At 43.9% G+C, this 141688-nt stretch overlaps 11 protein-coding genes, 2 long non-coding RNA genes, 1 other non-coding gene and 2 pseudogenes across 17 annotated transcripts in view; 6 read left to right on the top strand and 10 right to left on the bottom strand.

Moving 5' to 3' along the window:
* LOC4342672 (uncharacterized) overlaps positions 1–4230 on the bottom strand; it is a 5352-nt gene extending 1122 nt beyond the window's left edge. Inside the window, exons 1-5 of the mRNA XM_015789316.3 lie at positions 3710–4230; positions 2752–2915; positions 2180–2385; positions 465–719; positions 289–375 (exon numbers count right to left, since the gene is read on the bottom strand). Coding sequence (XP_015644802.1) covers positions 289–375; positions 465–719; positions 2180–2385; positions 2752–2915; positions 3710–4158 — 1161 coding nt within the window. The 5' untranslated portion in view covers positions 4159–4230. The remainder of the gene's footprint in view (positions 1–288; positions 376–464; positions 720–2179; positions 2386–2751; positions 2916–3709) is intronic.
* Positions 4231–14716: 10486 nt separating this feature from the next.
* LOC9268087 (thioredoxin-like protein YLS8) lies at positions 14717–17462 on the top strand. The gene is made up of 2 exons (NM_001422058.1): positions 14717–15126; positions 16765–17462. The coding sequence occupies exons 1-2, from the start codon at positions 14884–14886 to the stop codon at positions 17071–17073; spliced, it is 552 nt and encodes a 183-aa protein (NP_001408987.1). The 5' UTR covers positions 14717–14883; the 3' UTR covers positions 17074–17462.
* A 1560-nt stretch (positions 17463–19022) lies between these two features.
* On the top strand, positions 19023–25317 carry LOC4342669 (DEAD-box ATP-dependent RNA helicase 52B-like). The gene is made up of 7 exons (NM_001422057.1): positions 19023–19302; positions 19477–20307; positions 20403–20486; positions 21471–21713; positions 22933–23100; positions 23266–23379; positions 24340–25317. The coding sequence occupies exons 2-7, from the start codon at positions 19522–19524 to the stop codon at positions 24859–24861; spliced, it is 1917 nt and encodes a 638-aa protein (NP_001408986.1). The 5' UTR covers positions 19023–19302; positions 19477–19521; the 3' UTR covers positions 24862–25317.
* A 975-nt stretch (positions 25318–26292) lies between these two features.
* On the bottom strand, positions 26293–28392 carry LOC4342668 (UDP-glycosyltransferase 91C1). The gene has a single exon (XM_015790723.3). The coding sequence runs from the start codon at positions 28020–28022 to the stop codon at positions 26523–26525; it is 1500 nt and encodes a 499-aa protein (XP_015646209.1). The 5' UTR covers positions 28023–28392; the 3' UTR covers positions 26293–26522.
* A 3058-nt stretch (positions 28393–31450) lies between these two features.
* LOC107276152 (UDP-glycosyltransferase 91C1-like) lies at positions 31451–34929 on the bottom strand (annotated as a pseudogene).
* Positions 34930–43043: 8114 nt separating this feature from the next.
* LOC136357168 (UDP-glycosyltransferase 91C1-like) lies at positions 43044–44715 on the bottom strand (annotated as a pseudogene). Its single transcript, XR_010742333.1, has 2 exons — positions 44179–44715; positions 43044–44070 (listed from the first exon to the last, which is right to left on the bottom strand). The product of XR_010742333.1 is annotated as a UDP-glycosyltransferase 91C1-like (transcript).
* A 9496-nt stretch (positions 44716–54211) lies between these two features.
* On the top strand, positions 54212–57112 carry LOC136357327 (uncharacterized). The gene is made up of 3 exons (XR_010742593.1): positions 54212–54364; positions 54512–54595; positions 56717–57112. It is a non-coding gene; the product is annotated as an uncharacterized lncRNA (long non-coding RNA).
* A 574-nt stretch (positions 57113–57686) lies between these two features.
* On the bottom strand, positions 57687–60110 carry LOC4342667 (UDP-glycosyltransferase 91C1). Its single transcript, XM_015789747.3, has 2 exons — positions 59347–60110; positions 57687–58900 (listed from the first exon to the last, which is right to left on the bottom strand). Exons 1-2 carry the CDS (start codon positions 59848–59850, stop codon positions 57878–57880), a joined length of 1527 nt encoding a protein of 508 aa, XP_015645233.2. The 5' UTR covers positions 59851–60110; the 3' UTR covers positions 57687–57877.
* Positions 60111–64625: 4515 nt separating this feature from the next.
* LOC107281709 (uncharacterized) lies at positions 64626–65725 on the bottom strand. Its single transcript, XR_010742364.1, has 2 exons — positions 65407–65725; positions 64626–65298 (listed from the first exon to the last, which is right to left on the bottom strand). It is a non-coding gene; the product is annotated as an uncharacterized protein (transcript).
* A 9698-nt stretch (positions 65726–75423) lies between these two features.
* LOC9267755 (UDP-glycosyltransferase 91C1) lies at positions 75424–77313 on the bottom strand. The gene is made up of 2 exons (XM_015790400.3): positions 76762–77313; positions 75424–76594 (listed from the first exon to the last, which is right to left on the bottom strand). Exons 1-2 carry the CDS (start codon positions 77242–77244, stop codon positions 75539–75541), a joined length of 1539 nt encoding a protein of 512 aa, XP_015645886.1. The 5' UTR covers positions 77245–77313; the 3' UTR covers positions 75424–75538.
* A 3465-nt stretch (positions 77314–80778) lies between these two features.
* Positions 80779–88163, bottom strand: LOC4342665 (coatomer subunit gamma-2-like). The gene is made up of 18 exons (NM_001422048.1): positions 87887–88163; positions 87555–87652; positions 87410–87460; positions 86631–86744; positions 86350–86550; positions 86147–86248; positions 85502–85609; positions 85202–85435; positions 83988–84238; positions 83725–83896; positions 83168–83323; positions 83033–83083; positions 82756–82896; positions 82474–82674; positions 82252–82383; positions 82007–82180; positions 81494–81733; positions 80779–81275 (listed from the first exon to the last, which is right to left on the bottom strand). Exons 1-18 carry the CDS (start codon positions 87933–87935, stop codon positions 81081–81083), a joined length of 2670 nt encoding a protein of 889 aa, NP_001408977.1. The 5' UTR covers positions 87936–88163; the 3' UTR covers positions 80779–81080.
* A 672-nt stretch (positions 88164–88835) lies between these two features.
* Positions 88836–91870, top strand: LOC112939560 (uncharacterized). The gene is made up of 2 exons (XR_003243280.2): positions 88836–89127; positions 91363–91870. It is a non-coding gene; the product is annotated as an uncharacterized lncRNA (long non-coding RNA).
* A 1661-nt stretch (positions 91871–93531) lies between these two features.
* On the top strand, positions 93532–94412 carry LOC107278003 (uncharacterized). The gene has a single exon (XM_015790399.3). The coding sequence runs from the start codon at positions 93628–93630 to the stop codon at positions 94114–94116; it is 489 nt and encodes a 162-aa protein (XP_015645885.1). The 5' UTR covers positions 93532–93627; the 3' UTR covers positions 94117–94412.
* A 97-nt stretch (positions 94413–94509) lies between these two features.
* On the bottom strand, positions 94510–100066 carry LOC4342663 (squalene synthase 8). 3 transcript variants are annotated; one of them, XM_015789198.2, is made up of 13 exons: positions 99752–100066; positions 99585–99627; positions 98809–98898; positions 98632–98707; positions 98066–98135; positions 97166–97309; positions 96919–97023; positions 96548–96694; positions 95963–96038; positions 95581–95669; positions 95087–95178; positions 94972–95011; positions 94510–94884 (listed from the first exon to the last, which is right to left on the bottom strand). In XM_015789198.2, exons 1-13 carry the CDS (start codon positions 99950–99952, stop codon positions 94825–94827), a joined length of 1233 nt encoding a protein of 410 aa, XP_015644684.1. In that variant the 5' UTR covers positions 99953–100066; the 3' UTR covers positions 94510–94824. The 3 variants fall into 3 exon arrangements, with proteins under 3 accessions (XP_015644684.1, XP_015644686.1, XP_015644685.1); XM_015789200.3 differs by having other exon boundaries at positions 98809–98920; positions 99752–99893; XM_015789199.2 differs by lacking the exon at positions 97166–97309.
* A 4171-nt stretch (positions 100067–104237) lies between these two features.
* Positions 104238–108956, bottom strand: LOC4342662 (uncharacterized). Its single transcript, XM_015789900.3, has 11 exons — positions 108717–108956; positions 108283–108636; positions 107794–107937; positions 107638–107721; positions 107452–107489; positions 107300–107344; positions 106893–106967; positions 106283–106372; positions 106091–106180; positions 105281–105435; positions 104238–104654 (listed from the first exon to the last, which is right to left on the bottom strand). The coding sequence occupies exons 1-11, from the start codon at positions 108863–108865 to the stop codon at positions 104595–104597; spliced, it is 1284 nt and encodes a 427-aa protein (XP_015645386.1). The 5' UTR covers positions 108866–108956; the 3' UTR covers positions 104238–104594.
* Positions 108957–113946: 4990 nt separating this feature from the next.
* On the top strand, positions 113947–121652 carry LOC4342659 (exocyst complex component EXO84B). The gene is made up of 7 exons (XM_015792515.2): positions 113947–114346; positions 115190–115287; positions 115714–116755; positions 117745–118257; positions 118774–118962; positions 119036–119169; positions 121162–121652. Exons 1-7 carry the CDS (start codon positions 114119–114121, stop codon positions 121322–121324), a joined length of 2367 nt encoding a protein of 788 aa, XP_015648001.1. The 5' UTR covers positions 113947–114118; the 3' UTR covers positions 121325–121652.
* Positions 121653–141688: the final 20036 nt, after the last annotated feature.

Raw genomic sequence — 141688 nt, 5'->3', positions numbered from 1 at the left:
ATAATGGAGTAAAAAAAACTGTTGTGATGTATGACGAGCACGATGACAAGTTGGGAATATTAATTCTGTTACCCATATTAGAACCACGAGCACATCATATGTGAATTCCTAGTAAATTATAACTATGTATCCCAGATCCAGATAACCTACACATCAACTAAGTTTCTAGACCATCCCAACCAAGAAAGCAAAAAGAATATGCTTTTTTCACTACTTTCAAAGGATAATATTAAATAAAGTACAATGAAATATTTGAACATAGTGTGAGTGGCTCAGGGTGAAACGAACCATTGTAAGCTCTTTTGCATGAATTGGCCGACATGATCTAACAGTCACCGGTTCCTGGAACTCACTGAATGTAAACCAACTATTATACTGCAAGGAAAGAAATATTGGATTCGATGAGCATCGAATATAGAAGTCGTAGTAGGTATGGGATGGTATGGCTTCAACATTAACTGTACCTGATCAATTGCAAATAATACGGGAACATCTTTCACAAGTGACAATTCCTTCCTTAAACGAACTACAACACCAACTGAAGCATGCGAATGTGTTATCCCAGTTTGAATGAGATCATACAGTGTCGAACCTTCAGGCATTTCCACTGTGTCAGCCCCCTTCATCATTCCAACACCAGCACCTTCCCCCAAGGGAATAGGCTCAAATATTTGACATGGTAACTGCTGCAAGCGGTTTTCATTGTACTTCAAGAAATCCTGAAACATCAATAGAATCAGATGCTGAGAAATTGTTGTTTTAGCTAACAAGTTTATATAGTAGTAACAGGCTCCTAGCTACACATCGTATGTGACTGTTGACAAACAACAAATTTGTTGTCACATAAATAGTCTGCTCTCTAGCATTAGGCATATGTACTATTGTGCTTAATACAAAATCTATGGATCCACGGGTAACAAGGAAAGCATGCACAGAACCTAATGGAACATGCATAAATTTACATTCATAAAGACCTTCATGCATTAGTTTTCGCTAAAAATGAGTGTGTACTTCTTTACTGTTGCCTTTTGCATTATGTAGCTCTGCTTAGTATTACGGTGGCTGTATGCCTACTACTACCTTCTCCACCATTTTACCTTTGCTTAGATTTGTTCAGCACACAGATCACCATGGCTTCATGATGCAACCTAACCTGTCAGCCAGTGGCAGCGTAACAGAATGTTTGCACATGAAGACAGCTGCACCCCTGCGCAAAAGCAGAGAATGCCCAGCAGCAATGCCATCAACTGATACCACTGGAAAAGAATTCATGGTGGGGGCTTTTATTCAATTCAATAGAACACCTAAACTTTTGGTTCAGTTGGACTGCACTGGAGATGGACTTTTCATTGATTTGACTTATATGTTCTTTTGGCAGTTTTGGCCAAATTTACATGGGTTTGCCCCCAATTTCCCCATTCCACGTGAATTGAAGATCAGCATTGTACAAAGTAACTAATGACTATTAAGTGGCGGGCAAAGTGTTATCTTCTATGCCTAACCAACCAAGTGGAAAAAAGAAGCAAGATTTTCATGACCCAGTAGCATACAGAATTATGCCAAAGTGCTGGAAGATCCAAAACATTAAAAAATAAGAGTGGCATAGGGAAAAAAATTCTAGTTTCTTTATCAATGTTATTGGTAATTGGTAATTGAGATAACCAATCTGCTGAACAATATTAATTGATGATAACAACAACCACATAATAATTTCACAACACGTAGTAAATAAACATTGAATTGCAAATATATTGTGCAAATAATCTTATGTTAACATTGAACTGCAAACAAATTGTGCAAAACAATCTTATGTTACCCTTAGATTTTGCATCTTGTTGACCCACTTTATGAAATCATAGGGAAATTAAAATGAAGAGGAAGGACACCACCACTCTACCAGAAACAAATTATGGAATAAAAAAACAAGATTGGATGTGAAACAAAAGACTTGACCATAGAAAACAGTTGGTGTACGAAAATTAATCGTGAACCATGCAATCAAAACAATACTTATAGTCAAGGAAACTAAACTAGCAAAAACTTGACAAGTTTAGGGAAAAATATACGAATTAACTAATTAAAAATTTTGCGGAAAATAGTCGTAATGTGTTGTATTCACATCCATGATCCATAAATAGCAAGGGGGGAATGGATGAGGACATCACATAGAGGTTAGCACCTGTAAGATCTTTGCAGCCTGTATTGGAGTATCAAAGAGATCATTGTAGGTGTTTCTATAGAAGAATCCTCCATGTGACCAATCCTTCCCTTGTGGAACATAAAATACTAGCCATCCTTCAGTACGTGCCCAGTGGACAAGCATTGCAAGTGCAATGCTTTTACCGCAGCTCCGGGGACCATCTAATACAATTTGTCTTTTGGCATCTGAAGACATTTAAAGCAGGAAACATGGCTGAGAGTTGTTCATAAACCAATATTCTGAATGTAATGGTACCACAATATATGCGTAAACCAGATAGTATTTTATATCAGATATGTATACTACTTAGACAAGGAAAATGCACTCAACTTAAGAGAAATTCAAAACATGCCAATAAAATAGTTTTTATTCTGGACTAAACAGGTACTAACCATGCAAATCTCAGAAACACCCAAAGAGGTATGCAAGGTAGATCATACAAGCGTTGTGCATACTATGTGTAAAATGACATAAAAATGATCTATGAAGATCAAATTCGTCAGGTACAATCTTAACAACTGAAACAAAATCATGCAAAAGTATCAAAACACCTTTTCGTTTGGCAGCAATAGCTGGATCAACAATTCTTCGGAAGTTATCCCGTAGGTCTAGGAAGCTCTCTCTCACCATCACAGCACACCGTCTTGTCTCCTGAAACTCCTTCATCATGCCGGCTGGCAATCCCTCTGGTAACATAGCTTTCCATTCATCCAAGCTGAAAAAAGGCCACATGCCAGAAAATAAAAGAATTAATACCCAAAGAAATCTTAAGTCTGAAACAGAAACTATTTTTAGCTTATTCATTACAGCCTATGGTACCGACTTGCTTATCTCTACGAATCAATTGTGATATAATAATATAAGAGATACAACAAAATATTGCAGAATGCAGAGCACCTTCGAGAAGAACAAGTGTACTTAAGTAACAAGGGTAAAATAAACATTATTTAGATACTGCCTCCATCCCATAAAAAACTAATTTAGGACCATATGTGACATATGAATGTCCAGATTCATAGTACTAAGATGTGTCACATCCAGTACTAGGCTAGTTTTTTATAGGACGGAGGGAGTAGTTATGTCCAGGAAATGGATCACGTCAAAGTTCAAAGTTTGTGAAATGATGGCCAATGTCCACACATGAAAATCAAGGGAGTAGTAAGTAAAGCTGTAAAGGCAAAACTCATACTCCACCATTAGATTAGACATGAAACAAACAAAAAAAAATTCTAACTGCACAAATACATTTGCATACAGCACTGCACCTATTTACACCGATACAATTACCCAATCCCATTACCTGTAAATATCGTGGCAACCAATTGTTTGCTACCGCTAGTAACAACTATTATTTTCTTTCACTTGATGCCTTATGAGTTATTCACAAAAACGCCACATAAGATCCAGATTTCATATAAAAACCAGTAAATCGAAACTAGAACACGCGCATCACCGCATTCGAATCCAATCGTGACAGTAGCAGCAAGGGAGAAGAGAAGCGGCGCGTACGTGAAATCGACGTAGGCGTTGGCATCGCGGCGGGAGAAGGACGCGAAGGTGTCGGTGAAGGCGAAGAGTGGGCGGCCGCCGGGCCCGACGTCGAGCGCGGTGTCGTAGGTCGGGGGCAGCGGGTCAGTGGGCAGCTCGAACTCCACATCAAGGTCGTCGCCGCCTCCCGCTCCGCCGCCGCCGCCCTCGAACTCCCCCGCCGCGCCCTCCTCGGACGCCACGCCGCGGGGGTCCTTGGCGCGGACCTTGCCGCGGTTCGACGTGGCCCCCGCCGGCTTCCCCCCGCCCTTGGCCTTCGCGTACGACCTGGACGCGACGAGGAGGGACGCCAGCGCCGCGGGCGGATCGGCTCGGCCCGTCGTGGCGCGGGCGCCCACACCAACGCCGCCGCCGGCCGCCGTGGCGGTGGCGGCGACGGCGGCGCGGCGGAGGAGGGAGCGGAGGAGCATTTCGGCGGCGGGGGGGTTTAGGCGAGGCGAGGCGGAGGAGGAAGAAGGGTTTGGGTATTGGAGGTTGGACCTGGTGTGGTGGAGTGGACTTTTGCTTGGAGATTCGTGATGGGCCAGAGATTCGGCCCATGTTTAAACCGGTTTCCCTTGCCTTGTCTGTCTCTATCGATTTTTTTTAAGGAATAAGTTCACTTTGGGTCCCTCTATTTCTCGTCCAGTCCGATTTTCGTCTCGTCCCTTGACCGCAAAACCGGGTACGACCCGTCCCCCAATTTACGAAAACCGGGCAAACAAGGTCCCTCGGCGGTTTTGAAGGCAGTTTTGGCTGATGTAGCGCCTACGTGGCTTGTTTGACTAGGTCTCTGTCCGATGTGGCATTGACGTGGCGTTTACGTGGCAATTCAACTCAAAAAATAAATAAACCTCGTCGGACCCACATGTCAGTTTCACACAGAAATTATAAAAAAGGTGGGGCCCACGCATGTCAGTTTCACATAAGATTTATAAAAAAGGTGGGGCCCACGTGGGCCCCACATGTCATTCTCTCCCCTTTTCCTCCACCGCCCTTCGCCGCCCGCGCCCGCCGGCGGTTACCGACGACGCGACTCCATCCGCCGCCGCAGCCCAGCGACCGGCGGCGTCGCCTGCCTCCCTGACCCGCCGCGGCCACGAGTTAGTGCATGCGCACCCGCCGTCCCGCCGCTCCCACCGGTAAGGAGGTTCCCCTGTTGCCATGCTGTATCGAAGAGAACCAGCAATGCTTCCTCCCTGCTCCCCGTGCCGGCCATGGCGACGGTCTCCTCTTCTTCCCTCTCGCTGCCTCCTCTCTCCTGGTCCTTATTCTTCACGATCTCCGTGTCCTTCATGGCATTCGTGATCTCTCTGCAGCTGGCGTCTCCACCCGCTGTACATCCTCCACGCGGACCACGCCGCATTCTTGGCCACCTGATACGTCGGCGCGTTTCGCCGGAGTCGCTGCCTCTCCTTTGCCGTCAACGGGAGCCTTGTCGCCATGCACGGTAATGGTGTTGCCACCGCCACCGCCGCTGTCGCCCACCGTGACGACCTCCAAGTTCTCAAGTTCCTTCCGAGCCCATAGGAGTAGCTCATACGCATATACGCCGGGTACAGACGGCCGCATGCATATGCGTCTTCGTACGAGCATATATATGCATGCATGGAGACGACCAGCTATAGCCTCTAGCTAGCTTCTTGTTGGTTTGCCGCCAACAACATGCAGACGTATATATTAGCCAAGCATGTGTATATGGCTGAGCACACTCACATGTATATATGCCATTACGTGCATGACTCATGCATGAGTCATATTTAATTCATTAGCTTGCTTAGCACATTAGCGTTGTTAGCTAGCTAATTTACCTGCTTCCTGCAACCAGCCACTAAAACACAATATGCGAGCGCGGCGGAGGAGCGGTGGTGGGCGAGCGCAGCAGTGGGCAAAGCAGCGGAGGGCGAGCGCGGCCGCAGGCAGAGCAGCGGAGGGCGAGCTAGGCCGAAGCGGAAGACAGTGGATGGGATGGGGAGCTCCCCCGTGCTCAGCCGCCACCACCGCCGTGCCCCAGCGGATGCCCCACGGCGCCGGCGACGAAGGCTTCGAGGCCGTCGATCGTGCCGTGAGCTTGGCGGGCAGGGACTCGACGAGGAGGACAAGGTCGTCGGCCCTGCCGAGGACGCGCTCGGTGGCCGGGAAGAGCACCGCGGCGATGTCCTGGACGACGAGGAGCTGCCTGTCCGTGAAGGCCAGCGTGGGGCCCACCAGATGTCCCTAAAGACGGTGTGAAACTGACATGTGGGGCCCACGTGGGCCCCACCTTTTTTATAATTTCTGTGTGAAATTGACATGTGGGTCCCACAAGGTTTATTTATTTTTCGGGATGAATTGCCATGTAAGCGCCACGTCAATGCCATGTGGGACAGAGATCTAGTCAAATAAGCCACGTAGGAGCCACGTCAGCCAAAACCGCCTTCAAAACCGCTGAGGGACCTCGTTTGTCCGGTTTTCGTAAGTTGGGGGACGCGTCGTAGCTGGTTTTGTGGTCAAGGGATGAAAATCAGACTGGAGACAAATAAAGGGACCCAAAGTGAACTTATTCCTTTTTTTAAATCTTTGAACCTTTTTACCATTATTTTTAAGTTTAAAAATAAACCCTTCTAAAACTTATTTCCAAAAATCTGAACATTTTGGCCATGCCAGCCCATATGGCTTGATAAAATAACACTGACACGCCACCTGCAGCGAGGCGTGATAGTTTTGCCTATCACGCCAGTGAGAGTGGCATGGTTAAATAACGTTGTCATGCTAGCAAGACCAGCGTAACCAAATAACGCTATCACGCCAGAGAGACCGGCGTGACAATATTGTTTTGCCACGCTAGTCTTGAGGTCATTCATCGACTTTTTTACTTATACTTCTGCTCAGCATCACAATGATCTGGATGAAAGCTGCACTTAGTAAAATGTGAAACTAAGAATTCCTTAAATATGCTAGTTACACATTATCTTGATCTGTGCAAGTGCTAATATTTTGAACATGCATAATAATTGGGAGGTATGTTAGCACTTATAGTTATTTTCTGTCACAATAAAATACCAACTATGTACTATTTGATGAACCGGAGTTGTTACGGTAAGAAAAGCATAGTACCCTCTCCATCCAAAAGGAATTGTAAAGGAAAAGTACAAGAATATGCAATCCTTTGGAATGGACACTATACTATACCGTCATTCGTTTTAAAGGAATGCACCAAAGGAAAAAATCCTATCCCTCCACTTTTCCCTTTAAATCGCAGGAATGAGAAAACATAGGAATTGGAAAAACGTAGGATTTTGATATGAATGTAAGTGTAAAACAGAGGATTGCAAACACACAGGAAAACACAGGAAATAGTCGTTTGATTGGACTGCATGAAAAACGCATGAATTAGAGGATAGATAAAGACTCAAAGTAAAGTTTCCAATAGGTTTTACCTCATGTTAGAATTCCTCCAAAACTTGCATGGCATTAGGCAATCCATAGGAATTTCATAGGATTCCATAAGATCCATTCCTTTGATTCAAATGGCTATATAGGAAAAATTCCTATAGGAATGAAATCCTCTAAAATTCCTATAAATTTCCTTTGAATCAAAGGGGGGCTTAGAGGGAAAACAAAGGAAAAAAAATCCACTCCAACCCAATGTTTTTAATCCTGAGGGCTTATTCAGTTCACAGGATTTCCAAATCACAGGAATAGGAAAAACGTAGGAATAATGTAGGAATGCATGTGCAAAACAAAGGAGTGCAACACAAGAATTTTTTCTACACTGAGGGCCCCTTTGAATCAAAGGATTTATGTAGGAATTTCAGGCCCCTTTGGTTTAAAGGAAAAACTATAAGAATTCTAGAGGATTTTATCCTATGGGAAATAATCCTAGACTTTTGTAAAAACCAAAGAATGATTTGGAGGAAAAACATAGGAATTTTAGAGGATTTCAATCCTATAGGAAAATTTCGTATGAATCCCTTTGAAACAAAGGATTAAATCCTATCCAATCCTTTGAAAATCCTATGGAATGGGCAATCCTATAGAGATTTTGGAGGAAATTTAGCAAGAGCTTCAACCTCTTGCTAACTTTCCTTTGAGTCTATCTCTCTCATCCAATTCCTGTGTTTTTCCTGTGGTTCAATCAAACGGTCATTCCTATGATTTTCCTGCGTTTTGTAATCCTCTGTTTTACACTTACATTCCTATCAAAATCCTATGTTTTTCCTATTCCTACGTTTTCTCAATCCTGCGATTCAAAGGGGCTCGGTTTGTAGGATTTTCAAAACGTAGGAATACTATAGGAATGCATGTGCAAAACTAAGGGCCCCTTTGAATCACAGGGTAGAAAAAACGGAGGAATAGGAAAAACACATGATTCTGACAGGAATTGAAGTGTATAACAGAGGATTACAAAACACAGGAAAAACACATGAATGGTCCTTTGATTGGAGCGCAGGAAAAACGCAGGAATCGGATGAGAAAGATAGACTCAAAGAAAATTTTCCAAGAGGTTGGAGCTCTTACTAAATTTCCTCCAAAATCCACATGCAATGTGCCATTCCATAGGAATTTCATAGGATTTGGAAAGCTTCAATCCTTTGAATCAAAGGGCCAAATAGGAAAATTTCCTATAGGATTTGAATCGGGCCCCTTTGAATCGTAGGAATGAAAAAATAGAGGAATAGGAAAAACGTAGGATTCTAACAGGAATGTAAATGCAAAATAGAGGATTGCAAAATACAGGAAAAACACATGAATGACCGTTTGATTGAACCGCAGGAAAAACGCAGGAATCGGATGAGAGAGATAGACTCAAAGGAATGTTTCCAAGAGGTTGAAGCTCTTGCTAAATTTCCTCTAAAATCTCTATAGGATTGCCCATTCCATAGGAATTTTAGGGCCCCTTTGAATCGCAGGATTGAGAAAACAGAGGAATAGGAAAAACGTATGAATTGAATGCCACATTTATTGGATTCCTATGGGATTTTGAAACATAGGAAAATCTCTAAACTGCCGTTTGATTAGCACACAGGAAAAACACAGGAATCTTAGACACATGAAGAGAAAAACATGAGGTGAGACCTCATGCTTATTTTCCTCCAAAAATGCTCTAGTAAGGTTCATTCCATAGGAATTTCAAAGGAATTGATAGGAAACAATCATTTGTTTCGAAGGACTCTATAAGTCTTATTTGTAGTCACCATGTGCTAAATTAAATTGTTGATCGGAATCGTTGAAGTCTTTTTTAGTACTTATTGGTTACATGTTTATTGGTTTTATCACATGATGAATGAATTAATTACTCCTTGATCTTGGTGAAAAAAATAGGTCTTAGACTTTTAGATGGAGTGAGTATGTTGGTTTAGTTGAGCTGAAAGGATGAATTCTAGTGTTTCTTCTCCTTTGACATTTCAGCTCCATGTCCAGATTCAACTCTTGAGTGCCTATGTTTGTGAATGCAATATGAAATATGCGATAAAATCTTTCAGCTAAAGTTTAATTGTACGAAATTGCTATTGGAATTCGTTGGGCGTTGGTTTATACAACTTTGGCAGCTAATTATTATTGCAAAGCATTTAAAAACCGTATAAAATTATGATATTATGAAAGTTCTTCTAGGCACACCTACACATGATTTTTCACCCAGTCTAAATATTTAGGGTTTTTTAGAATGAGTAAATTTTATGGGATTTTCAAATCCACATGGACCACGTCCTTAACACCAACAATGTGTCAGGGTTATGTATACCACATACATAATAGTAGTTGACTAAATCTCGGCAGGACCCACCACATACCATGTCCTATACGGAAACAACCTACGGATATAGGAGGAGTTCCGGATAAGGAAAGACAACCAGAGTTCTACATGGAAACGACAAGGACTACTCGGATTGTATCCATATTGGTTTCTCTAGTTCTACTTGGACAAGGGGGCACCTATGGGTATAAATACAAGCCCCCCTAGGAGGACAGGGGAGAAGGACCATGGAAAACACCCATGACAATCAACACACGCCCACTAGAAGCCACAACATACAAGCCTACATACGCCAAGACATGCCGCCGGATATCGACTTCAGGTATAGGTATGGCTATTCCCCTACGGTGTCTCCGGATACCGTCAGGAGATACGAAAGCGCTATCTCTGATCTCACCGGACACGGATTTGAGGAGGAAGGCTACCCTGTTATCGACTACAAGTCAGACATTCAGACCGCCATGTCGACAACAGTTAGATAGGCTACCCCACATATTGTACTGGTGTGATTATGGTGAATAAAGAGCAACATCGGCTCCGGCCAACAGGATGTAGAGTTATTACCTGACCACTCAGGAGCCTGAACCTATATAAAAATCCTCGTCCCCATCTTTTTTACCTCAGTCTCGCGTATATCCTAACACCGACGATCCCTATACTATGCAAATACCAGAATTACGACATCAAACGTCGACAGTGGCGTGCCAGGTAGGAAGATTTTGGTGCTCTAGGATTTTGACGGGATGGGTTCAAAAGATGGATACTCCGACAACAAGCTACTCGACGACTTCAACTGTAAGGAGATCTAACTCGATCGAAGTATGTCTTCTGACGAAATCGGAACTATCATCGTCGTCAATCATCTGCCCTATGGAGATCGACAAAATCCAAGATTCCCAAGCTGCAGACAACCAACGATGACGTGCCTGTGGTCATCGGGGAGCCATGCGCATAGATCTGTCATCTGTTTTTATGGGAGTTGGATTCGTCTATGTTTGCCTGGTCCTGTCCGTCCTCTGTCACCAACAGACCCCGGCAAGACTACCAGCGAGCCCAGATGCATCGGTGCACCCCAGCTAGCAGGCAATCAGGTACATGCATGGACAGAGGCAATGCACGTGGCCACGATGGAGACCTATTGTGATGCAGCTAATCCACCAAGCCACCGTGCAAATCAAAGGTAATTAGTGGATTAGTTATTTAAATTAATCTACTAATTTCATATATATATATCCGGCATATATCTATAAAGGTACGCAATATTTTATCTGCAATTTATCGTACCTATTCAGATCATACAGCATTGTCAGATCTATAATTTATTGCGTTTACCTAGAGCATGTCTTTTATACAAATATCTGTTGCGTGAGTGTCCCCGATGTTAAATCGACTACGATCTAACGCTGGGGGCTCGCTCCGTTCTCTTCTGTATAAATCATGCTTGTTTACGGTTTACATAATGCCTGATATTTAATCTGCTTGTTATATCCTGATAATACTAGAAGATCCACGCAGTTTTTAGTACATACTCGATATTATCTGCTATATGTCTTGCCTTCTAGAAAATATTTTTCATGAATAATTGAGCACTCGAGTAGGTTATGGTCGAGTACACTCCATTATCGAGAACATTCTTGACAAATACAGAGTTATTACACCCAACCTACCAACAAAGACCGGCGACCTATCTCATAGCACCGGACATGGCTGGACTACTCGAGAAAAGGTTGTTAACGGATAATTCCTCGCGAACGTCGTCGGCTTGATCATCCGACATGATTGCGAACGGACATCCGGATATGCTATAAGTTGGGTACGTGAGTCATGCTGGCCACATGAGATAATTCTACTTGCTCACTGGTTCTCGCACCAGTACGTAGCAATCTCTCGCACCGCAACTTCCATTGGTATTCGAGAGATAATTCTGCTCGCTCACTGGTTCTCGCACCAGTACGTAGCAATCTCTCGCACCGTAACTTCCATTGGTGTTCGAGAGATAATTCTGCTCGCTCACTGGTTCTCGCGCCAGTACGTAGCAATCTCTCGCACCGCAACTTCCATTGGTGTTTGAGAGATAATTCTGCTTGTTCACTGGTTCTCGCCCCAGTACGTAGCAATCTCTTACACCGCAACTTCCATTGGTGTTCGAGAGATAATTCTACTTGCTCACTGGTTCTCGCACCAGTACATAGCAATCTCTCGCACCTTAACTTCAGATGGTCGAGGTACGACTATGGTAGCGTAGCGGTCCTCGCACCATGACTTCAGATGGTTGAGGAACGGTTACGACTGGTCTTCGACCGGCAGCGTAGCGGTCCTCGTACCACGACTCCAAATGATCGAGGGACACCTACTCACCGGTTCTCAACCAGTTGATCGTAGTGATCTCTCGTACATTTGCTTCAAGTGGTCGAGTTACGACTACTGCCTGGTCCTCGACCAGCGATGTAGCGTCTCTCCGACTACTTCCACTTTAAGTGGTCGAGTTACAACTACTGCCTGGTCCTCGACCAGCGATGTAGCGTCTCTCCGACTACTTCCACTTTAAGTGGTCGAGTTACAACTACTGTCTGGTCCTCGACCAGCGATGTAGCGTTTCTCTCCCTATTTCCACTGCAAGTGGTCGAGTAACGACTACTTCCTGGTCCTCGACCAGCGATGTAGCGTCTCTTCGGCTACTTCCACTTTAAGTGGTCGAGTTACGACTACTGCCTGGTTCTCGACCAGCGGTGTAGCGTTTCTCCGGCTACTTCCACTTTAAGTGGTCGAGTTACGACTACTGCCTGGTTCTCGACCAGCGGTGTAGCGTCTCTCCCACTACTTCCACTTTAAGTGGTCGAGTTACGACTACTGCCTGGTGCTCGACCAGCGATGTAGCGTTTCTCCCACTATTTCCACTTTAAGTGGTTGAGTTACGACTACTGCCTAGTCCTCGACCAGCGATGTAGCATTTCTCCCACTATTTCCACTTTAAGTGGTCGATTTACGACTACTGCCTGGTCCTCGACCAACGGTGTAGCGACTCTCCTACTACCTCTACTTCAACAAAGTTGATAGCAGGTACACAATATCGTCAACGTGTTTTACCCAGAGATCCCTTACCACGACGACACCTAGCGTTGAAACCTATCCTACTGTCCCTTTACGCCGTCTTGACAAGGCCTCCGAGGAACCTAAGGGATCTTCGGCTGGGGACGCCCAGAGCCGATAAGGCTTTGTCGGATCCTGTAGAGACGAAAGACCATGTAAGATTTGGTCGTGTAAGAGTTCTCGCCGTGCATATTAACCAAGCCGTGTAATCGGAAATTAACTTTCCAACTTCACGGCTGGGGGCTAGGATCAGTGCTTATTCAACCAAGACAGGTCAAGGGTCCAAGAGCCTTATCCTCTGAGAACAATTCTCCGACAACAAGGCTGGGAGCTAGGGAGAGTGTATGACTCCACAAACTGACTGATCGAAGTCGGTAAGAGAGAAGACGCTCATACACAAAACATTGGTCGGTAAATTTAATTCATTTTCAATTTACCATACATATTATAACATGTCACCCTTTGAGCATTCGCTCGGGGGCTCTTTCTATTTGATATTCTTTTCTGAGTATTGATTTCAGGAAAATTATATTCGACATTTACGAAGACTCCATGTCTGTATGGTTCTACACCAAGATCGACTAAAGGCGAGTACGACAAATGTTGACAAAGCTCCGTCGAAGACTCTACGCCTTCTCGATCACTCGAGAACGGTTGCTGGATCTCGACAAGGAATACGGAATGAAAAGATGGTGTACCCGCCGAGATAAAATTTCTTGACTTCAATCCAAATTCTTGATTACAGCAAGGCGGGAGACTTAGTCATACGCTCTATACTTTCTCGGTCGACATCAGAGATTGACTTAGACAAACCCTTTCGGTGCCCGCACGAGGCTGACAAAGGAAGTCCAACGTTCTCTCTAAACTCACCGAGAACGGTCACATGAGCTCGATAACAGTTACTCCAATGTCTGCGCGCGGTTGAGAATATGAATTCGTTCATTTGCATCGAAGTCGGGGGCTACTGTCAGGGTTATGTATACCACATACCTAATAGTAGTTGACTAAATCTCGGCAAGACCCACCACATACCATGTCCTATACGGAAACAACCTACGAATATAGGAGGAGTTTCGGATAAGGAAAGACAACCAGAGTTCTACATGGAAATGATAAGGACTACTCGGATTGTATCCATATTGGTTTCTCTAGTTCTACTTAGACAAAGGGACACCTATGGGTATAAATATAAGCCCCCCTAGGAGGACAGGGGAGAAGGACCATGGAAGACACCCATGACAATCAACACACGCCCACCAGCAGCCACAACATACAAGCCTACATACGCCAAGACACGCCGCCGGATATCGACTTCAGGGATAGGCATGGCTATTCCCCTACGGTGTCTCCGGATACCGTCAGGAGATACGAAAGCGCTATCTCTGATCTCGCCGGACACGGATTCGAGGAGGAAGGCTACGCTGTTGTCGACTACAAGTCAGACCTTCAGATCGCCATGTCGACAATAGTTAGATAGGCTACCCCACATATTATACTGGTGTGATTATGGTGAATAAAGAGCAACATCGGCTCCGGCCAACAGGATGTAGGGTTATTACCTGACCACTCAGGGGCCCGAACCTGTATAAAAATCCTCGTCCCCATCTCTTTTACCTCAGTCTCGTGTATATCCTAGCACCGACGATCCCCATACTATGCAAATACCAGAATTGCGACATCAAACGTCGACACAATGGTTTTTTATTTAGTGGCTGTGTTTATTCGCAAGAACTTATTGAATATATTGTTTGGGCTCGTAATAAATTAAAAGGTTGCTTCTGTTACTCAGCCTAGAGCCCTGAGCTTTATACAAGGACATTGATGTAGGAGTAATCCATTACTTTTTTGGTGGACTTGCAAAAACATGGGCATTTTTCTTAGCAAGAATTATTAAGTAGAATAGTGTCCAAGAGGTTTTTAAAGATATTATGAAAATAATATCTCCTATGTTTAGCCAAAGGCTACTTGTACTCATGTCTCTCGTCCTGTCATCTTTCCCATCTTCGGTGACATCCTGTCTTTGCTTCTTAACTATTTTGGATCTAACGCTCTTTTCATCTTTGACGTTGCCCACGACCCATTGCAATCGTCTAAACCCAGGAAACCCTATCTTTTTTCCTCCCTTTAAACTTAACCCTAAACCTTAACTAGTTGAGGTCATCGGAGTTACTCCTTCCATCTAAAAAATCAACCTTGTACTACAACGAATCTGTACATATTCGTATCTCATAGTGCGAAATTGTTTTTCGGATAGAGGGATAGAAGGTAAACTGTAGCACGAATCGTGAAGCAGATCCGACGGTCCTAGCAATCCGAATCCGCCACTTGCATGTGGGCCCCGTCATCTGACCCTTCGAAAGGCTTTCAGCCCAAATTCCCCTTGCGAATCAGCATCAACAGGTCGGCGGAGGCGACCGGAGAAGTTCGCCGCCGCCGCCGGAGAAGAGCGAGGATGTCGTACCTGCTGCCGCACCTGCACTCCGGGTGGGCGGTAGACCAGGCCATCCTCGCCGAGGAGGAGCGCCTCGTCATCATCCGCTTCGGCCACGACTGGGACGAGACCTGCATGCAGGTTTGCTTTACCTTTCTACTCCTCCCCCTCTCCTATTGATTTTACCCATAGTAACTGGTAGCCCTAGCCCCTTAGGTAGTAGTAGTATATGCTTATGTTGGCAGGTAGATTCTAGGCGTTGTTTGTGGCCTCTGGTCTGGCTGAATCGTCGATTGGGTATGTTAAGGTGGGGGTGAGGTTGTTGTAAGGTGCGGCGAATTCGCGGCACCCGGTCAATTTGGAGTTACCTATATCTGATCGATTCTTGAAGTCGAGGAGCATGTGCTTCTGAATTCATGAAATCGAGCTGTGATTCGGTGAAAAATTGCGAGGAGATGCGGAATTTCGGTACCCCTTTTGTGCGGTGTTGTCAAGTCAAATATATGCAAGTGGCTGGATTTGAGGAGCATGGAGCACCACCACTTGTGCACAATGATTTCTACTTGGATGAACTGTTTAGTGGATCTTGTTAAGTTGCTACATTAGCTGATGTTCTTTCACGCCTTGTAATGCCAATCAGTAATGTGAATGTCTAGTGACTGGAGGTTGCGATATAATATGAAAAGCTTAGGTGGGTTTTGGGGGTGCTGATGCTGCTTAGCTGACAGATGTGGGGAAAGTGTTCTGTTACTTGCTTGAGCCGTCTTCCGTTTGGTGCGTAACCATGGTTTCGATATGAGTTATTCTGTGTACTCTCCCTGACTTATACTGTTATATATGGTTGCTCTCTTAACCTATATTAACATTACGATTTCCAGAAGTTAGCATGTTATGTAATGCAGTTCAGCATTCTTTTCAGAAAATTAAAGAGGTTTGTTTATTAGCTCTAATGAAAGTGACAGCCTGACAGGTATTTAGGATGCTCCTTTCATAAATGTAAGTCATAAACCTTATGATTTCACATCAATAACTACCTAGTGGTTAGTAATTAACTAGTTATAGATACAACATTCTTCCCTGCTGCCTTACATATTCAACCATCCTTTGGTTTTTATCTTCAGATAACATTATTAAACTGCTTCCAGCATCTGGGGCAGAAACCAGTGTCTGGACAAGCCCTGGACTGGGCGCTGTCGCTTAGTTGAGCCTGCCCTTTTCCTCTTTCAAGGATGTTTTTGTGGACCTTTTGTCCTGTGCCTTGGGCTGCAGCCGAAGTAGCATGACGCTTGGTTACACCACTACTTGGAACAATTGACATTATATAATTGATAGCATGCCCTAATTGCCCCTGTTGTTCTGTAGGGTATGGTCAGTCAGTGCCAACAAGGCAACAAGAGCAGTAGGGAATTAGGATTTTTTTTTCCTTCCTTAAGATATTGATCTATTTATGATGCCTTAAAAGAGTTTCCATTTAATATATAAATTTCATCTTTCACAAAACTGAAGTTTCCATGCACTGCTTGATGAAATTAAATCGGGACTCTGGACCTTCAATTGTCTTTGCGAGGAGATTGTTTTCAAATAAATGGACAAATGCTATTTGTTTTTATGGGTGCAGCTCCTTTTTCCTTTTTGCAAAGAAAAAAAAAGTTATAGGCTGTTTAATGTTTATGCTCTTATTGACAATGTTCATGCCCTTTGGCTGCACAACAATTTTAATTAGTACTGTTGTATGCTGTGGAATTACTGACTCATATTTACCTTTTTTATATCTGTTAGATGGATGAGGTGTTGGCAGCAGTGGCTGAGACCATAAAGAACTTCGCGGTCATCTACCTGGTTGACATCACTGAGGTTCCTGACTTCAACACCATGTACGAGCTGTATGATCCATCAACAGTCATGTTCTTTTTCCGAAACAAGCACATCATGATTGATCTTGGGACTGGAAACAACAACAAAATCAACTGGGCCCTGAAGGACAAGCAGGAGTTCATCGACATTGTGGAGACTGTCTACAGGGGTGCTCGGAAGGGGCGGGGTCTGGTGATCGCTCCAAAGGATTACTCCACGAAATACCGTTATTGAGGCATTTGTGTTTTGCCTGTTGCAGTTTCTAGCCTACTCTGTTAGGTAAAATGCTGCTAGCAATCAGGTAAGTGACACCAAAGGCAAAGCACTGCGGTCTGTGGACTTGCAAAATGTTGGTTAGCTATGTATTGGCATCTCACAAGCTTGTAATGCTTGACATGATTGTTGAAATATTCATCTATCAATTGAAACGGCTGAATGATGTAAACTGTTTTTCCGGTTTGATGCATCTGGATGTTGCTGGTGCATGTTGCCTTTGCCGTGATTCTACACTCCTAAACTTTCTAGTGGTAGAAACTTTGTTGGTGTTCTAGTGTACGTTGATATATCTTTGGAAACTTGGTTTACAACTTTATTCAATAATTAATATTACCATCTTTGTTTTATGTCCGAAGTTGTCAATTCATCAATATTAGCATTTTTTGCTCTCTAAGTTGTTGCCGGCCAAAAAGTTACATCAATGGATGCTTGCATATGACCTGGTAGAGCAAGGTTCTTTCATGGTTTCAATATCGTACAATTCCAGGAAGGTATTAGTACGGCATAAGGTATGGTTTGTGTTTCACACGTGCTGCTCATGAATTTTCTCTCATTATTCTTCTTTGATCTTATAAAAGAAGGTGAAGTCGTGAAGAGACGTTGTCCTTCATGGTGCTAACCCTTGCTCATAGTATATATACTATAGCAATTTGTAATATTACTTATCTTTCTATTTTATTCTGGAAGTGTGGAAACACTATTTGCCTCAAACTGTAAGAAACTGAAGTAGCTTATAGGGTTCGCTTCACATTGGTAATCAAAGCCCCTCATTTTCCTTTAATTACAATGGGATAATTTTGTCATTTTATCATTTCCAGTGGGCCCCACTTCCTCCACCTCACTCTATCTTCTCGAGCTCTTCGTCGGGCACCACCGTTGTGGATGACGACACACCAAAAGGACAGAGGAGATGTGAGGGGACATGGCGGGAGCGTCGCCCATGGCGAGGACGCCGTTGAGGTCATCTCCGCCGCCCCCACCGGTACCCAGCTCCCCGTCTCCTTCGGCGCTAGGGCGGGAGAGGAGAGGCACGACAGCCGTTGGGAGTGGAGCGGCCGGTTCGAGCGAGCGCACGAGCGGGGCCACTGCCACCTCCGCAACCCGCACTATTTGGCTGGCGCTCGCCGTGCCAAAGTCGGCCGCGGTGTCCATCTGGATGAACGGACGGGAAGAGAAGGAGGCGGAGGCGGAGGAGATCAGGGAAGGAGAGGGGGCGACGACCTTACTGCTAATTTTTTCGCTGATGCCGATGTGATGCAATGCCGCACCTCTCCACGTTGCCCTTATCTTCGCCAGGCGTCGCCCTTCTCCCTGCTAGCTCCTTTCCACCGCCTGTCGGGCGTCACGCCCGGAGAGAGGAGATGGGAGGGAGATGAAGGGAGATGGGGAGAGAGGAGGAAGAAGACCGCCCGGGAGAGAGAAGAGGGGAGTGAGAATGACATGTGGGGCCCTCGTGGCCCCACCATTCTTAATTATTTTTTGGTGCAGCTGACATGTGGGCCTATGGTTTATTATTATTTTCCAGATCAAATTGCCATGTAAGCGCTATGCCAATGCCACGTTGGAAGAAGACTTAGTCAAATTAGCCATGTAGGAGCCACGTCAGCCAAAACCAGGGACACTACTGTCGAAGGATCTCGTTTGCACAGATTTTGTAAGTTGGGAGACCGATTGTATCTTGTTTTTCGGTTCAAGGACGAAAGTGGGATTCGGTATCAAGTTGAAGGACCTGAAATGAACTTATTCCTTTTCTGGACTATACAACTGGACGAAAACTTGTACTGCTTGGGGCAGGCCGGGCAAAAAGGTGGCTACGAAAAGCCCATACCACTAATGGGCCTCTTGACTCCTTGCGCTTCCTCCGGCCTTATTACTCCCCTCTCCCCCGCCCCCTCCCCTCTCCCCCACGTCTCGTCTCCCCTTCCCTTCCCCCCCGCCGCCTTCGCCGCCGACGCGCCGATCTCCACCACCCCCCACCTCGCTCCGCCGCCGCCGCCGCCTCTTGCTACTGCCTCCCTCCCTCCGCCGCATACTCCCCTCGCCCTCCGACCACTCCCCCTCCTCTACTCCCCCGTCTCCTCCTCGCCACTTCGCCACCCCGCCGCCTTCGCCGATCCCCTCACCCATCCCGCCGCGAGCTGAGCAGAGGAGCCGTGGGTTTCCGTCGTCCTGCTGCTTCCGCCTCCGGTGAGCACCCGCGCCCTCTCGTTCTTCTACCCTAGGACTTATCCTCTCTTGTAGATCTGGAAGCTAAGCTAGGTTTTCCTCGTTGCGTTAGCGTTAGTACTAATAATGACAGTTGTTTTAGTTTGTTTTGAATAAATAAAATAATTAGTTAGCTAATGATGTGGTTTGTTTCAGTGATCGAGTGGTGCGTTCTCATCAACGGGCCTTGTGCGCTAAATTATGCGATCTTCATGGGCTGACTCAGCTGCGAACGCCGAGGAATCGGCGCCCGCGGCTGCTGCTAACCACGGCAACTCGCGCCTCCCGCGCAGCTCATACGTTCCCCCGCACCTCCGCGGCCAAGCGGCTCCTGCAGCGCCGGCGCAAGCTGGCGCGCTGCCCTCGGCCGCCGCCGCCGCGCAGCCTTCTGTTGGCCAGCCTGGTGTGGTTGGTGGCCCTCGCTGGGCGGGCATTGTGAATGGTGGTGGTGGTGGTGGTGGTGGGAGCGTAGGTGGTTCTCGCCAGGGCTTTGGTGCTGGTGGCCGCGGTGGAGGAGGTGGTGGTGGCGGTGGTGCATGGAACTCCCGCCCTGGGGGTTGGGACCGAAGAGACCGTGAACCGGATCCTTTTGCCAATAGTGAGGCTGCGGAAGTTGACTTTGAGGGCGAGAACACTGGCATCAATTTTGAAGCCTATGAAGACATCCCTGTTGAGACAAGTGGCCATGATGTGCCCCCACCAGCCAATACATTTGCGGAGATTGATTTGGGTGACGCGCTGAATGAGAATATCAGAAGGTGCAAATATGTGAAGCCGACACCAGTGCAGCGTTATGCCATCCCAATCTCCATTGCAGGACGGGATCTCATGGCCTGTGCACAAACAGGATCTGGAAAGACAGCAGCCTTTTGTTTCCCTATCATCAGTGGAATCATGAGGTCAAGGCCACCCCCCAGGTCACGGGGTTCCAGGACCGCATATCCTCTTGCACTAATCCTATCTCCCACTCGTGAGCTTTCGGTCCAAGTATGTCCGACTGAACCTTGTGTTCCTCTTTGTATTATTTGCAGAACTATCTTTTATTATTTTGGTTGATTCGCTTGCGATATTTCATTCCATAGATCCATGAAGAAGCAAGGAAGTTTGCATACCAGACTGGTGTTAAAGTGGTCGTTGCATACGGAGGAGCGCCAATTACTCAGCAGGTTTGTGTCTATTTAGTCTATGATACGTTTCAACCGTAATGCCTTGTATTTTGGTCTGTGCATACCTGAGTTTCACATGCTTTGCCTTGTCAAGAGGATTGTACACATTTTCTGCTTTACTTGGACATTTGCTGATATGATGCATTTACATCCACGGCTTAAAATTTTAAATCGTGCCATCTAAGAGAACTGAATACTTTAGCAAGTTCACGTGTCACAATCTGCTACGATAAAAAAGAATAGAATATTAGTGCAAGGCCCTCATTTGTAAACATCATAGTTGTACTGGCAAAGCAAACCTTGTGGCCTGTGCTTTAAGGGGCTTTTTTGTTGGTGGCCACAGTTTGTCACACCAAACCTTATGCGCGCCACAATTTCTTAGGTTAGTATTTGATTGAGTGCCACAATTGAGTCAAGCCATACTTTATTAGCACATTGGCCCACGCATCATACTCTCATTTTCTAGCCAAAGTTTGCCATAGTTGTGGCCATCAAATTGTTAGCCACACTTTGTGTGGCTTGCCACAGTTATATGGCAAATGGAGTTGTGGCAAATGAATTGGGCCGCTTGCCCAGAATTTGTAATCCCGATTTAGTTGGTAGAGAGGCAACATTGTGACAAGTTCATGAAATGTAGTTATGAAATGACATATTCAAGTATCTGTTTTTAAATTGCTAGGCTCTAAATTGGGTTTAACAAAATCCAATCTTGATGAAACTTGAGATCCAAGGAGAGCAAACATACCTTGAACAAAACTAAAGAATACTATATATGTAGCAAACTAAATAACATAAATTCTTCTTATTATTGCAATAATTCAAGTGGGAACTTTTTGTAACATAAACTTGTGTATGCTTGACAGAACAAGAAATACAAATATAAAAGGTATAAGCTGACATTTGAATGCTAGGAATGGGTCTTAAAATGTTTTTTTCCATGTAATTGGATATTGTACTAAGTAAAGTGTATGGTTGTTTTTGTAGCTGAGGGAGTTAGAAAGAGGTGTTGAAATCCTTGTGGCAACTCCTGGCCGCTTAATGGATTTGTTGGAGAGGGCTAGAGTCTCACTGCAGATGATAAAGTATTTAGCTCTTGATGAAGCTGATCGAATGCTTGATATGGGATTTGAGCCCCAGATACGTAAAATAGTTGAGCAGATGGACATGCCTCCACGTGGAGAGAGGCAGACGATGTTGTTTAGTGCTACATTTCCAAAGGAGATACAGGTTCGCTTCTTTCCCTAGTCTGGCTTTCTGCTATTCGATCGCATCACTGAATTTGATTGCAGATTTCTGTTTTCTAATGTTAATCATTTTTGGGAGTTTTATTCCCTTGAATAGTGATCCATATGTTGTATTTTAGTTCTCTATGAATGTTTGCATATTTTGTTTTAGAGTAAATTTCACAAAACTACAGGTATTTTGACCAAATTATCACAAAACTACAGATTTAAGGAGTTGTATCACAAAACTACATATTTAGCACCAAATTTATCACAAAACTGCAGATTTTAGGTTAAGTATCACAAAAATGCATATTTAATATTGAACTTATCACAAAACTACAACGTTTGGAGTTTAAATCCCTAGCACCATTGTTATGGTGGAGCTATAAACATTATTACTTTGTGATTAAATTGGTTCTAAACCTGTAGTTTTATGATAATTTAGTTACTCCCTCCGTCCCATAATAGGTGACGTTTTTGACTTTTTATTTGCAACGTTTGACCATTCGTTTTATTTGAAAAATTAGTGCAAATATAAAAAAAGATAAGTCATATGTAAAGTACTTTTGATAATAAAGCAAATGATAAACAAAATAAATAATAATTCCAAAATTTTTTGAATAAGACGAATGATCAAACATTGACAAACAAAAACTCAAAAAGACAAAGTAATATGGGACGGAGGTAGTACTAAACATGTAGTTTTGTGACACTTCATCTTAAATGTGTAGTTTTGTGATATATTTGGTGTTAAATGTGTAGTTTTGTGATACACTGAGTTAAATCTGTAGTTTTGTGATAATTTGGTCATAGTATTTGTAGTTTTGTGAAATTTACTCTTTGTTTTACAGATGGTTTTTGTATTTTCATATTGCGATTCCACAATGACCATCAAATTCATATGCTTAAAACGTTGTACATCTTTAAAGTGATTGGATCTAGTTCTAACATGTGCATGTTAGAAAAATGCATCCTTTTTGTTTTCTCTGTGGTTAGTTCATTAGTCCCGAAAGTTTTTGAACCAAGCTCACAAATTTTTGTTTGGTTAGCAGTGAAAACCTACCATGATCTCACAAATGTTAATCGTTCCAAAGTTACCAGTATTTTCCCTTTGGGGGCATGGTTCCTGCATAAAGCTACCAGCATCTAACTTAGTGTTGTTACTGTGCCTGCATAAAATACAAGGATTACACTAATCGCCCAATGATTTACTGATGCAGAGAATGGCTTCAGATTTCCTCGCCGATTACATATTTCTTGCTGTCGGGAGAGTTGGTTCAAGTACTGATTTAATTGTCCAGAGGGTTGAGTTTGTCCTTGATGCTGACAAAAGAAGCTACCTCATGGACCTTCTTCATGCACAAAGGGCAAATGGTACACATGGGAAGGTACTGTGTATTTCAGGCTTTGTTGATCTGTTATTTTAATAAAAATTCATAGATTTAGTGTGTATATATGACACAAGGCATCCCGTTGGCTATTCTAAAATCATATTGTTTTCATACTTGTTGACACATTTTTAATAATTTCTTGTGTTTCACTCATTATTTCAGCAAGCTCTTACCTTGGTCTTTGTGGAGACAAAGAGGGGAGCTGATGCCCTGGAGAACTGGCTTTATAACAATGGGTTCCCAGCAACTAGCATTCATGGAGACAGAACACAACAGGTGTGGCTTTGCTTTGACTTGCTTGCATACAGAAGTGTATTCTTAGGGCCTGTTTGGCACAGCTCCAGCTCCACCTCTCTTGGAGCTGGAGTCCAGCCAAACAGTTTTAGGGCCTGTTTGGTACAGCTCCAATTCCTAAATTTAACTCCAGGAGTTGGGTCTGGAGTGGAGTTGTGGAGCTGCCTAAACCCAGCTCTACAACTCCAGTTCATTTTGTAAGAGAGCTCCACCCAACTCCACTCCCAGTTTTGATGGAGCTGAAACTGTTTGGCTGAGCTCCAGCTCCAGGAGGGGTGGAGCTGGAGCTGGAGCTGTGCCAAACAGGCCCTTAGCTCCACCTAAAATGGGAGTGGAGTTGGGTGGAGCTCTCTCACAAAATGAACTAGAGAGGTGGAGCTGGGTTTAGGCAGCTCCACAACTCCACTCCAGACTCAACTCCTGGAACTAAATTTAGGAGTTGGAGCTCTACCAAACATGCCCTTATAGTTATATGTCAGTGTATGGCAGAAGCTGTATAAAGATATTTGAAAATATTACCATGGCAACACTGCCTTGTTCACTTAGATAAGTCTTGGATATCATTGCATGTTTGTTTAATTTAATAAAGTTCACCATATGTACACTCAGGGTATCTCAAAATATGTAATGAAAAAGGTTAATATACCTACCAAATCAGTAATTCAAATCGAGTCTCTGCATTTGCATGTGGTGTATGATGATGATCACATCATACTTCCATCATACATCTCCCAGCAATACATCTTCACGAAGACCCCTTTTTTTCTGTAGCCATTCTGGATTACAAGGGTCAACAAATACTGATACATTGTACTGTGCATGTATGCTTTCTGAAACATTTACATTTGCCATGAAACATCTACTGTTATACGATGCCATTATCCTCGTATTATGGCTTCTGCAAGGTCTGGGTTGAACATGATACATCTGTTCTTTATACAGGAAAGAGAGTATGCCCTGAGATCCTTCAAGAGTGGAGCAACTCCCATCCTCGTGGCAACTGATGTTGCTGCTCGTGGACTGGATATACCTCATGTTGCCCACGTCATTAATTTTGACCTCCCAAATGATATAGACGACTATGTCCATCGGATAGGAAGGACAGGGCGTGCAGGGAAATCTGGTCTGGCAACTGCATTTTTCAACGAGAGCAACACCCCACTGGCAAGGCCGCTGAGTGAGCTCATGCAGGAGGCTAACCAGGAGGTTCCTCAATGGCTTGAGAGGTATGCTGCCCGTTCATCGTTTGGAGGCGGCGGCGGGAGAAACCGCAGGTCAGGTGGTGGTGCTAGGTTTGGTGGCCGGGACTTCCGACGAGACAGAGGCAGTGGTGGTGGAGGGTATGGTGGTGGAGGTGGAGGTTATGGAGGTGGCGGATATGGTGGTGGTGGCGGTGGAGGCGGCTATGGTGGCGGTAGCAGCTACGGAGGTGGCGGGCAAGGTTTTTCTAGTGCTTGGGACTGATCCTGATCCAGAGCTGTCATGAGAACTGAAATTTGAAACAATCGTGCTCTATTGGCCTCCCTTTGGTGACATGGAAATTTGAAATTTGAGTTGCCTTTTGATGATAGTATGGTGTGGCATCGCCTTCATCATTGGCGGTTCTCTCAGTCTGGTGTTGATTTTTCCTTTTTTGTGTACTGTACTAGGGATTGCTTGTGTTTTTTTATCTGCGAATTGTGAACTCATCTTTTAATGGGGCCTCTTTTATTAATTTCTCCTTTCTACTGTTTCATTTCGCATCGATGCTTTACTGCCTGTGTATGTTTATTTACCTCTTTCATATCCACTGGCAAAGTATTCATGTTAGTTTACCATGCAATGCTAAAGCTAAAAGCATTTGCTAGTTATTGCTTCAACTATTCCAATAATCAGAGCAGTATTTGTTCCAATAATCAGAGCAGTATTTGTTTGCTAGTCATTTCATTGGCTTATTGTTCCAGCCGGCATCACTCGAGGAACATTTGAATGCCATTTTCCATATTCTGGGTCTGTTTAGTTCGCAAAATGAAAATTTTTGGGTGTTACACTGGACGTTTGACTGGATGTCGGAAGGGGTTTTCGGATACAAATGAAAAAACTAATTTCAACGAGGCGAATTTTGAGCCTAATTAATCCGTTATTAGCACATGTGGGTTACTGTAGCACTTTTGGCTAATTATGAACTAATTAGGCTTAGAAGATTCGTCTCACGATTTTCTCTCTAAGTGTGCAATTAGTTTTTTAATTTATTTATATTTAATACTTTATGCATGTGTCCAAAAATTTGATGTGATATTTTTGAGAAAGTTTTTGGAAACTAAACAGGGCCATTTGGCTGGAGTTTTAAACAGATTCCTCGCTGGAGTTAAATATGGACCCTAAATTTGGCTGAGGAAAATCAGTAGTGCAGATATGTTATGATAATTACCAATTTTTCATCAATTTCGCTAGCCGCGTAGGACACTGCAAGTTCTGCAGGCTAGTTTAGCTACATTTTCAAAGAACAGATTTTGCAAGTCTAAGAGCTAGTGAAAAAAAAATGACGGATGGGCATTGGACTACGCAGAAGCATGGGTCCAATTTTTTTTTATAACGTGTCATGCTTTGCACATTTTATTTTATGGCCATATAATTTTTAGGGTAATTTGAAGTAAGCACAAAAACATTCACCCAAATAAAAAAGGTATGTATCCTATTTGAAATGCATTCATGCATTGGGTTCATATGGCTCACTGTTTCAATTGAGGTCCTGAACCGGCGGTACGACAATTTTCACCAAAATTCGACAAATTTCGGTTGAATTACTGTTTCGATTTGAATTCCCAAAAACCATTTAGAAATTTCACTTGGAATATACTTCCGCCACACGTTGAAAACTCCAAAATTTGCATCTATCGATCAGCTTTCATCGAAAACATTAACCTGGTTCATATGCTATTCTGGGTGGTAGATAAACTATTTTACACAAGTTTTTTAGTCTGATATCGTTTGTTCAGTTCACTTCCAAATTTGCATCGCGAATTTATTCCATCACAAAAATTTTCAAAGCAAATACTTCGCGAAAAGAATACGATGCGTGATGACGTAGTTCGTGAATCGTGATGGAGCTTTCGCGCGCGCCGCCGCCGCCGCGGCGGCGGCGTTCAGCTCAAACTCCGGCGACGACGCAGCCGCTCGGCAAGCTCGTCGACGTAGCGATCCTGCCGCTCGCCGTCGCCGAGTGCCTCCTGCATCTCCCTTGCGTTGCGCGCGAACACCTTCCCCTCCTCCTCCGCCATCACCCGCCGCACCGCCGCCGCGACGTCCTCGCCGCGGAACGAGCCGTCGCCGTCGTCGTCCCTCGCCACCTCCACGCCGAGCCCCCTGTCCGCCATGGCCCTCGCGATGAGCCCCTGGTCGGCGATGAACGGCAGCATCACCAGCGGGAGGCCGCCGAACCGGAGGCTCTCCACGGTGGAGCCCCAGCCGCAGTGCGTCAGGAACGCGCCGACGGCGGCGTGCGCCAGGACGCGCACCTGCGGCACCCACCCCGCCTCCACCACGCTGCGACCCGCGACGCGCGCCTTGTACCCCTCCGGCAGCCGCTCGCCGGCGTCGCGCAGCGCCCAGAGGAACCGCGCGCCCGCGAGCTCCAGCCCCAGCGCGAGCTCGCGGACGTTGTCCGCCGTCACCGGCGCCTCCGTCCCGAGCGCCACGTAGACGACCGACCTCGCCGGCTGCTCGTCGAGCCACCGCATCAGGTCCGGGCGGTGGCCGTCGTCGTCGTCGCCGGCGGCGTCGGGCGGCAGCAGGAGGCCGGCGGGCACGACGGGCTTGTGGTAGAGCTCGTCGAGGAGGCCGCAGAGCTGGGCGCCCTCGACGTCGGGGCAGCTGCGGTAGACGATGAGGTGGCACCGCTGATGCAGCTGCCACATCCGGTCGATGTCGGAGACGCCGGAGGCGTTGGGCCGGTAGGCGGCGGCGGCGACCCACGCGGCCTCGTGGCGGCGGAAGGCGATGGTGGAGGGGAACGTGATCCACGGCGGCGGCGACATGAAGTCCTCCGGCTCGGTGCGCGGGTGCGCGTCGTGCGCCGCCTTCGGGCCGAGGAACGCGAGCGCCGCCGCCGAGTAGATGGAGAAGAAGGCGCACGGCACCCGGTGCTCGTCGGCGATGGGCGGGAGCCAGCCGTGGGCGAAGTCGACGACGACCCAGTCGGGCCTCCTGCTGAAAGGATCTGGTCGTCCTTCCCGGTCTCCGGCGGCGCAGGCGTCGGCGAGGAATGCGGCGAAGGGCGCGGCGAGGCCGTCGAACGCCTTCTTGAGAAGCTCCACCTTCTCCGGCGGGACATCGGCCGTCGACTCCGCGCCCTCCGGCAGGCCATCGAGCACCGGAAGCGGGAGCGAGACGACGCGGACGTAGGCGGCGAGCTCCGGCGGGAGCGCGGCGAGGCGGGAGGCGTTCCGCGGCGTGGCGAGGAAGGTGACGGCGGCGTGGCCACGCGCCGCCAGGCGCTTGGCGAGCTGGAGGAACGGGATGAGGTGGCCGAACGCCAGCCACGGGAACATCACCAGGTGGAGAGGAGGTGGAGGTGCTGATGCATCGACGTCGACGTCGACGTCGACGTCGCCGGCGCCGGCGCCGGCGACGCCATTGATCGCCATCTTTGGCTATCCGTGTAGATGCTGATGTGATGCGTGCTATCGTTCTCGGTCAATGAATTTGTATATGTCTTCTTCCTCTTTCTTTTTTGAAAACAATGTGTCAGACGTTTGTACATCAACTGACACCGCTGTAATATTGTATTGTATTGGATCTAACTTCTCTGTCTCATATTAAATTCATTTTTACACCCCTTCAATTTATTCCAAAATAATTTTTTTTAAATTAATCATTGCATCGTACTACTCTGTCAAAAAAAAAATCACACCTCGGATGGAGGGGTAGTTTGTAAAAATAGAGAATAATGTTATTGAGAGTAGATAGAGTGACCAATAGTTACATTGCGATTTGATAAAGTAGGGATATTCTAATATTTTTGTTTTTATATTAATATGTGTGTGATGAGTGAAAAATAAACTTATTTTGGGACGGAGATAATACTCCGAGAGCCCCTAATTTTTTGAAGTTAAAATGTAACTACATTTGTTATAATTTATTACATCACTATCGTACTAAGTTATCTGAAAGTTTTGAGGAGATTTATGGTCCAAGTTGTATAGCTAGTCTACTAGTTTCCGTTTAAAGTTTTTCCGACTTGTTTAAATATTGCTACATGGGCCAATTTTGTCACTAACGCATTAGGCAAGCCGAAATTATTAGCCCGTTACACATTCGTGTGGGCCAAAGTTTAGCCCGCTAACGCCTACCCATGTGTCAAACAAAATTCCAAATTTTTGGCCATTCAAGGTCTTCGCTATTTTTAGATAATAGAATAGAATCCCGACCTTTACTGACAGACAGAGGTATAGCCAATTATTACAAAACATGATCCAAATACAATCACACCTTAAATAAACAAGTCATAAAGAACACATCCAAACTGACAGAGGCACCTACCACTACTAACACCAATAGAAACATAAAACACAAATTTATTGAATTCTATTTGTGAAACTCTAGCTAAAATTGACGAAAAGTTGTATAACTGTTGACTCCAATGTCTTTGCGATGTCTATAGTCAACCAGTTTAATCAAATTAGCACTTTGGGTGGGAAAATTTAGGCCTGTTTATCATTTCTCCTCGGCCAAATGGGCCGCCTGGCCTGGCACGTCCTATGCACGACCGGGCCTGGGCCGAAGCTAGTTCGGCCGGCATGGCCCGACCAACACACCGGGCCGGGCTATGCCTGCCCACGGGTTGCATCCCCGGCCTAGGCCCGACCCATTAAGACTCGGGCCATGCCGGGCGGGCTTGAAGGCACGATAGCCCATCGTGCTTCTCTATTAAATAAGTTTACTATTCCTCCTGCATGTCTTTGGGCTGAGTCTTATATGGCTGGAATAAGTCTATTTTATATACCTATTGTCTTTGGGCTGTACCTCAAATGGCTGAATTAAGTCTATGATGGATCCCTCAACTATTTTTATTTAGTCGTGTCGGGCCGTGCCGGCCCACTATGCTGCGGGAGCAGCCCAGGCATGGCCCGGCGTGCCGTACTTGGGCCGGGCCTAATTGCCGTGCTTTGGGCCAGGTTGTCGAGCCTTGGGCCATATTGCCATCTATACACCCAGGTAAACCGAACGAAATTGTTGAAATTTGGACCGCAGTATGAATTTCGAAAAAAATAGAGAGAAGAGAGAATGGAAAACAAAATTCACTGCGCGTTTGGTTATTTGAGGTACGTATGGTTTGAGTTGAACCCACCAGATGGAAACATTCCTTATAAATCCGGGTTCAAAGCATCCATCAAAATCGAGTGGATTATCTCGACCCACTTTGATGGGCGCACGACGTGTGCCCGCGCCGCGCCGCTACTCGCTCGTCCTCTCGCCCGTCCATCGTTCGCCCGCGTGCCCGCGCGCCAGTCATCGCCGCTCATCCGCCTACCACTGGTCATCTATAGTCGTCCACCTGCTCGCCTGTCGGCTTGCTCACCCGCTCTTCCGGCCATCACCGAGTACTTTTACTGGCCCGCCGCTCACCTGCTCCTTCCGGTCATCGTCAAGCTCCTCCGCCCACCCCGCCTGCTCGTGATCCTGCCCGTCAGCCATCGGTCGCCGCCGCTCCTCTTCTACCTGCTTGCGAGCCCATGCCTCTGCTTATGCTGGCCGCCGACTTTCTCACGCACTCCCCTTTACCTGCTCGCAGATCACTTGCATGCGAATCCACGTTGCTCCTCGTTTTCTCCTGAGCTCGTGTTGCTCGATCCTTCGCTTGCTCGACGTCGGTTTTCTCGTGCACGCTCCTCCGCTTGCTAACCGCCTGCCTATGCTTGAGCATGCGCCGCTCCATTGCTGCCCGCACCCGCGCGCTCTCCTCTGCTTGCTCGATCGCCGCCTACCTGCGCGTTGGCGATCTGAACTTTGATCTCGTTTGTGAGTCAATCTGTGACCCTGCCTGTAATAGGTGATTTGGATTCATGTCTCCCTAGTCCCCACCCGACTCTATATTATCGGTATTGCTAATGTGTCCGTAGGCTGTTGAATGGTTTGGCTAATGGCTACTTTGGTAGTTGATATCCGTACTTTTCTATTGCAAAGCAGGGCAAATCTCTAACTCTTGAGATACAACCAGCTAACTTTGGTTGCAATATAATGGTTCCTAGTCCATCTTCTTGGCAGTCGTATACACTGAGTCACTGACTGGATATGAGAGTTAAGATCTTTATGATGTTTAAGTTGATAAAAACAAACAATTTGTTAATGATGGATTAAAATTGTCAGCATAACCGATAGGGATGAAAACGGATCGAACACGGTCAGAAAGCTCTATCATATTCGTTTTCATATTTTTTTCTTGGAATCAAAATCGGAATCGGAAACCCGGATATGAAAACGGAATCGAATATTATCGAATACAGATACGGAGCGAATACGAATCGAAACGAATACGGTAACGAATAATTATCGAAATATCAAGACCCCTCAAAGTATGCTTCTTAAATCGAGGAAGAGATGTAGCCATTAGTTTTCAAAAACAAAACATCAACATTTTCAAATTTTATCTCTATTTGTAAGGGCAAGGGGGAGATAGAAAATATTGTGTTTACTTTCAATACAAATTTATGTTATCATGAAACAAATAAATTCATGTGTATCACTGAAATTTTCGCAGGCACATTGAAATTTTTGAAAATTGGTTGAATATTTTAAATTTGGGGCTGAACATTTCAATTGGAGTTGAGAATTTCGAAATTGAATTAAATGTTCTAGAGCTTGAGTTGAATTTTTTAAATCTGAGTTGAGAGTTTTGAATTAGAACTGAAACTTTTCAATTTTTGAATTAAAAGTTATTAAAATTTTCAGAATTGAATTGAAAGTTTTTGAAAATTTGAGTGGTTATTTTTTAGAATTGAAATTTTCCATTTGTTTGTATGTTAATTGCTATTCCTTATATCTTTTTCATATGGTTTGTTTTGTTCCACCTAAGTAGAGAAAAGAAAAACATGTTTTTCATAAGAATACCGGATATCCGATGGAAAATATCGGATATTATCCGACCGTTATCCGATTCCGACGGATATCACATATATCATATTCGTTTTTATTCCCGAAAAAAAATTAAAATTTCCAGATATATCCGATCGAAACTATCCGAATCCCAAAAAAGGTCTGGTCGGACGGAACTATCCGAATCACTTTCAACCCTAATCACAAGTATATAGGTACCCCAATAGGTCGATATCGGTAGTGCCAGGATAAAGGTCCTTGCATCGGTCCAACTATCTTAGCCTGTGAAAGAGTGTTTAGACGAAAGCACAAGTTAGAATATAAGGCCAAAATGAATGTGAAGACACATAAGACTTGCATCTACTGAAGGAACACAGAGCCTACCCGAGAGCCGACGTGTGGTAGCACACCTGATTCAACGCTGTCCATTCCCACCCGGAGGATGAAGCGAGGCAGCATACCCAGCTTGTGGCCACCCAAGGAATCGCTCGTCAAGAGTCAAGGTGTGGCAGTGCTTGGGGACGGCTAGAGCTGGCGCCTTGAGTGTGTTCAATGTTTGCCACGTGGTATGCCCTTGAACCTACCATTACAAGCGGCGGAGTTGCTGATGGGGCCCCATGGGCCCCACACCCGGACATAGGAGGAACATGCCACCTGTTCTCGCCATCACTCTGTGCTAACAACAAGCAATCAAGGGATTGAATAGAGAACAGGTCTATCGCCCCGATCTCTCTTTGTCTTTCTCCCCCTCTAACCAAACCATCCCATCAAAGAATGGTTCGATTGTACCAATGATAGACCCGAGGAGAATGACAAAACACAACATGAAGATAACTATGTAGGGTGGTGAAGAAGAGTATAGAAATGTACAAGGTTTGCATCAACCAAGGGAACACGTGGGTAGTGTGCACGGCTTAAGGCCATCCACGGAATGACTGCCTGGAGGCTTACATGTGGCAACTAGTTCAAGGTGCATGCATGGTCAACGGCGTCTTCGAGGTGCATATTTTGGTGAAGTACACTTCCATGGCATTCAAATAATAGATCACGAGTCATTGAAAAAAATGAATCGCGAGATAATAACACTATTGGTGAAGTAAATATGACTTTACGATGAAGTAGAATATAGGCATGAGAACATATAAACATAGGGTAGTCTTGAGTGCATCGACAGCAATATATAGTCATTTGTAGCGCTGCAAGTAGCCAACAAACTCATCAAGATATTGTTCCTCCCGTGCCCTATCTCCGAGGATGCTATGCACCTCCTTAGCCTTTCTTGCCAATACCTTCCCCTCCTCCTCCACCATCACCCGCCTAACCGCTGCTGCAACATCATCCCTATAGAACGAACCATCGTCATAGTTCCTCGCCACCTCCACTCCTATCCCCCTTGCAGCCATTGCCTGAGCGATCAGGCCCTGATCGGCGACAAAAGGTAGCATCACTAGAGGGTGACCAAAGCAAAAGCTTTCCACGGTGGAGCCCCAACCACAGTGTGTTAGGAATGCGCCTATTGCACCATGTGCAAGCACACGCACTTGTGGCACCCACTCTGTGCACACTATGCCACGTGTGGCAACACGTGACTCGAACCCGCTTGGGAGGAATGTTCCAGTTTGGCTGTTGATGCCACTCGGAGGACGGAGTGCCCAGAGGAAGCGTACACCAGAGAGCTCTAGTCCAAGTGCGAGCTCGCGTACATGGTTTGTTGTGATAGGTGCCTCGCTCCCGAGTGCAACATAGATGACAGATCCATTTGGCTGCTTGTCAAGCCACTGTATTGCTGACACAAAGGATTGGTTAGAGGTGGTGTTTGGGGCATCTTCATCATGAACAATGTCTGCTGGGAGGAGGAGACTGGCAGGGACAGCCGGCCTAGCGAAGAGCTTGTTGAGGAGCGGGAACAGTCGTGGCTCTGCCTCGGGACAAGACGATAAGGCGGCAGCAGGAGCGTTCCATTTCCAGCAAACGGTCAACATCGGACACTCCAGAGGCGTTAGGCTGGAATGCAGCAGCGATCCACTCTGCTTCATGGCGCCGGTAGGCGAGGGTGGAGGGGAATGGGACCCACGGTGGCGCAACCATGTAGTCCTCAGTCGTTGTGCGCGGGTGAGTGATGTTCTCTTGCTTTGGACCGATGAAGGTCACAATGGCGGCCGGAATGATGAAGAAAACGGCGCATGGGATCTTGCAAGACACAAAAGATAGAAATGGTTGTCTATTAGTTAGGTTCCTGAAATTTTGTAAGTGTATGTCCCTTTTTTTTCTTTTATATTGTTCCATTTATATAAATGTGATGTCTAGCCTACAAATGAGAGAGAGAGAGAGAGAGAGAGAGACTACAATTAGGGATCCAATTTTGTACTGGCGGGCATATATGCTTCTCTCTATCATGTATGCAATTCTCTTGATCTATCCCAAAATATAAGGCACAAACACTTTTTTTTTTGCTTCATCTCATAATATAGTAGAAAACATTTATACATTAACTAGGATCTCTTTCTCTGCTAAATTTAGTTCGCTTTAAATCATCTACCATCAAGCCCCCAATCACACTAGGAGCATGCATCGAGGTGATCCAACCGAGAGGATGATTAAATTCTTTCTTAATATTTGTGTTAGTACTGGTTGTACTTTGTAAATTGGGACGGAAAGAATTATACTACTAAATAAGGGTCCTCATTACCTATCCACCTAAACCTACCGACATAGTAAGGGTCCTCATTACCCTAGGCATCTTTAATCATGTGCTTATTAACGAACATGCAAATGGGAATTAATTAAGCACGTGCATGCCATTTTCTTTCTCTCTTGCTCACCTCATGCTCCTCAGCAATCGGCCAGAACCAGTTCTGCGCGAAGTCGAGTATGATCCAGTCAGGCCTCCTCGAAAACCCAGCGGCGGCTTCTTCCCCATCACCGGCGCTGCCGCCGCCGCAGGCCTCGGCGACGAGGCTAGCGAAGGGAGCGGCGAGGCCGTCGAACGCCTTCTTGAGGAGCCCGACCTTCTCCGGCGGGACGTCGGCCGTCGACTCGGCGCCCTCCGGCAGGCCATCGACGGCCGGGAGGTCGAGCGGCACGACGCGGAGGTTGGCGGACAGCGCCGGTGGGATCGCGCCCAGCCTCGCGGCGTTCCTCGGCGTGGAGACGAAGGTGACGGCGTGGCCGCGGCTGGCCAGCCGCTTGGAGAGCTCGAGGAAGGGGATCATGTGGCCGAAGGCCAGCCATGGGAACACCACAATGTGAAGCGGAGAAGAAGAAGAAGAAGAAGAAGAAGAAGAAGAAGAAGAAGAAGAAGCATCAGCAGCAGCCTGCACCGCCTCTGACATGGCCGGATTATTGGAAAGAGTTGGATATCTGATGATTTTTTTTAAAGAGTTGGATATCTGATGATGTGTGTGTATATGTATATATAACTGTAAGATTGGTGAAATGTAATCATGGAGACAGAATGCGCGCGATCCACGAGGGTGATTTGTTTAATGATTGTAGTTGTTGTCGGACGTACGATTTGGTGATCCGGGCTGGCCGGCTGGGTGTACGATAGTAATGATGATCAGTTTGATATTCCAATGATATCTCTGTTGTTAAACATCGACGTGATTTAATTTAGGCAAAATTTGTCACAAGACACGCAAAAAACGTGTAATTGGCTAGAAGACACCACAAAAACATGACACGGCTGATGGACACTAAAAAAATATGTAATTGGCCATAGGACACCGGTCGTATTATTTTATTATTTCCAAGTCAAAAGAGGTGAGATATTTTTCTAAATGCCTGGATTGCCCCTTCTCTTTCCTTCCTTTTCCCTTCCTGTTGACTTTGCCTGGAACGGCACGGCGGCCTCGAAGGCGCGGTGGGGCGACACTGGCGGCCACCTTCTCCTCACACTCCACGCCGCTGCCGCCGGCATCGACAACGACGACGAGGATGGCGGCGGCGCAGCAGCCTTCGCTGCCGTGGCAGGATCTCTCGGCGCATCTGCGAGGGCTCATCCTCCTCCACCTCCCGTCCCTCCCCAACCACGTCCGCATCCGCGCCATCTGCCGCTCCACGCCACCACCGCCGGCACTGACGACGATGAGGAGGATGGCGGCGACGCAGCAGCCTTCGCTGTCGTGGCAGGATCTCTCGGCGGATCTGCGAGGGCTCGTGCTCTCCACCTCCTGTCCCTCCCCAACCACGTCCGCATCCGCGCTGTCTGCTGCTCCACGCCGCCGCCACCGGCACCGACGAGGAGGAGGAGGATGGTGGCGGCGTAGCAGCCTTCGCCACGCTGGCAGGCTCTCTCGGCGGACCTGCTAGGCCTCGTGTTCCTCCACCTCCCGTCCCTCCCCGACCACATCCGCCTCCGCGCCAGTTACCTCGCCGTCAACAACATCGCCGGCAGCTATAAAACTTTTGTGATTTGGGGTGGGGGGAGATGGCGCCAAGGGCAATCTCGCCATTTTGAAAAATTTCTCTCCTCTTTTGACCCGGAAATAATAAAATAATGCGACCGGTGTCCTATAGCCAATTACACAATTTTTTAGTGTCCATTAGCCGTATCATGTTTTTGTGGTGCCTCTCAACCAATTACACGTTTTTTGTGTGTCCTGTGGCAAATTTTGGCTTTAATTTATCACTACATGTGTGGAGTGTAGTCTGGCGACGGTGGCGACTGGTGAGTCGTCTCCAGTTCCTATGCAATTTGTCTACTGTAGTTTTAATGGTCATACAGCTTTGGGACATATATGTCCTTTAATTTACATTTACAGTAGCGAACTGCAGTACTGCTCGTATGTGGCTCCGTTAGTAGCAGTACTGTAGATATGGTGCTGCAAAAGATCTCAGCTATACACTTCGAAATTCTAATTTTGCTTTTGATCGTATTGAAAAAGTATAGCTCATATATGGTGGTAGAGGTGTGAGTATGTGATTTTAATGCCTACTAAACACCTAAAACTCAACACGCAAGTATAATATTTATTAGCACTTCTATAATCTAATACAAGCATGCCACATCCAATAAGTATACAAAACTAGACATGCAAGCATTTAGGAGACCTTGAAAAATTGATGGGAGCAATTTCATGGTAATTGGGTTTGGAGGTACAGGAGGTATCATAAAAATGTAAAATTTAGTGCCTTTCATATTCAGTATATCAGGATGCATGTAGTGATCGGATTATTTTTAGTAAAAACTTTTTAAAAAAAGTTTGTTGAGAAAAATATTATCGATACTCCATTTGTCCTGTTCCCTCCGTCGTGCAACTGCAAGGATGCTCTTATTTTTTTTCATCACCATGTTTCTCTTAAAATATTAGCACACGTTGCATGTGACATATATAATTGGTTATAATATTTCGTTGCTTCTAGTCCTTTTACCAGATTCTGGGGAATGCATACTTCGTGTTGCGTAGTTGTGCCGTAATAGCCATGCTCTAAAATTATGTGCTGAAGTCCTAAACTTCTAATTAAGTTACATCTAGTAACTATATATTAATTATAACAATATATTTAAGAAAAAATATTTATTTTACAATATTGAGATTTATAAGATTATAAAATAACCATAAAATTTAAAACTTTGTCATCGAACATTGAATTTCATAATTGGAGATTATTCAACCCTAAAATATTATACTCTTGCAGTTTTCAATATCAGCCCGGCCCCAATTTTTAGAGTGGTTTTCTAGGTTCTCCTAGCTAGCGTGTGCACCGACAGAATTAAGTCACACGCGCGGCTAACCCCACAGCCCACCTTGAGATTGCTAAGGGGCGATCGATCACCCCTAGCGATCGCCCCTAGGCCCTAGCGTGCCCCCCTCTCCTCCACGTAGTTTCCTTTTTTGGCACCACATTACTTTCCTATTTTAGTAAATTTATGCACCTAAAGTTTGTATATCTCAAGTTTACACATCTAAAGTTTAGAGACCTAAAGTTTATAAATCAAATATATCCGATTCAAATTTGAATTTGAATTCAAATATTTTTTATATATAGTATTTCTATACATATAAAATTTATACACCTAAAGTTTATAGACACAAAGTTTATAAGTCAAAAGTTTATATACCCGATTCAAATTTGAATTTGAATTATATCCGATTCAAATTTGAATTTGAATTCAAATATTAGTTTACAGACCCAAAGTTTTATAAGTCAAAAGTTTACATACCCGTTTTAAATTTGAATTTGAATTCAAATTTTTTATATATAGTATTTCTATACATAATTTTTGTCAACTTTGTGTTTTTTATTTTTTAAAAATTTATGGTGTAGTAGGAAGAGAAGAAGGAGAGGAGGAAGAAAGAGAGTAGTGTATACTGTATAGGGGGATGGGGGGTGATCGCCTAGGACGGTCACCCGCCCATTAGCCAGCCCCCAGCCCACCTCCCCTATCTCTCTACCTTCCCATCCCTTAATATTCTCTCCCATCCTTATCTCTTTCCCACATTTCTATCAAAACAACGCGAGCAGAGATACCAGAGCGGAGGCACGGAGCGATGATGACGACGAGCGGCTCCCCTCCGGCAACAGCACCAGTGATGGTCTATCGGTGAGTCCTCTCCTCCTCTCCTTGGCGAGCTCCTCAACGGAGAAGAGGGCAGGCAGTCAAGCGGCATTCCTCCAGCGAAGGCCCCTCTCAAGTGAGCCCCCTCCTCCTCCCCTTGGTAAGCTCGCTCTAACATACCAGGTATGTTTTTTCTACATCGCCACCCCCACTGTGCCATCGCCTGGCCTCACTAGTGCCGAAAGGCATCAACGTGCTGGCGTGGCCCTACCCGGCTGGCCTCCTCTTCCTCCTCTTTGCTTCGCTTTACCCCCAGCCACCAACACTGGCCCACTGCCCATTACCGGCCTTGCCGCTCTAACGGTGGCGGTGCCACCTCACCGCCCGCCCTTGTCTGCCACCCACCACCATTAAACAAGACCGCTGCCTCTTCAGCGCCACTCTCCCCTCCCCCTTCCACCCCACCCCCGAAACCCTAACCCTAACCGGTGCTTGTTGTGACCTGGGACCACACGCACGATTTCGCTTCCTAGAGCAAATTAGCATTCATGGGTTTTCTGGGGCATGCATGATGTGTTAACAGTATGAGAACTGCTCTGTTTACATTTTTGTTGTTCATTTCCATGTTAGAATTGCTATTCTGTTCTAATCGTGCTGTCTCAGTTAAAACTATTTTTTTCAAAAGTATCTTCTGTCATCTTTTAACATAAATATAGAGAGAGTGACGCATGCGTGTTACCCAGCTCCAGAGGTCTATTAGCCTAGCATAGTTCAGCTGTTTTTCAAAAAAAAAAAAATCATGTCTTGAGCTAAGAGCCCCGTGTTGCCTCCCGTGACAAGTGACTTGGGTGGTGGCAAACCCTAGCCATGCTGCCACCACCCACCTCCCCACTCCTCTGCCCTGCCGCTGCTAGAGTGAGCTGCTAGTAAGCTGTTCGGTGTGCTAGGACGACGGCTGCGGGTCTCGCGTCGATGGTGAACACCAGATCAAGCGTGGGCGAGTCTGGGGATGCGAGGCGGGGCTGCAAGAAGCATCGCCGACTAGTGGTAGATAGCCACAAGCGATGAAAAGAAGGCAAGGCGGATTGCCCGAATCAGATGCAGGTGAGAGGCGGCGGCACCACAGCGAGGATCGACAAAGCGACACGGTGGTGGTGGCCGTGCTCAGCTTTCGACAATTGAGGACTGAAACAATGGGTCATGGAGGGTCAGATCTAGGCTATGAGGGCGGATCTAGCGAGTCAGCTTCTGGATTTTGCCGGCGGTTGGCCAACGGGAGGCCAACGCGAGCTTGTGGATTGCCAACGGTGTAGGCGGGAGGGTGCTCAAGGCGAGGGAGGTGACATAAGCAGTGGTGGTGGGGCTGCTCTGTTGTTGCTGCAGAGGTGAGGGGTGAGCGATTCTTAGCACCAAGAGGAGGCTCACGATGAGAGCTGTTGTGCTTTGCCGATGACGCGGGCTGGGCGGGAGGTCTTCGAGAGGCCGTCCATGGGGGCGGCTGTGGGGAGGCTGACGAGAGTCTGGAGTAGCATGGCTGGAGGTAGCGGGACGAGGATGCGGCGACAATGACCGGGTTGGTGGTGTCGTGGGCTTTGGACTTACAGGAGATCCAGCGATGGCAAATGGCAATGAGGTGAGGCGAGGGTGAGACGGACTGGCGGCCTAAGGTGGTGGTGAGGTTGAATGCCTTGCCGCGGTGGTGGCAACACAATGAGGTGGACGTTGAGGCCTGCGGTGGACTCTTCACAGACGCTAGACCTGTTGCGGTGGCGCCTTCCACAAGATGGCCTTGTGGTGGTCTAGTGCAGGGGAGATGCGATCCACTCTTCTCTTTCACCCTCTTCTTTTCCAACCCAATTACGTGGATGGAGTTGAGTGCACCAGATGTTATGCTCCTACTTGATGCTGGCCAGTGGCGAGGCACTGGTGTGGTGATTGCATGTTGAAGGTGCTCAGTTGGTGGTGACTGTTGATACTGGCAGGTGCACGTTGGCGTGGGAGGGAAGGAAGATTATGGGCGAAAGTCCAGTCTGTTTGGGCCGACAACAATGACACTTGTGGGCACCGCATCCCCCTTGGGGCATTCTCGTGGAATCTCTCTCTCCATGATGGATGTCTCTTCAGGTGAAAACCATGTTCTGATCCTCGAGAATGGGCGCAACGATGCTCTCGGCATCGTATCATCCTGAAGTTTTGTTTGAAGATTCATTTCCTTATGGGTGTCGTGTTCTCGATTTGCTCTTCAGCCATGAGGATCCTTAATGGCTAATGAGTGATCGATCGCTTGCGCTTGCCACGCGCGATTAGATTTGAGGTTCTTTTTTCGTAGGACAAAATATGTGTGGGATTGTTTAATTTCCTTTTTTTTTTGGCAAATAAATGAATGGTCTTGATTCGTCATGGGATCTCTTTGTTTCTTCCTGGAGGCCCATCGAGCAGGCAGGCCATGTGGCCTAATCTAGGCCCATATGGATTTTTTATTTTTATTAAATTTGTTATAAATTCACGGTAGCGCTATTCCACGCGCTACAACGCGTAATAATAATTCGAGCGCTGCACACCGCCTTCTTCTTCTTCTTCTGGTTTTTCCGTTTTTTACCACCCCACCTTTCTCCGCATCCCACCTTTTCTCGGGTCATTTTTTTCGTTTTTTACCACCCCACCTTCCGTGTTTTTTCTCTTTTCCATCTTATCTGTGCTTCATCAATGGTCCCGGTAAAATATTAACCATCCAGATTTTTCTGTTATTTATTCATTCTCTATAGTTTTTCTGTTTTCGCGTTTTAGTAAAATATTTACCGTCTAGTTTTTCTTTCCGAATTTTCCGTTTTTCTAGTATCTCCGCACGTTTTAAAAGTAACGAATTTACTCCGTGGAGTTTTTCATTTACTCCCAGCCTTCCACATCTGCTCATTCTAAAGTAACAAATTTATTCGCATGAATGTCTCCACATCGTATGACGCCATACCTAGATGGTCGTAAAATAATTACTACCAACTTATAACGCTAGTAATTCTTTTAGCAATATTATTTAGATTTTGTGGTCTGCGAGTAAAACAATTACCACATTGCTCTCGATATAGCCATGATCTCATAGCCACCGTGTAGTAATATGTTTACTGATGTGTTCAATATACAGTATAAGAGTAAAAACTGGTACTAAGAGTATTGTTGATCTGTATCACAAAATAGTCGTATGAATGAAAAAAATTACAGGCTCAATCACACACAAGCGATAAAATTACTCACAAGTGAATCAAACTAGAAAAAAAAATGATTCAGCCAAAAATCCATCATGGAATCATAGAAGAATCTAGCGGTGTGGTATAGAGTTGAGCTTGACGTTGCGCAGTAGCAGCCATCCATCATCTAACAAGCACAAAAAAATGTAAAAACATTCTCGTTCATGTCAATACAGATGACGAGCAAAAGAAAAATAGCAAACAATCTCCATCACCGGTGGACTCCACCCTATCCTCTGTGGCTAGTCACATGGAGCACGATGTGCAAATGTAGGACCTGTGCAGCCCATCAATTGAGATCAGGTAATATTGGAGATTGCATGTTAATTTGATTTGCAAAAAAAATTAGGGCTTCATGCGTGAAGTTGAAGGAGAGTATGCAGATGCAAATCAGAGTGTCATTTCCTTACTTGCTTGTTCTATCAATGTCGCCGACGTGGAGCAGCCGCTGGTTGTTGCTATTGGCTCAGGTGAACACCTCCTTGCTGGTTATGGTGCTGCCTAGCGTCCGGTAGCGAGGCCCGAAGTAGTGCCTTCACCTCAACTGCCGCCGGCCACCGCTCGCCGGCCACCGCCATCAACCACCACGGTGTCGTCGTCGTCCTCCATGGTGTGTCGCCGATCTGTGGGCTAGGATGGTGGATCGATTCAGATCCCAAAAAAAAAAAGGAAAAAACGGAGTGGGGGCGAGAGTGGTTGGTTGGGTACGGGAAAAATAGAATATATACCGAAAGCAGAGAAGTTGTTTTTATCGTAGTAAATCATTTACTCCGATAATGGTGGGTGCATGATGTGGGACGTGGGGTGAGATCGAAAGCAGGGAAGTTGTTTTTATTATCGAAGTAAATTGTTTACTCAAATAAAGGTGGGTGGTAGAGGCACCTGATCGGAGTAAACAATTTACTCCGGTCGGTAGGAGTGGGATGACGGGATGTGGGGTGGGGTGGGCCTGGGCTAACGCATGTTTGGCGCTCGGAACAATATTCCACGTACTAGCGCTCTTAATAGTAGTTCTAATAAACTCATTTGCATAAAATTTTCTATTTATGAAGTTTCTATCTATAAAGTTTTGATGCATAATTTTTTTATCCATAAAGTTTGAATGTATAAAGTTTCTATGTGTAAAGTTGGTATGTATAAAGTTTTTATGTACATTTTTTTTCTGGGCAAAATAATATTACTAGTTGGGCTTAAAACACATGGATTGAGAATGGCCCGAGAAAACAAAAGTGGATTATGCATAAATTTTTTACAGACAAACTTTTCTCTAAGCAAAAAAAAAAAAAACTGCTCATAGGGCAAAATTATGTGGATGAGAAAGACCTTAGAAATAAAAATAGGCTATATTATACATGGTTTGTTAAACAGAAACATCTAAATTGGACTCCAACAACTGCGCAGGTCCACGTGGGGATGGAGCGGTCACGCGGGGTGTCAGCCGAGCAATCAATCGTTTAGTAGACCTACTCTCAAGGATCCGGTTGTAAATGCGTGGTATACCTGTTATTTTTCTATTTTTCTAGCTATACCCTTCCAGGGCTATAAATTGCACTTTTTTTACTGCTATATCAATACAAAATACTACACTGTTTTGTGTGGGTTGTTTTTTTTTAAAAAAACTAATTGGTGTATGATCAAACCTTACTCTCATGCCATTCAACATAACTGATAAGTATGCTATTATGGGTACTTCTGACAGTAGAACTGTTTTATTATGCATTAATTTTGATGGTTTTCTATAGAAATTTATTAAGATGTGAAAATACATTTGTTCATTGTAGGCACAAGAACATGGCCATTCATGGTATAGAGTGATAGACGCGAGAGTATAGTGAGCAATGATCATTTGTAGCACTGTAAGTAGCCGATAAGCTCATAAAGGTACATCTCCTGCTGGACTCTATCCCCGAGGATGCCGCACAACTCTATGGCTTTGTGTGCCAATTCCTTCCCCTCCTCCTCCACCATGACCCTTTGTATCGCCGCCGCAACATCATCCCTGTAGAACGAGCCATCGTCGTAGTTCCTCGCCACCTCCACACCTACCCCCGTTGCCGCCACCGCCTGAGCAATTAGGCCCTGGTCAGCGATAAAAGGGAGCATCACCAGTGGCTGACCATAGTGGAAGCTCTCCACGGTGGAGCCCCAGCCGCAATGTGTTAAGAATACACCTACTGCACCATGCGCTAACATGCGCACCTGCGGTACCCACTCCGTGCACACTAAGCCACGTGCAGCAACACGTGTCTCGAACCCACTGGGGAGGAGCATGTCGTCGTGGCAGTTGATGCCACTCGGACGACGGAGTGCCCATAGGAAGCGCACACCAGCAAGCTCTAGTCCAAATGCGAGCTCATGCATATGGTCTGCTGTGATAGGTGCCTCGGTCCCGAGTGAAACATAGATGACAGATTTGTTTGGCTGCTTGTCAAGCCATTGCATCACTGCCACGAAGGACCGGTCGGATCTATTGTACACACCAATATCATTGTCGTCAAGAGCGGGAGGCACAAGGAGGCCGGAGGGGATGGCCGGCTTAGTATAGAGCTTGGTGAGGAGCGGGAACAGTCGCGGCTCTGCCTCGGGACAACTACGGTAGATGATGAGGCGGCAGGAGGGGCGCTCTGAGTCCCAGAAACGATCAGCATCGGACACACCGGAGGCGTTGGGCCGGAAACCGGCTGCTATCCACTCCGCTTCGTGCCGCCGGTATGTAACGGTGGAGGGGAAGGGGATCCACGCTGGCTGGGCCATGTAGTCTTCCGTGGTGGTACGCGGGTGAGCTAGGTTCTCTTGTTTCGTGCCAACGAAGGCCCCCAATGCCGCCGGGAAGATGGAGAAGATGGCACATGCAATCTTCAAGGTTCAAATAAAACAAACAAAAATCAATGAATTAGTCCTTTTATTCACCGAAATGGTAATATAATGGAGACGATGAGCATGAGCTCAAAGCCTCAAGATCACCTCATACTCCTCGGCTGTCGGCCATATCCAGTTCTGCGCGAAGTCGAGTATGATCCAGTCTGGCTTCCTCGAGAACCCAGCGGCGGCTTCTTCCCCATCACCGGCGGCGCCGCCACAGGCCTCGGCGATGAGGCTAGCGAAGGGCACGGCGAGGCCGTCGAACGCCTTCTTGAGGAGCCCGACCTTCTCCGGCGGGACGTCGGCCGTCGACTCGGCGCCCTCCGGCAAGGCCGTCGACTGCCGGGAGGTCGAGCGACACGACGCGGAGGTGGGCGGACATCGCCGGTGGGATCGCGCCCAGCCTACCAGCGTTCCTCGGCGTGGAGACGAAGGTGATGGCGTGGCCTCGCCTCGCCAGCCGCTTGGAGAGCTCGAGGAAGGGGATCATGTGGCCGAAGGCCAGCCATGGAAACACCACAATGTGGAGTGGAGGAGGAGGGGGCGTGGCTGCCATGGTTGGGTTCTTTGAGACCGTTTTTGGATATGTAACGAAACTCTCGATGAAATAGTAATATGGAGTATATCGCTCTTAGAGATAATCTACCCGATGCTTTGTATTCCTACTATATATATGGTAGTCAATCACCGTCAGATCGATCGTGAAGTGCAAATAATTATTGAGAATGTGATGCACGAGCCTGCTTATTTAATTGTACTGTATAAACGAAAAGTAATTTAGGAATAAAACTTTTATATACATGTTCTTAGCGATATAAAAACAAACACTGAAAAATAAACTTCGATGAAAAAACAAGGTTGAAAAATTTAAATTTAGCTGATAAGTATAAGCATAAGAAAAAAAATAAGACCGTCAGATAAATTTGTCTTACCTTCCATTGATATTTATATATCTAACCACGCTGCAGATTGAACTGTCTTACCTTCCATTGATATTTGTTTGGGTTACTTATGGTATAATAACAACCATCAGCTAGTAAAAGTTCGGAACGTCCAAGCGCACGAGCTTTCCGTGCACACTCCGTACACACCAACTAGCAAATGTCACATAAAATTCTAGAAAAAATTGGACACATATTTCGAATAGTATTACACCTACATGTAAAATCTTATCTTCAAATTCATTATATTTTAGCCGTAACAAATTAAAAAGGCAAAATTCTGATGGATTTTTACACCTTTTGTTATAACTAAAATATAATATAAGACTTTTGCAGATATGTGTAATACTATTAGGGGTAAATGTCTATTTTTTTTATAGAATTTTTGTGATATTGGCTAGTTGGTGTGCATGGAGTGTGCACATGCACTTTTTGTTACGGCTAGAATATAATGAATTTGAATATGAGACTTTGCAGATACGTGTAATATATACTACTACAGAAAAAGCTTTTCTGTATGAGGCCCCCGGTAGATTCCAGGCGGGCCGTAAGTGGCGCCGCCTGGAAAACTGGTCCACCGGAGCCCGGTCATTGCCCGCATGGGATAATCTATCAATGCGACCACATGCGATAATCTCCATTATCTCGTGCGGTCGGCTTAAGACGACTGCACGTGATAATAGATTTTCCTGTGCGGGCCGCTTAACGCAACTGCACGCGATGATGCATGCCATATATTGTCGCCAGCCCGAGCTTGCCCCATTCAAACCCGGCGTTTTCTCTCTCCTAAACTTGACACAAATTAGGGTGAAGGTTTTCAACCTCAAATCTTTGCTTGGGATCCATATAAAAAGTGACATGCTTGTTGTCCTACTTCATTTGCTTCCACTTATTTCAATTTTTATCGATGCAATGCAATGAAATTTGCACTTTTTTAAATGGAGTAGTGTTGGCACATTTTTATTTTAGCTAACATATATTGCTTGCATGGCATGTTTTTAAAAGTATTTAGTAGTCCATACCTTTTTAATGGATTATTGGTTAGGTTTGCCTTCATTTATTTCAATTTTCATCTGATAAAAGCAAAGGATTTTTTCATTTTTGGGAATGCGACGAACATACCAGTTTTGCAAATCCAGTAATTATAGGTAAATTTTCCTTTTTTTAAATTAATGTTATTGGAATCACTAGTGCATGAAGAGTAATATAATGTTCGTTTAAGTTGTTCCGTTTTTTCATATGATTTAATAAAGTACAATTCGACTCACCAGAGATGTTTTTTAGGAGATGGATCGGGTATGGATGTACAACACAAGAAGAACTTATCCGACGTTCTTGAAGGAAGCATCCAAATTTGTTGATCAGGCAAAGGCACATGCTTTGAGGAAGAACGGGAGAGACATTTTTTTGTCCATGCTTTGATTGCAAGAACGAAAAGATGCTGCAAGATCCGAAGAAAATTTTGGGGCACATTGTAGAGTGTGGATTTAAGGATGATTACAAGATATGGACTTGTCATGGGGGGAAGTCGTCGTTCGTAATGAAGAGGCTGATTTTTTTTTTTGCTTTGATGTGGGAGAAAAATTTTATAATCGAAGACATGTTCGAGGGAATGATCCCGGAATTTGGTGGCTCTGGTATAGATGATGCAGATATTGATTTTGATCTGGAGGATATGTTGCGGTACGTTGAACCAGAAGTCCTAATTGGTACAAAACGAGGGTTGGACAATTGGGAAGAGTTGGAAAAAGCAGCGAAGGACCTTCTTTACGACGAATCAAAAGGATGTGACAGGGAGTGACAGGGACATACGGTGTTGCGCTCTGTGCTTGAACTTCTCAGGTTGAAGGCCAGACATGGATGGTCAGACACTAGCTTCAACGATTTGATGGATCTGTTGAGAGTTATGCTTCCTAAGCCAAACTTGTTGCCGACCAACACATATCAAGCCAAGAAACTTATACGTCCATTATCTCTAGGTGTTCAAAAGATTCATGCACGTGAAATCATTGTATACAGTACCGCAAAGAATACGCGGATTTAGACTATTGTCCAACATGTGGGATGAGTCGGTACAAGACGGGTAATGGAGCCTGAGACGGAGAGGTGGTCGACCAAGATTCATCGGTGGATGCAAAGAAGAAGATTCCAGCTATGGTGATGTGGTACCTGCCAGCGAAAGATCGCCTGAAGCGGCTGTTTTCAAACCATACCGATGCCGAGTTGATGAGATGGCATCAAGAGGGTCGGAAAACAGATGGTATGATTCGACAACCCGCTGATGCTCGATAGTGGAAAAACTTTGATGCACTACACCCGGAATTTGCAAAGCACCCGGGAAATATAAGGTTTGCCTTGAGCATGGACGGAATGAACCCGTTCGGTGACCTAAGCAGCTCACACAACACTTGGCCAGTGTGGATTTGCCATATGCGAAAGTACATTTTGTTGACTATCCTTATACAAGGGCCAAAACGGCCTGGGATTGACATATATGTGTTTCTTGAACCATTAATTGAGGATATGCAAGAAATGTGGAAAGAAGGGTTACGAGTGTGGGATGAGTACTGCAGGGAACATTTTACTCTGCGTGCCATCATATTCATTACCATCAACGACCTGCCAGCGAACTTTTCGCTCTCAGGTTAGCTTAAGGGAAAGTTTGGATGTCTCATATGTATCGACAATACATTGTACAAGTACCTCACCTCCTCAAGGAAGACGGTGTACATGCACCATCGTCGGTTCTTACCACAGAGGCACAAGTGGCGAGCGATGGCCAAATTATTCGACAAGACAATAGAGAACGATCTTCCTCCTGAAATACGAACTGGTACATAAGTCTTCAACATGACAAATAAGATTAAGGTCGTGTTCGGGAAGGGAAGGAAGAAGGCAGGCAAGAGAAACACGAACTGGTACACAAGTCTTCAACATGACAAAGAAGATTAAGGTCGTGTTCGGGAAGGGAAGGAAGAAAGCAGGCAAGAGGAAGAAAGCAACGGATTAGGATAATACAGATGCAATGGATCAGGATAGTACTCAATATTTTTCAGGTATCTTGAATACTGGATAGACCAAGAGATTCGTCATGCAATTGATGTAATGCATCTTGAGAAGAATGTGTTCGATAGCACCATTGGCACTTTGTTAGACATCCCGAGTAAGATGAAAGATGGGTTGAAGTCACTACTGAACTGGTAAATCTGGACATAAGGCATGACCTTTGCCCAAAAGAACAGGCAAATGGAAAGATCGAGATCCCTCCGGTATGCTACTCACTGACACTAGAAGAGAAAAAAGGCTTTCTGTAGATGCTTGCATAGTTTGAAAGTCCCGATTGGTTTCTCATCGAACATTAGAAAACTTGTATCCATGAAAGATTTGACCATCTCTGGATACAATGCTCATGACTGTCACAAGATGTTAATTATCTTCTTACCTATTGCTATAAGAGTGGTTAAGCCAGTTCGTACTAAGGTAGTGACAAAGTTGTGCTACCTTTTCAATCGGATATCACAAAAGGTTTTTTATCCTAAGGAGTTAGGCCCCCTTCTAACATTTGCAATTGAGACAGCGTGCCAGCTTGAGATGTTTTTCCCTCTACCCTACTTCAGTATGATGGAGCATCTGATTGTCCATATCGTCCCTCAAATTATCGAAATTAGTCCGCTATACCTAAATCAGATGTGGGCGTATAAGGGGTACATGTCAGTTCTGAAAAGGCATGTCTGTAACCGAGCTTATCCGGAGGGATCAATGATATAGGGGTACACAACTGAGGGGGGTGGTTGAGTGTTGTAGATTACATCAAGGATGCCGCACCCATTGGGATACCCCCCCTGTACATGAGGGTCGGTTAACTGGGAAGGGGACCGTAGGCAAGAAAATGTTCTATGATAACGACTACAAAGCTGTCGATTATCCCGTGCGGTCCACTTAACCCGACCGCATAGGAAGATGTATTTTTCCGTACGATTGGGCCGCCCGCACGCGAAAATATTTATTTTCCCAGACACAGACGGGCAAAACCTCCGCACGGAAAAATCCTTTTTGACCACACGGAAAAATCCTTTTCGTAGTAGTGACAATTAGGAGTTAATGTCTATTTTTTTGTGATATTTGTTAGTTTGTGTGCACGGAAAACTTATCTGCATAGGATATGTTCCCCAAAAGTTCAGTGCCATCAAATAGCAAATTTCTATCACGGTGTTGGGATGAAGTGTGAGCTCCATGATGATCTCAGATGGGACGGAGTGCCCCCAGGTGTGGAGTTGCTGGTGACCAGCGATATCATGAGTTTTTTAGATAATGGAGTATATAAGTATCACCGTTAGCTTGGATTAATCGTGTGTAGCCACATCATCAAGAATTGGCTGAGGAGAATTGCATGCTGGGAGAATTTACTATTTGCCACTCTCTCAAAATGCCAGTGCCCAAATGCCACTCTCCCAAAATTTCATTCCCAAATGCCACCCGGGCCCACATGTCAGCCTCACTCTCCATTCAAACAAAAGTGATGTGGGACCCAATGATGAGTGAGGCTGACATGTGGGCCCGGGTGGCATTTGGGAATGAAATTTTGGGAGAGTGGCATTTGGGCACTGGCATTTTGAGAGAGTGGCAAATAGTACTAGAGGGTTCAGTGCATAGCTGCAAGCAGCTCGACGTTCAATCTTCTATTGAGTTGATGTTATTTTCTTTATCTTAGTAATTAATGGTGTTAATTGATGCATCAGCAAACTGTCGAAGGACGCGAACAGTTCACATTTCTTTAATCCCTAAGTTAAAATCATTGCACTATATATATTTGCACTCGATGTCACTCATTCACACAACATGATTCTACTTTTGGTCCTTCACTCTAATTAAGATGGGCCATATTTTTCTTTATATATAAAACGTCGGTAACGGTTTGACCGTTCGAAGAAAAAAACTTTTGGTCCTCCACACACTGCCCATCCGTCGGCCAATCCATGTAAACTTCTTGATCAAGGACATATTTAGTATTCACTAGTATAGAAACTACAATAGGTGCCGGTTTGGAACCAGCTATAGGTGCCGATTGCTTATAAGTGCCGACCAATAGGTGCCGGTTTTAGCCTAAAACCGGCACCTATTGGTCGGCACCAATACAAGTATGCGAAAAATAAAACCGACACCTATAGGTTCGCATGAGCCAAAAAAAAAAGCTGGCTCGAATCAAGCCGAACTCACCATTGCCGTGACCACGCCATGCCCCACATCGAGTTGCACCCGACATCCCCAAATCCTCACATATCACCGATCACAGATCGAATGAACGTACTCAACAATGAAATCAACCACAAATTCAAAAGACAACAAACGAAATCTACAAAAGCATACACAAAAATCTATAAAAACATCTTCCGCCTGCTGCCACTCCTCGGGCGCCGCCGCCTGCTGCCTCCCCTCCCACTGGATCTGGCGGAGGAGAGGGCGCTGCCCGCTGCCTCCCCTCCCATCAGATCCAACGGATGGGACAACTCTGCCGCCACCCGCTGCTCCCGGCCACGATCGGAGAGGAGGAGGACGAACGGAGGAGGGGGAGGAAAGATAGGATGAGGAGGGGATAAGTTCGCCGGCTGGGAGAGGGGTGCGGAGGGGGAGGGGGAGGGGGAGGGGAGGGCGGAGGAGGAGGAGGGGCGAGGGGGGAGGGAGGCAGAAGGGAGGGAGGGGAGGGCGCAACGGAGAAATGGGGGAGGCGGCGCGGCAGAGAAGTGGAGAAGAGGATCGAGAGAGGTGCGCGGTCGGCTCGACTCACCCGTGTTGGCTCGGTTGGGTATAGGTGCCCGTTTTTTAAAAGAACCGGCACTTATCATATATATTATAGGTATCAGTTCTTTTAAAAACCGACACTATAGTATTGGTACCAGTTCTAACTAATGAACCGGTGCACCTATAATACTTAAAGGTTCCGGTGCTTTATTTTTTCACCGTTTGGAGGTGGGAAAAGGTCTATAGGTGTCGGTTTTAAATGAACCGGCACCTATATGACCGGTCCTAGGAGGGTTTTTGTACTAGTGAATTATGTAGGCGATTGGGCATTTTAAAAGAACATATTTTGCCAATCTATAGATTGCATGGAGATTCATGCGAGGGAGTGAAATTTCTAGAGAGAAGGAAAGAAGAAATAAAAATAAGAATATCATTTCATCATAAAACACGATAATTTCTAGCTTGAATTTGAAATTTATCTCAAAATAAGTTGATTTTTACGCTCTTATCTATCCTCGATATATAAATCAAGAAAATTTATTCATTCGATATATATCACTTCCCTACAAACTTCCAATATGTATATTATTTTGTGAAGTGAGCGTAGCTCAATGATTAGGTTCCTTGTGGTGGAACTAGCCTACCCGGGTTTAAGTTCTAGACTTGACACGTGTGCTCGTATTTACAGTCAATTATTTTTTCAGTGGTAGGTGACATACCTTTCGACCGTAAGGCACTCGTGGTGACTTCGTTAATTTCAAAATATGTTGGTCTAGTCTTCTGATATGCTTATAGGGGAAGTTGTGTGTTCATAGGGATGGGTGTTGTGCGCGTTACGTGTTCCTACGTTTGTACTGTGTTTCTTAAAAAATATGTATATTATTATAAGTTGATTTCTTATTACTGATGGCCAAGTATTGAAAAGGTAAAATGACAATTAATTTAAACGGGATAGTACTACTTTCATGTGAAACACTTTGAATTTTTTTTCTTATTCACATCTAAGCTTTAATTTTCTTATGATTTTACTCCTGTTTTGTGATTTTACTATTCTACTAGTTGATTTATTTTTGACAGACGTTCATGTCATGTACAGGAGGATAAGCACGCTGTACTTCTCCTGCAGCGATCAATCAATTTGTGTCACCCTCTATGGCGATTGGCGTGTTCCACGCTGATGGAAAGATAGGAGTGAAAGCTACAGTGACCGATTAACAAACAGTATCAGCTTTTAGTGAGAGTGGGAGCCATGGGCTAATAATGGTGAGGTACAGTACTGGTCATTAACATTAATCCAATTTTTATTATGGGTGGCTGATGGACACCTATATACGAAGCCTTCTTTTTTCGTCCATGTAAATGTGGCTGTGCAGTACTAATTTAGTCGGCAAGGACGATCAATGACTCAATAATAGTCTGCACACTAATGCGTGTGTCAGTCGAACATTGGAGAAGATAATTTTTGTTTTTATTTTCTATGGTTTACAAGCAGTGTACTCATCTATATTCCAGAAAAAGATCAACTTCTAGGTACGGACGGACCCAGACGGATTCGGATCCTCTGATAGGCTGGTACGGCAGAGGAGCACAGTATCCTGAGTCACGCTGTTACAGCAGGAAACAGTGCCTCTGGCGTGGTACTGTAGCAACAGCAAAAACAGTAAAAATGTACTATTTGAGCTTACTGTTTGGATATTACTATAGTATACTGCATTGATCGATCCCGTTCGTTCGCTGCAGATCAGATGGCTAAACATATCCCAAGTCAGAGCACTGTGCGCCTCTGACTTAGAACGAAGTCAGAGGATCTCATTCCGACCTGGACCCCGGACCACCTACACCATGGCCCAGAGCATAGGGGTAAAGATTTAATCATCTGTTAAATTTAGAGTAGGCCTACATGCAATGGATTGATATGGACCTTCTTTAAAAGCTGGGTCCGTCTCTGCTTCTAGGTTTAAACTAGAAAATCAACGCACGCCGTTGGCGTGCTAGCTTAACCTGTCATCGCACCAGACAAAAATAATATATTCAAAACACCGTTACTGTTTTATTGGGATTTTATTTTGAGTAAATTCCATGCACCCAATCTCTTTCATACCCCTGAAATTGATCCGACCCCTTCTATACCCCTAAAATTTTAATTTTCACTGTTAAATTTGGTTGTAAATGTCTTTTATACCCTTGAGGATTCAGGTTTGAATATAAGTTTGAAAAATGATTGAAAATTTTGTTTGAGTGCACAATATGTGCATTTTATGAAACTAATGAGACTAAATAATTAGTGCAGAAAATTTTGACATAAATTTTGAAAATAAAAAATTAATAAATTAAATTTTTTATTTTGAAATTTCAATAGGACAATGAATTTTTTTATCGGGAGCATTCATAAAGATATATTGTGAGCATCGGTAGTCCTATCTTTGTATGAATGCTCCTATGTTTTATGACTTTTTCAAAATTAAAATAAATACATATTTTTATTTTATTATCTAAAAATATTTTTTTCATAAATAATGTATCGCACAACAAACTCATAATTATAATAGTCTCATACGACAAACTTTTACATTTTTAATAATGTAATTCATAAATTTTTGTGTTCATCTAAAGGGTAATAAAATGGTCATTTTTATAGAAATTAGACGATTAACTAACGACCAACTAACGGGAGGGGCATGAAAGGGATCAAAATCAAATTTTGGAGGCATACAAGGAAGTAAGCAAAATTCAGGGCATAGAAGGGATTAGCTAAAATTGTAGGGGTGTACAAGAGATTTTCTCTTTTATTTTGGTATAACTATATTATCGTAGTACTCCGTAGTATTGTTTGTTCCTTTTTGAAATTTGAACTGTACTTTTTTTTTAAAAAAAATACGTTTGTTCTATTTTTAAAATATAGGTCATTTTTCTTTTAATATTTTGGAGTGTTATCTAAATTTCAGGTGACTGAAAATTTCTGTCACTTGCTCTCCCCTTGAACGGCAATTCAATGGTTTTTGTTACTCCCACTATTGGCTATTAAAAAACCAAAATCGATTCTTAAATAATATGTTAAACAATAAATTACACTAACCTAAACATGAAATAAAATTTCAAATTATAAAATTTACAAAATACATATATCATTAGTCAAACCTGGATAAACTACACTTGCAGTTTTAAGCTTAGCAACGTGGAAATTTAGGTTACTAAAAGATTATTGTAATACCCCGAGTTTTAAATTAATATATCTCGCGGAATATTAGAGCAAACGCGCAAAAGTTCAACTTTTAAATCATTGTTCGTATAGCCGATCCGAAACCATGGATGTGTAGAGCTCGCCGAGTAGTGCAAAATAGACTATAAATTTATAGTAATCGGAGTCCGAACGAAGTCCCGAGGATTGAATAGATGTGAGCCGTTAGATCTTATTTAGTCTCTTTATATAACCAACCAAAAAAAACAAAACAAACGAAAAAAAAGAAACAGAGAGATTCTCATGTAGCCCTAGCCGCCGCACCTCCTGCGCTCTGCCGCCGCCGCTGCTGTTCCTGTCTTCGCCGGCGCCGCCGCTGGTGCAGCCGTCGCCGGTGGCCACAGCCGTCGTCGTCCGCAGCCGGTCGTTGGTGAGCTTCTGTTGTTTCTGTTAATTTCCCTGCTACTGCCGAACCCTGCTGTTGCCGATCTGATCTCTTCCTTGCTGGTGATGCACGGCTTGCTGTTGCTGCCGATATTCGTTTCTGCTGCTGCTGCTGTTGGCCTGCAACGAACAGGAAGGAGGGAGAGAAGGCAGAGAAGAACAGGAAGGAAGGAAAGAAGGGGAAATTTGATAGAAGAAGGGAAATTTGGGGAATTTGGTGAATATTTCTAAATTCTTCGTTTTTCTTATACATTAGTACTGCTAGGTAATCCGTTTTAGTCTATAGTTGTTTCTAATTTATATTTAAGAAGATCTGTTTCCGTTTTTTTCGAATTTATTTTATATCGAACGCTAGGCTGAAACCGTATTTTCAAATCTGGTATTAAACCATCAGGAATCAGGTTAGTTGTCCTAAATAAAGTTTGTAGTCATTGTCGATATCTTTCCAACGGTGCTAGTTTCACTCGATTCCGATAAACGGTTTAGGAGAAACAGCAAAAACAGTACTGCTGACAGGGTCCGGAAATCAGGACAGCAGTTCGTTTTCCTTAATCTGGGATTTTCAGAGGCATAATCTGATTTTGTGCTCAACATGAAAGTTGTAGACAATTTTGTCTAGATGTCTGAAGTTGTATTATTTGCTAGTTTCCGTTAGACGGGTTGTGAGTTACTCATAAAACAGTAATGGAACAGCTATAGGTTATTTAATACAAATCGGTAAAAGGTTTATATGTTCTAGGTTTCGATTTTAGTAAATATCCCTTGTAACCATCGTTAGTTGAATATAGTGGTTTATGCGTAGTTTTGCTCCACAGGTGTGGAGGGTTCCAACGTTGGAGGAGTTGAGTCGGAGTATCGAAGGAGTTAAGGCAAGTACAAGACGGACTTATGTGATGGACAAAAGTTGTTTTTAGGGATGAAACTGGTTCGGATAGTTTCCGTCCGTCCGGACCATTTTTCGGATTCGGATAGTTTCGGTCGGAATTATCCGGAAATTCTCGGATTCGGAAACGAATTCGGATATTTTTTCTCGGAAACGAAAACGAATACAGTAAGGGCAATATCCGTCGGAATCGGAAAACGGTCGGAAACTATCCGGAATTTTTTTCGGATATCCGCAGACATAACTTTTTTGGATATAAAAAACACGTATATATACATAACTTTTTCATACGGAATCAGATGAAGACAAACTTTATATCAACATTGTAGAGCTCGATGAGATCTACAACTTTATTATTGACTATTTTATTATTTGAGGTCATTTATGGGTCTAAATATTCATTATAATATACCATATTAATTTTTACAAAATCTCAGATCTTCAATTCAACGATATCTGATGGAGATGTGTTCCATATCAAAGTTGTAGATCTCAACGGGATCTACCACTTTGTAGTTTATAACATTTGTATTTGAAAGCATTTAAAGTATAATACAAACATTACAAGTTTCGAAGATGTGAAGTAAAATAAATAAAATCTCCAATTTATACAATGATAAGTAAGTTATATATCTAGTAAAAGGTCTTGGGAATAGAAAATGATAATCATATTTGCATATGGATCTTTTAGAGGAACAGCCATGAAAATCAATTTTCACATACGGTTGTGGGACCGTATATAAAATTGACGATATAAATGTTGGAGATGTTGATGATATAAATTGACGATATCTCTTCTTTGATCAAGAAAACTCAATTTGAGGGGTTTTTATATACCAGTAAATATTCGCTACCGTATTCGTTCCGTCTCGTATTCGCTCTGTATCTGTATTCGATAATATTCGATTTCATTTCCGTATCCGAGTTTTCGATTCCGATTCCGATTCCGAAAAAAAAATATGAAAACGAATATGATAAAGCTAGTTTCCGTCCGTTTCCGATCCGTTTTCATCCCTAGTTGTTTTGTTTGGCTTTACTTGCATAATTATTATTCAATTGCTTGATATTACTGATTGTATGGCTCTGACGTTATGCTACTTATTCGTGTTTTGACCCATATTCAAATTCATGACGTTATTCATGTTTTATTATTCCGGATGTTCTGTTTACATTATTCAAGAACCATGCGTAGCCATGGGAGTGCAATTTGGATCTTTATTCATGATCCTTGAGAAGCGCCGATTACGCTTGCTCGGCTTACCGGTAATGCTAAGAGGATATTCACACCTGCCCGGGAGGGAACTACTATCTTTTGACTTCTTTGGTTTAAAAATAAAGTAAATCCAACCCTTCATATTGGTTTCTTAATGCATAAATCATGCGTATGTTTTACTAGTTGAAGATTGTACTTGCTGAGTATTTTTTACTCACTCTTGTGTTTAATTTGGTTTTTAGGTACCTAATGACATCGATCGGCATGGGGCGGGAGTAGCACCCTTGGACTACACATTATTATTGCACACAATTGAAATTAGTTTTAGACTATAATTTTTGCTCAGCATAAGTTTTGCATAGAACTTGTAAAGGTCATTAAGGTTCTGATCCTTATTTTTCACGTGGGATTTGTGGAGCTAGGATGGTTTGGATTGTGTGGTTTATATCGGTATTGACCTTTCTTATAACTGCCTGTCGTGATGTCCGTATTTTTAGGGGAGACTCTGCCGAAATTTCTAATAATTTTAGGACTTAGTTTTTGAGTGTATTTTGGTGTGGCATTCTAGGTACGTGGTATCCGAGGTGTTACAATTATATAAGTTTTCACATATCTTAAATCCAGCATCCCCTTTTTTATCTTTTTATGCCGATTTTTTAACTTTTGTTTTGCATCTTTTAAGTTCATTTATGTTTTTTATATAGAAAAAAAAGTTATGTGCTTCTCCGGTCGTGGGAACTGGAACTTCAGAAGTTGCAGGACTGTTGCGAGAGATGAGCATCATAAAATATTTGATTTTTTCTAAAATTATTATTTTTTATCTAGAAGTATCGTCAAAGGATTAACCAGTTTAATTTTTAGAGACTTAGCCCGTGAAAAAAAATACTTTGTTTATTTCTTTGCACAACGTTTTTGTTTATTTCTCTGCACAACGTTTACGGTTCACCAGAGTGCGCATGCCATGCAGAGTTGCTCCCAGCCTGCCACTCACTTCGATGCACCAGTCTCTTCTCTGCAATTTTCTCGCGAAGGAGGGCGAAAGCAGTGTTGCTGCCGTTTTTTTTTTAAGTAAATCTGTTTTTCTTTCTGGATGGATCGTTTTGTTTTCTTTGCGATTGAAAGGGCACCCAGGAGAGCCAAACCTATGAATCCGGCTATGCCACGTGGCCTCGCTAATTGCCCTCTAATTTGCGCAGATTTCGATAGTAGAGATTTGGACATAACATGTGTTTGGATTTATAGCCACTTTTCTTTTTACACAAGGGAGTAAAGCTGAAGACACGTGATTGAGTAATGTTGCAATTTAAAATGTAAAAAATAAAAACATTCCACCACTCTGGCACAAGAAAGGAATCATTCATGATGAAGTGTCAGACTCGAGAACATGCATGATGAGCGATTGGTCATTTGTAGAGCTGCAAGTAACCAACAAGCTCATCCAGGTACATCTCCTGCTGCTCCCTATCTCCAACAATGTCGCTCAACTCCTTGGCCTTGCGTGCCAATACCTTCCCCTCCTCTTCCACCATCACCCGCCGCACGGCCGCCGCAACATCGTCCCTGTGGAATAACCCATCGTCATTCCTTGCAACCTCCACACCGATCCCCCTCGCTGCCATCGCCTCCGCGATTAGGCCCTGGTCAACAATGAAAGGAAGCATCACGAGTGGGTGACCGAACTGGAAGCTCTCGATGGTGGAGCCCCAGCCACAGTGCGTCAGGAACCCGCCAACCGCACGGTGCGCCAGCACGCGCAGCTGCGGCACCCACTGCGTGCACACGATGCCTCGCGCGGCGACGCGTGACTCGAACCCATCCGGGAGGATCTCCGCCGCGCCACCATCGTTGCTGCCTCCGTCGCCTCTCGGCGGGCGAAGCGCCCAGAGGAAGCGCACATTGGCAAGCTCAAGCCCGAGAGCGAGCTCACGCACATGGTCTTCTGTCAATGGCGCCTCGCTCCCGAGAGCGACATAGATGACAGATTTCTCAGACTGCTTGTCGAGCCACTCTATTGTTGGTGGAACGAAGGATTGTTCAGAAGCATCATCGTCGTTGTTGATAGTATCAGGGAACATCAGGAGACCAGCAGGGATAGCCGGCTTAGCGAAGAGCTCGGTGAGGAGCGGGAACAACCGTGGCTCTATCTCGGGACAAGTACGATAGATGATGAGACGGCAATTGGGATGTTGCTCTGACTCCCAGAAGCGATCCATATCAGACACGCCGGAGGCATTGGCTCTGAAGGCGGCTACCATCCACTCCGCCTCATGGCGCCGCCGGTAGGCGATGTTGGAGGGGAAGGGGATCCATGGTGGCTGGACCATGTAGTCCTCTGCCGTGGTGCGTGGATGAGTCAGATTCTCTCTTCTTGGGCCGAGGATGGCCACCAAGGCCGCCGGAACGATCAAAAACGTGGCATATGGGATCTTTTGAGACAAAAGAAGAAAAAGAAAAAAGTTATGAATTAGTCTCTTTAATTGCAAATTGGTAGTAATTGAGCAGGACAAAGTGACTGATCTATCGATCACTTTCTAACCATATAATGACATCCAATAACTCGTAAGCTGTACTACCTTTTATGCAAGTTTAGGTAATGATAAATAGCAAAATTGAATTAGCTGGCGTGTGTTATCTACTTATCTTTTGGAGGGGCTAGGAACCAGCCCTTTTCCCCTCATGTAAAACGAAGCAATAGATTAACACATGGTTAATTAATTAGTTTAAAAAACTTAAAAAATAGATTAATATGTTTTTTACAGCAACTTTTATATATATATTTTTTTGCACGTTTAGTAGTTTGGGAATTATGCGGACCAAAGTGAGGTTAGAACACAGCCATCAAGAAGGTGAACATAAGTCAGCTCAAGCCCACCTTGTGCTCCTCGGCAATCGGCCATATCCAGCTGTGCGCGAAGTCGGGTATGATCCAGTCGGGCTTCCTCAAGAACCCGGCGGCGGCGGTGACGGCTTCCCCATCGCCGGCGGCGCAGGCCTCGGCAACAAATCGGGCAAAGGGCGCGGCGAGGCCGTCGAACGCCTTCTTGAGGAGCCCGACCTTCTCCGGCGGGACGTCGGCCGTCGACTCGGCGCCCTCCGGCAGGCCGTCGACGGCCGGGAGGTCGAGCGGCACGACGCGGAGGCGGGAGGACGACGACAGCGGCGCCGGCGGGGTCGCGCCCAGCCTCGCGGCGTTCCTCGGCGTGGTGACGAAGGTGACGGCGTGGCCGCGGCTGGCCAGCCGCTTGGAGAGCTCGAGGAAGGGGATCATGTGGCCGAAGGCCAGCCATGGGAACACCACAATGTGAAGTGGAGAAGAAGAAGAAGAAGCAGCAGCAGCAGCAGCAGCAGCCGGCGTCGAGTCTGAGGTCGCTGCCATGGCTGCTGATATATCTGTTCAATGAGAATTAATTGACCAACTCGCCGAGATGGTGTATGCAATGCTACTATATATGTACGGAGAATTTCTCATCCGGTGAATTGCAATAATAGAGTGCCAACTGCCACCCACACGGGCGACAAGCCTGTTTTCTTTACTGTGTAGGAAATTTGGAATATTTGTTTGAACTCTTGTACCAATTGTGTATATATCTAGGCTTACACATGCTAACCACTGCAGGCGTTACTAATATTGAGTTGTATTCAAGGCTCTCTCAAGTCCAAAACATAAGGGGACTGTCTATATAACATTTGTAAGAAAACCCCTCCCACATTTCGGTCACTTCTGGATGGCCCGAATTGCTTTAAAATTTGTGATGCTTAAGTGTTTCTACCTTATCCTCCTCCCTGATCTTCATCTTCTCCCCAACCCAACGCTCTGTCACCCAATGCCGAATGATCTCTCCCCTGGTGCCGATGCCGCCACCGCCCAATCTCGTCGGTTGACTGAAAGGTAATAACTACACCAGCAAGCCTCCTTCCACCCCCCCTTCAAGCTCGGAACGGTGAAGTGTCCCCGCACTGTAGTCTTCCCTATCTTGAGCGACTCCACGCTGCTAGATTCGCCACCACCGGTCACTGCCTCCTCTATCCCTACGACTCTAATACCTTGCCTCCCGCCCATGTCGGCCATCCATCACTGCATTGCCATCTCCCACGGTCATACCTCTAATCCGGGAAATCCCCCCAAACCCCTACCCCTCCCCCCCCCACCTTTCCCCTTCCCGCACCTCCGTTCCACTTTTACTTAAACCCAGGACTGTAAAACCTAATTCTCGTCAAGCCAACATCAGTCGCCAGAGCTTCACCGGAGTTGGAAGAATTGGGTGCACGAATCTTCAAGCAAATCGGACGGTTCATAATCTGTAAGAAATCCCCTCTCAATTTTCAGTTGAATGTCATTTAGCAATTCCAAAACATAAAATAATACTGGATGGTACAAAATACCATATTGAGTGGGATATAGTAGCTAATTTAACGTAAACTTGAACTCATTGAGCTGGGTGAACTACAATTTAATAAAAAAACTTGATTAAACAAAGGAGGAAGGATGAAAATTATTGGAAACGTCCAGCTTCATCCACTTTGGTAAATAGTTACTACGGATCCATATCTATCAATCGATCACTTTCCTTTCACTTATCCGTGATTCATATCTGTATGATCGAGACACAAATTAAATATATTGAATTGATCAATTTAGTGAACGTATTCATATGTACTCCTATACTGGAAGCTCCTTCTACATTATATATTGAGTAAAATATGTCGGTAGTGCCACACACTACTACAGAAACCCTAAATGGTGCCGGTTGGGAAACCCCCTTAGGTGCCGGTTTTCCCAAACGGCACCCTGCAGGTGGCACTGATTACCCAGGGTCAAAGGTGCCGGTTCCAAAACCGGCACCCTGCAGGTGGCACCCATGAGCCAAAAAAAAATCGGCTCGATGCATCGAGCAGATGCATTGAGCCATCAAGCTGATCCCATATAATACCCAAATCCTAAAATTTCCTCAAATCCATGAACACAAACTATAGTCAATAATCCTTAGAAAAGCAACACATCAACATCATATTCATGAAGAACACATTCAACACATCAACAACACATTCATCAAAAGGACAACAAGAAAAACAATCTCATCAAGAACAGGATGGAGAGGAGGAGGGCGCCACTGCCTTCTCCACCGCCACCGCCGCCACTGACGTCTCCACCGCCTCCGCCGTCGTCGGATGGAGAGGAGGAGGGCGCTGCTGCCTTCTCCACCACCACCACTATCGCTGCCGTGGGAAGCCGCCGTCGCCACCTCCCGGGCTGTCTCACCACTGCCGCCTCCCCTCCCGCCGCCAAGCCGCCGCCACCACCTCCCGCCAGATCTGGCGGAGGGGAGGGCACCGTCAACAGGCCGTCGGACCACCGCCGCATCCCCTCCTACCGCCGAGCCGCCACCGCCACCTTCCCTCCCGCCAGATCTGGCGGAGGGGAGGGTGCCGCTGCCACCTCCCGAGCCGTCGGAGGAGGAAAGGAGGAGAAGGGGACGACAGAGAGGGGGAGGAGGAGGAGGGCAGTGGAGAGGGGAGGAGGGGGAGGGCAGTGGAGAGGGGAGGAGGGGGACGGTGGAGAGGGGAGAGAAGCGAGAACGCTCGGTGGGGGAGAGAAGGAAAGGATAAGATCGGTGTGGTTGCCGGTTGGCCTTATCTCTTTCAGTGGGCCATGCTACCTCGGCTCGGCTGTTGGCTCGGCTTGATTCTTATGTGCCGGTTTTATATTATAGGTGTCGGCTTTTTAATTAACCAACACCTATAATATATTCTAGGTGTCAGTTAATTTTAAAAAAACTGGCACCTATAGAATAAGAATAGGTGTCTGTTCTTATTTAGAACCGGCACCTATAATTACTTAAAGGTGCTGGTTTTTCACTATTTTGACCCGCGGAAGTAGGAAAAGGCCTATAGGTGCCAGTTTTAGTACTTCCGGCGTCTATAGCGTCGACATCTATTTCGTTTTATAGTAGTGACAATTTATGAGGTGAGTGCAATCTAATTATTTAGTATCTCATAAAATGCTCAAACAAGTCACGCATCTATTTTGGTGCAAATCACATATAAAACAATGTATATGTGACCGAGACGCGATGCGATGAGAATGGTGTGTAGCTCAGCTGACATGGATTTGCCCGGAGCATATGCGTTGGCCTGGGGGGTTGATCTCCCTCGAAAGTAGGTTTTCTCTTTTTTTTTCTTGTATCAGTGTGCTCCTCGGATACGATGATATAAATATATTGTCTTACTATAAAGTTATAACCCACTAATTCTACATATCAACTCATCATCCACTAGCAATAATTACATATAAAACTTATACAAGCATATAACATCATCTATAATTCATTGAATTCTACAAATTAACATTATATTCAATCATCTTCCTTCACATTATTTTTCACAATATTTTTAACATATATATATCCATCATTTTTATAATAATTAACATATATTCATCCATATAATCAAAGTGCGGTAGATCATATTTCATCCACAATCTCATACAGAGTCTACTAATTTTATTTCTCTTGACAAACCAGTTTTATTTGTTGTTAATAACTAATATAATTTTTACTTTTAGCTCGATTATTAAAAAATATTAAAAGTTACATAGTAATTTTTGCGGCAAAGTACGGGGAATTACCTTGTTATATATATATATATATATATATTCTCCAACAATTTTCGCATGTAAATAAATCGAATTCAATTCTTGTCTTGTAATTAGTCCAAGACCATTGCATGTACGATCCCCACAAATCAAAGTTTTGTTCTTGCATGGGTAACTTCAGGGAGACGAGGAATCAGATTCTCGTTGATCACATCAGGAGCGTGATAGGCATTACAAGAAGGTTCTATTTCCATGGCTTAGTTTGGTTTTGCAGGCATAATTGCAAGCAAAAAACTTGGAGATGAAGCTAAACCTCTCCTCTCTTGCTTTGCTAGTTAACCATTCATACACGAAAACAAAAGGAGTATTAGAAAGATCGTAGCAATGATTTGTGTCCCTCGCTCTGAAATAGCAAGCAATTGGCAGAGAGCTTTTCTCACCACAATGTGTATCTGTGCCTGTACCACAACGTGGTCACACATGCATACGTATATAGGATTACACTGTGAGCGTTGTCGTTGTTGCATTGCCCTTCACTAAATTGGAATCCGAGGATGTTGGAAGGCATAACACATGTCTAAGTCTAGTATATATAAGAAATATGATTGTTTGATGAGAACAAAACAACAACGAATACACAGAAAATAGGAAACCCTGTATTTTATTAATCTTGATTTATTAACACGAATGTTTACAAATACACTGGGGCTCCCACAGGAGTTCGCCTTTTGCCTTCGTGAGGATTGCTTAATAGAAAGGTATGTAAATTGGAGATTGCATGAAGTCCGCTGATTCTTGGTGCCTAGCAATGAGGCGGCCGGTTAATTACATCCAAAAGACGAGCCTATGGAATACCTCTGATTAAGCTGTGCTTGTGATCGTCGTCTTCAAAATAATTTGTTCACCGAAGGTTGAGGTTGATACAGATTTAATATTGAGTATGGTAGAATGGGCGGTTTTGCCTCACCAACCCGGTCACGCTACATTAATATTATGTCGCGGATTTGCTTCACCAACCTGGTCGGTGTATAGAATAGGTGCCGTAACGAATGGGATAACTTTTGCCTCGTCAGTGCCCAGTCATATATTCCGTACTTGAGTTTAGAGATAATCATGGAAAATCTACTAATGATAGTGGGCCCACCTTTAATTTAGTTGGAAATGCATCTGATTGATCGCCACCAACAAATCAAACATAATCTACGTATATACCAGTCAATCTCTTTTTATGTGAATATGTCAAAACTTTAAACTATGCATCAATTTGAAATCTGTTTGCACCAATATTTTTTATTCGAAATATGCAACAGAACAAGTCCAATATATTTGGACACGTTTAATATTTGATAATTTAGGGCCCACATGTCATAAAATCTCACTCCATATGGCAAAAATATTTTCTATATCAATGTAAAATTGATGCATATTATTTGAAATATTTATTCTATGAATTTTAATAAAAAAATCATCGAATGATGATATTCATTATCTGTGTACTCCTCCTTATATAAATATATATGGAATACAAGCGCTTGTATGAGCATTTCCGACACTGCCACTCCCATAAACACACATACATAGATTATAGGCAAATTTTGCTACAGGACACTGCTACTGTGTGGTTTTAGTTGTGAGACACTGCCCAAACTCACTTTTGGGGGAAAACACTTTATAAATGTGGTAATTTGCCAACGGACACCGCACCGATTAAAATAATGATTTGAGGAGGAGAGAGAAATCATGTAAAATATCAAAAATACCCTTAGGTCCATATGTCATCCCTTCATCTCTCTTCCTCTCTTTCTCCCTCCTTTCTCTCTTCTCCCGGTCGTGGCTTGTTCGGTGATGGCGGTGACGGCGGTGACGCGCGGAGTGCGCGCGGCCTACTCGGCACCGGTGGCCGCTAGAGGACCTCCTCCTCCACACCTGACGGCGTACTTCGCCGATGCCGCCGTTGTCCACCCCTGATGATCTCCCGTAGCCGCCGCTCCACTGGTGCCGCGTCGTCGTCTGGCCGTGGCCGCTCTCCCTCGCCCACGCCCGTACCTGCAGCTGCTCCACGACTGCCGCGTCTCGGCAGCGGGGGAGACGGTGACGGCGACGAAGATATTTCCACCTCTCCTCGCCCCAGCCACCTCATGCCAGCGCTCCTGATCTCCTCTCGCGGCGGCGGTGGCGGTGCGCTTGGCTTCCAGCACGGCGTCTCCGCCTGCTGCTCTGCAGCCTCTACTACTGCACGCGGCAAGAATGCATCAGGATTGTACGGTAAATTGCACAGCCATGAATTAATCAAGGCATCAACATATACATTGATGATGGGCCAGAGATTTGAGTTTTTACTCGGGCATGGAAAGGGCAGGATGTCTCGAGTTAGGGTACGGCTGCGTGTGCCAGAGCGGCCTAGCAAAAATGTCAGCTTCAGTTACAGTCTGCAAACTTAGTCCCGATTTTATCGACATTGCTCCGCCGCCGCCGTGCTCATGTGCTCGGTGCCGCCGCTTGCCATCGCGCTGTGCGTCGGGTGGCCGCTGCGCCTTGTCGTCGTTGGCGGTGGGTCCCCGGCGGGGCGCCGCCGCTTTCCCGGCCGTGAGCTGAGCCGTCCCGGCTCGGGCCGTCGCGCCGACCGTGAGTTGTGCGGCTGCTAACCTGCGGCAGGAGGAAGAAGAAGAAGAGAGAAAGAAAAGAAAGAGAGGAAGAGTGATGAAGAGCTGATATGTGGGCCCAAGGGTATTTTTGACATTTCACGTGATTTCTTTCTCCTCCTCAACTAGAAATCATTATTTTAATCGGCGCGGTGTCCATTGGCAAATTACCATGTTTATGGAGTGTTTTTCCCCAAAAGTGAGTTTGGGCAATGTCCCATGGCTAAAACCACACAATAGCAGTGCCTGTAGCAAAAATTTGCCTAAATTATATCTCTATTAACACCTCCGTGTAGAACAGACTTTTATCCAAACATACAACCTAGAACCTCTCGGCGACAATAATTGAGAAGGATGGTCCGCCGAAGCAGCAGCAGAGCTAGCTCCCCCTACAACTACTAAAATAATATATAGTATCCATCAATACCTAAAATAAATTAGTCGATGAACAAAAAAAAACACTATTAGTCGTATGGGCTCAACAACGACCACTAGTGGAGAAATCATCTTTGCTCGGTCGGCCGAAATCCACAATAGTCCCGGTTGCACTAAAAACCGGGACTAAAGATGATCTTTAGTCCCGATGCAAAAGGTTAGAGCTACTTTTTGATCTTTAGTCCCAGTTGATATTTCTAAAGATTATTTTTAGTCCCGGTTCAAAAGACGGCAGGTGGTGTTAGACCCCTTTTTATCTTTAGTCCCGGTTGGTCTATTTTTAGTTCCGATTGGTGCTACCAACCGGGAAAAAAGATCGAGATTGAGAGGACCGAGGCGCACGGGAGGATCAGTTAATAAGTTCTGACCTTTATCTCCTCTTCTCCTCACTCACGCATCTCTTCCTCTTCCTCCTCCCATCTCTTCCTCTACCTCGTCTGGATCCGCCCCCTCCCCTCTCCTCCCCACTTCTCAGGCGGCGGCGGCCGGGCGGCCGTGGAGGCGGACTCGCGCGGCCGGGCGGTGGAGGCGGCCTCGCGCGCCCTCACACGGTAGCTGGGCGACGAGGCACAGCGCGCGGCGCAGGCGGCGGGGCCGCACATGGGACGGCAGCGCGCCGGCTCTCCTCTATTTTTTTATAATTTGTGATTGAGAGATGTATAATTTCTTTTTAAAAATTTATGATTTATTGCATGGATCTGAGATGTATAATCGATCTGTGATACATTTGATTTGTGTGTAATTTTTTAAAAATTTGTGATGTATTTGATTTGTTCCTAAGTAACTTAGGATTTGTATTTGTGATGTGAATGATTTATGATGTTACTTTGATTTGGGGATTTAGGGTTTGATTTAGGTATATACATGACACTCGATTTGGGGATTTGTTGTTTGATCTGGGTATATACATCCCACTCGATTTGGAAAAAAATAAAAAGAAAATGGACCAATCGGGACTACCCCTATCCTCTCTTTAGTCCCAGTTGGTCCGGGACTAAAGATCCCTCTCTTTAGTTCCGGTTGATGGGGACTAAAGATCGATCTTTACTCCCGGTTATTTCACCCGGGACTAAAGATAGCGATCTTTAGTCCCGGGACTATATGGGTTATAAACCGGGAGTAAATATGGTTTCTTCACCAGTGGCCGCTAGCTCCGGCGCCACTGCAACTAAGCACAGCTCTAACCCCTAAGCCTCCACATCAGGGTCATCATGTGCTCAATAGAGGACGAGAATCGTTGGAAGCGATCGAATAGAAGGCAGTCGAGCTGGATGATCGATGGTGAATTAGCCTATAATCTAAGCAGATGGGTCGATGCATGGTTTGATTGGTCTAATGATATTTTTGCAGTATATAAATGCTGGCCCATATATTAGTGTTTTTTTAGAACCCATATATTAGTGTTCAGATGGGCCGGCTCCCTACTGTGATCTGTGATGGAGACTGGTTCACCGAATGCTCATAGACACGCGTGCACACCCACCCTTTAAATACACACACATAGGCCTTGTTTAGATCCAGAGGGCTAATTATTAGCCCTCAGGAATCTTGCTATTGAGAAGTATTAAATATAGATTATTGATAAAACTCATTCCATAATTCCTGATTATTGATAAAACACATTCCATAATCGCTGAGCTAATTTGCGGGACGAATCTAACGAGTATATTAAATCCATGATTTACTACAGTGATGCTACAGTAATTATCCGCTAATTATGGATTAATATACCTCGTTAGATTCGTCTCGCAAATTAGCCCAGGGGTTATGAAATTGGTTTTATCAGTAATCTATATTTAATACTTCTAAATAGCAAGATTCTGGAGGGCTAATAATTACATCATATGCATGTATATTTGTATGCGTACTGCTAAAAAATAATTAATCTTAAATACAAACGCACGTGCTAAGTTTAAAACTTGAACACAAGGTGGATAAGTTTCGTAACAACGAAGCTAACCAGTTTGATCGAAGTGAACATCGTAAGGTCGGTATATGGCTAATCCAACTCAACAAATGCACCCTTGCCTAAGTAAAATTGTAAAAACCACCCTCAAAGTCACTTAAAGTTTGACATTCCATCTCATAAATCATTTTGTTACAAATGTCCACCCACCTACTTAGTTTTATTACAAAACCACACCAGTGCACACGTTAGGCCAAATCAACATGTTTTCATAAATTGTGAGCTATCAGTGTGGTTTTTACCAAAATTAAATACTTCTAGGAGGATAGTCTTGATACTTTTTTGAAGATACCATAGATAAAATGGTTGATAAAAGCTTAAATGTCGCCGCACTAAATTTCACTATATAAAAAAAATTCAATGAAACACAAAAAAAATAAATCCAATACAAGCACTTGGACAAAATTGAATCGGCTAGCTTAGTCTGTGGTCGCTCTATATCAACGATAATGGGCTAATTATATTAAACATGTGCGCCCTATGGTATTTTTTGCAACAAAATTAAGTAAGGGTGGGGATTTGTAATTTTCCTTTTTGAGGTTTTGCACGGAGATTATGAACGTAGGTGAATTTGAATAAACAATTGTTATGATTGGTTGAGATAAGAAATTAGATAGAGAAACTAAATGAAGGGTAATTGACATTGGTAGAGAGAAGGGAGTAGGCGGAGACAGAAGCTGTTATGGCTTAGGAAAAATTAATGTCAAATGTTACGAGTTGTTATATTTTGAAACGGAGAAGGTATACAGGCATCTCTTGACTTCCAGATAAAAATGTGTCAAAACATGTACATTAAAAAAATATGTTCCCTTCATCCTAAAGATTTTTGAAGTTTAAAATGTCTCAAAATAAGTTAATCCTTATACTCCCACTACCTTCGATTCATAAATCATAAAATGTTATACCTTTGATATATTATATCTCTACGCACCACCTATTAATAATTCCCCGTGTCATTTGTTGAAATTGGCGATCAATGTTAGATGGCAAAATTAAATAAACCACCCCCAAATGATCACTTATTTTTGAGATTCTACTCCATAACCCATTTTATTGCAATAGTCTACCCACCCAACACACGTGGGTAGTTGATTCGGCCCATTTTTTCCTACGTGGATTCATAGCAACCCATATCAGTCAGGTCGTGCTTATCCAACGTGACTCTGATGTGAGTCTAACTCGAGCTCATTCTCAAGCTAGACGACTGTGAACACCGAGGGGGCTGAACACGAAAACGATTGGCATCGGCATCATTGATTGACGGCAAATCCACATTGATAAAAATGAGCCAAATCAACTAATTATTTGTATGGAGGGGGCCATTTCGACCTGACAGAGTTTCAGGTGGTGGGCTATGGCAAGAAAATAAATTATGGGATGGAATCTCAAAACTGTGACAATTAGGGTACTATTCCCTAATTGCAATTTCGTTAGGATATAAAAGCTACAATTACAGGTAATTTGAAACGGCAAAGCACTACTTTCGTAAGAGACACTGTATTATTCTTTTTCTTCGCTTCTAAACTTTTTCTTAGGATTTTAGGAGTTTGTTTATTTTAGCAATGAGGGGATTAGATCATTAGATGTTATCATGTTATCATTAATTTATGTCACCCTCTGTGTGGCGATCCGCGTGTCTCACACGGATGAAAGCATACATGAGTGAAAGCAACAGTCGCTGAGGGTGAGCCATGGGCTAATAATGGAGAGGTACAACCGTTGGCATTCGGAGCTCTATGGGAATTACTCTTTCTAACAGTGGAGCTTCTCCATCAATTGCTTCAGATCTGGCCAGTACAGATTCAGTCGACAAGCTAGGGACGATCAATAACTCAACAATGGTCTCCACACTAGTAATGCATGTCGATCAAACTCTGGATCTAGAAGGCATTATTTTTATTTTCTGTAGCGTTAGAAAAGCTAAAGCTGAAGAAATGTGAGTAATAAAAGCCATGACTTTTATGTTTTATCGTTTCGACAGTGCCAAATCGCCTAACAAAATAAAGTACTGCACAGGATTGATCAATTGTATACGCGATGTGTTACGGTCTGCTTACAACCTATAAGGGCTCATGTATAGAAAAATCATTTTTTAAAAGTAGTTTGATATATTGTTTGATTGACGGAAGATGGAAACACTATTGTATTTTCATAACAACTGGTTCCGGAGAAAAGAACACAGATCAGGAATAGTGTTTTTTTTTCTTGGTTGTATGTTAATAATTCCATATATATCTCACAAAAGTCCATTACTTTGGAAACAGCTGCAAGGGACAAATTAAAGCAACAGACAATAGAATAAGCTCGTCATGAACAGAGCAATACACTTAAACCTAACTGTCAACTACTTGTGAGTTGTGACTTGTGAGACACCAAAACACTACCATATCTTCTATCTTTACCTACCAATCTTCAGCTTTGGCTCTAGTTTCTACTCCCTCCGTTTCAGTTTATAAGACGTTTTGTCTTTGATCAAAATCAAACCGCTTTAAATTTGACCAAGTTTGAAGAAAAAAATAGTAACATTTTTAACCCAAAAGAAATTTATTATGAAAATATATTCAATTATTTATTTTATAAAACTAATTTAGTATTATAAATATTACTATATTTGTCTATAAACTTAGTCGAACTTAAAATAATTTGACTTTGACCAAAGTTAAAACATTTTATAACCTAAAACGGAGGGAGTAGTATACATGGGAGAATAATGGTGTTCCATTCACTGGTGGAGAAAGGGGCTTTACACCCGGTTCGTAACCCCCTGTAGTCCCGGTTTTCCAACCGGGACTACGAATCCGGGACTAAAGATCGCTATCTTTAGTCCCGGGTAAAAAAAACAGGAGTAAAAATCCATTTTTAGTTACCAACCGGGACTAAAGATAGAGTATCTTTAGTCCCAGTTGGTAACACCAACCGGGACTAAAGAGGCTAGCTCAGGTTGCTACTTCATTCTATTCTTTTCTTCATTGTTTTTAATATATTGATTCACTCTATCCCATCCCAAAATCCCAAATCAATCATCCCCGAATAGTCTCCAAATTCTCAAATCAATCTCTAAATACATAACAAAATCTTAAAAAAATTACATCACAACTTCTACAAAATTCATCACAAATACATCACATATTCACATCACACACAAATCAAATACATCACATATTCACATCACACACAAATCGCCTCAGATCCGAATCACAAATTTAAAAAAAAGAAAGAAAAAAAAGGAAGAAGATGAACGGCCCGCTGTCGTGGCGGCGCGCCGCGTCGCCGGCCGCCGCCGCACCGCCCGCCGCGTCCCCGGCTCCGCCGCCAGCCGCCAGCGCGCCGCCACGCCGCCTCGCCCGGCCCTCCGTGCGCCGCGCCGCCTGCCGCGTCCTCGGCCGCCGCCACGAGGCCGCCAGCCGCCAGCGCGCCGCCTCACCCGGCCCTCCGCGCGCCACGCCGCCACGTGGGCCGGCCGGGCCTCTGCGCCCCGCCGTTGCAGAGGGAGGTGGGGAGGAGGGAGAGGAGGAGAGGAAGGGAGGAGGGAGAGAAAGAGATAAGGGTGACTCTGTGAGATGAGTTAAAAAAGGAGAGGAGATTGTATTGATCCGATCCGCTTGCAACCACCCCGCTTATGTCGACTTTTTTCCCGGTTGGTGTTACCAACCGGGACTAAAAATAAATCTTTAGTCCCGGTTGGTAACATCAACCGGGAGTAAAGCTTATATTGATCTTTTTTCCTGATTGGTAACACCAACCGGGACTATAAATAGATCTTGATCAAAATTCCTCAGAGCTTTTAAACCGGGACTAAAGATATTTTTAGTCCCAGTTTTTAATACAACCGGGACTATTGTGAAATCTGGTGGACCGATCAAAGATGGTTTCTCCACCAGTGATTGTTTCGTACGCCTTTCCCACAGAATTGGTATTTTTTATCTCCTTACTAGCCCTCTCTTTATCAAATCATCATTACCTCGCTACAGTACATTTCTCAAAAGAAGCCAAATTAATGAAAATTTTCACTCTCAGGGGTATTTTAAACTTGCATATTTTCTTAAAAGGGTTAAGAATAGTTCTGCATCTTCAGTGCCTCATAGAAGGACTTCACATGAGTATATTTACCATCTTTTGTAGGTTTCCAAATTTCTTAATCTCTTAGCTCACTTAAATGCAAAGTCAAGCATCCATTTCTTTTTATTTTCCATGCTTAGTTTCTCCCCACTCAAAGTTGTCCTAATTTGGTCACCTCCAAACCTTTATATCCAGCAAATTTAACTGGTGTGATTTGTTTTGTAAAGGTGAAATTGTATAAATTCTTCGATTTACTAATATGTTCCACTACGTATGTTTCCTTGTAAATCAGCTTCATAAGCAGGAACGCTACCGTAATTTGCATTTTTCTACTATTCTGTCCTATTTATATATGATTCTCGATTGGAAAAGGAAGCTAATTTCTTTTTTTAACACTAGCAAAAATACCCGTACGTTGTAACGGGTGAAAAATTCAATGACAATATATGCCTTTCATGAATAATCTTGTCAATAATAATATTTGTATTGGTCGTTAGAGCTAAAACATATCATAAGAAAAATTAGAAAATCTTCAACTAAGGGCTCAACATCGGCGGTAACAACCTTACCAATGCTTTGATTTACCCAAAAGAATTGGTCATTCATGTGGTAGCATACGTATAATCTAAAATACTTTTTTAATCTTATTCTTGCTATTAAAATAGGATCAATTAAATCTTACACTGTCTCGAATGGTCAAGTCTACACAGAATAGAACCACCATACACTCTTCTCTTTAAATCCTACGTAGACATGCAGGGCCACCAATATAGGAGAATAGATGAGGAAACAAAAGCCGTCTAGGAGATGGAAAAAATCGATGAATCCTATCTGACCCAAACGTCCATCAATTTGATCTCGTTCTTAGGAGAGAAAAAAGCTCAAGCAAGATTTGTCTTATTTCCAGATGTCAGAACATTTGACCAATGGTTCAAAAAAAAACCAAACCGACATGGTAAAGATGGACGATACGAACATTATGAATCTTTTTCATGGAATCGGTTGTTTTTTTTCCTAAATTCGGACAGTTTTTTTTTTTTGGCATTGCACGGTGCCGAACCAGGTTTTTTTATAAACTGTAGCGTTTTTCTCACGTTGAGTCAACTTTTTTTAAGAAGTTCTTTTATAAATTGCGATGTTTTTCTCGCGTTGAATCGTACGGTTTTCTCGAAGAAAAAATGGGTTTTTTTCTCGCATTGAGTCAGATGGTTTTTTTTATATATAAACGGCGTTTTATTCTAACAATTTCTTTGACGTGTTTTTTATAAGGCCTTGCGGTTTATATAAACTTTTACATCTTTAGGTGGATTTTGATGTATGATATTTTGAATGAATAAAAAAAGTAAATTCAAAAGGGGAAATTTGAATTCGCTTTTAAATTTCCAAATCTACTTTGAGGAATATTTGGAAAAGTTGAAAATGCCAAACTGGTTTCTTTAATTAAAATCGGACTTCTTTTTTAACGTTGAGCGGAAACTTTTTTTTTCCACCAAACTCCTTTGTTTTAGGAATTTTTGGAAAAGCAACTGTTTTAGTGGAATCGGACAAACGTAGCACGAGAACTTTTTTCCACTAACTTTTTTTTGGGAGGACCGGCTTATCCGGACCTTTTTTAAAAAAATCGGACATACACCTTTTTCTGCACTATTTTTTTCCTTTTTTTCGCGGAAGGGAAACCTCTTTTTTTTCGCACAGACTTTTTTTTTATTTTGGAATCGGACAGGAAAACTTTTTTTTTCGCACGGACGTTTTTTTTATTTTGGAATCGGACGAAAAAAATTTCGCGTTTTAATTTGGAATCGGACAGACTTTTTTCGTGCGTATTTATTTTTTCCCGGTACGAACGATTTTTTTTAAATCGGACATAAACTTTTTTTCCGACTCAAACACGAATGACAGACCGCGGAAATATCCTTAATTTTTATAATATAAGTAGAGATATAGTTCCAAGCTATTTTTTGATTCGAATAGCACAGAGGATGACTAGGGATCGGTCGCCCGATCCAAATCTCCAAAAATCGGGCGCTGACGTCAGCAGCGCCACCCATATATGCAAAACCACTTTAAACTAATTTTTCTCTTAAATTATTTATCTAAATCATGATCCGGTTACACCATTAAATTCGTTACAATTAAATCTTCAAAACAAGACCACACATGGATATATTCCGACGAAAATTTTTTTAGCTTATTATTGAATTTTTTAAAATATTGTACGATGTTCTACCAGGTATATCAGAATTGTTTTACTAAGTATATCAAAAATGTTTCAATTGTTTAAATCGAGCGTTGTTTCACCTTATATAAAAACAATGTTTCAGCAAATAGCGAAAGAATATTTTAGTTCAATGCAACATTTGATCCATATATAGTGAAACATTATAAGTATACTAGGTGAAATATTTTTGGTGGAACAAAAAATAAAACGAATTCCCTTAATAGAGGGTTTACAAAATATGTGGGTGATTTGTTGCAATGGAGTATTTCAGTTCACTGCAACATTAGATCTATACATAGTGAAACATTAGATCTATATATAATGAAACATTGTTAGTGCATTAGATGAAACATTTTGGTGGAAAAAAAATAAACCAAATTACCTTAATAGAGAGTTTCCAAAATATGTTGGTGATTTGTTGCAATGGTAGGTGGAAGCAGAGAATATGGTGGGACCAGGCGCCTGCATGCAAGCGCGTGGGGGAAGGGCGCGCAGGGGAGAGCCCGATCGGCTCCACCCCCGTTGGGCGCCTGGGTTGCAGTATTATCCGAATAGCACTCCATCAAATTTAGTCATGCGTTCGCCTGAACACAAGTATGACATTGGCATAGCACACACTATAAATAGCCAAAAGGCCCGAGACCCGATGGCCCGTGCCGGCCTGGCCCGACCACCGGGCCGTGCCTTCCCCCCCCCCCCAACCGGCAAGTTGGGCCGGCAGGTTAGCCCGACACACAAAGGATAGGGAGTAAAAATAGACATTATATACCAGGGTCCAAAAAATAGTGACGTAAAATAGACTTATTTTCACTATATATATATGTCAGCCCAAAGAGGAGGGAGGGAAAATAGATTTATTTAAAAAAAGACACGATGGGCCATCCGTGCCTTCGGACCAGCACGGTGGGTCGTGCCTGGGCCAGAGGTGCAGCCCATGGGCCGGGGACGTGCCGACCGGGCCTTATGGCCATCTATGGCACACACAACAAACCCATATGTACAGAAACTTAGGGCGATTTGTAGTGCACTTTAAAATGTAAAAGAAAGAGGGGAAACTGTTTTAATCTCCAAAGCCTTTCTCGTCTTTAGGCACAAGAACATAGAAATTCAGGATAGAGTGAAAGACTTGAGATCGAGCATGATGAGCAATAGTTATTTGTAACGCTGCAAGTAGCCAACAAGCTCATCGAGGTACATCTCCTGCCGACCCTCGTCTCCAAGAACATCGCGCAGCTCCTCGGCCTTGCGCGACAATGCCTTCCCCTTCTCCTCCACCATCACCTGCCGCACCGCCGCCGCAATGGCGTCCCTACGGAACGATCCGTCGTCGTTGCACGCCACCTCCACGCCGATCTCCCTCGCCGGCAACGCCTGCACGCCTAGTCCCTGGTCGGCGAAGAGCGGCAGCATCACCAGCGGGAGCGCGAACCGCAGGCTCTCGAAGATGGAGCTCCACCCACAGTGCGTCAAGAACCCGCCCGTCGCCCGGTGCGCCAGGATGCGCAGCTGCGGCACCCATCGCGCGCACACCAGGCCACCACGCGCCGCCGCGACGCGCGACCGGAACCCGTCCGGGAGGAGGAGGTCGGCGTCGGCGGCGCATTTGTCACGGTTTACGCTCGACGCCGACGGCGGCGCGCGGAGCGCCCAGAGGAAACGGACTCCGGCGAGCTCCAGCCCGAGCGCGAGCTCGCGCACGTGGCCTACCGTCAGTGGCGCCTCGCTCCCGAGCGCGACGTAGATGACGGATCTCTCCGGCTGCTCGTCGAGCCACCGCATCGCCATGGCGATGTGCTGGTCGTCCATGCTAACATCGTCGTCATCGTCGTCGACGCCGGCAGCAGGAGGAGGAGGAGGCATGAGGAGGCCGGCGGGGACGGACGGCTTGGCGAAGAGCTCGGTGAGGAGCGGGAACAGCCGAGGCTCGGCCTCGGGGCAGCTACGGTGGATGATGAGGCGGCAGCAGGCGTGCTCCATCTCCCAGAATCGGTCGGCGTCGGACACGCCGGAGGCGTTGGGTCGGAAGACGGCGGCGATCCATTCCGCGCCGTGGCGCCGCCGGTAGGCGACGTTGGAGGGGAAGGGGATCCATGGCGGCTGGACCATGAAGTGCTCCGTCTTGGTGCGTGGGTGAGCCAGGTTCTCTTGTCTCGGGCCGACGAAGGCCACCATGGCCGCCGGGAAGATGGAGAACATGGCACATGGGATCTTTAGACAAAAAAAAATGAAAACGAAAAAAAGTATGAGTCAGTTTCTTTAGTCCAAAATTGAAATGGTGGAATTATCTATGATAAATTTACAGAAACTGAACTAGTTTATGTGAAAATTAATCGTATAAAATTCATACGTTTTAAGGGGTGTTGTGTTTGGCTCACCTTGTGCTCCTCGGCGATCGGCCATACCCAGTTTTGCGCGAAGTCGAGTATGATCCAGTCAGGCTTCCTCGAGAACCCGGCGGCGGTGGGGGTGGATTCTCCATGGCCGGCGGCGCAGGCCTCGGCAACAAATCCGGCGAAGGGTGCCGCCAAGCCATCGAACGCCTTCTTGAGGAGCCCGACCTTCTCCGGCGGGGCGTCGGCCGTCGACTCGGCGCCCTCCGGCAGGCCGTCGACGGCCGGGAGGTCGAGCGGCACGACGCGGAGGTGGGCGGACAGCGCCGGCGGGATCGCGCCCAGCCTCGCGGCGTTCCTCGGCGTGGAGACGAAGGTGACGGCGAGGCCGCGCCTCGCCAGCCGCTTGGCGAGCTCGAGGAAGGGGATCATGTGGCCGAATGCCAGCCATGGGAACATCACGATGTGAAGTGGAGAAGAAGATGAAGCTGAAGCCGCCATTGGCGCCGCCTCTCTGGTCGCTTCCATGGCTGATTTCTTGGATATGTGAGATGAGACTTGCGATGATCCTGTTATTGATCCTGTAGTACTAATCCTATACAAAAGTGTCAACTGCTGAAGTGTGATATTATATGATACAGTTGCCATTCACGAGCTTAGTTTACTGCAGATGAGATTTGGATTTTCTGCTTGACCTTCCAATGGTTGATCTATTATATTTGGTTTACGCATTTGACTAAATATACTCCATATACACTAATTTTCAGAGCATAGATATAGAAACATTTCCTTCAACTTATCAAAACATCAAATTTACTCCTTACAGAACTTTTAGATTATATTCAAATTTTTCGGGATCTAAACAAGGCCTCAGGTTGTGTTTATTTTCCTTCAAACTTTCAAAAATTCCGTCACATCAAATGTTTGGACATATGCATGGAGTATTAAATGTGGACGAAAAAAATAATTGCACAGTTTGCATGTAAATTGCGAGACGAATCTTTTGAGCCTAATTATGCCATGATTTAACAATGTGATGCTATAGTAAATATTTACTAATGATGTATTAATTAGGCTTAATAGATTCATCTCGTAGTTTACAGGCGGAATCTGTAATTTATTTTGTTATTAGTCTACGTTTAATGTTTGGACATATGCATGGAGCATTAAATATAGACAAAAAAAAAACTAATCGCACAGTTTACATGTAAATTGCGAGACGAGTCTTTTGAGCCTAATTACGCCATAATTTGATAATGTGAGGTATAATAGATTCATCTTGCAGTTTACAGGCGAAATCTGTAATTTATTTTGTTATTAGTCTATATTTAATATTTAAAAAAATTGAAATGGAACTAAACAGGCCTTAATCCCGATTTGCAAACCACGGTGGCATGTGAGGTAAGGATAGTAGCTATCGAATCTGTCACCGATTATTTTAATCAACGATGGATACATGACAGAATTTGTCGGTGGTGCCCATCTCCTGTCGTCCTCCCCATCTCCAACTAGCGCGTTTCCTTTTCATTTTATCGTTCACGTTAAAATTAGAAGTTTGGTTCAAATTGAAACGGTGTGACAAAAAAGTTAAAAATTTGTGTGGGTAGAAACGTTTTGATGTGATGAAAAAGTTGAAAGTTTGAAGAAAAAGTTTAGAACTAAACTTGGCCTCAGCCTAGTCTTCAACTACCCTCCCACCCCCACATGCACATTAACTAAGAGCCTGTTTAGGTAAAATGAAAATTTTTAGGTGTCACATCGGACGTTTGACCGGATGTCGGAAAGAGTTTCTGGACACGAATAAAAAAACTAATTTCATAACTCGTCTGGAAACCGCGAGACGAATCTTTTGAGCCTAATTAATCCGTCATTAGCACATATGAGTTACTATAGCACTTATGGCTAACCGTGAACTAATTAGGCTCATATTCATCTCCCGATTTATATGTAAACTGTGCAACTAATTTCATTTTATCTATATTTAATGCTCCATACATGTGTCCAAAGATTTGATGTGATGTTTTTTGTAAAAGTTTTTGGGAACTGAACAACCCCTAAAAGCAACTTTGCTCGTGAAATAAGCGTAACTTAACTGGTTAGATTATATGTGATTAAATTTGTTGTGAAGGAATCAGTTCACCTTAGCTTAACTGGTTAGGTTTTATGTGATTAGATTTCTTGTGATAAAATTAGTTCACCTAAGTTTAAGTTTTAGACTTGACACGGGTACTTATTCCCTAAAAAAAGACTTAACACGGGTACTCATATTTACATCTAATATTATTTTAATGGTAGGCGATGTACCCGTTGACAGCGGGGCGTCTATGGTAACTTCATCAATCTCAAGATATTCCGGTTCAGTCTTCCGGAGATGCTCACAGTGATACGATGCACGTGTTAACTTTCATAAGTATGAGCGTGCACGCATTATAAGTGTTTGCATTTAAACCTTTCTAAAAAATAAAGCAACTTTCCTCATTTAGAATATAGGAATTTTACTGAATTTTTAGTAAGTTGGTGCTAGATCCGCAAAAATCTTTCAAAGCCGAATTATCTTGATTTGTAGGTATCTATTACTTAAAGAGTAGTTGTCCATCCGCCATCCTCCCCCACGCTATGCCCGCAGCACACCCCTCAACAAAAAAAAAAAAGTTAGAAAATTTGTCGGATCAAGGTGTTTTTTACTTACCTTGTATAGATATTAAAAATTTATTTTTACCAAAAACGTCACACTAAATATTTGGACACATGCATGGGACATTAAATGTGGGGAAAACCAATTGCACAGTTTGTATATAAATTACGAGACGAATCTTTTGAGCCTAATTACGCCATGATTTGACAATGTAATGCTACAGTAACCATTTGCTAATGACGGATTAATTAGGCTTAATAAATTCTGTTTACACCCAAATTTAGCACCTATGGACGAAATAGGGGAAAATTGCTAAAGTTTAGAAAGTGACGGGTTTCCTTACTCTGGAAGGCAGGTTTCGTGTTTCTTTTGGTTTCTATCCCAAGTTGGATGTGGAGAAGGGCCTGTAGAGGGCAAGACCAACCCCTATTTAAGGGACAAGGCCGGTTCATTGTAAAACCCCCGAATACAATCTACTTGAATCGTTCTTTTACCATGTTCTATTTTACCCTAGTTTAGTCCATCTTTGTCGGTTTGCGCCGTAAACCGTCCGCCGCCGCTGCGAGAGTGCGACACCTCTTTGTAGGTTTGTCCTGAAAACCTTCCGTTTTGCCCACGAGACGGGTAGTTATCCTCATATCGATCTAAATCGGCCTAGAGGCTGATTTTGATCTCTAAATCGGCTTCGCTAGCCGGTTTAGCTTTTCTTTTTGCAAAACCCATCTTTATTTGGCCCTTTGGCTAGATCGAGGTGGTTGGCGACTCCATATCACTGCAAGGCGTTTAGGTGTTGCGATCGTGCTTGTCGACTTGTTACAAAAAGTTGCCAACAAATTCGTCTCGCTGTTTACAGGTAGAATATGTAATTTATTTTGTTATTAGTCTACGTTTAATACTTCAAATGTTTGTTTTGTTATTAGTCTACGTTAAATACTTCAAATATACTTAAAAATTTTACACCCAAAGAAAAACACACCCTCAATCCCCACTTTTAATGGCATATGGACCCATAAAATAGGCAATAGCCTCCATCCCTCTTCCCGTAGCATATGGACCCATAAAATAGACAATAGCTCTAAAATAGTCTCTTTTACATAGTACGCGCCGTAACCGTGACCCATGGACCCATGGTTGCAAGTTGTGGCTAAAAGAGGGAGAACCTTACCTAGTCCGTCCCACTTCCCTCGTACAAACCGCAGCCTAGAAAACACATTTTTCAGGGAGAAAAAACGACGAGCTGTATAGAGAAACAGAATAAACCACTCACCCCAAAACCGTCTAATTTTTTTATTAAAAAAAAAAAGCGTTACAACGCAAGGGCCCATAATAATTGATTATTATTATTAAATCACACTTGGGCTTTTGGTATTGTGTACGTAAACAGCCGTTAGCCTCTTTTTGAGAACCACATATGAGACAACATCACAGGACAAATGAACCGCAAAGTAGCTCTCAATCTGATTGATATAACTTCATCTATATATTATTGCATGTACTAGTCAAATCCTTGATATATAAAGGAATTGATGATGTGGTTCCAAATCAATCAAAAATTGTTATATGCCTTGTTTTCAAATGATGGGGTGCGAGTGCAACAACACATGTATCCAACGGAAAACCAAGCTTACATGTACTATCATCATAGAATTAATCAAATTCCGTTGAGCTTTCCATGGCGTGAAAGCCAAAAACAAAAAGGTCAAAAAAGGGGTGACCCTCTTCATCAGATTTAGCCATTTGCAACGATTTCATGGATCTTGTCACTGATCTCAGGATCATCTGATCTGACTGCTAGCTTCATGGCCACTTCCTTCGGTCCGCTAAGTCCGAATGACAGCCTCACTAAAACTTTCACATTGCCGATAAACACACCAGATAGCAGGCAAGTGTGTGACCTCGAATTGCTTGGGACCACATCAGTTCCCTAAAAACCAAAGGCGAGAAAATGGTTAGGTGAGATTATCGTTTCATGAAGCAATGCTCAATATGCTAACTCTATTTCATATGGTTGCCGATTAGATAAGAACTAGCATCACATTATTAAAATTAACTTCAGAAAAAAAAAAAACTATCATGGTATAAAAGGTTACAAACTGGCAGGACTTCGTATTCATTCAATAGATAAATTAGAAAGTGACTGACCTCGCAGGGCTGCATGCCAAGGATGCCTATGACAGCACTCACAGCCTCAGCCAGGCTTTCCCTGGCGCCAAGCCCATACTCATCAACCCGCTCGCTTTCTGGATCCATGCTTTCCCAAGCATTTCTGAAGTTAGAAACTCCAACCTTCAACATATAATCAGCAGAAGTAATTTCCAGATCTTCAAGCTGGTACTCATCCTCAACGCCATCATCATCAGCTTCACCTGTGGATGGATCAACCTGAAACACAGTTCCAGTTAAATAAAACCAGTCAAACCGTCTACTGCATCAACTGAACATGTAGATGCATAATAATCTCCTCAAGGAATAAAAAATATTAAGATCCCAAGTAAAACATCAAGGGATAAATCACAAACTCTATGTGAAAGGAATAAGGAGAATGTTTTCGATTCGACCAAGGTCCAGGACATCCTCAGAATTAAATGTGAAGGAAAATCGATTGATTCAGACCATATGTGAAAACAGAAAAAGAACAATACTGGGAGCACATACCTCTTTAACAATAAATTTCAGTATATTTGAGAACTTCCCAGTAGCAAGGACACCTTCTAGCTTTTCAAAAGCCACAAAGGTTTGTCCTGGTGAATCATAAGGTAAGGATCTTAATGATTTCGTTGCAACTTCTGAAAATTCATCGGCCTCAGAAGCATCCACAAAAACCACCACCTGAAATAAAAACATTGTTCAGAAAAGCACTAATCCATAAATAAAAATACTGAGTGGAAAAAATCGTTTACCTCTTCAAGCAGCTGTTCAGGTATAGTATTGGTACAATTGTATTGGAGCACAACATGCCCGTCATAAATGTGCTTCACAACATTGACTGAATATTCAGTTTCAGCTTCGGTCAATTCTACAGGAGCTGATGACTGAAAAAAAGGATAAAAAGTCAAAACATAAGTGGTAGAACATAGTGATATATTTTCAGTGGGAACAAAATAAAAGAACACCAAGCTAACCTTAAAGAGTTTTCCAAAACCAGCAAACTCAGGAATGGATGAAAGAAGCTTCTCATATGAGGCATCAACAGTAGGAACTGGACCGCTGAGAGCAGATGCTGGGCCTGTTGGCTTTTTGCCCGTAGTCTTTTTCTCAGCAAGAGGTTGTGATTTAGTTTCCAAAGATACAGATGAAATATCAAAAGGTGCCTCTGATGGTTCCTGCAACATACGACAAGAATGTAAAGGCACCAACATGATAATCTAAAAATCATAGAACATTAATGTTGTTGAAAGACATACATAGTTTTGTAGGCTAGTCTCCAGGTTAACTAGTGGAATATCAAATGAACCAAAGAGAAATTCATTCACATCCTTCTCAGTTTCACCAACTGTAGCTTCCCCGCCAAGCAATTTGAGATAAAGCGTGGCCCTGTCACGCACCTGAGGTGAAAAGCATAGCAAATGTAAGAAAGGCTTCTTGCCAGGAAGGAGAGTTTGATGGGCCCTTTTAAGAACAGAACTGACAATGCTAAGCTGTTCATGAGGAAGAACAGAGCATAATTATCTTTTTGCTCACCTCATCATCACCATCAAACAGGCAGCGTCTCAGAAGGACAAAAATTCGAGGCTGCAACAAAAGAAGGCGGTAAGTGCAACCCAAGCCTCAAGAGAGTCAACAGAGGGGTTTACAGGTATAAATCTGCCAAATTACCTTGAGTGAGTCAACCAATGCACCGAACTTTGCCAAAGTACTTACAGCACTAGCTCGAACAGTAGCATTTTCAAGTATCACTCTGTTATATATATAACGTATGTATTTACTAGGATCTGATGTCTTTGGACCTTCATTTCCCAAAAAGTGAAGTATCTGTTGCAAGATTGGAACATAGTAAATTCATTAGAAATTCATAATTCATTGTGTAACTTTGGGGTATGCAAGGCAGGGAAACTGTTTCTACATCCCAAAACGATTGGAGGACTTTCCACAAGTACAAAACAACTAATATTTGCATAGGCTAATCCTAAGCACTTGCTAAATCAAAATATTTTGCTGGTGAATAATGATCACCACTTCGGTGTAATATAGGGGAGAAAAGATCCTCGGACAGTTATATATAACTTTCAACATAACAAGGCTATATAGAATATTTCTTGAATTTCTTCAGAAGCAAGCATGACATTGTCGCAATTAAGTTACAACCTCCTAAGTTCGGAAATAACTAGTGACTTGCAAAATACACATTTATAAAATGATAGATTGGCCATTACCTGAGTAGACATATAAGTGAACTCACAATCTTCAATGAATTCACACAAGTGAAATAAACCACTTTCTTTTGCATCAGGAATATCTCTAATGAGTATGATAATTGAATCAACAATAGCCTTCTTGTACTCAAAGCCACCCTCTTCCCGTAGGATATTACTCAAAAAGTTCATCCTGCAAACACAACAAAGTTCAATGTTCTGATGACAAGCTAGTTCTGGATCTTTAAAAATTTCTGTATAAGAATATACGCTATTCTACGTACAGTGACCGATATTTTAGGGGGAACTTCAAGCACAAGGATCTTATGGCCTCTACGACAACAATCTTGAATTCATCGGCAATGTCCGACATAAAATTGGTCATCTGCTTCATTAAGCGATCAACACTTGATTCATTGCCTGTCTTAAGTAGTGTTGTAATTGCAAGGGTAGCAATGCTCCTGTTCTGATCAGATATTAAACTCTCCATATCTATGTTACAATTGGTGACAGCCAAAGGATGAGTTGATGCAACCTGTACAATCAATATCAAATGAACACAAGTCAAGTGAAGGAACCAACAAGCCTATCAAACATAGTATAAGCATACAGTTTAATATAATCAAAAGAGGAACTCCATAAAAAAGAACATAAACAAAAGAATTAACATAGTAATGAATATAATTTTTCCTGATTAAATTTGCAAGAGGCAGAAGTTTCAACTTCCAACTAAACTATACTCGACAAATTCAAATTATATCCAAGCATAGTTATAAAATCGGACTACTGATAAAACCAGTGAACATTTTGAATCAGTGGTTTACCAGTTGGACCATCAGTTCACAACCCACCCACAAGCTCATCAAAATATATAAAATAAAATTCACAAGTTATATAGAGGATAACTAGGATTAAATCTAATTGTTTTTTTTTCCAGTTAGTTCCCTCTTGCTGTTGTCCCTATGTCTTGAGATCAATCCCCCACACCACTATAGATAGTTTTCGACTTTTCGTGTCTTCCAAGAGCAGTTGGCCCTATCGGTCCCAGATGATGGTTCAGTGTAAATTAACCAATTCATGTCGGTCTACATGCACACATTCTATGCATGTGACCAGACTGGACAAGGCACTAATACAGTTTATTTCTGGCCAACAGCCAGCAGAATCTGGTTCTCCAAACTAGGCAATCAAGGGCAATGTTGTGGTCAGAAACTAACCAGTGTTATTTCATTGTTCATAAAAAACAGTGACAGTTTTGGACTTTTAGCATTTATAATAGGGGAAAATATGCAGACTTAATGCCAATTCGAGATAAGTACCAATGTGTAAAAAATGGATATAATATTGCTTGCCAATCACTGGTGTGGTAGAAAGAAAACTATTTGTGGGAAGCCATCTACTTTGTATTTGTAAACTACAGTTGAATCAAAGCTCCACACACATGACAGAAGTACAATGACAAGAAAGTACAAAAAGTAGTCTTATGGATAAAACAAACCTTATTAAGTGTTCGAACAGCAGCAAATCTGAGAACAGGTTTCGATGAACTTAAGAACAATTGCAGCACGGTAATTGCAGGTGTAAGCTCCCGGCTGGTGACGCCATTTAATTCAGTTATCGCTCTTGCAGCCTCAAGTATGACCATTTCTGCTTTATTCCGGAGACATGACTCCAGGAAATCAAAGAAAGGGCGATCTCCACCTTGACTATTCATGCTTGACTCTCTAATCACCTATGGATGGCACTCATGTATCAGATATCTATCCAAATAAAGTTTTGCAGAATCAAAAAACATTACCTGGCTAGTGTACCGAATAAGTAGGCACTGTGCCAGAGGTGAGCGAACAGAACCCCTAGTTAGACTAGTGACAAGCTTGCTGACAGCCAACCGGTCATTTTGCCTAATCTGTAGAATTCAATAAATGGAAACGCTGTAAGTTCCCTGAGCTTGACAAGCTTGTTTTAACATAATATTATTTGCAATTGCCTAGCAGGTGGCAACAAAACAAAGAGCTGAGTATCATTTACATGGAGGATGACCAAATGACATTACTAGGAGAATGACCAGAAAAGTTTCTATAGAATATTATTAAAAATGTTAGGTATCTAAAAGTAGTTTGTTTAGGTCCAAGATATTTCAGATACTAATGTTCATTCTACTTACTACTCCCTCCATCCCAAAATATAAGGCACAACCACTTTTCTCTCATGTCTCATAATATAAGGCGTGCATGCATGCATACATTAACTAGCATCTTTTGGTCCTATAAAATTGATTTGTTTTAAATCTTACACTATCAAACCTCCCAATCACATTGCTTGCATGCATCAAGGTGATCCAACCAAGAAGGTGGTTAAATGTTTTCTTGGTCTTTGTGTTATGAGTGGTTATGCCTTATATTTTGGGATGGAGGGAGTAGTAAAAACCAAACATAAATCTCACCTGGTGAAGAAGAGCAAGGGCATGAAATTGAACAAGAGCAGCTCTCGACTGTACAGCCTCCTGAACTTCATTGCTCCACCTTTTCACAACTTCTGGACTTGTCTGCTCAGAATAAAACCATACAAACAAAACATTTGTAAGGATTTGGGTCTGGCTGTAATATGCAATTGCATAAAGGCAAAGACTAAACGTTTTGCACATACCTGAAGCAAGTAGATGCCACTAACAAGGGCCGCGCTTGCAACAACAGGGTTCTTGTCAACAATGGCTTGCTTCAAATATCTTTCAATTTGGGTTAGAAGTGTTGAGTCAATGATGCGGCAAAGAACTCTTATTGCATTAGCTCGATACATATCAGTCTTGCTATTCATGTCCTTCATCAACGAGCTGGTCACGATGATAACCTGCAACAAATGTAACACAGACACTTTCAAAGATCCATAGACTGCAGAGAACTGCAAAGTAACAATCAACATTCACCAACCTCATCTGCTGATGGGGAGAGTTCCTTGATCATGAGGTACACCATTCTCCTAAGGCCTGCATCCTTGGATTGAAACAACTTGGTCGTCGCAAAAAAGACCTCTGTGGCCTCCACCTACAAAATTGCTCACTCATTTACATGTGACGAGCATATTGCCTTGAACAACACATTCAAAACTTACTCACATCTATGAGAGAAAACAATAATATACCAACATGCACTTATGCACACCAGTCGATCCCCATTCTTCTTTTAAAACTAATGTTTGTAACCAGTTCATTAAGGCAAAAGTTGGGCCTTTAGTCTATGACTACTGACCACCACTCACTCACTTTCTCTCTCTTAAGTAGTAGCTCAACACTGTCTACATGTTAATAATACATGTGATTTTCAGACCCACCACCAACTCCCTAAAACTATGACGTGAGACCCACATGTCCCATCATTCTCAAAACCAAATACAATGGTAGAATTCATGGACCGTTGATGATGTAACTTTTTTAATGGAGGGAATTATGCAGTAATGATAAGTCAATTCGGTCCGTCTAAAATTTTTTGCGGCTAGATAAAGAAACATCTAATTTAATTCTAAAATTAAGCTCTAAACTGAAAATAGATTTATTTTTTCAATGTGCCAACATGATTTTCTAAATTCCATAACAACGTACGGTTATTTTGCTAGTCTTCATAAATGTGTATAACATGGAGACGCTATCAATTCAAATCCGCAAGCTAAGCCAAGATGTGACCAAAGCAAGATGAGGTATACAGCATTGTACCTTGGTGAAGGTGTCACCCTGGTTGAGCAGGTATAGGAGCTTGGTGATGACCTACAGACACACAGGTAAATCAAATCATCAGCAATCTTCCAATGATGCGAGATCCAGCGAAAGGGGAAAGAAAAAAACGGAACACGCGGTTCACCTGGCAGCAACGGCGCGCGTCGAGCTGCGGGTCGTGGAAGACGCGGGCCTCCTGCAGGACGGCGCCCTTCTCGATCCCGAGGAACGGCGAGTAGTACTCTGCAGCAGCAGCAGCAGCAGCAGCAAACGGGAGCGATCAATCAACGAACCGATCAAACGCGCCAACGCATTGCGCCGTGATCTGGATCGCGCCCAGATCTAGCCCGCCGCGGCCGCAGATCTGGGTGCGGCGGGGGCGCACGCGCCCCAAACCCGAACCCCACGCGCGCGCGCGCGCACCAAACCCGAACCAAACACACACACACACACACATAGAGAGAGAGAGAGACGCACCTTCCTCGTCGAGATCGTCGTCCTTCTTCACGACGAGCGGCTGCGCCATGGCGGCCGCTGGTGGGGCGAACTACGGGACGCGCGCACGGCGGCGAGTGGGGGCACCGGCGGCGGCGGCGTGGGAGGAGGAGGAGGAGGAGGGCTTACGACAGTGGAGAAAAGGAGGCGAGCGGCATGGACGACGACGATGGGTGGATCTGAATCTGGAAGCGGACGAGGACGAGAGGGGAGAGAGAAGAAGGGGGTAGTAGGGTTGGGTGGCAAATGGGCAGTAGGCGACTAGGCGTGTGTTATCTGTTGGAAGCAATTCAAAGTATTATTTTATGAATTTTAAAATTAAAATGATTATTGTGAGTTCACCTAGTGTAACTCTGAATTAAATTTGAAAATATATCTTTTTTAATCATTTACGTTTATATACCTGGGAGGTAAAGTTTAGCAAAAATATACCTCCTCCATAGGGCGGCAGCGTGGGAACGTGGTACCCCTGGGAGTGCGGGACCAGCTCGGTCGCGCAGACCGGGGTTGCGGAACCGAACCTGTCCCACGGCACTGCTATGCAGGTTGGTGTTGCACGCGGGACTGACCGCTGGCCTGGCCGGTTACGCAGAACGGAGGCGCACTTCGGTCTCGCAGCCCAAAACGCGGCACCAAGCCGGTCCCGTGGAGCATCGGTGCCACATTCCTACCGCGTGGGATCGCACTACTACTCCGCACCTCCATTCCGCGAGACCACACCGAACGTTGTTTTGTCCACCAAAAGTTCTTTGTCCTCTCACTCCATGTGACATGCTCAGCTAGAAACAAAGGAGAGAGTGATTCCCTTCTCTAGTCCCAGCCTTTTTCATTTGTTGTTTGCCTGTCCGCCGAAAGTTTGTTGTCGTCTGGTTAGAGATCTACTCGTTGAATGCCTATAAAAGAAACGTTACGAAACGAAAGAAGTAGACTCAAGTATAGCATATAACTCATATTCGTGGAGTTTATCATTGGGGTAAGTTTCAATAGGTTAGTGTGCTTTGCGAATTCACAGGCCCTATCTTGTGGTATGAACTAAGTACGCGATGATTTCTGGTACGTATTGGGGGCTTACCATAAGATAATGCCGTGAATTCGTAAAGCGTTCAAACCCACCGAAGTGTTGTGTAAAGGTAAATATTTGTAAGTGTTTGTGCTTGCGCGCCAGTCCCATGCCTCCAATCTGAGCTTGCGCGTCACTCCCGCATCGCCGCGGCGCAGGTTAGGTATATTTTCGCAATTCCGTCGCATGATATATATATATATATATATATATATATATATATATATATATATATATATATATATATATATATATATATATATGGCAGCGCTAAACCGCACCCAGGGTGCGTAATAGCTAAAATGCTCCCCTCACAACCCACCCCCCACCCCCACCCACCCCCCCCACCCTCACTCCCACCCCAGGAAACTATCTTTCTCTCTCCTCCCCCACCCCTAACCGCCCCCCACCCACACCCTGGTTCGTACCTTTTCTCTGTCCTGATTTTTCTTCTCACGTCCTTTTCTTAGTAAATGATTTACTTTCAGTTGATTTCTCCTTTCGGTAAATGTATTACTCTACTGATTTACTCTCAGTTGATTTCTTCTTTCAATAGATGTATTACTCTCTGTTGATTTCTTCTTTTAGTAAATGTATTACTCTTAGGTAGTTCTCCACCCTTATCTCATTCCTGATTTTTATACCAACGTCCTTCTCTCGATAAATCATTTACTCTCAGTTGATTCATTTTATTAGTAATTTAATTTACTAACGCAGTAGGCATATCATAATGTTATTTCTTCGATTAGAGGTAAAATCCCAATCCTTTCAGTTCTTCCAAACATTGGTCGAATTCTTAATGCAAACAAGCTCATAATTGCATAGAGGACACAGATATATACATAACATGCATCAAGAACGTGAGATTCAGTGTTAACCGGTAAAGCAAATAATCTATCACTACCTCCTATACAAGTCACTGGAATATTCAGTTATACAAATGAATCAGCTAGTTCAAAAAAAAAAAAGAACAGAGGAATCAACTGAGAATCAAATTAAACAAATGAATCAAATGAATCGCAGGCTCGATCATTTGCAGCAATGGCGGATTTGGACTTGTTGGATCAATCGATCTCAAGGCATCCACGCACTCGTCCACACGACAGGCTGCTCCTTCCACGCAAGGAATGCTCCGGCAGCGGCGGCGTTGTCCATGTCACTGCCGTAGTCCCGCATCAACCAGCCACCTTGTACCGCCGGAGAAGCGACCGCACGTCGTCGGCGACGTCATCACTGAATGCCGCCAGCGATAACTCCGCCGACCGCGTGCACCGCGCCCAGGACACGCCGGTCTCCCACCGCTCGGCAGGAACTCACGCCGTCGGCGAGTTATCCTCTTCCAACTCCTCCTCTATGTGGTCTCCGCTTCATCAGCTACTCGGCTTTTCTCCGCCACCACCACACGATCTCAGCCGTCACGGAGGAAGGCCAGAGCAGTGAGGCTACCGGCCTCCTGGAACGGTTCCTTCATGGTCGAGGGCTTGGATTTGGCGGTAGGTCGTCGGGGCAGATCCCAGGAGGCGGCACCAACTCACGGACGGACGATGCGCCACCACGCCTCCATCGCCGGCGACCAGTCCGGACGACCCACCGCCATCGAAGTCAGCTCCGTCTCAAACTCCCACCGCCGATGTCGGATCAAGGCGGGGGACGGCCACCGCTGCTGGACCCGGGCGGAGGTCACCCCGGCGAGCCCGTCGCCCGCCGCTAACGTAGGCCATCCCCGTCGCTCGCTGCTGGCGCAGGCCGTCGCCGTCGCCCGCCGCCAGAGGAAGCCGAGGAAGCCCATGCCATCGCCCGCCCGCCGTCGTCCTGCAATCGTCGGTCAACCGCCTGCCGCACACGCAAGCCATCATCGTCGCCGCCTAATCCGTAAAAAGTGGAGAGAGAGGGGAAAGTGGGGGGAACGGTTTCTACGAAGGAAGAGGGAGAGAGTTATATATATAGCATGTAGATTTGATTGTAAATAATTTACTCTGTAAATGTAAATGTGGGAGGGGAGGGGGCAGGGGTGCTGGGGTGCACGTGGGGTGGGGTGGGGTGGGGGTTGGGGGGTAGGATGTGAGGGGGCGCATTTTAGTTACTACGCACCCTGGGTCTTTTGTGTGTGTGGGTGTATATATATATATATATATATATATATATATATATATATATATATATATATATATATATATATATATATATATATATATATATATATATATATATATATATATATATACACGCAAATTATTAAAAAGAAGTTATATTTCCAAAAAAATTTCGTGTAACTCTCTCCAATTCTTTTTCAGCGATTTTTTGGATATTTTTTTACTATTCGTACGGTTGAGCTTTTTATCCAAATTCTAAAATAGTTTTATTATCCGAGCTTGAGAACATCATCATTTTGTCGCAGAGGCGGCGATGGGAGGGCGGCCACTAGCAATAGCCGATAGAGGATGAAGTGCGTAGAGCAGGGGACTCTCCGGTGATAGATGACCCATACTCAGATTATGAATCACCTATTGAGGAGCAAAGGGATTACGAGCGGATGGCCTGGACCAAGCTTTGACTAGAGATGGAAGAACAAGAGAGGGAGCACAAGAAGAGGTAGGAGAAGGGGGAGAAGAGGAGCGGCAACACGTACAAGGGTGGGGACAACGCATGAGCATGTAGTGTTAGTCTAAACTCGTGCGTTGATCGTCTCCACTCATGCAGAATTAACTCCTGTCTTCAAATTCTCTAAATGCTTTAAGCACAATTGTGTATACACGTGATGTGTTGTGTCTCTAAATTTCCTAAGTGCTTCGTGCACAAATTGTATGTACTCGTGATGGTCTTTTACCTCTAAATTCACTACGTGACTTGTGTACATTTATGGTTTGTTTGTATCAGTGATTGGAAATAAACTTTACTTTGCAGAACTTTTATAATAATATAGTTGAATGCCCATGCACTGTAATGGAAAATACTAATAAAATTGACCGCCATAACAATCCAAACAATACTTTCACTAAGAATAATCACCTAATTCCAATCCTGAATTTGCGCAAATAAGATCATATTTAAATATATAGATATGACGAGGCGTTGATGGTTCAAATGACCATATTTTATCATCATCAGTCTTGAGAACATCATCATTTTATTACGGAGGAAATGGTAGGAAGGTGGCCACTATTAGTGGCCTTATGGGGGTGAGTAGGTGAAGGGAGATGGGGGAGGAGGTGGGCTTCAAGGGGTGGAGAGAAGGAGGGGAGCAGCATGGACGATGATGGATGGATCTGAATCTAGAAGTGAACGAGGACACGAGGGGAAAGAGAAGGAGGTCGTAGGGTAGGTGAAAATGGGCATTAGATGTGTGTTCCTTTGGATGCAATTCAAAGTTTTCTTTATAAATTTTCAAATGATTATTTGCGAGTTCATGCAGTGTACCTCTCTACAAGTTTTATGAATTATTTGAACATTTTGCTCTCTAAAACAGTCAGACTTTTTATCGATATTCTAAATAGTTTTAGTTTTAGGAAAAACTAATCCACACTAGCAGCATCATCGAATACTTGTTTGGGTTGTGGCTTTTCAGCCTAAGCCTATTGGTTAGCTTATTGGATTAGGATCATTCAATCAAATAAAGTGGGTCCACAAGACAAAGATCGAGAGATTAGGGAGGTCTAAACTGAAACAAAGGCTACGTTTCATAGTCAAGAGTGAAAATATTATTTATACCCTAGTCGAAAATGAAACTTTGGTGCTAATACCTACCTTAGGTTGCAATTCACTCTTTTTTAATGTGGTATCATGTTATAGTCCTATAATTATATGATATTATTATATACGTAATTATTTATATATATTCTAATCGACATGTTTCAAATACAAAACCCTCATATAATTATATGATATTATTATATATGATAATTATTTATATATATTCTCATCGACAGGTTCCCAATACACATCCCTCGTATGTATTTTACATTCTTTCTACTCTCACACTATACGATTGAAAAAACCTAATATAATCCTACCTAATAATAGCACATTAACAAGTTACATATATATGTACAATCTATCATACTGCATATAACTGATTCAAATTAAAATACCGCTAATATGTATATATATATATATATAATTCATAATATTTTATATTTACTATGTATACTTGAATATAAGGTTTGACGAAATATGTCGCCTATAACCAGCGGTTCATGGAAACATACATTGTTTTGCATTACCCATGCTCCAAAATAACTTTGGTTTTACACTTATAATAACCTAAACGATTAGGTGAAATTTAATTTAAATTCTTCATGCTAAAGCACGACAAAATGGTGTGAATTAGTAATAAAAGACCAACTGGGTTGGTCTTTTGCTGTTTGGAGACTACTTGGAGACTTGCCGTTCAACTCCCTTCCCTTTTGGGCACCCCCAACAACTATCTATTCTGGTGTAAAAAAAAAAACAACTATCTATTCTTTCTTTCTCGTGTCCAAAAACCCCTCCTATATTTAGGGACCAACCAAAACAATAACGTACGGACACCAAATGCACACATGCGACATAGCAAAAATATATAAGAGAAAATTAAACCAGCTCCCCTCCTCCTCCATAGCTGCTAGCTTAGCTCCAAATTTGCACCAAATTCACGCAGAATTCACGTACATTTTGCCGAGTGATAATGGAAACCGGTCGTCGGTCGATATCGAAGATGCAGAGGTCGTCGGTGTCGTTCCGGCGGCAGGGCTCGTCGGGGCGCACCTTGGACGACCCGCTCAAGGCGCTCGACCTCAAGCAGGGCCCCTCGCCAACGGCGGCGTTCGCCGCCATCGTAGTCTCGCCGCTGGCGCCGTCGACGCCGCGAGGCGCCGCGTCGTCGTCGTTGCCATTGTCCTCACCACGCTCATTGTCCTCACCACGCTCATTCCGTCGCCACGACAACGGCAGCGGCGGCGGAGGAGGAGACGCCGCCGGAGGTATCCCAGAGAGCCCGGAATCGGAGGTGGAGCCCTCCCCGGCAATGGTGGCGGTGGAGCCACCAGCTGTCACGGCCGACGACGACGGTGGCAGTAGCGTCGGTGAGGAGAGAAGCACACCGCGGCGGAGGAGGATCTCGTCGGCGTTTTGCGCGTGCGTGAGGCACCCGCCAGAGTCCCATACGCAGCAGTAGCGGATAGAGAGAGCAATCCAGATTGTCTGTCTGCAGTACTGCTCACTGACATGTGGGCTCCACAGACCCTCAGACCCACATGTCAGTGAGCAGTACTGCAGATGCTGTACTGCAGAGGACCCTTACTCTAGAGAGAGGGTTGCACATGAAAATCAAGAGAGGTTTGTACACGAGCCATACGATTCGTGCGTGTGTGTATTGTGTTTATGAGTTTGGACCTCTCTTCTCTTACTGTCGCTGTACATATCTCTCGTAACTGGATATACTGTAAATGACGAGGGGGGCAGATCGGAGATCGGTGGATGATTGTATACAAAAAGGTAACCTGTATTTACAATACAGATAGTAGGTTAGGAATCCAAACACATAGCACACACAGGCACACATCACAAATATGCAACAGTTTCAAACTATATATACACCACGCTCTGTGTATCTACTGCCTAATTCACACAACAGAACAGATATTGGGATGAATATAGTTATTAATTTACAGGAACGTAACCAGAGGTATAGTGAACTATCAGAGATATAGCTTGACGTGCTAAATTGACCATTAGCAACCAGCACAACATCTAACGTTAGTCTTCCACTTATACAACAGTACTGATACAAAAATATGTTTATGGTGGTCTCATGGGCTGAAACAATATAGGTTATAAGATTGTTGAATAGAAAGGTACGTAGGTGGTCATTACAGAGGATCGATCACCTCCTATACAGAGCTCCCAAGAAAATAGCTACCAAGAGCAGCAGTAGCATCATGATCTGCGAAAGTCAAACAGGAAAATTATAAATGGTAGTAGACCATAACTAGAATTATCAGATTTTTTTTTAAGTTGATGCATTATTTACCATAGCAGGGTTCCTTTTTGGCCTATCCAAGTCATATCCCCTGTAGAATCAACAATGTGAATGATAAGTCGAGTTGAGATCAGCTGCAGAAATGGTTTTAGATCACTGGACAAACCTTATCTTCAGCAAACCGGATGATTTGCAGGTCTCCTTTATTGCATTCACACGTTTCCGTGTAAGCGACGCATTTGGATCATTATCATCAATCTGAAACAGTGGTTATGATGGTGGTGTCTAAGAAAACACAATCTTTTTAAGTATTGAAGGTACAAAATAAACAGAAAGATTATTGAAACCATAATCTGATGTCACATATAAAATGGCAAAACACAATTAAATTTGAGGAAATTGACTTATGTCACATATAAAAAAAAATGACAAAACACAATTAAATGACAAGCATACCAATTCATGTTAGTTTCTCAAACGCAACAAAGCAATATTACCGATTTATATGCTATGTTAAAACAGCTAGGACATAATTGAATATTTTAGATAGTCTTAGAAAAACTACATACTAGTGTAGAGATGAGCTGTTAAAAATTAACATATTTTATCTTATTTTACCCAACATAGTGAATGCTAAAGAAGATAATACTCCAGATCTACCTTTTCTGCAAGCAGTGAAGAGAATTCATAGAAAGCAGTGTACACATCAGCCATAGAATTTGTTTCATTGATTATTCGTGCAGTCAGCCCTATGAGAGTGCAAGAATGCTGTTAGAACAAAAACCAACGCAGACAAAATAACAGACAAGAGCAAATAGAGAGTGGAGATACAAGAATAACTCATACATTAATCACAAAATATGAATTTTTTAAAACATGCATGCCCTTTATATATGAAGCTATTGTTTGAACCAATAACCAATTCGATAATAGCACAAAGGTGTTTATGAACAAGAAATATGCAAAAAAAAAAAACTGTGCGGGTTATATAAAGCTATTACTAATTTGTGTCTTCTAAATATGCCAATCACAAAATACTCACCACGCCTCAACTTCACAACTCCTCGAAATACATTCACATTGTTATAGCACAGAGCATAGGTTGCAAGTGCCATTACCTGAAAAATAAACTCTCTTTGCTTACATATAAAATAAGTTGCCGTTTCAGTAGAAGAAAGCAGACTAGACTAGCAAAAGAACAGAGACAAGAACACAGAGCAAAGAGAAAATATAGGCTTGCCAAACATTTCAGAACCAAGGAAGCTGACCAGCAGCCTCCATGTGTGTGAAATTAAGATGGTAATCCAACTTCAACCAAATGAGCAACAAGGTCATAAACGGGGTACAGAGGTCTTGAAGATGATTTTCTATAGAAAAAAATACAGACAATCTGATTGGTCAGTGGTAATCATTGTCCCATCACCTATCAAGTGGTGATGATATTCATGTTATTTCTCAAATAACTCCAAAAGTGATAAAACAATTGTCACTAGTTAAACCTTATACAGCATCAAATGGTATTGAATATGACCAACCACAGACCATAAACCCTAGTTTGGCGAGCGTATGAAATTTTAGAAGGCCATCCCAAATTTGTAATGGATTGAGGTGTGAATACATAATATACCTGGGGTATTGCACAAAAACGGAGAATAGTAATATCCTTTAGAGCAGACATATACCGAAGGCAATCTTCAGTATGTATTAAACCATTAGTCACCATCTCATTCAAGCATTTTACTGCCTTCACTGAATTATTTTCGTATTTGAGATCCTGCATTGATACAAAAGGAAAAGTTCTTCAGAATAAACAGAGAAGATAATTCTACATTCCGCATAACTACTCTATCTAAAATTCAGCATACTACAAAAGTACAAGTTGGGTGACCCATATTTAATAAAAATCAGTGTCAAAAAAGTAATCAAAACAATATATATCAGGTCTGAAAACAGACGAAGGTATGACAACCCTTACACAAAATAGATGCACCCGTATACCTCAAGTTTGTCAACATATTTACTCCATATTTCTCGTGGCCAGAACATGCGTGATTTTGGTATCTCATTTATGTCCTCCAGGTAATCCCGAGTAATATTGACTTTCTGCAATAGATTTAAACTGTAAAAAATGTTTCCAGACAAGGTGAGTTGCCAACAAGGTGAGTTTCCAGACAAGGTGAGGATGCTCTGATTGTATTCAGCAAGTCAAAAGCCAAACACCAGACTAGAATAATTATCAATATACCTGCAAAAATAAACCCATTGAATTAGAAAGCGATTCGGGAGCAAGATCTTCTAACCCAGCAGCATGAAAGAGCCTTGAAAGTCCAATGCCGACTAGCCCTGCCACATAGTGACAGTACTCATCATAATCATCAACAGTTTCAACCTAAAAAGGTCTCTTCATATTAGTCCACGGCAAGATATGATCATCATCTACATTCAAATGACTTTATGTAAATGATGCAGATAAAAAATCGTCATAGGATTGTGGAAATAACTGATGGTATATTACAGGATTCAGGTGAAACATACATAGACTACTTTTGAGTGCAGTGAGACAGTTAGCTTTACCACACAGAGGCCGACGTAAATACAATAAGACACAAATGCTATTTGCATGGCTGTAGGCTTAGGAATACTGCATACTAGGTGATTAGGCTGAAGCCATGCTTTTGCCAGCAAACTGGTATTCATATGTAAATGGCCAGGAGCACAAGCCAAAATAACAGATAACAACTGGAACGGCAGCAAGAATGCTATGACCACATCTTTGCATTAGCTTATGGTTATCATTCATCAAATGGACCCTGATTACATGATAAGCATATCTGCACAGTTTTTCAACACATGAAAAACCTTCTATAGGGAGCATCCCATAGCTATTAATGTTGAGATCTATAATGGCATACTGAGCAGCTTAACGACAAATGATATCATCCTCTATGTATGCTGTACAACAAGATCAACTGTTGTGTCATCAATTCTAATAGATCTAGAATACAAAAGCTATATTCTGCTATTCTACAGTCAGACAGAAGGGCTTCTATACAGATAACATTTACAAGCAGAGCAAACTTTTCTTCATTATGATATTATTGCTTCTGACAATATGGAACATATTATTCTGTAAGGAACAATATACCTCCTTGCATATAAACTTTGCCATTCCTGCACCCATTCTCCTGGTAATTTCTTCAATTGCCTCTTGGTATCTGGATAACAGAGTAAACATGTATTGCTTCTTCTACTTGAATGGGACCACTTACATAGACTAGATAATTCTGAATTAAAATACTAATCAATGTCATAGGGTTGATACTTGATAACTCCATTTTTTTGGTTTGACCCATTTGATTGTCCTTCATTTACTAATTTGGAAGCATTGTGGAACAAGCCAAAACAAACAATGATCTAAGCATATAACATAATTAACATGTGACCTTATAGTTTGAGAGTAAGAAATTAATTACCATTCCTTCCTGATGTGTAAATGATTATACATATCTAACATCATCTAGATATAGCTTAATTGGAAATAAGTGTTTGATTTCATATGAGGACATCTAACTGACTGGATATGTAATATCAATGATGTCAAGTGACTGTCATCAGGCCAAACTGCCAAAGTAACTAAAATTTTACAATGTCCAAAGAAGTTAACAAGAAAATATTGATCATACAAAGAGATTAAAACTACTTGGAATTTACCCTGAACCAAGCTCCAAGAAAGCTGTCAAAACATAGTGGAATTTATCCATCAGAATCTTGCAGTCCTTTGTTCCACCTGGAACCAACGTGATGCCAACAAGCGAAGGACTAAGATAGTTACAACTTATGAAACACATGTATAGTAAATTCACATGGACACGAAATTTTTTGCCTTACATGAGAAATGCCAATCCCGGTTATAGATATGACGGTGGAATTCCTGAAGAATGGGCACCTTAATCTCAGTAGGGATGCTAGTATCATCTTCTGCACTCCAATCAGAACAGAACTATAAATTTAAGAAGAAAATTCTTTCAAGAGAAGGATTAAACCAAAAAAAGAAATGCATTGTACCCCCATGCCCTATCACCTCTTGTTTGAAAGTCTATCAATTCTCTCTTGCACTGCTAATTGGTCAGTGCAGTTTACTACTGACAATTCCCAACAAATTTGTGACAAAAAATGTAAACATTGGTGAGTGGCATTTCCATTCTTTTTTCCCCTCAAATTTGTAAATTTAAAAAGGTAGAGAGGACAAAAATGGAAAAAAAAGTACTAAGCATTATGCACCACTGCTTTTCTTTGGAAAAGTAACCATAAAAGCATCTCAACGTCAGTACCCATATGAAAACGAGGTGGTTTGTGCACAGACTTTGCAGTTGTCCTCAAACCATAAAAGAAAAAACAGCTACAATACGAAAACGAGTTACATAAAGGAAAAGTCTATACGTATTTTTTTTTAATAAATGCTTACCAAGTATAGCCAATTATAGATGTTGAGCTTGTACATACTCACTTCGCTCGCTCAAATCAGTATAAGAAAAAAAAAGGGAAAATGTATTTATTTGTTTGCAGTTCATAAACTGTTCATGTTGCTTGCAATACCGTACATATGCTACGACCGCAAAGTGCAGAAATCTCGGGAAAAAAAACACAACGTGGGAGTTACTCACCGACGGTGTCGAGCGCCCGAAGCACGAGGTAGAAGACGCACACCTGCACGCACGCCACGCGAAAAACGAAGAAATCCCCCCAAATTGAAGGGGATGGTGGTGAGAAATCAGGTACTGGATCAATCGAGAGGGTCGCGGACGAGGAGAGGGAGAGGGAGGGGACGCACGGCATTGCGGAGGTCGGGGCCGAGCTGCTGGATGACGATGGCGAAGCTGCGGGAGACGCGGTGCAGCATGGAGTAGGCGAAGGCCCAGTGCTCGTCGTCGTCGGTGGCGGCGGCGACCTCCCTCCGCAGCCGCCACGCCGCCGCCCGCAGCCTCACCAGCGCCTCCGCCTCCGGTCCCAGCAACGCCCCCACCACCCCCATCGCCTCGCCGCCGCCGCCGCCGCCGCCGATGACGACTCGGATGGCTGCTTCTTCTTCTAGCGGCTTCGAGCGCGTCGGCTTTGATTTGGGTTGGTCACTGGGTCGCGTCGACTCGACACGACACACCGAGGGTTTTTTTTTTAATGCCATTCGGCTATTCTTTATTAATACGGAACAGGGGTTTTAAATTTCGAAATCAGCAGTTATGCCTCAGAGCGATAAAACCGAAATTTCCGAAATTGCCAAAATTTCGGAAAAATTTCGTATGAAATTTTATGATTTTTTGACAGATTTTAAATAAAAATTGATCAAATTCATAAAAAATTGCATAAAACCGAAATTTTCGAGCAAGATGTTAGCATTTCGGTGGGGGGATGAGGGGGGGGGGGGCGAAATTTCTGAAATTTCGAACCGAAATTTCAGACACCGATACGGAATACGTAAATATACAGTTATATCGTTCACTAGTATGCTCATAATAAAATGCCTCCACAGTAGTGGGGCGCTGATACGTGTGGCTACGCGCACACGATTGCTCTGAGAGCTAGTTTGTTCATCGTAAGTTTTGACACTATCAAATTTTAATGGAGGAGAGTTGATTAGAAACAATTTGGAAATTGGAATGGGGGTTGACAAAAGATTTATTTACTAAAGAAATTTCCCTATGGATTAATTTGGTCTTAGAAAATGTAGGAAGGAAGAACAATATACCACTTCAATTCATATGTTGTTTCATGTTCTACGATTTTCCTATCATATGCTTCAAAGGGGTCTAAGAGTTGAACAATTAGACAATAGCAAGATATAGATAATATCAAAATTTTCAAAGTGTTTGGGTTTTGATAGGATAGCATATCAGTTTTCCCGTCAACCTATCAGAGCTATTTCAAATAAATCTTGGTTTTTAGTTTTAAGCAGTATAAAATGAATACGTGGATATGTTTAATTTCAACTAAATATGATTAAGAGTTAATTGCACATTGTCTTTAATGGCCATTATGCATTTCACTCTGTAATCGATTACAATCTGTGAATTTTGTTGGCGTGGTGATCAAGGAGTACAGTGAGAGACGGAGACAGCTAAAATACGAACATTGAAGAAATATGAATTTGAGTATACTCCCTAAGATGAAGCTTAGCAATAACCGTAACACAAAGGATCCAATCTCTAAGACTCATTCGTGTTTCATTCATTGTAATTTGCAATCATCAAGGTTAGTTTGGCACTGACCGTTGGCTCTGTATTTATCTGCAAATATATAAACATGAAAACTATAGGGGGTTTTCTACAAAACATTTTCTCCTGGTTTCCCTCGCGACCTCACCTCAGCGCATCCGCCACACTCGCCCCGCGCCAGCGTCGGCACGAGACTGCCGCCGCCGCCGCCAGGAGGCCGCCGTCCTGGCGTGTGCGCGGCGCGTGTCGGAGCCGATGCCGACGCCATCACTGGCGCTCCCTCCCCTCTCCCCCGGCCCCCGCCGGCGGAGCCGGCCGTGAGCACCGTGTGCACTGGCGCCGGCGTTCTCTCCCCCCTTTATTCTCTCCCCACCCCATCCGCTGGCAACAGGGCTTGCGGCGGCGGCGGATCCGTCCGCACACGGGCGCAACGCCACCGCCACCCGTCAGAGCAAGAGGGGAGAGGCTAGCCGCGTGAAGGAAGGAAGGATGGGGAGGGGCAGTGGTGGTGATGCCGCCGCCGCCACCCCGGCCACGGCCTTCCCATCGACTCCGTCCATCCTCCCCCCTCTGCGGCTGTGTGCCATCCCCCCCCCACCCACCGCCGTGCACCATCCCCCCGCCGTTGTTGCCTCCCCCTATCGTCACAACGCTGGGTGCCGCCCTCCTCGCTGGCAGATCCGTCCTCCGTTGGCGGTGGCGTGCGTCGGCCGTTGTCCACCGTGCAAATGGCGCTGCGGGAGGATGGGCCATCCGTGGCCATCGTGGGCGCGACGAGCGCCATCGGATAGGACTCCCTTCGCGTGCCATCCACCCTCCCCAGCCGCTGTCATCGTCGTCCACCCTCCATCCGCTGCCGCCTACCTCGTCCGCCGTCCCCCCGCTCTTCACTACGGCGAGGCGTCCTCTTTGCTCGACGCATGGTGCCCCCTCCGCACAGCCGACTGGCGCAGCCGCCATCACCGCCCACCGCGCCGCCACCTTTCATCTTTTTGTATATCATAAACTAGCTCCGGGGGGACGGTGACCACTTCTTCCTCCTCTGTCACAAGATCTGGTTCCACCATGCATACGCTCTCCATACTCAGCGCCGGCCACCGAACCGGGTCCTGGACCAACTATTGTGACCTCTTTGTCGACCTCACAATCGGATCAGGTTCCTCTACCTTCAAAGGCACGTGCCTTTATCACTGACATGTGGGCCCAATGGACCCTGGGCCCATATGTCAGTAACAAAGGTACGGTGCCTTTGAAGAGAGGATCTCAATCCCTCACCATCAACTATTTTCTCCAAGCATTTTAAGTTCCCCCTCGTTGCCACTTACCCAAGGAGAACGTTGTCCATGCCATGGGCCAGGCTATCGATAGCAGCGCATCTTCTGGTTGCCCATCGTTCGATGTCTAGGTACATCATAGGGTTTTGTTAGGACACTAGCGTTAGGGTCTAATTCAGGGTACGTGTGCTTCAGGGACTGCACAGCCATCGCGCTGGGTGGTTGAGGAGTGCTGCGAGTATGCCGCACTGTTTGAATCAATATGCAATGTATGATTTTTGTTATGCACGATACTTAGCCTGCTAACCTTAATACATAATAGTTGCCTTTGCTAAACTATTTTGATAAGTAAATCTGATGTTAGAGTTTGTGTCGAATATGTGTACGTAGTCGGAGTTTAGGACTTGGAGTTGTACTAGGTGTAAGACTAAAGTAAGAGTCGAAATCTATATTAGGCTCTCTCATAAATAGAGGGACGTAACGTGCCTGTTGTAACCGCATGACGACTTAGCATAGCAAGAGGGAGTGGCTGCCGGCAGCGATCGGCCGTGAGTCGTTGTAACTCTGATACGCTGTAATATGCTGGATCGGGGAAGAGCGCCCATAATCAGTGCCCCGGAGATGTAGGCCTCGGCTGAACTCCGTTGTCAAATATCGTGCCTCGGTGTCGTCATCGTGTTTGGAGCTCCTATGGTGTTTCTTCCGCGTTTGGTTTCCGATGGTGATTTCGGGCCGGTTTTATAACATCTAAAGCCACTAAACTAAATTAATAATTTTGCTTTGGTGAGTTCATTTATAAGGTAGGGAGCTTGTCCTACATCACATTCCTGACTCCAGCTTTCTATATACTACAATAGTTGTCTTCTTCTAAGATTTTCAGAATCGTGCCTGAATTTCACTAGATCGCGTCTTTTTGAAATGATATCTTAGGTTGTTTGCATGACATGGGTACTACTAGATTGCTACCAGGTTAACTGGTTAAGTCTATTACTGATATGAAGGATTATTTTCAGTCGGACTTACAAACTGAAAGATTTCCAAACTTGTCAGTGACTTACAAATATGTGCAAATGTATCTGTTGTCTTCCATTAATCCAAGTGCATTTCTCCCTGGGGCACTGTTGATATTTTACGCAAGCTTGCAAGTATCAACTGGACATGACAGGCCATCCCTCCTAAATAAAGTTACCTCATTTGTTTCTCATCAATGGGATATGCTCATATGCATCAAGTGTCTAAAGATGGCATTGTCTTGGAGAAGAATTCTGATGGGGGTAAACCAATTGCATTTCCCCCTCCAGTTTTGAAATTATAGTTTTGGTATGGAAAAAGTACGAATTACCTCCAAACTATCGCGGTCGACCGAATTACCCCCCTAAACCATAAAACTGGATATTCTTCACCTCCAACTATACAAACCAGACGAATTACCTCCGTCGACCCAATCCGCGGTTGTTTTGGTCTACGTGGCATACACGTGGCAGTCCAGTCAGCACTCTATATATTAAAAAGAATATGGGACCCACCTGTTATACTCAGTACTATCCAGGGTTTACAGAACCGTACAGTTACCACGCGCGGTATCCTTTTCAGTTTTTGAAACCATGGTATGTATCGCGGTTACCGTGGTAACCGCCTTACCGCGGGGGTGCGATAACCGTGCCAAAAACAGTAAGGGGAACCTGGTACTATCACTTTTCAATGAACAAGAAAGGTTGAAATATGAACCCTGACTTCCTGGATGAAATTTATTTGAAGAGAAACCTGCAGGCCGGATCGAGTTGCACCACGCATGCGTCCAAAGTTCCAAATAACATAAACGAACTCTCATCCATGCATAAAACTAATGACGATATATATTTTTTTTGATAGGGAACTAATGACAATATAGGTATGCCACATATAAGTCTTACACGAGTTAAGCAAACATACTGCACGTGCGCTCATCTTAGAGTGGTTTACTCTGACCAAGTCTACTTAATAGTAGAATAGTTCTTAGCTAGAGAAACAGCTAGAGTTGCTGGGTAACATAATTATTTTTAGGATATATGAAAGCTTCAGCTAGGTAGTAGTAGCAGCAAATTAAAACCACCTAATGTTCCAACAGAATCAGCAGTACTTCATCGACTGTCTAGCTACTTTTCGCACAGGAAGCACCCAGCACAGCCCCAATGCTGCAGCTCATCCGAATTCACATGGAGAGTTCCACTAAGCGAGCTTTACCCTCAGCTTCAGCAACACCAATCAATGACTGCACTCCAACAAGTATTCCACACCTCAATTAGTCACATAATACAGGATAAAAAATAGCCCATGTTAATTCTCTCCTGTACACTCCTCACGTTTTGTAAAATGCATATTAATTTAGCCAACAGAAATCATGTTCTTTAAACTCCATTTGATAATTGAAACTAGTCGACAGAGTAGGTTGTGCTACTCTACAACATAATAACAGATCAAGAACACCAGTATGATGGTCAGCAAAATAAATGGTGATAATGTAACTTAATTACTCTGGTATTCATGGCATAAGAACAGTCCTGTCACAAATCAAGGACACCGGTATGACCGCATGCCATAGCATAGTCCAAAGTGACCATTTCTAACATGCATTAATACAAAATTATTATATTGAAATTGATACAATTTCAAGTACTATCTTATAAACTTATGAGGCCACAGTTGTGCGGTTGTTGGATGTTGACTTGCCTTAGAACAACCATGCTTCATCTAAAGATCTATAGAGAGTCAATTATGCATTTGATACTAAATTTATTCTAGCACCTTAATAAATTTGTGTCTTTTACTGTTAACATCCTAAATTAATTCGTTTATCCCACCATAGTAAAGAAAAGAAATAAAAATCTAGTATCTTACCACACTTGCTTCACCAAACTTCACAGTTGTTTGTTGCCTTTTAGGGCTAATATCTTCCTCAGGTTCCACTTCTTCCCTTGGATGTTTTCTTGGAGTGAAACCCTGGCAATAATTCTCAGTATGGCAATCTTCTTGACTTGAATGCATATCAGTGCCTGCCCAAGAATTAACACTCACAAGGATCACTGGATTAAGTAATAGCATTACCTAGTCTGAAATTTTACGCATAACGTTCTCAGTTCTCTTAAACAGGGAATGCATCCAAATAGGTGAATAAGCTTTTCATTACTTTTTCATGATATCCAATAGTTTTTAGCAGGACACAGTTAAAATATGAGCAGATGACCAAGAAAGTGCATCACTTAGTTGTAGCACACAATCTTAGAAAATCTCATATGCAATGTAATGCTAAAACTACCGTGTACATAAAAGAAACAAAACAAATTTCAGAAGGACCTATAGAGAAAAAAATGAGCAAGTGCAGGTGACCATGAATATGCAATGGTGTGCAAACATAATCCGAAACTACCATGCCAAGACACTTAGTAATTTTCTGGAAGAAAGCATACAAATACAGAATTTTGCAACAACCGCTTGAGACATCAAAAGCATTGATTGGCATGAAATGCCATCATGGATCAGATATATCATCATCGCTGATGCATATTCTTTAGATAATATGCATCACTGATGCATATAGGCCCATATTAATAAAATTTTGTGTCATTTAACAACATTTTCTAGGGATTTATTGTGAACATAGAGGATTGCCCTTGTTTGAAAACAAATAAGTATGTTCAACTAGTTTACCTGCATTTGTCACTGATGAGATCCCAGATTTTTTTCCAGGACTTATCATGGTGCCAATCAAAGTTTGCAAGACTGTACTGGCAGGAACACCTGCAGTGAGCTCAGAAGTTAGAATTGGCATGCAGCAGGTGCAACAGTTCAAGGGAATAATTGTGCACATAGAGCTTTGTCACAATTGAAGTTGAAGGTTACCAGTTTTTGTCGCTGAAGCAATTCCAGAATTTTCAGTATCAGTTGTTATGGTGCTAAACATAGTCTGTGTGATTGCAGCAACGAGAGAACCTGCAAATGAGTTCAGAAATTATTACAGATGGCAGCGGGTAGCCATATGCTGATAAAATGCAAAGAAAACATCAATCCTGAAAATGCTGCTGGCTCCTGCACAGGAGTATAGTATGATATGAATACTTGAATAGTAGCATAGTAAACTTAATGAAAGGCTGTTTGTCCCATAGCATTTTAATCAAAACAGACAAAGGGTACAGAAGATGTAGCACGATCAACAAGGTATTATGGGAGCATAGCTCAGCGCAGGAGTAACCTAAGCATAAACTTAGCAAAGTATTAATTCATTCTAATTAATTCTGCAAAGAATTAACCAATCGGTTGCCATCTCCACAAATCCAATGTATAAATAGAGGATAAAAGTTGAAAATATAGAGCCCACGTGGATCAAGCAAGTATTAGATGTGACCAAAAGGACTCGATAAATCACACAGCCAGTAGATATATAGAGTAAGTGGAGAGAAAATGACGTGTTAGTATATTAGTGTCTAGGTAGACAAAGCGATTGTTAACTTGCCTTTCTTCTCACTTGATTGGAGTGGATACCCTTCATGGTGTTCTGAACGCTTGCAGCCAGCACGTAAGCTTAAATCTGATGATCACACAATTTGACAGTTGACATGAATATGAATACTGTATACATGTGGTTTCTCAAAGTCAAACACTGTAGTATGACCAGATCGTGTACATTCTAATTATGACAGTTCATAGAAATCAAATGGCATCATAACATAAAATGTGTGAATAGGTGATCAAACCCTATAAGGCCTTGTTCGGTTAAGCTCTTCCTAAGTGGATTGAAGGGGAATTGGAGTGGATCCAATCCCCTCTAACCCCTTCCTCATGAGGATTAACCGAATAAGGCCTAAAGTGGAAATTAACCAAAGAGATGGCATATATAGAGCGAACGCTATTTAATTTTACCAAGGATATCCGCCATCCAGCTCCTCGCCTTATTTGACAGTCCTTCTGTGTAGAAATATGTGTGGTTACCGGTTGTCACAGGTGCAGAATTAACAGTGAAACTAATAAAAGAGGTGCATTGTTTTACAATAACAGTTGGAAATTATACCCACCCAGACTTAACCCCTGAGGCTGGCCTGAAGAAGGCAGACTGCAAAAAGCAACATATGCAAGTGTTTGTGAATGTCACAAGAGGGTAAAGAAAAGCAAAGGCAGAACAATGGAGCATCACTAAGATTTGATTTTTTTTTCTTCAAAAGCAAGATTACTCTCAAGATAGTAGCATAATTGTACTGTACCATCTCTTCATCTCAAGATAGAGCTTGGCAATAGTTGATGCTTGGGGGTGGCTTTGCTGTCTCACGTGACGCTTGGATCGGAAACTAAAAAAGGAATTAAAATCAGTCAGAAGTGAATAATTAATTTTGGTGAGTGGAGTAATCAGTAGTACATACCCGAAGCCAATGGGAAGCACGTTATGCGGCTTCACCATGCCTCCCGGCAAGTCCACAAATCCGACGAGCTCTGGAGTACTATGAAGCAAGCTTCGGACGATCTGCGCTACTTGCTCTCTAACGCGCCCCCAGTCCAAGGACTCCCTGGACATATGCGGAACAAATTAATTACTCCCTCCGTTTCTAAATATTTGACGCCGTTGACTTTTTTAAAATATGTTTGACCGTTTGTCTTATTCAAAAAATTTAAGTAATTATTAATTATTTTCCTATCATTTGATTCATTGTTAAATATATTTATATGTATACATATAGTTTTACGTATCTCACAAAAGTTGTTCAATAAGACGAACGGTCAAACATGTGCTAAAAAGTTAACGATGTAAAATATTTAGAAACGGAGAGAGTAATTAAAGCTAATCACCGTCCAGTGTGTGTATGCTGATTGATGATCTCAAATGAGAAGAGGAGAGGAGACGTAGCTAGTACCTGGTACGGTCCGACAAGACGAAGGAGAGGATGGAGCGGCGGATTCTGGCGGCGTGGCTGTAGGGGGAGAGGCCGCTAGATTGGGCATAGAGGCGGCGGTGCTTGTCGGACCAGGCAGCGCCGGCCTTGTTGCCGGCGACGACGTCGGCGAAGGACTTGTGCATGTGGAGGAAGAGGAGGAGGGTCTGGGCCTCCTCGCTGAGATGCGACCCGCGGCGGCGGCGCTGGCCGGTGGAGCCGGAGGACGGCGGCAGGAAGCGGCAGATGTAGCCGATGGCGTCGTCCCACATGCTGCTGGTGATGAGGCGCTCCAGGCGCGGCAACGACACTAGCACCTTCGTCTCCTCCGCCATCCTGCAAATGCAGCCACGCCACGCCACGGTTCGTGAACAATCTATCGATCGGGAAAAAGAAGACGATGCCTCTATACGTACGCTTCGAAGGTGGATCGGAAGCCGTGGAGCCAGAGGAAGGTGAGGAGGCGGCGGTGGCGGAGGCGCGTGACGCAGCGGTACTCCGGCGGGGCGGCGGCGGCGGCGAGGTTACCGGAGCAGCCGTAGGCGGGGACGATGTTGGGCTCCATCGAGCGCGCTCGGTCTCCCAACTTTGATTTCGAGACCCCTCCTCTCTCCTCTTCTCTTCTGTACTGCACGGCGGAGTTGGGGAATTGCGGTGCGGGGAGTAATAACTCGCATCGCTTATGTATTCGGCAGCGGGACCCACGCGACGCCCTCCCCTCTCCCCGCCCTCCCCAGTCCTCTCCCCGCCCTCCTCTTTCCAGCTTTCCTTTTCTTTTTCTTATTTTTTTTCCTCACGAATAGCTTTCCTTTTCTTTTTCTTATTTATTTTCCCTCACGAATCGGTGTTACGTAGGTTGGGCCGTTTAAACGGCCCATTCTAGCCCTTTTTAGTAATGTAAAAAGGAATAAGTTCATGTGAGGTGTCTTAACTTATCAATGAATCCGATTTGGAATAAGTTCAGCGAATGTCCCTTAACTTAACAGCGTGATTTTTTAGGTCCCTCAACCACAAAACCAAAAATGTTCACCCTTAAACTTATTCAAACCATTCACCGGAGGTCCCTTAGCAGTATACATTGGTGGTTTCGCTGACGTGGAATCCTAGTCAGCAAATTTGTTTAAAAAAAGGTACATGGGGCCCATATGTAAGTGAGAGAAAACAATGTGGCCCCACATCCCTTCTTTCTTCCCCTTTATTCTCTTTTCTCCTTTATTTTCTTCTCTTCTCTCGTCTTCTTCGACGGGCCGAGACTGGCGGGGCAACGGCGGGCGAGAGCACCAGCGGCGGCGGGCGAGCATGGCGACGGCGGGCGAGAGCGACGTCGGCGGCGGGCGAGCATGGCGGCGGCGGGCGAAGCAGGCAGGAGCGGTAGGGGTAGGCGAGTGCGGGGGCGGCTATGGCGCTCGCCCCTTGCTCTGCTTCTTTTATAGGTCATAGACTGCCCTCATACACCAACACAAGTCTTTTTTGCACACTTTGTCCTCACTTGTGTGCCCCATCATTTTTTATTAATATCCATGTGAAACTGACATGCGGGTCTCACGAGGTTTATTATTTTTCCTGATCAAATTGCCATGTAAGCGTCACATCAATGCCACATCATATGAAGACCAAGTCAAATTAGTCACGTAGGCGTCACGTTAGCCAAAACCACCGAGGAACCTCATCTGCATTGGTTTTGACAGTTGAAGGACATGTTGTATCTAGTTTTCAGATTGAAGGATGAAAATCAGATTTGTTGATAAATTAAGGGACCTCACATGAACTTATTCGATGGAAAGAACGAATAAAAAAATTATTTTTGAATCCCTTAACTATAGGCCTAGTCTGATTCCCGTCCTCGATCGCAAAACCACATGTCAAAAAAAAAAAAAAGCTCTACTACTTTTGGCGATGAGTGATCTGATTGGGAACGGTATCCTCACGTGGCAGTCCATATTTGATTTGGGACGAAAGCTTGTGGCGAGCGATTTTTGTTTTCGCTTAAATTTTCCATTTTACATAGCTCTCTACTGTTGAATTTCATTCGCTTCCCTTAAGCGCAAAAATGGATATACGGTGTACCCTCAACTTCTAAAACAAGGGGTGCTTAGATCATAGGTGTACAGTTTTGTTGTGTCACATCCGATATTGTATAGGGTGTCACATAGGGTATTCGGGCACTAATAAAAAAACTAATTAGAGTATCCGTCAATAAATCACGAGACAAATTTATTAGGCCTAATTAATCCGTCATTAGCACATGTTTACTGTAGCACCACATTGTTAAATCATAGAGTAATTGGGCTTAAAAGATTCGTCTCACAAAGCAGTCGCAATATGTGCAATTAGTTATTTTTTAGCATATATTTAATATTTCACGCGGGTGTTTAAACGTTTGATGTGATAGGGTGAAAAATTTAGGGGTGGGATCTAAACACCCCCAAGTATAAATTGAGAACGATTTTAGCTAACGTGATGTGTTGACTTGGTTATCATCTGGCATGGCGTATATGTGGTGCTTATATGACTTTGCAATTAAAAAACCAGTTTGTCCCTCGTGTCAATCACAAGAAAAGAAATAAAAAATATATGGAATTCACATGTCATCCATTCTTTACAAATCTAGTTCATGAGAATCCCGTGCCACGTAATTGGTCGAGTCACTCAGCAAGCATAAGGCATCACTAGCCATCGTCTACTCAGGTACAGCGAGGATGCTCCTACACCTATCGGTACCATAAACGCCACAATAGTGGCGAGGGCCACGAAGGGCTAAAATCTCAAAGCACAAACTTCGTCTCCTCGTAGCACACAAAATAACCATGGACTACCTAAATTCTCTTCTAATGGTATCCCATAATACCCATGTGGTCACATTGTAAAATGCTTGGATGGAATTCCCCAAGGAATCAATCCTTAATGACAATACATAGTAAACCATACAGACTCAGCCAATTTATCATCAGGGTTCGCAATCAAGCTTTATTTCACAAACACACCGATATGGAACATCGGGTTTTGAATATTTCCCAAACGACAATACAATCATAGCAGGGCTAAGCCAAACTACCTCAACGATCAAACCTGTAAGGTAAGTTGCCGGCACAATATTTGTGGAGCTATCAATGACATGTTATTTCAATATCCTACCATCTATAAGGGCGACTAATAGGTGGGGTACGTTGGTTACACGTGCAAACCAAGGCCAAATAGTTTAATGCGTGACCTAAGCATGCACATTTACAAACAATGCAATTTTGCATATTTTTTTAACTAACAATTGAAAAAAAGAATTTATATCTGAAGTTAAATTTTCAAAATTTTAAACTCAGATTTGACAGCTTTTAACTCAAAATTTGAAAATTTTCAACTTTTCATATCAAATTTGAAAAACTTTCAACTCAACTTTGGAAACTTTCAACCCAGATTTGAAAACTTTCCACCCAGATTTGAAAACTTTCAACTTAAGATTTGAAAACTTTCAACTCAGATTTGAATACTTTCTACTCAGATTTGAAAACTTTCAACTCGAGATTTGAAAACTTTTCACTCAGAATCGAAACTTTCAACTCGAGAATCAAGATTCGAAAACTTTCAAGTCCAGATTTGAAAATTTTGAAAACTTTCAAGTCAAGATTCAAAAACTTTCAAGTTCAGATTTGAAAATTTTCAACTTAAAATTTAAACACTTTCAAACTCATAACATGCTAAAAGATTAAGAAAATAATCAAAAAAAAGTGTGAAAAAAATGAAAAAATCGGTAAAAAAAAGAAAAAAACATGGGAGGACGCGCGCGCGCCGGCGCTGGGCCTTCTGGACCGAAACGCGTGCCGCCGGCGCGCGCGGGCTTTAGCGATTCCTGGTGCTAGGCTAGGGGAGGGAGAGGAAATCCAACAATAGAGATTATTATTAGTACTAGATACTCAATTAGAAACATACCGTTTTGGATATTTGATACTGTCAGGGAAATTTATAAATGGAACCACTAATGTTTACCACAATTCGTGAAACCTATAAATTTCATTTATTTTGAGAACTTTTTAGTATAATATTTAAAAAGATAATTCTACTACTTAAAAATTGAGTCCTTCGTTCCCTCCACCCTACGTCACGACTCACGACAATCGCATAACTGCAACAAAAAAACCAACTGCTGATTAAGAAAATCCCATTCGATGAAGTGTGTTTTATGCTCGGTTTACACACTTCTAATTGCATTTGTATTTTCCCTAGAGCTTGACTTAAAATTTTTGATAGAGAGAGCAACTGAGGCCATCTCTAACCATTCATATCATTTAGTGTCTATAGCATTTAATATATTACCAGACAAGCAAAATTCTAATATGGTAAGAGAGTTAAGGAGGAGAGAGATAAAAAGATGAGGAAACCATCTCTACACAAGAATCAGGAATAAAAACAATAGGATATGTGGATAAAATGAGAGAGAAAGAGAGGTGATTGGATGAGAATTTAATTTGAAAACACCATCCATTGGATATATAGTTTCCATACATAGTGTCTACATGACATGCTAAGTATGGAAACTATTTGATAGTTTTTAGGGTTGGGGATGACCTGATAAAAATTATGGTCTTGTTTAGATCCCTCTCCAAAGTTTTTCACCCTATCACATCAAACGTTTGAACTTATATGAAGTATTAAATATAGGCTAAAAAATAACTAATTTCACAGATTGCGACTAATTTGCGAGACGAATCTTTTAAGCCTAATTGCTTCATGATTTGACAATGTGATGCTACAATAAACATTAGCTAATAACGGATTAATTAGGCTTAATAAATTCGTGTCACAGTTTACCGACGGATTCTGTAATTAGTTTTTTTATTAGTGCCTGAACACATCATATGACACCCTATATAATACCCGATGTGACACGTCAAAACTTTACACCCCTACATCTAAACACCCCTATGAAAGTTTCATCTCTAGAAGTTGACAACATTTTGTCAAATAAATAAGAGCAAGGCTAATAATACAGCCGATCTGTTAGCTATAAGATACTTTGTAGCCTTCTCTCATTCTACCCATATAACAGTTAGCTCTTTATAATTAATACAGAGCCCATTTATCTCTCACACAGATTTTTTTTTCTTGTGTCCAAGCCGGCTGTAAGGTTACAACACGCTTCTCCTCTCTTCTCTCCTCCACCTCAGCATTTAGCCGGCTTATAGCCTATACTTCCTCTAAGGGTGTGTTTGAGGAGAAGGGGATTGAGGAGATTGGGAAGATACGCAAAACGAGGAGAGCCATTAGCTCGTGATTAAAAGCAACTTTTCTATAGAAATTTTTTACAAAAAATATACCATTTAGTAGTTTGGGAAGCGTGCGTGTGAAAAACGAGGTGCTTTCTCCCTCAATGTTCTCCGAACGAACGCTGCCTAAGAAGTAACACAAAGAGTAACCAAAAAACAAAGCTACATCAGATAGTACAAAAGTAGCCCATTTCCAATGCCAACATTACAGGTGCCAGCTCAGCATCTCATCTCGCCGAGGAAACTTAAACTTTAGTTAAGGTGCATCCTAACCTCCAAATCATTTACACCAGCCCAAAAAACAAACAAAAACAAATAATAAATCTCGAAATTAAACCAAACCAAACCATTTCCAACTTCCAAAGCCGCCTCCTCCCTCTCCTCTCCCAACCCAAATCATTCGTGCGATTCCGCGGCCTCGTTGGATTGACGCGGCAACTAACTCCACCACCACCACCACCACCTCCCCCACCACCGGCGGCGGCGGCGGCGGCGGCGACGAGGAGGCCCCATTGCGCTCGCGGAGGCGTGGTGTTGACGGGGGAGGCGCTGGATCTCGGATGGCATCGGCCAAGTCGTCGCGGTCGAGGCCGGCCGGGCATTCCGGGGTGTTCCCGGTGAGCGGCGCCGTGGGGGGAGGAGGAGGGGGCGGGGGCGGTGGCGGAGGAGGAGGAGGAGGAGGAGGCGATGGCGGGGTGCAGCTCGCCGACAAGCTCAAGATCTTCAAGACCGACAACTTCGATCCCGACGCGTACGTGCAGTCCAAGTGCCAGACGATGAACGAGAAGGTGAGTTGTTGTCCTCTCTGATCCGGCCGTGGTTGAGCTCGCCCCTCGATCCGTCCTCCGCCTTTCGTTGGATCCCCCGGGGGGTGGTGGGATTCCGCGTGTGGGTTGGCATTTTGCGCTTGCGTTGCGGGGGAGGTTGGTATGATGTGATCCTGAATTCGATGGAAGGTAGGAGATGCATGATTTGGGAAGAGGGGAGGGGGGGGGGGGGGGATGTGATTGGTGTTGTAATATAGGCGAAATGGGTTGTAATGATGCAGGTTAATTTCATCCCTGGATGTTTGACTGGTGGTTAGAGGGCTAAATTGTTAACAATTGAGGACTTTTTGTTGTTTGTGGTAATGCGAATTTAAACCTAATTCAAAATTGCTGTTCATTTTAGTGATGAAATGGTTTTCGCTATCTGTGAGAATATGCTAGATAACAACCTCGTTTCTCGCTTTTGTCGATTGACTAGTACCAAGCCAGTCTGATCTCCTTTATACTTACCTCAAACAACGAGTGAAGTCGAGATGTTGATGAGAAAGGGGCGAGTCTCAAGGCCAAAGAGTGCTGTGCTGATTGCTCTGGTGGAATTTTTTTATCCATTAATTGCCAAGTACTGTTGTTTTGTCTTGTGTAATTGTATTATCCACGAAAACTGAAAACCGGAACATCTGGAGTTCAACTATGCATTTTTATCTGCAAATCGGAATAAGAGGTTAAGAAATGCTTTGGTTTGAATATAACGCCATTTTGAAGAATGCAGTATAAAGCAAATTCTATGTGTTTTAGCTTGACTCCAGATAGGTCGTCAAAGTGCCTGCAAATGTAACTGATCAAAACAATTCAAATCCATTTCAGGAGATAAGGCATTTATGTTCTTACCTGCAAGATCTAAAGAAGGCTTCAGCTGAAGAGATGCGCAGAAGTGTATATGCAAATTATGCTGCATTTATCAGGTATGTCAACAACCTTAAGAGTGCACTTTCCTTAGTATTTTGTGTTAGATACAATTTTTAAATAGCCTGATGTACCCCTGGTATAAGCTCTAATAGTTCTCTATCACGTGAATACGGTATAATATTTCTAAGTAAGGCTTATAGCTTTGGTGTCAGAGGCATGGTGCTGCTGTGTATTTTTGTTTGTTTTTCTGATGTGTGAGTTTGGTTACAAACCAAGAAGTGGGAGTTTCAGGCTGTGAACTACTTGTGACTTAGAATGCTGTAACAATGTTTAGGGTCTTGTATTCCTAAAATAAGGGACTGGTTCTTTGCCCTTTGGTTCTAAAAAATAATCATTTTTTACCCATTCTGTTTTCTTCCCCTTAACTTAGAATTTATTTGTTTCTACTTATCTTTTGATACTGATGATCTCTTGGTCACCAGAACATCAAAGGAGATATCAGATCTTGAAGGGGAACTGCTATCAATAAGAAATCTACTGAATACACAAGCAGCTTTAATCCATGGTCTTTCTGAAGGAGTTCAAATAGATTCCTTGACTTCAAACACTGAAGGTTCTGCAGAAGACGATATATCCAATGTTGAAGACCAGGAACCTTCAGAAATACAAAAATGGTCTGCAGATTTCCCTGACATGCTTGATGTTTTGCTAGCTGAGAGAAGAGTGGATGAAGCACTTGATGCACTAGATGAAGCGGAACGACTTGCTTCTGATGCAAAACTTAAACAGACTCTAACCGCAACTGAAATTGCAGCTTTGAGAAGGGCAGTTTCTGATAATCGTCAGAAGTTGGCAGATCAGCTTGCTGAAGCTGCTTGTCAGTCTTCTACTCGTGGCATTGAGCTTCGTGCTGCAGCTTCTGCTCTCAAAAGGCTTGGTGATGGCCCTCGAGCTCACAGCCTGCTACTCAATGCACATAATCAAAGGCTTCAATGTAATATGCAAACTATACATCCATCTAGCACTTCGTATGGTGGGGCGTACACTGCAGCACTTGCTCAGCAAGTCTTTTCAGTGGTAGCTCAGGCACTCAGTGACTCTGTAGAAGTTTTTGGTGATGAGTCATGTTATGCATCTGAACTGGTTACATGGGCTACGAAGCAGGTTATGTCCTTTGCACTCTTGGTAAAGAGGCATGTGTTGTCCTCTTGTGCAGCTGCTGGAGGTTTGAGAGCAGCTGCCGAATGTGTTCAGATATCACTTGGTCATTGCTCCTTGTTGGAAGCTCGTGGTCTGTCTGTTGCAGCTGTTCTTCTGAGGCAATTCAGGCCCAGTCTAGAGCAAGCATTATATTCAAACATCAGAAGAATTGAAGAGAGTACCGCTGCACTAGCTGCAGCTGATGACTGGATTCTCACATATCCCCCAACTGGCATTCGTCCTTTAGCTAGATCATCTGCTGCTAATTTGGCTCTTCAGCCAAAGCTCTCCAACAGTGCTCATCGTTTTAACTCGATGGTTCAGGTAATGGTTTTATCCCTTATGGTTGAACAATACTAATTGATCTTACTATTTTTCTTGTTCAGCAAAGTGATGGTGATATATCTCTATGAGCTTGTATCTGCATCATTTAATTGCATGTATTTGTTTGCTGGACTAGGTTTAGTTTGAAACAGATTATTGAGCAGATCATCTATTTGATTATATGGATAAATCAAATATTCTGATAAATAACCTTAACAAATAACTTAAAACAAGTAGTCTAAGCAAATACAATAGAAGAATTTTCTTTGAGAAAATGTAATTTTCAAAGCTTGGAGTAAATAATCTGTTTCAACAATCTGGTAAATAATCTGCAAAAAACTAAGGCTAAAAATTACCATGGCCATAATGTCCTTTTCCCAAAATCTTAACTCTCAAGCATTCTTCATAACTTTAGCTCCATTATCAGTTCCATGATGTAGTAAGATATGTGACTTGTGCCCATCGGATCGTAGGAAATATAGCCTTTACAAATGAGAACTTATGGAAGAGAAATCCTGTTGGAGCATAGGGATTTCATAGGAATCCTGTTGGGATTGTATTATTCCCTGCCGAGTTCGTGTGGAATTCCTTCATTCGCAAAACCAGTTTCAGACTGTTAGGGTGCAGTACTTTCGATGATTCATGATTGAAGAGGACTTCTCAAGGAGATTGACACACACCTAGGATTTGCTAGTTTGACTTGACACCATCAATGATAACTATACTAATTTGTGTGAGCTTGGGGTTGTTTAATTCAATGGTTTATTTGTGCTTTCATGGGTTGGAACTTGGAAAATTGGATTAGTCAGGTGACAAGTTATTCTTAAAAATAGGCATTTGCATCTATACTTATGCATATAGGAGATATCTAACATGAACTACTTCCGTTGCATTCAGCTTCTTTTGGAGTGACGCTTAACCAGTATCTTTACCCTTTCTGGTGTAATATACACTGTGTCCTCAATCTTGGTATTGCATGTAATTTGCAGGAGTTCTTTGAAGATGTTGCGCCGCTGCTTAGCTTGCAATTAGGTGGTTCTACAATGGATGACATAACTAAAATTTTCAATTCATATGTCAATTTGCTCATAAGTGCTTTACCTGGGTCAATGGAAGATGAAGCTAACATAGATGGTTTAGGAAATAAGATTGTTAGAATGGCAGAGTCTGAAGAACAGCAACTGGCTTTATTAGCCAATGCGTCTTTGCTAGCTGAGGAGTTGCTACCTAGAGCAGCTATGAAGCTATCATCAATGAACCATTCTAGTATGGATGATCTGCGTAAAAGAGGCTCAGATAAACAGAACCGTATGCCTGAGCAACGTGAATGGAAACGGAAATTACAACGCATGGTGGACAGATTAAGGGATAGTTTCTGCAGGCAGCATGCTCTTGAACTTATATTTACAGATGAAGGTGAGACCCATCTCAGTGCAGACATGTATATTAGCATGGACAATACTGTTGAAGAGCCAGAATGGGCCCCATCTCTTATTTTCCAGGTACAAACAAATGAGAACTTTTCTTTTTTTTTTCTTTTTCTTTCCTACATAGATTAACCCAGGTCCTTGTGACCACCTTTTGAACAGCTTGTTTACATCCATACGCTTATCTTTTGCCACATAAATCTTTCTGCTTTTAGAATTTGTCCATGTATCTCCCAGGAGAAAAACGATTACTCACATGTGTATTCACAATATTCTCTGCTTGAAACAGCACCTCAGTGATGACGTGTTAAATTCTAGATTTGAGATGATTTTGATATCTTCTACCATAATTGCTTGGATAAGCTCGTAATAGTCTTACTCAGTTTTGTGGTGATATAACAGGACGATGTTGTAATTAACCAATGGAATTAAATGGCATCTTTGTTTGTGACTGTCAGTTCATATTATTAGATATAAGCTGTACTAAAATGTTATTCTTCATGATGATGGCTCTCTGAATCAATGTAGATATTAGGATTCTAGAACTTGCCCAAAAGTAGTATTTTGTAGCTGATCTGCTATTCATTGCAGGAGCTGTATGCAAAGCTAAATAGGATGGCCAGTATTGCGGCAGATATGTTTGTCGGCAGAGAAAGATTTGCTACTCTGCTAATGATGCGACTCACTGAGACAGTCATACTATGGCTCTCAGAGGATCAAGCCTTCTGGGAAGAGATTGAACAGGGACCGAAGCCTTTGGGTCCCCTTGGCCTTCAGCAAGTAAAGCTCCTTTCTTCTTCTTCTCCTTTCATGCTATCAGCTGTGATTTTCATTTTTCATCCCTTATCTGCAGTTCTACCTGGATATGCAATTTGTAATTATCTTTGGACAAGGTCGATTCTTGTCTAGGCACGTCCATCAAGTCATATTGGATATTATTGATAGAGCAATGGCTGCATTTTCAGCTACTGGAATGAACCCTGACAGGTACTACACTATTGGTTCAGAAGTAAATGCTGCTGCTTGATAATTAGTTCTGCGATTTCAGCAAAAATGCTAATTGCTGATTCATCACTGCAGTTGCGTAGAACAATAGATGCTCTGGTTTATTTTGCCTTACAAAGTTCAGATTGCATCCTAATGCTCTCGTAGTCAAAATGATATTAGGGATGAATGATAAATAAATAGCCTAATGCTCTTTCCCAGTGAAAACTATGAAGAATGAAGGATAGATAGATAACCTTTTGTAGTTCTGTCCATACCTTCTGCCTTTAGTTTCTCTTGATGTTTATTAGGTAGCTATCATTTTATAGTTTTGTCCATACCTTCTGTCTTTAGTTTCTGTGCATGGTCTCCCTGTAGCTGCTCCCATGAAGAACTAGGGTTTCCACAGCAATACTTGGTTTGATTAGCACCTAAATTCCTGCATAGTTTCCAAAAAAAAAAACCTGTCAGGGCCAAATCGTTTACCTCTTTAAGGATGGGTGATACGCATGGCTTTGACTGTATTGTTATTTGCAAATACATTATTGTGACGCCCCACACTCTTCGAGGCCGGGCCCTCTCTAGATCTGGCAGCTATCCTAGGATATAGACTATCCTCACAGACCAACACAAGTCTTTCCTGCACACTTTGTCCTTACTCGTGCGCACCCGGGAAGAATTTCCCGATCGGTCACCCATCCCGAAATTGCTCTAGGGCAAGCACACTTAACCTCAAAGTCTTCTTTCGAAACCGGCTTCCGGAAAAGAAGTTGCAACTTGTTGATATGAGTATTCTATTAATCCTATTCAGCCCTGGGCCGGGATATCACATTCTCCCCCCCTTGAGATACCGACGTCCTCGTCGGTCAACCCAGGCCAGGAACATCCCCTATTAGCACCACGTATATACAGACAATTTTCGGCGCACATACGTCATGTCATACGACCACATCGTGGATCATCCCGTATGCACCGTATGCCCGCGTACATATTCATATATACGTATAGCTGCAAGGGTCGGCTCTGATACCATCTCTGCACACTTTGTCCTCACTCGTGCGCACCCGGGAAGAATTTCTCGATCGGTCACTCATCCCGAAATTGCTCCAGGGCAAGCACGCTTAACCTCAAAGTTCTTTCGAAACCGGCTTCCGGAAAAGAAGTTGCAACTTGTTGATATGAGTATTCTATTAATCTTATTCAGCCCTGGGCCGGGATATCACAATTATTTAAAATGAACAAAACCATTTTACCTTCCTCAGCTCTTCCTGGAGAGTCAAAAAACACCTACAGGCCACAATTACAAAACTGTTCACTTTAAACCCATCAAGTATCAAAAGTAGTGAGATGGGGTTTGGGGACAAGGGCATTAAAACTGTTTGTTACAAAATAGAATTGCATATTAAGCAAATTTTATCTAATATTTTGGAATCCAAACAAAGTTCTCCGCTGCTAAGATTCTGCATAGCAGTTATCATGCTGAAAAATGATTAAATTGCACTTTTGCTCCTTGAACTTTTTTTTTTGAGAACTTGCTCCTTGAACTTGAAAGCTACGTGTCCACATAACTCAACATTTGTTGACACATAGACCAGTGATGTATCACAAAGGCACAAACCATACGGCTATCTGTAGGCAATGTTTTACTCACGTTGACGGATGTAGGAATCCAGTAATTTGTAGGGAATTATTTTGTGAAAATATAGCTGTTTGACTTATAAGTCTTTTATGCCATCTATGTCAACTTTATTCTTAAGTCTTAACTTGTACTTCATACTTACATAGTAACCAGGCTGCCTCCTAGGCTCCTAGTTCCTTTACTGCAGTAATACTACAAAACCATGTTTGGATCGCCTCGCATGTCCTCTTGGAAGTCAATTGCCTGTGATATTGGGTTACTTTTTTTTCTCTGTAGCAGGGTCCTCAAAGAAGCTGCTTCTACAGGGAGTGTGGACATGCAAATCTGAACTAACATTTTTCTGCATCTTTGTGCAGTGTCCTCCCGGGTGACGATTGGTTCATGGATGTTTCTCAGGAGGTTGTCAGCATGATTAGTGGAAAGGGTAGAGCTGCCAATGGAGACAGGGAGATAAACAGCCCTACTGCCTCAGTCTCAGCGCATTCCATGTCATCTTTCAGATCCCATGGCAGCTCCTAGCTTGTAAGCTATACTTTTTGTAGGCAGATCATCATTGTATAATAAGCAATAGTGCATTCTTTCTTTCTTTTTCTCCCACATTTCTCAGTTTTCTCTGTCTATTTCTTTTGTTCTATTCATTTCCTTCTGTTGTGCTAGTACAGGTGGATAACTGTTTGACGTAGGAAAAAAAATCTTGAATTATTTTCTTCCCTGAGCTAAGGCCTGTAAGTGTTGCTTACTTGCATGGCCAGTATATGTCGCGAGCTTTGTATCATTCTTTCAGATGTTTTTTTTATGTCACCTGGCACATCGCATTCATGAATTCAGGATTCGTTACTTTCGATAAGTTATTGTGTAAACCCCTATTCCGTCTGGAGTACTCATATTGACTAAGCACAATATAACATTTTATATTGGGATTAAAAATATCTATATTTGCAGATAAATGGAGAGCCAACGGTCAGTGCCAAACTAACCTTGATGATTGCAAATTGCAATGAATGAAACACGAATGAGTCTTAGTTATTGGATCCTTTGTGTTACGGTTATTCCTAAGCTTCATCTTAGGGAGTACTCAAATTCATATTTCTTCAATGTTCATATTTTAGCTGTCCCCGTCTCTAGCTATCGCTGTACTCAATTCACAAATTGCAATTGATTATACAGTGAATTGCATATTGGCCATTAAAGATAATGTGCAATTAACTCATAATCATATTTAGTTGAAACATATCCACGTATCCAATTTACTGCTTAAAACTAAAAACCATTAAAGATTTCTTGTTTTTGTCATCATAGTCCTACAGGACTATGTTCTTAATTTTCTTTTTACTATATTAATAGAAAACTTCGAACTGTCTTATATCGTTTGTTTCAAAAAAAAAAAAGGTTTGGCTACACCCCCTTAGGCCATGGTCTTATTATAAGAGCATCTCCAGCAGTATACCCAAATCGGACTCTCCATCTTCACATTTGGCAAGTTAAAAAACAAATTTCTCCATACTTTATTTGTGCTACAAGAGCCTCTTTATCTACATATTTGTGCCACAAGAGCATCTTTATCTACACACTTCAATATTAGTCTATGACAATGGGATTCATATGTCAAACTTGAGAGGGATGGAGGACAGGAGAGAGATGGGATGGTGGGATCCATGTTTGGTAAGTGATGTTAACTTGCTAGATTTGATCATCCAAGTGAGAAATTTTGTCATTCATTTGACTTGGGAAGTTTGTTAGATGATTTTTTTCTCAAATCTATCAAATTTTGGCTTTGAGAATGAGATGAGTACTCTATTGGAGCTGCTCTTACCATATCACTACACCACCACAACTCAAAGCCCCATGCGGGCTATTTAGACCAAAATCCCTAATTAGCGGGTAGTCGCGCGCCCCTAGCCATGCGAGTGGTTCACTTTATTTTTTTTGTTTTTGTTTTTTTTATGATTTCTCTTTTCTTGGTTTGCATGTGGACCGTCTATTTTTCTTTAGGCTTTTAACTAAATTTGTGGCTTGATTTGTCGTGGGGGCGACCCCACGGTCAACAGAGAGTAGAGACCCCTCCCTGTAAGAATGGAGATTCGGCTAGGGGGTTTGTCGGCGCCCGGACGATGGTCGTGTCGAGGCAGCACGGAATGTGTCACGAGGTGTGATGGAGGATGAGGGCGCGAGTGTGCGTGGGGCCCGAGCTAGCCCTGCGGCGGGAGGCGAGGAGATTTATACAGGTTCAAGCCACCCGGAGGTGTAATACCCTACTCCTGTGCTCTGGCTTTCACTAACTCCCCTAGGCCGACGACCGGAGGGAAGGCTGGCCAGCGGAATACAAGGCGAATTGGCTAATTGTCCAAGGCCTTCCAAATGAATCGACCCAAGACCCCCCCACAATAGTTGCTAGTCCCCTCCTTTTATATTGTAAAGAGGGGCTCACAATATTACCTAACTACCCAGGGAATCGTCACGTCAATTGTCTTGTCTCTGCCGTCTGACTTTTTGGCCGTGATCCTCAAGAAACCCTTCAAGTCCCGCAGTTCACACTGCCCCGGGCTCCAGAGGCTTGTCAAAGGTAGTTGGGCTTCCACCAGCTCGCACACCACGTGGTGCGAGGTGGGCCTGGCGAGGCCCGGGCTACCTTTTGCTGGACATGGTACACTCTCACTTGCTTGGCTGAGGGAAGGTGTCTACGGGCATGTACGACGCGTGTCTGGGGCGCCACTGACCCTAATGATTTGTTGCACAAGTCTTTTCGAAGTCTTTCCATCATCAGAAAGATGTATTTTCCATAAGCTTGGCTTCATCATGAGGGGGGATGCAGTGCCTTACAACTGGCCGTAAGACTTCACACCTCCCGTCGAGACTTGAGGTCACACCCATGGTCTTCCTTCGGGGAGGAGGAACGATTCCTACCGGGGGCAAAGGCAGCCCGGGCCTTGGCCATGCCGAGACCATGGTTGTCTTCACCACGTAACTTGATGAGAAGATGTCCTTGTTAAGGAGATAGGAGAGGGAAACCAAGAGAGAGAGAGAGAGAGAGAGAGAGAGAGCCGCAAACCTGCCTGGACAGACTTAGCTCATGCCCAGGCTCCTGGGGGTGGCTGGGCCCGAGTTAGTCCGAGACCCAGGGCCCATGGCTATCTTAGAGCTATTCTCCCAACTCCCCAGGATGCAAACTTGGGGGCCAAGGCAACCCCCAAGCAACCGGGAGACGGTCCCAGGCTCCCAAGATTGGGGCCTGTGACTGCGTCCTTTCGGTTTAGCTCCCTCTTTAGAAATGCTTTGGTGCTTGGTTAATTGTTTTGATGGGGAAATGGAGACCCCCATTCCAATTTCATCAACTGTAGCCCTAGCCCCAGATCGGGCTAGAGGGACGCACGAGGCCGAGTCTAGGGCTTACACGGGAAGGAACTTGAAAGTCAAGCCCCCGGGCCCAGCTTGTCAGAGAATAGACGCGTCTTGGCCTCGTCACGTCTCCTGTCTCGTCGTTCTGGGAATTAGCAGCGTAAGTTCAGCCATGCCCACACTCGCCTTAACTTCCCACTTCCTTCCTGATTTTCGAGGCATCGTGGGGACAGGGGCAGAACCGTTGCGTGGGGATTTTTTCCCTTAAAAAACCCCCTTCTCGCCATGATTCGCCTCTCCCGTGCCCTAACTAATCTGCTTTCTTTTTCGCCGCCACCAATCTTCTCCAACTCCGGCCAACTTTACCCGCCACCTTCTTCTCCTTTTGCTGTTGCTATGGCTCAGGCACCTCTTCAGGTAGTGCCACTGCCGGGAGTGCTCTCCCTCCTTCCAAGTGTTGCGACGACAACCACGTTGGGGAAGCTCTGGTCCTAATGCCCATACCACAGGAAGGTCGTCCTTTGGTGATGGTACAAAGGGGGGAAGAGCGCACCAGGCCCAACCATGGGGAAATTGTTTTCTCCTTAGCTTACGAAGCCAGGGGTCTGCTGCCGCCTTTCTCGCCCTTCTTCCTTGACATCTTGGAGGCATTCGAGCTTCAAATGCTGCATCTCACCCCTTGTGCCACGATGACTCTTGGCATCTTTGTGCACTTTTGCGAGATGTTTGTGGGAGTGAGACCCTCAGTGGACCTCTTTCGCCATTACTTCATTGTGAAGTATGCGACGTTGAGGGATCGGCCTCTCGCAGGTTGCGTTCGCATAGTCCCCCGTCGGGCCCGTTAATTACCGACACTTCCCATCAAAAGGAAGTGAGAAGAATGGAGTGAGCGGTGGGTCTACGTGAGCGTAGTCGTTCATGACCGTCTTCGGCTGCCGTATCACCTAGCCCGTTGGTGGGTGGCTTGGTCTGACGCACCCGCTACCGACCCCCGCCTGGAGCGGGTTTCTGAGCGCATCAGCCTGCTGGTTGACAGGGGGCTGACCACGCACATGATCACCGCTGACTTCCTTTTCCACTGGTTGGCCCCTCTCAGTCATCGTGAGTAGGGGTGTTGGTTTTATTCCGGGTGCGGGGATGTCACCCGGACCCACCCGAATGACCTTCCTGTCAGTATTGTGGTGTGCATTGTGGAGGCCGTGCTGCATGACGGCCTTGATGCTGCCATTTTCCTCCCCGCAGGGATTCTGACCTTGTGCGAGGACCTTGCACGGGAGATCATTCAGGGCACCCTCTTCTCATTCAAGGCGGACGAGGAATAAGGGGAAAGCAAGACAATCACCACCGGCGATTATGATAATCCGCGTCGCCTATGGCTTCTCTTTTTCCTGTAAGAGATATGCGTGTGTATGCATATATCATTACGTTTTCCTTTTTACCTCTGGACTTGCTTCGATATATTTCGATTGCGTTGAGGTTCATCGTCTCTCAGCTCGGGGAAAGCCTCCTGGCCCTTTCTCTGATTTGAGGAAGGATTCCTATATTCACTTATCGGACAATGTTAGATTCTTGTGACTCCGTGTCCTCACGCTACACACCCCATTTGCTCCTTTTTCCCAGTGACCCCTCTCCTCCATTGCACCAACAAATACTTTCGCACAAGCATGGGAGCTGAGGATCTTTGGAGCCAATTATCCCTGCCTCTGGTCGAGCCAGGCCGGGCACCGCAACCAGCCGGTCGGGGCCCAAGTCAGCCACTCATGAAAGAGCTGACGCGGGTTGGCCCGACTCAGGACCGGGATAAGACCAGAAGCTTAGCCCCCACACTCAGAAAAAGATCGTTAGAGCAGGTGAAGAAGAGCATGGGTCCTAACCGTTAAAAGAGCAAACAAGTGCGCCATATGTGCGTGTCATAGGGCCGCGAGAAGGGGATGAGGAAAGAAATGAAGCTTTCCTATTGCGGCCTTGAAGATCCGAAAAAATTTGGTGAGCGTTCGACAAGATTGAAAGATATGCGTTGAAAGGTTCAATTTGAAATCCTGAAAAATATAGAGATAATGGTAGCCCCCGGCCAAACACGGTTCCTCCGTGGGAGGATCTGTTTTGGCCCGAGCGTTACAAACTTACAGGACTGCTGTCTAGGGATAAAACTTGCGCAGGTGTTCGATGTTCCAAGGATTGGGCAGCGGGTTCCATCCTCGGTTGCCAACCTCAGGGATCCTGGTCACGAGATGCCAATGACCAGGAAGGGTCCCTCCCACTGAGGGGAGAGTTTTTTTTTTTCTAGTGCGTGTCTGAACACGTCGTAAAACCATATCCCCGACCTGGGGGGGGGTGCGAACCTTACGCTGAAAGTAGCGTCTCTGATTTTGTTGGTACCGGACTACCCTTAACACTGCCCTTCTCATGTACTCCTCCAAGTGATTCATATTTTCCTTCAAAGGATTGTCATTGTCGAGACTTTTTCCGTACTGCTCAACCCTGGGAGATCCGTATTCGAGTTCTGAGGGGAGCACGGCCTCGTCTCCGTACACTAGGAAGAAAAGGGTTTCTCCCGTTGCGCTGCTAGGGGTGGTACGATTTTCCCATAACACTCCTGGGAGCTCGTCTATCCACCTTGCGCCGTGTTTTTTGAGTTCGTTGTATGATCTAGTCTTGAGTCCACTCAAGAGTTCTGCATTCGCCCTTTAAACCTGCCTGTTGCGCTCAGGATGGGCTGGGGAGGCGTAGCATAGTTTGATTCCGACGTCCTTGCATTAGTCCCCAAAGAGGTCACTTGTGAACTGACTACCGTTATTGGTTATGATGCGGTTAGGAATCCCGAAACGGCTGGTGATTCCTCTTATGAATTTTAGGGCAGAACTTTTGTCGATTTTGTTGACTGGGAAAGCCTCGGAACATTTCGTGAATTTGTCTATGGCAACGTATAAGTGTTCGTAGCCTCCGACAGCCTGGGGAAAGGGCCCGAGACTATCCAGTCCCCAGACTGCGAATGGTCATGATAACGGCATGGTCTGTACCGCTTGCGTGGGCCGGTGAATCTGCCTGGCATGGAACTGACATGCCCGAGACTGCTGCACCAGTCTGATCGTGCCTTGTAACGCTGTGGGGCCAATAGAACCCTTGTCGGAAAACTTTCCCCACAAGTGTTCGGGAAGCGGAGTGGCTACCGCACTCCCCTTCATGCACGTCAGAGAGAATCTCAACACCGGTCCTCTGGCTGATGCACTTGAGAAGCACTCCGCTAGCCATTCGTCGATAGAGGTCCCCACCTATTATGACATATCGCTTAGCGATTCATGCTATTCTCTCTGCTTCCACATCTTCTTCCGGTAGATGAGCTCGGAGCAAATAAGTTCGGATTTCACCCATCCAGGTTCCAACGGTTTTCATAGCCCCGATCACCGCTTCTGGGGACGGGACCTCTTCCGTTAGTCTTTCTTGTGGGACATCACCTGGCTTGGTAAGCTCAGGTGGCTGTATAGATGAAGTTTTTATGACTTCGAAAAAGATACCCGGGGGCATGGGGGTCCGGGACGACGCCCATCTGGACAATTCATCCGCGTCAAAATTGTTTCAGTGCGGGACGTGTTGTAGCTCAAATTCATCGAAATATTGTTCGAGCTTTCTTACTTCTTCCACGTATGCGCCCATATGAGGGTCCGCGCACTGGAATTCCTTCGAGACCTGATTAACAACAAGCTGGGAGTCTCCTCGTACCAGTAGTCGGCGAATCCCAAGGGCGCTGGCGGCCCGGAGTCCGGCCAACAACCCTTCATATTCTACCATATTTTTAGTGGCCCGAAAGTCTAGTTGTATCATGTACTAGAGCTCTTCCCTGGTAGGTGACGATAGAACGACTCTGGCTCTGGCTCCATTATAGGTGAAGGAACCATCGAAGTTCATTCGCCAGCATGATGGTGTGTCACCCGGAGGGTGAGGCCCGGCCGCGGTTGGTGACGCAACCATCTCGTCATCTACGTCAGGCACAAGCGTCCATTCGGCGACGAAGTCTGCCAGGACTTGGCTCTTTATGGCATGCTGGGCTTGGAAATGGAGGTCGAATTCTACTAGCTCCACCGCCCATTTCGCGACCCTACCTGTTCCTTCGCGATTGTGCAAAATTTGGACCAGGGGGTAAGAAGTTATGACCAAGACCGTGTGGGACTGGAAATAATGTAGTAACTTTCGCGAATCTATCAGGACGGCGTATAGCAATTTTTTTGGTTGGGGATACCTGGATTTGGCGTCCCTTAAGACCTCACTTATGTAGTATACTGGTCGCTGCTGCGTTCGCCCAGCGCTGGACCCGGCCTGCGGGGGCTGGCCATGCTCAAAATCGGGGGTCGGGTCCGGAGACCCGTGTGCGCCCGTATTTCCTAGGAGTCGCACCTCTCGTGGGGTCCCATCGAGAGGCTTGCCTCTGGGCTGTCGAGCCCTAGATGCCAGGGCACCGGGCCCGTTCCCGGTCAGGACACCGCAGGCAGATACCTCGTCGGCCACCATGCCTGAGCCTGCGTTAGTTTCCACCTCTGCGTTATCCCTTGCGGGGTTATGTTCGTGACGCATGCCTTGGGATCCGCGCTCGCCCGTAATTCCCGAGGGCAATGCCTCTCGTGGAGCACCACGGAGGCACCGATCCCCAGGCTGCCAAGCCCCATATGCGTGAGCATCGGGCTCACTCCCGATCTGAACATCGCGGGAAGACACCTCGTCGGCCACAATCCGGGCTCTGCTCGTGTGCTGTCACCTGCTGAGCTAGGTGAGTCAGACTCTCGAATTCCTGGGATGCAAACTTTTCCCTGATCGGTGCCAATAGGCCTTGGAAAGCGAGATCAGCGAGCTGAGAATATGTCAAAGCCAAGCTAAAGCACCTATTCCTCATATCTCTGAATCTCTGGATATAATCTTGAACCGATTCGTCATGCTTCTGTCTGATTGACGTTAAATCGGACAATTTCATCTCGTGAATCCCGCTGTAGAAGTACTTGTGGAACTGTTTCTCCAGATCGGCCCAAGTGTGTACAGAATTATATGGTAACGCTGAAAACCATGTGAAGGCCTATCCTGATAGAGACAAAGAGACAAAGGAAACAATCTGACTTTCAAAGCGTCGGTAGCCGATGCCTCTCCGCACTGGGCCAAGAATCGGCTGATGAGCTCATATGTTGTCACATTGTCTTGTCCTGAAAACTTTGAGAAATCTAGGACCTTGTAACGGTTTGGCAATGGCACTCTCTCAAAATATTCTGGGTACGGATGCAGATACAAGTTCCCACTGTCCTTAGGCCATAGCCTGAATTTCTCCCTCATCACATCGGATGTCATATATGCCCAAGGCTTCTGCTGAGGTGCTCCTTGGATCTGTTGCTGCATCTGATCTAGCTGGTTATATTGAGGTAGGTATTGGGCCCAATGCGATCCTCATGGCCGATACTGTATCTGAGGTGAGTGGGGTTGGTATTGAAAATTTAAATTGCCCCCCATGTGAGGCTGAGGGGTTAGGTGTGCCATGTTCTGTTCAGATATGAATTGGTTGTCGATAGTTGGCTGTGGCTGTGAGATAGGTGAATGCTGTCCTATGGTTATCTACGGAATTGGTTCAATAGTCGGCTGCCTTGGTCTGAACATGGATGCGACTCGGTTTGGGGAGACCCGAGGGATGTTGTGCCCTGCATGTTGCGGCTGAGGTCTGACCAAAACGTGAGGATTGAACCCCGGTTGCCCTGGTGCCGATGTTACTGGTCCTTGCCCCCCAGGGGGCACCACTGGTTCTTGCAAATATTTTATATAGAAAAGTTGCTTTAGAAATTCATATTAATTCATTATTTTTAAGTTTTTAAGCTAGTACTTAATTTAATTATGTGCTAATCTACGGTTCCGTTTTTCGTGTAAGATAGTTCCCAACCCACACTACACTACACAGCCTTAAACTACTTGCAAGCAAAACACACGGGGTATATATGCTATATACTACTCCGTTCTAAAAAAAGACAAACTCTAGCTACGAATCTGGATACGCATGCGTCTAGGTTCATAGTTAGGATGAGACTTTTTTTTGGGACGGAGGGGTATATCCTTTTATTGATTATATATGATAATTACTTGTCTTGTACATTACCTACCGAGCTTTTATTGTTTTTTTTTCTCTTGGACCATGTATTCATACATCTTTATTATACATGCGTGTATGTAGCATGCCTCCTACTGCTAGCTGGAGTATGTGCTGCTCGGAATCGACAGGCGGTGCAGAAGAGATCGAGGAACCCAACGAGAGTTTCCGAATACTTTGGGTTGGCTGAACTGGTGAAAACAAGAAGGAGAAGGCTGCAGCTGCAACTGCAACCGCCTGTGCCTGTCTGCTACGGAGAAGGCTGCAACTGCAAATGCTGGCCATGCATATATGGGCCCCATGGCAATGCATGAAGAATTCAAAGTTGAACGAACGCAACGTTATGTACGGTCGCGTCCTTTATCGCAAATCCAAATACATATGTTGGTTTTTCACAGCATAAATTAATTAGAACCGAGATTAAAAAAAAAACTGTACTACGTACTAAGATGATCGATATAGCCATTAACCAACACATATGTAAACGCCGAATAGATATAATTACAACATGAGCCCAGCATGTATATGGGTTTCGCACGCAAATGAGCGCGATGCGAATTAATGTTGCATATGCACGCGCATCCATCCAACGCCAATTTAAATTGCCCACATATGTATTCGCTCCAGTTTCATTTTAATTGACATTTTAGACAATTACACGGTCTACAAAATATATATTTGATCTTATTTTTCTATTTAATATATATAATAAATAAATGCATGTTTACTTTTATTATAGTGTTTTGAAAGACAAATATACGTTATTCTAGTTTCTTTAAACTAAATATTGTTATTAATGGTTAAAGTTATAAAAGTTTAACCTCAACCTTGTCCAAAACGTCAGTGATTATGGAACCGGATCGGAGGGAGTAGATGTATGTGTGTGGGAGTGTATTATTGTCAATGCTATATGATTACTCCATGTAATTCAGGACACGTAATTATCGGATGTTCCATGCATCCGAACCACGCGCATAAAATAACAGGTCATAGTCTATATATATATTAATCTCTCTTATACTTCAGTAAGCATGCATGTACCGTTATCAACTAAAGAAAAGCTTTTAAAAAAAATAAATCAAAAGATCAACATGTAACAGAGTGAAAAATTTATAGTATTACGATGGTAAAATGTAAAAAATGAAGCAAAAGTGGACAGCGAGGAGGCATGTGGTTGCTGCTGCTGCGGCTGTAAAAGAAAACCGTAAAGTCTCGAGCCCTTAGGCCAAGTGAAGACAAAACCTCACAAGGAATGCAAAAGGCTTATTCAATTTCACTTTTCTTGATTCCTTCCCATACATCTCCCACACTTTTTGCTGCTTCTCGATCTCCCTCTCCTAGCTAGCTAGCACCCAAACCAATCTAGCCAATCTCTCTCCCCATCCTCTTCGATCTCCGGCCGCCATAGATGGAGTTTGGCGGCGAGGGGGATCCTGTCCCAGGTCATGATGATCAGGTTGAAGCAGATGGCTGGATTGATTATGATGGCGCAGCACGAGATTTTTGTTGTACTGATGAGGACCAGGGCGGGGATGGCGGCCGTGCTGCTGATGTGGGTGATGTTCAAGATGATGCTGGTGCTGGTGCGTCTCGTATATATATCCTCGACCTCGAGCTCGATCGTCATATAATTTGGGGATTAGCCCTGGTGGTGTTCGAATTATTGGTGCAATGCTGCATATCTGTGATGTGCCTCATATCCTCGTTGTGCTTCTCGATTTAGGGCTCGTTCCTGTTGGTTTTGAGCCAGTTTAGCTAGTTAATTAGTGCTTGTTCCTGTTGATTTTCATGTCGATGCATGCATGCGCCTTCTCAACATCGATTGATCCTGCAGCTCCTGCTTATTTAGGTCTTGGTGTTCCGGATGGCATTCAAGGTGATCCGTCTCATATCCATCCTGCTGCTGTTGATCCGGTTCTTGTTCCTGCTGGTGTTCAAGCAGCTGCTGCTCCATCCAATGCTCAACAGGCTGCCTATCCAGGGCTTCTTCCTGGTAATGTTGAAATCGCTGCATATATATGCCTCATCCTCAAAATGCTGCTTGTTCAGGGCTTGGCTCTGGTGGTACTCAAGTAGTTGTTGGTGTGTTCATCATCGTCATGCTGCTGATTTGATTTAGGGCTTGTTCCTGTAGCAGGTGCTTTTCTTGGTGCTGATAACGCCTTCTCTAGTGACGTCATCGATAATATGGTGGAAGGAGGCATGTGGTTTGAACTGGATGGTTATCTGCAGAGATTTACGCCCAGATCATTCAGCTCAAATGATCCTGCCATATTGCACAAGATACTTTATCTTATCTGCCGAAAAGGATGCCTGAAGATGTTACTTGATGCTAAGCTATTCGAGCAAGCAGATAGTTTCTTCGCAAGTTCAATCTTGCCTCTCGCAGCCGCACCTGCAAGTCCATATGCTAGGGACGACGATGTGCAGGCTAGGATCCACGTGCTGCAGCAAGCTGTTGAGCTCAGAGATGGAAGGTATCTGAACTGAACATACATGTCCTATCTTGTCTTCCCTTTTCATGTAACACATCGCGTTGAACTTGTTTGCTTGCCTTTAATTAGCACGCTGTCAGCTGTCCAATATACTATAGTGGTATCCTTAGTTCCTTACTACATATTTGCATCTTGTCTGTTGCCTTAGACTTCTGGAGCTCCCTGCTGATGAGACCGCTGTGCCCAAATTGCAACAGAAAATCAATGACTACCTCAGGTTTTATCTCCCACGGGAAATTGGGTACGTACTATATTGTCATGTCTGTATGCAACCATGCCTACGAAGCTTATGTATACAACTGTACTATTGTATTACTGTGTGAGTGTGCTGGAACATACTACTATATGCATGCATACTGTATTCATTCGTGTTGTACGTCAATGTATATCTACAGGTATACTCCAGAACCTGGCCTTAGAAGTACAATGTGGGAGTTCGCTATTAAATGTGACAACAGGCCGTACAAGAGGGGCAACAAGCCTGACATAAGATGCTTGCTCTGTCAGAAGTTGTTCCTACATGCTGACATAACACAATGCATGAAAGGCCACTTGTCAAAACATTGTCCAATGAGCACACAAAGCTCTTTGGAACGCTTCCATATTGCCCTTAAGAAGGAGGGGAAAAAGAAGAAACCAGTAACAGATGAATTTGAGAAGAACAAACGCATCAAAATTGGTGGCACAATGCCTAACCAGCAAGGTATACTCCTTTTAACCTTACAGAAGATTATTTGATTAGCTGTTGGTTGTTACATTTTCTCAACAAAAATATAATCGTGTTCTACTCCCATACAATCAATATAATGCCTACATATATATAGAATCAACACATTCAACCACCTTTCCAAAAAAAAGTTATTTTACCCATTCCACTTCTGATGGCATTTGCAGAAATATGTAATGTTTGGCACAAGTTTGATTGATCTTTGGATATATGACCACCAATAGTTTCTCATAACTGTGCTACCATATGATATTGTGGATTATCATTATAAAGCTGTTCTTATTAAAACTGATGGTCACCGTTTTTGAAGTTTGATTGAATCTTGATCAAGAAGTTAAATATTAATCGCTGGATGGAGTATAGAATCAACTCTTTCTACTTATTGATAATTGTATTTGATTGTTCAGGTCAGCTTTCATTAATCAATCATATTGATTCTTCAGACATTGATAAACAGGTTTGTCTAAATGCATCTTCCATATGAATATGAAAGTCTATGTGGTGGAAACATTGATACTTTGATACAGATTGATGCTGGGCGCAAGGTTCTGGACAAATTCAGGTCGTGCGAAAATGAGATGTGCAAAAGTGCCTTAGAAGAAATGGAACAAGTTCTTAACAATATCTCTCGATCAGCGAGACAGCAAACTCACGGTGAGTAGTCTATTTGAATGTAATGGTACTGTATTATTATACTCTCTGCATGCTTGGTTTGTTGCAGTAGTTCCTTTGCATGTAGTACTGTAGACTGTAGTATAACTGTAACCACCTTTTGACATCGGTAACGATGAATCCTGCAGAGAACCGCCAGGTTGCCATTGGAATGCCACCGCTCGCTCCTGTGCTGCCAAGCGATGCTGCTGCTGGGCATCCTCAACTGCCAGCTGCAGCTGCAGCTGGTCCTCAAGATTTGCCAGAGGCTGGCGATGTTCTTCCTCAGCCTCATCAGCCAGAGCCCCATCATCTGCAAGATGCTCCTGACTTGCCAGCGGCAGGCAATCCACTTCAACCAGAGCCCCATCTTCTTCAAGTGCAAGCTCCTCTTGAGAACCCTCCTTTTGCTGGGCCTCCTCATCAGCCTGAGGCCTGAGCGCAATCCGCTTCTTGGGCAGCCTCCTTAGTCTGAACCTGTGATCACACAATATAGTTTTGATACCCTCGGATACCTGTTTTTTTGTCACGCACATGCACGCTTCTGTTTGCCGCCGCAAGAATTCACAAACGGCAGTAAACCTTTAACATCAGTGCCTCCATCGGTTGTTCTGTTCGCCACAGCTATCTGATCGAGTAATGTTTTACTCCTCTCTTTTTGTTACTTGCTAACACATATAAAATCAATGCTGCCTTCATTCCATTGCAAGCCTCAATACAAGCACAAACGTTTCTTGAATGCATCGTAAGATTATTGACAACGTGTATAAGCTTAGAGAGCTAGGGTTAATACATATGAATACTAGTTCAAATTAAGGCCATACTCGTTTACAAAAGCGAACTAGCCCAAGGAAGTAGTGCAATGACATAAAGTGGGTGAAGTTTATTTTCAACTGGATAGTAGCTAACGATATCATTTAACTTTGCAATAAATCAGAAAAATGAAAAAAATGAGATACATATAAAAAAACAACGGTATATTTTACCAAATCGATCGACATATTATTGTGCACGTCTTGCCTCCAACACCAAGTGTGTGCAGTTCTAACCATTGGTGGATCAGTTTACCTTTCTTTTTTCTTTTCTAAAATGGCAGGATTGCTAGCTGCTCCGAGGCCTGCTTGTACTCTAGTATATGCACCAAGTGTCATAGTATTTTCTTAGATTATTTTGAGCGATTTGTGGCGTCATTAAGTATTGATCATGATGCCACTTTTTTTTTTTAAAAAAAGAACTATTCTGGTCACAACGCAAAAAAACAAAAGAAAGATTGCACCTCTGAAGATTCAGTAGGACACCAGGTGGCACAAGTAGACGTTCAAACACTGAACCTCAAACATCTTGCATTTTTTTTGAAGGAAGGCAAAAGGTTTGCAGTTGCAGGTGTGTTTTTTTTGCATTCACTTTGCTGTTCGATCAAAGAATGCAATGGGCAATTTGTCACGTACAATACAGTACTGCATGTGTGTTGCCCCACATCTGTGCTTCCAGCCTTCCAGGGCTTGCTTGTCCTGTGTGACACGCTCTGGCTGGTAGCCTGGTATACTACTACCACTAGTACTAGCTAGTAGTAGCACTGTAGCAGATTGGTCGGTCTGCGTATACGTCCTGCCAGATCCCCGGTAAAATTTTACACTATACTACATCGAATGTTTGGACACATATATGGAGTATTAAATATATACGAAAAAAACTAATTACACAGATTGCGCCTAAATTATGAGTCAAATTTTTGAAACCTAATTAGTCCATGATCTGACAATATGGTGCTACAGTAAACATTTGCTAATGACTGATTAATTAGGCTTAATAAATTTGTCTTGCGGTTTACAAGCAGATTCTATACTTTGTTTTGTTATTAGTCTACGTTTAATACTTCAAATGTGTGTTCGTATATCCGATGTGACACACCAAAACTTTACACTCCTAGATCTAAACACAACCTAAAGGGTGCAAGCGAGAAGTGCGCGGTAAAACAGCGGAAACGCCAGCGATCGGGCGCCCGCTGCCTCCCGCGCCTCCGCGCCGTCCCTACCACACTTCCCACCATATGCGCCATTGCAAAAAATCAACTACATATTACGGAAACGCTCTACTAAGAGAATGCGTTTCGTTTTTTATTCCACTAATAATGTTTCAACAACTGTATTCGTGATGTTTTACTATGTATGGATCAAATGTTGCAGTGAATTGAAACATACTTTCGCTATTTGCTGAAACATTGTTTTTATATAGAGTGAAACAATGCCTGATTTTTTTTGGAAATCTTTGTTTCATACGTTGTAGTGAAATGTTTTCAAGAGATGATTTAGTTGTGTTTCAGCTTTTTAAAATATTGAAACATTTTCGATCCACTTAGTGAAACAATTCCGATCTACTTGATAAAATAGCATCCAATTTTTACTTAAAAAAAAGTCAAGCGTCCGATCTGTAGGCACCTCCTTAAAGCGACGCGAAACCATGCCCCCTTCCCCTGCCCCTCTCGAGACACACATAAGATGACTTCCTCAGTTGGCAAGCATCAATCTTTCTCTCGCTGGTTTATGTCACTTTTTTTCCGGTAGGCTTTTGTTTTTTTTTGTCCGTTTGGTTTTTTGTTACCTTTTTTTTATAGATCTCGTCCGATATGCTACACGCACACGTACGCAACGCACCTCCTGTCGCTGCCGGGCCGAACCATACCGTCGCCGCCACATCGATATACCTCCGGTGCATTTTCTCCTCTAATTGATTGCAAAATTCGATTCCCTACCCCTCCACCATTTTCCTCATAATTTTCCCTCTCAACTCGGTTTTAATTCCCTGGATTAACCTCATTTGCCGACGATGACCAATGACTAAGATTAAACCCCGAGTTTTACGGATTCGCTCTGATTTTGGAAAAAATAATGGAAAGAGGAGATCGAGTGGATCAAAAGCCCTTAACTAGGGAGATTGAGAAATATTTGGTTAGATTTGATGGGGAGGATCGAATTTGGCATCGTACGGGTACGGGACTGTCTTCCATTCCAAAGGTTAACGATAGTCGGCTGCACGAGCCAGGCCTGCAGCTCCACTTTTAGGCTGGGTTGAAGAAAGACAGGCCGAGCCGAGGAAGGTAGCGGACTGGGCTAGGGCTGAAAAGGAATCCACTTGTAGGCTGGGTTGAAGAAAGACATGCCGAGCCGAGGAAGGTGGCGGACTGGGTTAGGACTGAAAAGGAAGGAAAGAATGGGCTATCGACTCAAAACTAAGGAGAAATTTTCATTAACTTTTTCAATCATTGTGTTTAGCAATTCCAATGTTTAATATCTGCAGTATCACTAAAAAACGCTTTTACCCGTTGTAACGCACGGATATTTTCTCTCGTAGATTGTACACCCGTACAAGTATATAGTATATATATACTCCTATATAAGTATAGTGGTATACGATTGTAGGTCGCACATGTTTTCTTCTCTTCTCTTGCACGAACAAGTGAAACAAGGAAGGGAAGCAGCTGCATGCGCGTTTCCGAAAGCTGTGGTCCCTTATTTGGCCAGGTTCAGGTGTTAGGCGACGACGACCCTCTGCCTCTGCCTCTCCTCCCTAAGGCCATGTACAACGCGTGACCCTAGCTCGTGGTCTCAAACCTCCACGTCGGATGCGCGCACCCGTGGCAGTGGGGACCGTGGCTCTGCAGGCCGATCCCGCGCTTGCAGAAGAACCGCCCGAAGCACCGCGCCTGGGCTCGGGAAGGGCGAAGCCACGGTCCGAGGCCACGCGTTGGCGGAGCCGGAGCCCCGTGCGTCGCCTCGACCGGTCCCCAGATCCGCCGCCACCGCTACTCTCTGCCGCCGACGGTCGCGAAGAAGGAAGGAGGAGAGGAACCGCCGCCGTTGTGGCCCCTGCCGCCAGATCCGGCGAGCCCGCGCCCAGATCCGGTGAGTGTCACGCCCGGAATTTCTATTCAAAATTCCAAACGCTTACATGTGTGTGAACCCTCGTCCAGGAATCAGCCGAGGCACACAATAACAAATTGATAATAGAGTACAATTATTACTCTAATTAATAAGCGAATAAAATGTCATTACAGAGGTAGATAGTTCCTCTCAATCAATAAAGATCTAAGCAGCGGAAAAATAAGATAAACGGCGCAGACGGCTCCACTCCACAGGCAGCTTGACCAGGGCTACACCTAATCCTCCACGCCATCAGCTTCACTGTAGAACTCTTCCTTTGATGAATGATTGCAAGGTGAGTATATGACATACTCACCAAGCCACGCAGCAAATATGCAAGTGCACAGGGTAACAAAGGATGGCATAATAGGGTTTCATTTGCAAAAGCAGTATTTAGCAAACATTTCAGAATTTAATAAAACAGTTAAGTAATAATTAAACAATATTAAATCAACGCTATACAACATACCCTGTTGTATAGGCCCAACCATTCTGAACAACCATCCCGGCTGCACAGTTCTATCCCCAAACCAGGAATGTACCATTCCAAACCAGGAGCTAATCAAATTATTACCAAATATAGCATCATTTACTATGGTGAGAAGTGTGGGACTAATCACGAAAGACATTGTTAGACCCGCCCATAACCGCGGGCACGGCTATTCGAATAGTTTTACTCTGATCAGAGGTGTACCACTGTACCCACAAGACACAACCCCACATCATGTCACCATGTGCCTCAATACCACCACGGTACCTCGGAAAGGAGTTGTGACAATACCCCTTGCATAACACAATCCACTGCAGCGCACCTTCCTGGATCATAATCACTCCCTTAAAAACAAGGCATGGACTCCCCAGCGACCCCCGTGGGCTTATCTCCGCCACTTCTCAGTCTGGTGCCCCGCAATGAACCATGCTATACAAAAGATAAAGCCGTTGCCCACGCTGGCTTGTGGTTGGCACGGTTAATGTTTCACAACCGAAACTCGTGAACCGGTCCTTAATTGTCATGAGCACGACCATCAAAACCATGTGCTCACAACCCACCATTATCAGGTTTTAGTTGGCACATTCATTAATTAACCAATCACGATTAACCATCGTGAACTATCATTAAGCCATCATTAAATAATAGTGAGTCATAAGTTACCCCAATAGTGTGCTAATGTTTCTAAGCAGGGCTAAGCAATTATATCTAATATCTAGTTGAACCAATATACATAGCCCAACTAGTCAAGTTATAATAACCCAAGGTATCAAGGAATAAAGTAATCAAGAACAAAAGGGTTATAACAATGAATAGGTTAATTCCACCCAATGACATTCGAAAATAGATTCAATAGTTGAATAGAAACAATAGCTTTAAACGGGATCAACATGCTCAAAGGGTTGTTTGGGATCTGTGTGACTTGCCTTGCTGGCCTTGGAACTCTTCAAACTCTTCTCCGGCGAAAACGGACTCTCCGGAAACGACGGAATCTAAGAAAAAAAGAGCAAAATCACCAAAACAGCACATAAACAAGCATGAACAGTACATGTGGATATTTTTAACATGTAGATCTCAATTTTAGAAAAAATTAGAGACTTGAACCAACTAAAACGGAGCTAAGATGAATTAGTTATGAATTTTTGAAGATTAAATCGGATTAAAACACTTAAATTGATTTTAATTGAATTATGACACAATAATGAATTATTTTTGAAAAGGAAAAGGAGGATTATTGCGTCAGCGGGCTAGGGTTTCGGTGGACCGGGCGCACGGGCGACGGTTCACGCGAACGGACGGCCGAGATCGATCCATCCAAAACGGACGGCCGAGATCGATCGGTCTACGACCGGCTCACGGAAGAGGGCGATGATGACGTCAGCGATGACGTCACCACCGGCGGCGGCGGCTCGGCGGCTCGGGCTTGCATGCTCGCCGGCGAACGACGGCACGGCGGCGCGAACGGAAGGCACCAACGGGTAGAGCGCGACGCGGCGAACTCACCGGTGACCAAAAGAGCGGCGGAAGATCAACGGACGGCGACGGCGACGAGGAGGAAGCGGCGGCAAACTTCGGGGCGACGGCGGCGACGGTACTCCGGCGGTCTTCGGCGGCGGCGAAGGAGCGGACGAGAACGGCGGCGACTTGGCGATCACGACGGTGGCCTTCCCGAGCGATGACGACGACCGAGACGGCGGCAGCGCACGGCTGGAGCGACGGCGGCGACGGCGGCGCTAGGTTGCACGGCGCTAGAGCTCTTCCGGCGACGAGAGGCGAAGGCGAGAGTGGCGGCGGGTAGAGGAGACACCGAGGAACCTTTTAAAGGGGCTCGGAGGCGACGGCGAAGGCCCACGGCGGCTGGCGACGAGAAGGAAGGTTTAGGGTTCGGAGGAGAGAGACGAATCCGATTCGAACTCGAATCCAACGATTTCCAAAAAGAATTAGTCGATGATTCCAAAAGAGAAAAGGTAGAGGAGATCCCGGATATTGTTTCCCCTCTATCAATTCGGCCGGAGAAGGAAAAGATCGACCGAATTTGGAAAGGAACGGCGGCGGCGCGAAACTAGGGTTTCGGGCGGCGGCGGCCGGAGGTAGACGACGACCCTGACAGGTGGGCCCCACCTGTCAGCGGGCGGACGCGCGCGCGCGCGGCGGCGGACTGGGCTGGCTTGGGCCGAGGAGAGAGAGAGAGCGGTTTTGGGCCGACTTTCGGCCTAAAGCCAAAAGAAGACTTTTTAAAACCTTTTTCAATTTAAATTATTCATGAAATGCAATTCCATTTATTAAAAATACTTCCTTAGCTCAAATAAATCCCAGAAAAATCTAGGAATTATAGAATTAAGCAAAGTATTTAATGAAATTTTATCTGGCCCCATTTTATATTGGAATTTATTAATTAAAATTAGATCTTCTCTTCAAGACTTTTAAAATTATTTCTAAAAATTCCAATTAAACAACAATTTATATATTTTGAATTTTCAGGGTGTGACAAACCTACCCCCGTTAAACGGAATCTCGTCCACGAGATTCGGAAGAACTGGCGAATAGATGCGGATGAGCTGACTTCAATTCATCTTCTCGTTCCCAAGTTGACTCTTCTTCCGAGTGATTACTCCATTGGACTTTGCAAAAACGGATAACCCGATTCCTGGTTCTTCTCTCATCTATTTCCAGGATACGGATTGGTCTCTCAACATAGGTCAGATCTTCTTGGACTTCTATCTGTTCAAGATTAGCTTCTTCGGTAGGTACCCTTAAACACTTTTTCAATTGCGAAACATGGAACACATTATGGACTCCTGCCAAAGATTGAGGTAACTCCAACTGATAAGCAACCTCTCCTCTTCTACTGACGATCTTATAAGGTCCCACAAAACGCGGTGCCAATTTTCCTTTGGTGTGAAAACGACGAACTCCTCGAAGAGGCGTGACACGAAGATACACATAATCTCCTTCTTCAAAACTCAAATCTCTGCGGCGATTATCGGCATAACTCTTATGTCGAGACTGAGCCACTCGCAATCTTTCTTGAATGACCTTTACCTTTTCTTCTGCTTCCCTTAGGATATCCGTCCCGAAAACCTGACGTTCTCCCGTTTGATCCCACAAAAGCGGAGTGCGGCACTTCCGACCATACAGTGCTTCGTAAGGAG

The sequence above is a fragment of the Oryza sativa genome, chromosome 7, assembly GCF_034140825.1.
Source record: "Oryza sativa Japonica Group chromosome 7, ASM3414082v1".
Taxonomy (NCBI): Eukaryota; Viridiplantae; Streptophyta; class Magnoliopsida; order Poales; family Poaceae; genus Oryza; species Oryza sativa.
Note: the sequence above shows the minus strand (reverse complement) of the source record. Positions and strands in the feature narration are given on the sequence as shown.

Excerpts from the sequence above, each read along its gene's own strand:
- LOC9268087 (NM_001422058.1), top strand. The coding sequence starts at position 14,884 with ATGTGGGCCCCGTCATCTGACCCTTCGAAAGGCTTTCAGCCCAAATTC. Across the intron at positions 15,127-16,764 it reads GGGACGAGACCTGCATGCAG|ATGGATGAGGTGTTGGCAGC; the intron begins GTTTGCTTTACC and ends TATATCTGTTAG.
- LOC4342669 (NM_001422057.1), top strand. The coding sequence starts at position 19,522 with ATGCGATCTTCATGGGCTGACTCAGCTGCGAACGCCGAGGAATCGGCG. Across the intron at positions 21,714-22,932 it reads CATTTCCAAAGGAGATACAG|AGAATGGCTTCAGATTTCCT; the intron begins GTTCGCTTCTTT and ends TTACTGATGCAG. Across the intron at positions 23,101-23,265 it reads CAAATGGTACACATGGGAAG|CAAGCTCTTACCTTGGTCTT; the intron begins GTACTGTGTATT and ends TCATTATTTCAG.
- LOC4342668 (XM_015790723.3), bottom strand. The coding sequence starts at position 28,022 with ATGGCGATCAATGGCGTCGCCGGCGCCGGCGCCGGCGACGTCGACGTC.
- LOC4342667 (XM_015789747.3), bottom strand. The coding sequence starts at position 59,850 with ATGGCAGCGACCTCAGACTCGACGCCGGCTGCTGCTGCTGCTGCTGCT. Across the intron at positions 58,901-59,346 it reads CGATTGCCGAGGAGCACAAG|ATCCCATATGCCACGTTTTT; the intron begins GTGGGCTTGAGC and ends TTGTCTCAAAAG.
- LOC9267755 (XM_015790400.3), bottom strand. The coding sequence starts at position 77,244 with ATGGAAGCGACCAGAGAGGCGGCGCCAATGGCGGCTTCAGCTTCATCT. Across the intron at positions 76,595-76,761 it reads CGATCGCCGAGGAGCACAAG|ATCCCATGTGCCATGTTCTC; the intron begins GTGAGCCAAACA and ends TTTTGTCTAAAG.
- LOC4342665 (NM_001422048.1), bottom strand. The coding sequence starts at position 87,935 with ATGGCGCAGCCGCTCGTCGTGAAGAAGGACGACGATCTCGACGAGGAA. Across the intron at positions 87,461-87,554 it reads ACGCGCGCCGTTGCTGCCAG|GTCATCACCAAGCTCCTATA; the intron begins GTGAACCGCGTG and ends GTGTGTCTGTAG. Across the intron at positions 82,675-82,755 it reads AGACTAGCCTACAAAACTAT|GAACCATCAGAGGCACCTTT; the intron begins GTATGTCTTTCA and ends CGTATGTTGCAG.
- LOC107278003 (XM_015790399.3), top strand. The coding sequence starts at position 93,628 with ATGGAAACCGGTCGTCGGTCGATATCGAAGATGCAGAGGTCGTCGGTG.
- LOC4342663 (XM_015789198.2), bottom strand. The coding sequence starts at position 99,952 with ATGGGGGTGGTGGGGGCGTTGCTGGGACCGGAGGCGGAGGCGCTGGTG. Across the intron at positions 96,039-96,547 it reads GTTTTTGTGCAATACCCCAG|GTAATGGCACTTGCAACCTA; the intron begins GTATATTATGTA and ends TTTATTTTTCAG. Across the intron at positions 95,179-95,580 it reads CTTCACTGCTTGCAGAAAAG|ATTGATGATAATGATCCAAA; the intron begins GTAGATCTGGAG and ends CCACTGTTTCAG.
- LOC4342662 (XM_015789900.3), bottom strand. The coding sequence starts at position 108,865 with ATGGAGCCCAACATCGTCCCCGCCTACGGCTGCTCCGGTAACCTCGCC. Across the intron at positions 108,637-108,716 it reads TTCCGATCCACCTTCGAAGC|GATGGCGGAGGAGACGAAGG; the intron begins GTACGTATAGAG and ends CTGCATTTGCAG. Across the intron at positions 106,373-106,892 it reads CCAATCAAGTGAGAAGAAAG|GTTCTCTCGTTGCTGCAATC; the intron begins GCAAGTTAACAA and ends ACTCATTTGCAG.
- LOC4342659 (XM_015792515.2), top strand. The coding sequence starts at position 114,119 with ATGGCATCGGCCAAGTCGTCGCGGTCGAGGCCGGCCGGGCATTCCGGG. Across the intron at positions 114,347-115,189 it reads GCCAGACGATGAACGAGAAG|GAGATAAGGCATTTATGTTC; the intron begins GTGAGTTGTTGT and ends AATCCATTTCAG. Across the intron at positions 116,756-117,744 it reads GTTTTAACTCGATGGTTCAG|GAGTTCTTTGAAGATGTTGC; the intron begins GTAATGGTTTTA and ends TGTAATTTGCAG.